At 45.4% G+C, this 144,179-nt stretch overlaps 3 protein-coding genes across 3 annotated transcripts in view; 1 reads left to right on the top strand and 2 right to left on the bottom strand.

The window, feature by feature from the left end:
* Positions 1 to 36,452, bottom strand: part of LOC120850102 (cytochrome P450 3A18) — a 45,997-nt gene extending 9,545 nt beyond the window's left edge. The window contains exons 1-4 of the mRNA XM_040222465.3: positions 36,419 to 36,452; positions 11,387 to 11,584; positions 9,500 to 9,689; positions 4,944 to 5,152 (exon numbers count right to left, since the gene is read on the bottom strand). Coding sequence (XP_040078399.1) covers positions 4,944 to 5,152; positions 9,500 to 9,689; positions 11,387 to 11,566 — 579 coding nt within the window. The 5' untranslated portion in view covers positions 11,567 to 11,584; positions 36,419 to 36,452. The remainder of the gene's footprint in view (positions 1 to 4,943; positions 5,153 to 9,499; positions 9,690 to 11,386; positions 11,585 to 36,418) is intronic.
* LOC120850225 lies at positions 18,642 to 20,144 on the top strand. Its single transcript, XM_040222671.1, has 2 exons — positions 18,642 to 18,846; positions 19,939 to 20,144. The coding sequence occupies exons 1-2, from the start codon at positions 18,642 to 18,644 to the stop codon at positions 20,142 to 20,144; spliced, it is 411 nt and encodes a 136-aa protein (XP_040078605.1).
* Positions 36,453 to 55,687: 19,235 nt separating the features above from the next.
* LOC8038964 lies at positions 55,688 to 136,645 on the bottom strand. The gene is made up of 7 exons (XM_029980041.4): positions 136,223 to 136,645; positions 122,610 to 122,655; positions 80,706 to 80,762; positions 73,823 to 73,937; positions 71,488 to 71,657; positions 61,602 to 61,741; positions 55,688 to 59,053 (listed from the first exon to the last, which is right to left on the bottom strand). Exons 3-7 carry the CDS (start codon positions 80,748 to 80,750, stop codon positions 56,551 to 56,553), a joined length of 2,973 nt encoding a protein of 990 aa, XP_029835901.2. The 5' UTR covers positions 80,751 to 80,762; positions 122,610 to 122,655; positions 136,223 to 136,645; the 3' UTR covers positions 55,688 to 56,550.
* Between the last annotated feature and the right edge of the window lie 7,534 nt (positions 136,646 to 144,179).

Here is a 144,179-nt window from a genome sequence, read left to right as displayed (position 1 = left end):
CTGTTTACGTGTGTTTTTAATTAAACCTTGTGAATACCCGCGCCTCCAAAAGGGATCCGATAACAGTCTGAACTTCCGATGCTCGTAAATCTGAATTTGAAGGGAAATGTTCTGATTGGCTATAATAATAATATTATTATTATAAATATATTATTAGCTGCAGTTATGCTTCACCACAGTTACCACACTGTAGGGACTAGTACGGCCTATAATTTCGGACAGTTATTTCAGAAGTGAAGAGTGCGCGTGCGCAGTTCTGATGGGCGCTCAAGATATGGAAGAGCACCTATGCCCATAGTCTTGACTGCATGGCCACAAAATGTTGTCCAAGAGTACAGCGTGGTAACTGTGGCTTAGCGTCGAAAGGGGAAGTTTACATACGTTCGGCATCGATAGTCTTGTCTTTAAAGCGCTAGAGTTTTATCATTGGTGCTCTTGAATTACCTTCATCTTCCTTCTTTGGCGTTTAAATATCGTCACTTAATTACTTTAATCTTCATTTTATGTAAATGTGTGTAATATAGACTGTAATTATGTAAATCATTATATTTATGATGGCTATTCATATTAATGAACATCACGCCGAGTGAATATTTTTGTAGTTCTATCATTGCTTCAAAATTTAAAATTCCCTTAACGTCTTTATCCTCTTTGATGACCATTTATGAAGCGTCAGTTGTGAGTGTAGCGCTTGTCCTGTCTACGTCTTTCAATTGTCCTTGTCCTTGGAGCTTCAGTGCTTAATATGGTGATTGATATCCATCATATTTAAAATGGAATTCATTGAAATAAGGTACATACACAGGGGGCATTATATGCCCTTTGGAATACCTCCTCATTGTAAAGTCGTAGGCAACAGACATCCGTTTCTATGAAGGGATATCTTTCTCAGATGTTGGAGATGCTATACTGAACGGTATGGAAATTACATGGCAGAGGTACTGAATCCGCGAAGGTTGGAGTGAGAAATTTCTGAGTATTAAACATCCTCTTATCTTCTCAGATATAAATAGCTTGGTCAGCCACGTGGAGTGGAAAGGCGGCTATATTTGCAGCATAACTTAGAGATAGATATTGACGTCGCAGATCGAGAGGAAGATGGTGGGCGTCCACATATAGGCTATTTACACGAGAAGCTATAAATACACCAGTTCACGTTCTCAAGGCTGCAGAATAAACAACATCGAAAAATCGAAGCGCCGACGGCCTTGCGGAGCCGTAGACTTTTCGCTCATGCTTGAGTTCCTAGAGGAGCAGTGATTCGTATATTCTCAAAATAGGTTCACGTTCTGCTACGCATCATGTCCCAGCCAGCATTTTAAGGATGTTGCACCCTCTGATGCAGCTCGCCTTAAGCTCCCGAAGATGTGGAGCAAGGACCAGCTTCTGATCAAACACGACCCCAGGAGTTTGTGTTCAGGTTTTGTTTGGAGCTTTGTGCTTCAAAGCTAGAGTTCTGTAAATAGGAACAACCCTCTCTTTTAGTGAAATGACCAACGACTCTCTTTTCTCCAGAAAACTTGTAATCATTGCTCGGTACCCCCGAATAAGCCCATTCAGGGCTCGTTGGATAGTTCTTATACCCGTCTGTAAGCATTGCGACAACCTGAATGGCATTTGGAAGTCGTCAACATAAAGACATAAAAATGCCTGCAGGGAGGCATTTGGAAATAGAAATAGTTTTTATGCAGAACAGGGGTCACGCTAAGCAGACTTCCGTGGAGTAACTCAATTTCCTGGGCGTATACTTGGGAACGTTTAGTTCCTATATTCTCCCAAAGAAGCCTGCTTTAAAAAACCTGAATAGAAGAGAACATCCCACCACCTATTCCAAGGTCTACAATATCTCTAAAAATGCAGTGTTTTCAGGTTGTGTCCTACGCCTTTTGCGCGTCCAAAAATAATGAGATGTATAGTGTCAAGAAAACGCAAATCTTATCTCCCTCTCCAGTCGAACTAGATCATGCTGCGTTGAGTGGAAGCGCTGAAAGCCACTCTGGCTGTTATATACAAAGTGTCGTGACTCAAAAAGAGATACAAGTAGCTAATTTGATATTAATAAGTAATAATAAAAATATTCTTTATTTCCCATTATATGAAATGGCGGGGATGAGAAAAAAGCCGTGCTGGGGGCTAGCTGGATAAAAATATTGTTTTTCAATGCTGTACGGAGTTCAATAACATGACCTATGCACCAGGAACTCAAAAGAGACTTTCTCAGTCCAGATCCGATCGTACAGAATACGCAAAACAAACAGAGTTTGTTTTTCTGAAAGGTGGCGAATCGTTTCACAGTGCGCTTTGTCAGGTCCCGGTTCCGTGTTTTTCACTTTGTTCACTGTATATGCCAGCTCATAAAGTGAGAATATCTTATTATTGTAGCAGCATCATCCAGTTTGTATTTTAGCCGTTCTTTCTCGAGCTTGGCTATATCTTCCCTAAGAAAGCTTGTAGGGGAATGCTTACTCAATCAGAAAGCAAAGTGCTGAACAAGTTCATCAGGTGGATCGTTGATGTCAGCAATTTCTCTGTCATTGACGACGAGAATCCTCATAACATTCATTGATGACTGCCCCTTAACTTTCAGAACTTTCTCCCAGACAATTTTGACTTGGTCTTAGGGGTTGTAGAGCAAGTGTAGCCCCATCTTAGGCTGTTCTTTCACTTCGCCGATACACCTGACTAGTTTGGGCTTCTGGCCGGTTTAAAAAAGAAGAGGTTGGTAGTTCTTGGGTATGGAAGAAACAGTCCCCACCAATTATTTTTATTATTTTTTGCCTCCTGACATTCTGCTGACCCCTAACGGGCTGAGACGATAGGGATTGAGTTTGCAGCTGCACAAATACCACTTTCCCTGCAGCATGGCAGCTTAGTTTCTGTAAGATCTTAATTCGTACTATATTATTCTTGTATTGACAGGATGGGCAGCAGCGTGAGTCGGCAGGGTGTTTGCCCTCGCTGTTTACACTATGAAAAGAGTTAGAGCATTTTTTTCGCATCATGATCCTTGCTGGAGCACTTTGCACAACATTGTGGTCGACGATATGGTGCCGTTTGGTGACCGTACCGATCGCACTTGAAACACTTGAGTGGGTTCGCGATGTGTGGGTGAACCTCACATCTCATGTAGCCAACGTGAATGCGTGAAGGTAGGTCAGGTGTTTTGAATGTGAGTATTATGTGCTTTGTTGGAATCTCTTTGTCATTTTTCTTGATTTTTATTCGCTAAACATTCTCATCCGCATTGTAACATTCTCATCCGCGAGTCCCTCGAGAAATTCATTCTCTGGGACATTTAGCAGGTCGTCCCAAGAGATCACCTTTCTTTGAGTTGAGAGTGCTATGTGCAGTGAGAGGGGCCGTAATCTTTCCAAAAAACGTTTGCTTTGAGCAGCGCCTTGCTTGCTGTCTCAGGTTACACTTCCAAAAGAGGATCGCTTGAAGCAACTTTCTGGATGTTTGTAACAGCAGGAACCTTTTTCTTTCCTTCTCCTATAGGGAATGGCGGGGTGGTACTTTGCGGGTCATAAGGGCCATCGCTTGATATTACTTATAGTTTTGTCAATTTTTTTCTTGTGTTCAGTTATTTTGCGTTCTGCAAGCCGAATATGTTTCCGACCTCCGACTGTGAGGGTATGGCGTGCGGTTCCCATATGATAAGAGTTCATTTCACCACTAACCCGGCTCACCCACCAGGAAGTTCAGCAAGGCGGCATCTCGAGTGAGCCTAGTCAGACTAAGCGATACCTCGAGGAAACCAAGCCTAAGTGAGAGGTATAACCAAGCAGCACTCGGTAGTCAGATCAGAGACACATGGTGATATCCCTGCACGAGGTTAGCCATAGCCGCCTAGTGGTCAAGACTATTCAGGCTATCCTGCTGGGAGAGAGAAAAAGCTGGACACAGATACATCCCCTTGACTCAGGGCAAACTCTGGGTTAATGCGGTGCTAAATTGTTTTATTGGTATAAGCGTATAATTCCGTCGTATCCTTTCGAGACACCTGGGAAAATCGAAGAACTTGCTGAGCGATACAGTTAGCGCAAACACGACATCAACCCCTTTGAGTATGTTGCTAGAACAAGGTAATGACGATTAGGTTGAAGCCGTGAATAGAGGTTATGCTAACTGCTTTCCGCTGATCGAAAATTCCATGGTCCACCAATCAAAACAAGTGGCAAGTTTTGGTTGAAGAGTAGAAACGCGAGTGACATTGTCAAACTGGGGAATGTCAATAAACCTAGTGTAGAGCTTTTTGAAATGCTCTACGACGGAAACTTGAAGCATGTCTGTGGTAACAGAATCTACTTGCTTCTACTATCCAAGGACCACATAACCTTCGTCGCGCGCGGCAACGTCTGTGGTAGCTTCACGAAGGCACGTCCTTCGCTGGGAGTGGTTGCGTGATCAGTACAGAATCCCTTCTTGTTATACATTTGATTTTCTAAATGTTTTATAATTTGAGCCTCACCATTTGCTCCAAGCATTGGAGACAAGGTCCTCAGATATTATCTTATTTTACAGGCATTATCTTAGCTTTCAGGCTATGAGAACTACTCACTTGACAAGGCTAATCAAGGACTTTCGTGATTGGAAAATATCAGAGCCAGAAGGTGAACGACATGTTTGTAAAGCACCAGTGCCAGTAAAACGCAGACGTCGACACCAGCCCAATATTTCGCTGCGGTAAGACGGACACTTGTCCGCTGGCACTCACAGACGCTGCTTTGCGTTAGCGCCAAATAAAGCGTCGTGAAAAAGGCTTTAACTAGTTCCTGTCCTCTCATTGCTGATAGCTGGTGCGTTTATGGTCGCACGAAACCTCGAGCAAACTGAGCAAAGGTACCGTATTTATCAAGGTAAAATATATCATCCGTTGTTATACGTTACAGCAACAACCCAGGCAATGCACGTGGTGAGTAACACAAAAAATGCAGACTTACCTGCCAGGCCAGAGCGCACTTTGTAATCACATCCAGTGACAGGCCTTGGGCTACCTTGAACATGTCCACCACTTTTCCTTTTTTGGCGTAGTCATCAAGCACGTCTACGAACTCATCCGTGCAAGCGTTCATAATCTGCATCATCTGCTTCATTTTCACTGCGCTGAAGGTGGGGTTTAGCACAGTGCGCACTTTCTTCCAGGTGTCAGCTGCAAGACAATTCGGGTAGTTATATTTAGGGTGTCGAACCAGTCAATATTTCGGTTCGGTTCAAGTTAGAAATAAACAGCTTTGAATTTTGCTCCCAATTAGTTCCGGTTCAGTCAACCGCGCAAAATATTGGTTCAGCTACCCCTTCTACCAGGCGCGAACCCGTTTAAACCAGTTTATAACTCAAGTTTCGATTACTGTCATCCGCGAAATTTCTTCGCTACCACGCGTTATATGCAGTAGCCGGAAAGAAAAATGAGGACTAATTTCTTTATAGCACCAAATTTACATGACAAAATAAAGAAGTTCCGCACAATCTTGTGCTCATCAGAAGCGAACTTCTTTCGGTCACTGTATAAGCCATGGCCATTTACTGTATATGCCAGTGACATTCTTCTAAAGCACTCTAAAAATGTCTTACTTTAATTTCGCGGTCAAAGCACGTGATAATATGTTGAATATTTTGTGGTATACAAACACAAATACTACGAAAATAAAACATACATTTAGTTTCCATTGGTCAAGAAGTCTGACGCGTCATCAATGAGACTTATAAAAAAGTATTAGCACAACAAAAACTTATTAGCATAACCATACATAAGCAATGTTTGCGTCACTAGATTTAATTAAAATTTACCTTCAATTATTTTAACGTCTCAAAAAAATTTAATGGAATATTATTGTGTGTGGAAAAAAAACAGAACATGTCACCGTTACCGGAGAAATATTCAAATAGGCAATTAAGGGTATAAAGGACATGGTTTACCGGTTTAACCACAATCGCCATACGACGAGCTGCTAATGCCTTTTCGCTTCGATCACAAGAATACAACCTCCGATCAAAAGAAAAAAATGGGAGATTCTAGAAATATAAGCCAAATTAATTGTCTTCGCGTACTTGAGGAGCGAAATTTTAAGTTACTGATGAGGAAGATCGCTTAAAACGCAAATTAAAAAGAAAAATATAGAAGGAAAATATTGTAGCAGTTGGTGGTGACCGATTACCTGACTTGATACCACCGTCCCCCAAGGTCAGTGATTACACTGATTCTGAATGGACTTACAAGGTGCTTGAGTCTAGGTTAGATTACGCACCCGAAAAACATGTAAGAAGGCAAGGTTTCGACAAAAAAAAACGTTGCGCCGGAAAAATAATTTTTCAGATGGTATATTTTTATCCAATTTTAATATTTTGAAACCGGCAGATGTTTATTGGTGTTTTTCAAATAATCTCGGAACGTCTACGTACAGTTATGTTTGGTCCCAGTGAGCTTGGAGTGGTACTGAATGTTTTGCTCGCGATGCAAACTCATCTGTTCAACTGATAAATCCCTATATCAAAGGCATTTTCAAATTTATTCATCAGTGTAGTGTGTGATGAGTACGCTCTAATGGGAACTTTATTATTGGTTCTGTTTGCTGAGATTCGTGGGACTGATATAAAACGTAATGCTATGTGACAACCGGCAGTGGCATAAATATTTCAGATTGTATTATTGAAAGTCTGATCTGAATAATGTAAGTCGGTTTTCAATATTGTCACTAATAACCAGTGACAAAGACGAAAAAACTAGGAAACTAAAGCTTTAACGTGGTGAACTTGGGACAACAAAAACAAGAGGAACCTCACAGGCGCCGATGTTGGCATAGCGGCACCGGCGATAGACTAATTCGCTGCAGCCACGCAGGGCTAATGCTACCGGCATTATCTTAATTATGCGAGAGAACACTTTAGAAGATCGGCTAGAGATAAAATCATTACCTATTTGCAGGATTGCAAGTGCGCAACCTACTTGACAAGTCACGCTTTTTTATTGCAGGTCTTTGACGCGTAAGGTCAAACACAAGTATGCAAAGATTTGGCGCGGCACGCTGAGAGTGGATGGAAGATAAAAATGCCAGCCATCATTTGGCTATAGCGTTTTGGATTTATTAATGCCCATCGTCAACAGCGCTGTAAGCTTCTTCAAGAACAGTCGGTCATGGCACTTATGGACGAAAGCTCAAAAACAAGGGCCGTTCAATGCCACGTTAAACAAATAGCTGCTTGTAATGTAATGTTGTAATCGCATTGACGGCACCTTTTCGGTCTCAATACGCATCCTGTAAACTTTCGTTACCAGATATTTTATGCAATTGTATGAACTTCCCCGCAATTTATGTAAGCTTGCTCGTTCTAAAAAATAAACAATATCGGTAGGGTTAAACATGCCGATGTTAGATGACAGTATGTGTGGAAAAGCTAGAGCTGGAAAAAGCTAAAATTGTGTGCTAGGACAGTCGGCGCATAGATAATATTTTGTTTCACCATATTAATCTATCATTCCGCCTAAAACATTGGAGTGAAGTATCTAGAAACTTTTACTTCTAAAAAAAACTTTAAGGAATATATTGAATTGTGATTTACATTCTTTAATTAATGAATTTGACATGTCTAGGAATCCCCTGATGTAGTAAACATAACCCATCTACGCATCAGACCTACTTTATGTAAGTGTGTGTTAAATCAAAGCCAACGAGCACTCTAATAAGGAGCCAATAATTCATAAATTAATAGGCATACCAATGAAGACGACCAATCTTCCCTATGGAAAAACCGTCTATGGGGCCCACCAGGATTTCTCAAATGCTTTCACATACCCCTCAAACATTTAAAGGGTTTGAGATGTTTATCGTAGCCTTCTAAGGGGCCTGACGTACCTTTCAAGAATTTCTAAATGGTGTAAGTGAACCGTCAACGTTTTTAGAGGCCTAAGGCGTCTATCCCTTTTTTTGCGTGAAAGAACGGCACTTATAAAGACTGTTGTAACGGGTCTTCCGTTCTTTCAGGGAGTTGATGCTTACTGCTTACCAAGAATGGAACGAAAATCAGACTCAGGAGGACGTATAGTTATAAGATAATCGTTTGCTCTCCAGTCTGATCCAGACGTCTGTGTAGACTAACCTATATGCTGATGGGAAAATGCCTTTGTGTAATGGCGTGCAAATGCCGACAGCATCCAAATGATTTTTACATCATGACCCACGGTCTTAAATCTCTGATGGATGCTCGAGATCTTGTTATGCAGTATTCACTGTTGCTTTTTTTTAGTCTTCTAGTTTGCCATAAATATGGGTGGTTTCATCTCAAATCGGGCAGGCTAATAGTTGCTAATTTTTTTTTTATTATTTTTGACGAAGAAATATGTTTTTGGGGAATTTCTCAAATGAAAGAGAGTACAAACCGCATATCTTTTATTTATTTTTGTTTGTTCTAGTATTTTTGCCTGCCGTCGCAGGTCGGATGTTTGAGAACCTCTGCTGCCTCTACTATTTTTCCTCTTCCATCTTAACTTTTTTTCCCTCATTTAATAGACACTATAAAGATACCCTGGTGTATTAAAAATTTTTTAGCAATCTTATTTTTTGCTCAAAAATTGTCAAAGTCTTCGTTCGGGTCGAGTTTTGGTCAAACTTGACAGGTTTTTACTTTGTCTGTACTTAAGGCAAATTTTATTTCTTCAGCTCTCTAGAAAGCCCAAAACAAGCCCATTATAAATATAATAATGTCATTGTGATCTGTTCACTAGACACTCCGTCACCTTTACGGAAACGTTGTGAGAAATAAAAAATGTTGAAAGTTTAAAAGCAATTCTTTTAAAAACCTAATGTTTTAAAATATTTTTACATGTTTTTTTATATAATAGTCGACTAGAAGAAGAGCCAATAAAAAAATTCAATATATCGGTTGTATGTCCTTTATTCGAGCAGCAATCGTGTGAAATCTGTGCTCATATGACTAAAATAAAGCAACCTTACTGGCATTGTTCGTCTCTACGATTGCGAAAATATGTTTATTTTGGTTTACTTTTTCAAAAAGGAACGTAAAGTAGGCGAACTTGCGATATTCCTTGTAATTTAAAACTTGAAATAAGAGAGAAACCACATAAGCACGCTACAAAACAACGAGTAACAAGTATATACATACCAAAAGGCCTCGCAACATGTCAAAAAGTGTTCTTATATAAAACAGTTCGAAGCAAACAAGGGTGGCTACTCATTATACAACCTATTCCGATAGAACATAGGCGTAGAGTTCGGGGGGGGGGGGGGGGGGGGGGGCATCGGGGCTCGTGCGCCCCCCCCCCCCCCCCCCCCCCCCCCCGGGCCCGGAACCGGAATATAATGATTCTTACTCAGGCGCTGTTAACGTGCCATGTAACGAGCTTCTAGTAGTGGCATGTAAAGAAAATAACTCCCACGTTGCCATTTTGACAAAATACATGGGAAATGGAATCCCAGCGTGCTTTCGTTAGCTAACGCGCAGCACCCCCCCCCCCCCCCCGGAAAATGGAAAGCGACCTCACCGTTGAGGAAGGGCAGACTGCTCGCAAATGGCTCCACCTTCAGTGGAATTGACGGTCGGTCGTGGAACACGTTGGACTCCTTGATGAAGCACTGCTTAATTATTTCCACATCACTAAGAGCGATGAAGGGCACTTCTGACTGGTAGAAGCCGAACACTTTCCCATACTGTTCTATCCAATTCTCCATCACCTAAGAAACGCGAAAAGTGTTTGTAAAGAATTATTAAGACAAATAAGGTTTCTCAAAGGTTATTTGAGTATAACTCCACCTTAAGCCAACACCCGGTTTATAAGTTGATCTGCGTACTTTATATGGAACTGAACTTGATCAAATATTACAAAAATGTGGTGGTGCGAGAACGTACTCAACGTAATTTGAACAACTGTCCGACTGACGACTAACTTATTTTAAAAAAAGTCTATGATGACATTTTTAGATTAATAATTTGTTTTCTTCTGTTTTTACATGGTGACGGTCTGATAATATGGCGTTAAAATGTATAATACACAGCAGAAAGTGGAGTTAAGTAGTTTGCCCCATTATTCATTCTGTCAAAACATTTTTCTGATTTGATTTAACAGCGCCAGGCTTCGTCAAAGGCTCGAAACGAACGTAGCATCCCTCTTTCAACTATTCACTGAAGACTCGGTTCCCAGCGGTGATTTAAAATAATTTAGTTGGTGTTTTCTAAAGAAAATTGTAAAAGCCAACACTGAGCACAACTTACGCGTTTTTGTTTTTTTCTTTTTGAGACCGTGATTTACGTGACGCCATGACGTTGCATGACTTGAGGTCACGTGACTTGCCACGGACACCACGGACGAGGATGAAATTTCGCTTGGCTTTCATTACAGTGGAATTTTGCATTCAAAGGCGTAGCCAAAAGGGTGAGTTGGCTCAGATAAAGGTCAGAGCTCAGTATTAACACTGGACGTCCCGTACTTTATAATTTCTGCTTTCATTTGGCTTGCATCGTTGCCTTGCGCTATACAGCAATTATTTGATATGCTACCTGAACCACAGATTGAAAGGCAGACAGGGTCTTAAGCCTGATGCAGGCAATGAGGAAGAGGGGCTTATAGCGATAAACTGGCAGCTGACAGTGACCCTTAATTAACCACCGCCATGTTGCACATTTTTGACCACTAGAGACGTGACCTTATAGTTCTAGATTTTAACAAAGCGCCGCGCACAAATGATTGATTATTGATCTTTAATAACAGTATTGATGAGACGAGTTATGTTTCGTTTGTTTTAGGTCCAAAAATGTGCTTTTACGACAAACACTCGGGCAGCTTCGCAATGGCTCCGCTAGCTGCCGTCAGCCGCGGTGCTGTATTTTGGGTTTTTATTGAAGCTAGACATTGATCTCTGGGGCTAACAGTATCGAAAAGTAGTTTATCATGCTTTTTACTGCGATCGCAGTACAAATCTCGGTCAGTTTTGCGCAAAAGCCTCAGGATTTGGCACGGTCACGTGTCTAGCGGTCAAAATTGTACAACATCGCGGCAGCCAAGCAGGGATCACTTTTGGCTGATGAACGGGATGCCAATTCATCGCTCTAAGCCCCTCTACCTCGTTGGATGGAGCTTAAAATTAAGGCATTTATTTTTTCTATATATCTGAGTGCCTTTTATCTGATAACACGAATTTGTTCGAATTTGATCTGACATGAGCCTGGAGAAGTTTCTGTTCATCGTGGCAACCTGCCGGGGCGGCAGGTTGCCACGATGAGCAGAAACTTCTCCAGGCTCATGATGAGCAGAAATCACAACCTTGAAAAGAAAAAAAAACAGAACTTTTCTTTGCCATTTTACTTTCTTTGCCGCAGTACATTCCCACCGTACTTTCAGGCTGAATAGTGGGAAAGGGTCTACATTACGTACGTTAATGGCGTCTTTCTTAAGCTCCTTCCTATTTCCCCAGAGAAGGCCCGGTTCTGGTCCGAGGATGCCGTGATTTTTGAAGAAGCTGTGTTTTCGACGTCTGTCACGGATCCACCAGGCGACGCAGGTCACCAGTGCCACCACTGCAGCCACCAGAGCGTTCCACATCAAGGTGCCCATGACGCCGCGCGAAATTCACTGCACAAAAAAAAAAAAAAAGGATTTTCTTTGAAGGTTTATCTCTCGGACATTTTTAAAATAAAGAGCTGCCTACTTCTGAAGTTGTGAGCTTTCAATTAGTGGCATGCGGGAACTAATGGTAACTACAGAAATTGACGGTCGAACGGCCACAATCCCGCTTCCGCCTTCTTGCCTCGTGACTTGGAAAGCTACGCTCCGCGGTAACGACACTTCACTCATATTGCTGCTTAAAAGCATAATTGCCAGTTGTCTGGAGCTTTCTTGTAATGAAATTGCGGAACATGTTTTTCGGCCACCCAGAAATGTAAAAAAACAGTCAGCGACAAAGGACTACGACGCCGCCTGAGCTTCTGATCCCGTATCTAGACCTCACAGAAGTCGCATTTTCGAATAGCATGGATCGCCAATTGTGCCCATTGTGCACTAAGCACCAAAATGGCGGTAGCCAAACGATAATCCAAACTGAAGTGCTGATATTTTAAGTACAGCTTATTTTGTGGGCACATAGAGCGAGTGTCGTGATTCGAATTTAAACACGAGACGCGTTCCCTTTAAGGTATCCTTAAGCTTTAAGGATTCTTAATTCCCGTGCAGGGCAAGCTCCCTCGCAAAGACCTTCGCGCTCGTGTACAGGGTTAAAACAAATTTTTACTCGCTAAAATATCTTGCAAATGTAAAAAAAAAAAAAAGAATTGACGGATTTTGTAGCAGCTTTTTACGAAAATGTCTAACTCGTCAAATTGTTGGGCTAATATTTCAAGTCGGAACTCCGAGTACTAAGAAATAAGAAAATAAAAACAGTTTTTTTTTTAGTTGGCAGCCAGAGTTGCGCGTCCGTTTTCCACGTGCCGCCGCGCCGCTATCGTCGAGATGAAATCACATGAAGAGCAAAATCCAAGTACCGCGCAGGAAAACCACCGGTACGGCCACTTCGCCTTAAGAGCGCGGCGCCGCTATTCGCCTACTTAATGTGCACAATCCCGTTCCGTGCAGGAGCGTTGGCGCTACAGGGATAAGCGCGCAACTTATACAGTAGGGAGCCTATAGACCAACACGGGACCCTGACGTCACGCAGCTGCGGTGGCGCTGTCGATGGCACTGCGCATGCGCAGACACTTCACTTCACGCGAGTTCGGTTTCTGCGCACGCGCAGTGCCCACACCGGGTGTGAACAAACGCGGGCTCGTTGGTAAACAGCGTGTCGCAAGTCCGGCTTCAGGGCGCTGCTATCTTGCTCGCTGGGGTGCTCTTGGAGAAGGCCATAATCCGATTACCAAGCCTTGCTAAGGCATCCTAATCGGATTATGGCCGCGCCCAAGCGCACCCCACTGGACAAGATGGTGGCGCCCTGAGACCGGACTTGCAAACGTGTATACATGGAACTCTATTTCTTTAAACGACGGAGCGGCAGCTGTCGGTGAGACACCGAACGACGGCCATATTTCTTTGCCTTATAGAGAGATGGCGCTACAGATTCACTTGACGTGAAGCCCCTACGCGCCGAGCGAAAAAGCGCGCTTTTATCCGAGTCTTTTCTTCCGCGGGATTTTTGCCAAAATAATGTTGTTTCGATTTTCAGTTAAGTTTCACAGTGCAGAAAGTGTCACGTCATAAATACGAATAAAAAGAAAACACCAAATCCTGCTCCAGAAATAGCGTACCTTCGTCTCCAACGGTTCTTGTTTCGTGCATCGTCTGCTTTCAAAGTTTGACGTTCGCACTTTTGCCACTGTGTGTTTACTTCATTTTTTAACGCTGTTTTCTTTTATTATTATGCTCAACACCTCACCATGTGTCAAGTGAGTTCCAGCGAGAGGTTCCAGGAGGTTCTTTGGTATACAACGTCAGGAATCTTCGAGGAAGTGCGAATGAAGTGCAGGACCGTCTTCAACAGAAGACCAACCTCTAGGCCCACTATCATCAAGCGGGTGACAAGGTTTGTTCAAGGCGGAAACGTGAAAACCAAAACCTCCGAACACTGCAGAAACGTCGCCGAAACAAAGACAGCAGCAAGCCGTTCTCGACGATTTCGAAGCGGCGCTCCGCCTCTCGCTCAGGCGTGCTTCTCGTCAACTCAGCGCAAGCCGGGGGCGGAGGGGGGGGGGGGGGGGGGGGGGGGGGGGGGGGGGGCTTCGTGTGGCGTGTGCTTCGCCGGCGAATGTACCCGTTCAAAGCGCAGCTCCTGCACGAATTGAAGCCGGAGGACTACGCACGGTGAGTGCAGTCTTCTGAGTACGAGCTGGTGCAGATTCAGGCCAACCCCTGCCACCTGCAGTTCCTCTTGTTCACGGACGAGTCTGTTTTCCATCTCGACGGCCGCGTCAACAAGCAAATCTGCAGGTTGTGCTATGGCACGAACCCGCACTGGTTGACCGAACATGCTGTTCAGTCACCGAAAATCGTCGTGTGATGCGGCATATGGCCAGAGAGTGTCGTCGCCCCGTTCTTTGTCGACTCGATATTGATGGGTTACTCGTACCTCAGGATGCTCTAGGAAGAGATTTTACCAGAGCTGGAATCTGCGCATATGCAACGTGCGTTTTGCACATTCCAACAGAATGGGGCCCCTCCCCACTATGCAACCCACGTGAGAGCCTGGCTCAACCGCAAGTTTCCAGAAAGCTGGTTGGGCCGCGGCTTTCCGAATATGGCTTGGCCTCACCCCTTGCGATTTTTTTTTGTCAGGAAGTATGTAAAGGCCCAAGTGTACGCCCGGCGATAGAGGACCACCCCGGAGCTGGAAGAGCCTATCGACGCTTTCGAGACCATCAGTGATGAATTGCAAGAGGCGGTCTTCTAGGACTACGAAGGAGGCTGGAAAGATGTATCGAAGTTTGCGGCGAGCACGTCGAGCTCGAGCTGGAAGTCTAAATGTTTGTGTTTCCTCATGCGAGTGTATCGGTGTGTGATTAAGCCTTTGACCGCAACTACGGAGACCGCAGTTCAGATTTCAACGGCTCTTTTCAGAGCCACCAAATCGCTGCTTTTTCGGGCGCACTCCTGGCTGCCTCCCGTGTCTCATTCAAGCGTCAAACTGCGAAAGCGGACGATGCACGAAACAAGAACCGCCGCAGGCGAAGCTACGTCGTTTCTAGAGTAACATTTGGCGGTGTTACTTATTCATATTTATGGCGTGATACTTCCTGCATCGTGAAACATAACTGAAAACCCAAACAACCTTATTTTAGCAAATATCCCGCGGAACCAAAAACTCGGATAAAAGCGCGCTTTTTCAATCGGCACGTAGGGGCTTTAAGTCCAGGCTGCCCAGTTAGATTTCCTGAAGCGCCATCTCTGGATAAGGCAAAGAAACATGGCCGTCGTTCGGTGCCTCCCCAACAGCTGCCACTCCGCCGGTGAAAAAAAAAATCAGATTTTTATTTTCTTATTTTTTTGTACTTGGAGTTCCGACTTCAAATTTTCGCAAAACAATGTGACCAGTTAAATACATTTTCGAGAAAAGTTGTTACGAGATTCGTCAAGTTTATTTTATTTTTGCAGGCCATTTTATCGTGTACTTTTTCTTTTTTTGTGACACCCTGTATTTGACTTTGCTCGCATAACGCGCGTAGGGCTCTAGTGAAATTATCGGTGCATGAAATGATTTGTAAGTGGACCCCCACTCCCAAACTTTTGTCTGTCCTTCCGATGTCCGTTGTTGCAACATGTGTATGTTTCATTAAATCTAGCGAGGAAATTGACGTCACGTGGGACCTGTACAACGCGCCCTTCCTTTACGGGTTTTATATTTTTTCAGCAGTCTGCGAATAAAAACCGGGCAGAATTTTACGAGCTCGCAATAGGAAAGAAGTTAGGTTTTTCCAAAACTATTACAGAATTCCGTTTTTTTTTTCTGGTTATATATACATCAATTAATATAAGTAACAATAAAAAGTACTGATCGGTTTCAGTGCACGGAATGTTTTACTTATGCAAACAAGTCATTAATGTGCAGATAATCAGATTAAGACGTGGTATAAAAACTCGCTTGATCATACCAATTTCAACAAATTTTTGTTGACATGCATAATCGTCTGCATGCACAGCATTTCTCTCCCTATAGTACAACTGTCCAGTTTTCAGACATATCTCAACTGAATGTTTTCTCAACATCAAAGCTTGCAATTGGAAAGCAGCACGCCCGTGCTACATTCCGTAGTCAGGACTCCTGGGGTAGCGCTCACTAAATTACAAAAAAAGAAGAACTCGAATATTTTTTGCATTGCTTCTGTGATGCGCGCTTTCAACAACTCTCGTTTAGAAGCTTCCCATTTTTACAACAGAAAAAAAGGTGAACCTCTCGTAATTTTTCTTACGAATTCGCGAAGAAATCGGGTTTAACCCAATTTTATAAAAAAAAGTGTGTTCGGAGTAGAAATATAGGGAAATATCGAATTTTACACAAAAACTAGGGGCCGTATCTATACACCAAGTGAAGAAATCGGTGTAACGTGACCGATACGTCGGTTTTTTAGCAAGGTTTACCGGGAAAATTCACGTCCTTGGACATAAACGCCATTTCTGCGTGTGGTCACTCATCACTTGCGCCTTTTGTTTTTTTGTTGTTTTTTTTTTTGGGGGGGGGGAGGAGGGGGGGGGTTGGGGGGGTGTTTTTACGTTGTAGTCATGTATTAACTCGCCCACTTGAACATCCTGTTACACCAATACAGTTTGCTGCTGAATTTAGAGGGGAAATAAACAAACGTGACCTAGTGTCGCGTGATCTGTATGCCAAGTGAAAAAATTGATGTCACGCGAACTATGCGTCAATTCGAACTCCCGGCTAAATTTAGCGGTATTCTATTTATTTTATTTATTTCAAGATACTTTAACCCCTCTTGGGGTCATTACAGGAGAGGGTAAAAAAAAGTATGGTAATAAACAACGGCAATAAAACAAGAACACCGCATACATTACAGGAGAGTAAAAATGTACAGAAATAAGCAGCAGCAGGAAAACTAGAAACACCGCATCAACAAGTATAATTTGATATCATATTACAAAGACAACATTATTAAACTAGCAAACGGCATGCACCACTCAATAGTAACAATGAACAAACTAGTTCCTGAAAGCGCTTTAAATTATTTAAAAACTCTGTAGGGGAACTTGAGTTCACAATTTCCTGCGGTAGAAGGTTCCGTTCATCTATTGTTTTAGGAAAGAGAGAACAGTGAAATACATTAACTCTACTTTGAAAAGGCTGGATCATTTTAGAATGGCTATTTCTGAGAATGCGAGTTATACGGGGTTTCAAATACGGGGTGTAGTCAATGTTGAAAAAAAACATGATACATCATAAAAATATACTTTAGTCTAGCATTCTTCCGCCGCTCAGAAAGAGCTTTAACATTTTACTTGCCAATGTTCCAAAATTGGAACGTGTGGAACTCGATTTTTTGTTCTCTTTCGAAATATATACCTTTGTTTTTAATTTTTGTTCTCGCATACTCTTCAATGACTGTGGAAAACCCCGCAATTTTAGCTTCTACTATCTGTCATTTTAAAAACTTTGAATCAGTGTTTGTGAAATGACATATTTTGGGTTTTTTAACAGCCAATTGTGGGTCCCGTCATTTCGCAAGAAAAAATGGCGTTCAAATGAACAAAGCAAATATAAAATAAAGGGAATTCATATTGGCGATTATGTGATAAAGAAATAAATAACCAAAGCCTTTCCGTCTTTCACTTGCATTGAGGTTTTTGCAAACGTTCCATTTTTGGAACATTGGCATTTGACAGTAGCAAAATTCAACGTAAACTGGAGCCTGCACTTCGGCATAGTTTTTAGTCTTGTTGGTAGAGCCCCCTGTGCGGCGGTCGGCATAAACTTGAATGGCAGCTTTCCTTGCCGTTCTTTTGAGATTGTTCAGCACGAAGCACGAGTAAGCCGCGGCGTCCACGTGCAGTACGTGGCAATATCACAACTTGTCAATGTAAGTAGGGAACAACCTTATGGCTTCCTTTTTTTGTGGTGGCACACTTCTTTACCATGGAATGATCTCCTCTTAGGACATGACTCAACTCTTCCTTACTTTGGAGGCTGCAGTTCAGCTTTTGTTCAGCCTTTCCGATGAAGAACGCGAATATGCATCTATATGCCAGTTGCCACCTGACGAAGATGGCAACATTACTGACGAAGAGCACGTGAACGAATATGACGTCTCTAAGGTTGTTCCCGCTGACGTTTGTGGCCACGTCAAAGTCATGCACTGCAGCGATGATGACGTTGATTCTCCGGAGTGCACCAGTCTCGAGCCACAGCGGAAGAGACGCGCGAGGAAAACCCGTGAGAGAACGGTGGTGGGTACCTCAGCGTTTTCGGGAAAACGGCACAAAGCTTCTACCAAGGCGGGGAACAAGACCCCAAAGCCTTCTAATAGAGCGGAATAAAGTCAACATTGTACGTTCCAGAAAACACTTGCCAACCAGCGCCCTCGGCCGTTGGTAGAGGAGTTTCCTGAGCTTGCAAACATGAGCCCCTTTTTGCTGTTCAGCAAAATTATTTCTCCCGAATACCTTGGGTTGCTCGCTGAAATGACTACAAGGTATGGACTCCAGAAAGGAACCGAGTTGGGCGTCACAGCAGCGGATATTGGGCAGTTTTTTTGGTTTCTTACTTCTCAGTGGTCATCACCCCGTTCCCTCCGAAGACTCTTACTGGAGTACGGCTGAAGACCTTTGCGTGCATTTAGTGGCGACAGTGATGCCCCGCAATAGGTTCAGGCAACTGAAAAGATTTTTTCACATTGTGGACCACACTCAGTTGAAAGCAGGCGAGAAGATGGCGTAAATTCGGCCACTTTACGACGATATTTCAAAATGTTTCCTCCAGTTTGGAGTGTTCCACGAAAGCCTCAGCATCGACGAATCCATGGTGCCCTATTATGGCCACCACTCGTGCGAAATGTTCATACGCGGGAAGGCCATTAGATTTGGCTATTAGATATGGATGATGTGCTCTCCATATGGGTGTCCCTATGCGATGGAGATATATTGCGGAAGAAAGGAGAAGAATGACAAGGCTCCCCTAGGGCTCGGGGTGGTTAGCAACATGGTATCTGTCCTGTCTAGTCCTGAGCAACATGAGGACTATTTCGACAACTTTTTCACCTCTTACGGTCTCCTGACGAAACTGGCTGACGAAGCAATAAGAGCGACGGGGACTGTACGAGAAACAAGAATGGGAAGTTGTCCGCTGAGGAGCCAGAAAGACATCGCACAAGAGGAGAGAGGAGCTTTCGACTACAAGCGTGACGGTGCGGTATACGCATGCAGATGGCGCGACAACGCAGTGGTCACAGTTGCCTCTAACCATCTCAGCCATGAGCCTGTTTGTACTGCAAAGCGCTTTTCACGACGGTTCAAGAAAAGGGTAGACATTGCGCCACCATATCTGATAAAAAAAAATATAATGAATGAGTACATGAGCTGGGACGCCGAAGTACAATGCATAGCTGGCAAAATTTCAAAAGTTGTGGGCATTATTTATAAATCCCGTCATATATTACCCCTTTCGGTCTTAATCCTTATTTATAACTCCCTCTTTTACTCTTGCTATAATTACTGCTTCCTTGCTTGGGGTAGCACAACGGCTACAAATATGCATCACTTGCACGTTCTCCAGAAGAGAATAATTCTATGTGCAATGCGGAGTTCAACGCTCACACATTACAACTTTTCAAAAACCTTCATATAGTTCCAATTACAGAGCATTATAATTATAAACTTCTCCTAACATATCAAACGTCTGTAAGGCAAAATCAACTTGTTTTTCTCTCAATCGCCAATATGAAGCGGAGAGTGCCTGCATATGCAGGCCGTTGTGTTGACGCATGGTCAACGCCTCGTTCAAAAACAGGCTACGGCCTCCAGATGTTGCAGCACTCGTTGCCTAATGTTATAAATAGTACACATAGACTGGGCACGGACTTGATGGGTTTGAGCAGAAAGGATATTCGTTCATTGTTTCTCTAGTGTTATTTGTGCCTATTCTTGATGGGACCTCCGACCTGCAAAAAATGTTCGTAAAGTACGTCAGATTTTTCTTGTTTTTGTTTTTTGTTTAATGTTGTGTGTTTTGATCCTATGTAAATCTTGTTCTACGGGTCACTAGTATGTAAAATAGTTTTCTCTCGTTGCTGGTGGGGAGGAGAAACTCTGCCAAGCGACAACAGTCTGCTTTTTTTTTCCCTCCCCCTCTCCCTTGGAGAAAAACAATAAAGTTGAAGTTGAAGTTAAGGGTGGGGATATTATGGACCGCCTCCTTGGTAGCTACCGCCCAAGGCTTAGAAGCAAAAATTGGTGGTGGAATCTTTTCAGCAATAGTCTCAACATGACTGTAGTTGCAGGATGGATCCTTCACTGCGAACTTCACAAGGGCACAGATGCCGCCATGACGCACCTAGCTTTCACGCGGGACGTCGCCATGTCCCTGCTCCACCTGAAGCAGAAACTCGCCCTGCGACCTGGACTTCGGGTTTATTCCAGCATCTCGGAAATGAATACTGACGGTCACTACATTTTCTGCGCTACACAAGAAAGGTGCGCGGAGTGAAAAAAAAAAAAAAAAAAACACTACCAACAAATGCCATTAGTGCGAAAAGCGGCTGCACAAGAATTGTTTTGCAGCTTACCGCGGCTTGTGATTGTGAAGCGCTTACTGCCAGGTAACACATACATTGAATAAACATATTTTTCAAGCATTCTTTTTTTATCTTTATAGTTTTCGAAGCCCTTGCAAGCAGCTAAAAGATCTCTTCAGATAACAGAGGCAATTCCCATTTTACACTCAATAAATGATGTTTCAGACGACACTTGCATTTTCCAAGTAGCACAACACGCCGGGTTGGGGATGGGGCGGTATTGGCCTGCCGGGATAGCGATACCGGCCAGTACCGGAAACGCCCCAAGGGGCGACATCGGCCGGGCCCAATGCCGGAATCCGGCCGGTACCGGGACCTTATTGGGAAACCGGGATGCCGGGAATACGGGATGTTCCCAGCGAGCTCCCGACACATATCCCCGGCATGGAACTGGTGGTACGGTAGGAAACCATCAGTGTGCCACGTGATTCCGGGTCAGAGCCAGTCCAATTGCGGATTAGTCCCAGCGTAAAAACAGATCAGTGCCAGCGTAATTGCGGGTCAGTGCCTGCGAAATTGCGGATCAGCACCAGCGTATGCGTCATTCAGTGTATCCAGCATAGAACCAGCAGAATGCTAGCTGTGTCAGGCTTTAAAGCCCAGGAATGACATCCTACTGCATTTTTGAACAGCCAACTTCTCAGTAGATCAAATTGACTTAAACGTGGAAATGCTAAATTTCTCAGTCCAAACCATTTTATTGGTTTTCATATCTTTATAGGTGCTGACCGTTTTTAACATGTTTTTCGGACTTGAACTGAAAAAAGCCGGTTTAGTATTTGTGCAATTTTAAGAAACAATTCTGTGTGAACAATTGACTTTCTCCATGTATACAGTATACTCATGGCAATTACTGTATACTCGTTGAGACGACATGTCCCATTCATCTGTCGCCCAGATGCATATTGTGAGTAGTACAAGAAGGGAACATACAAAATGTTTTTTACCGTGACATTCTTTATTGTGACTCGTGCATCCATAGCAGCTAGCTCCTCAGCCAGAGTGTCCCTCATCGTCAAAGGCGGTTGGAACCACCAGTGGAGTGTCCGTCTTTTTAACTCTATTGCCCTTGCCCGCCTCCCTGGCCGTCAGCCACTTCTGCACCGCGTCCACGCTGCACGAGTGCGACTTTGTATGGCACCTGTAAAGAGAATTGTCAGATCACACAGATTAGTTGAGAAATAGGGGAAGCCAATATCTTGCATATTAGCTACACACAAGGTGCTGTTCAAACACTGCAGTTTGCGAGCGTTTCCTTTGTGTAAATATGGGTCCCTCACCAGCCTGCAATTCAAAGGTGACAGAAAGAGAGCACCACAGAGGTGGAGATTGTGGGTTTGGCTACCACGCTAAGGTGCAGATTCTATGGAGGCATATGGCTATTTCACGCAACATCCTATTAATCTGAAATGGGGGGTGAGACGGGGTGGGGTGCAGAGATGAGTGGCTAAAAAAAGAGCAAAACTTCCCCAACTGACACTCTACGGACCAAGGCCTCTAAATGGTCGTCATTAGATTTTCAACCTGGAAACTAACAGGTTAACAAAACAAGACCAACAAAAACCTTTTTTCACAGTTCCTTTAAAACGCTGCTTTTCAGTATGAAGGTTCCGAGAATGCTAACACAGGAGATATTCATAATAGAAAATGCAAGTCAAATTAAAAAAAAAAAAAAAAGCGACAGGAACTGACGACTTAAATTTTGCATTTTGCAAGACTTAATGGGAAACTGAAGCTGTTCTGTATTTGAGGAAGAACACCAAAATCGTCTTGATATGGCCTCCAGGATCACGAATATCGAGTTTATTTTTTCAATCCGGTGCATGGAGAAGCAGAAATTAATTTCTAAAGTACAGCTGAAGCCCCTCCTTCCCGGGGCGTGACGTCATGCTGAAAGTTTTCGGAAAATTGAATTTGTAAAAAGGTCAGAAATAAATTTGTAAAATTTATTTCTGACCTTTTTCTTGAATTTGGAAAAAGGTCAGAAATAGATGCCACAACTGGCGTCAGTGTGGAAAAATACAACTGGGAAGCTTGCAATTGCACGCGCCACCCACACGAGCGACACGTGCTTGGCGCCCCAAAGATCCTAGTACGACGTCACGGCTGCTCTGAGGTTTTTCGTGTTTTCTCGCGTCTAGTTACACCTTCGGGGAAAACGAAAGCGATATTCGGATTCACAGGACAAAAATACGCCAGAAGTCACCTATAACTCGTTGTTTTGTCCAGAAGTGTTTCAGTTTCCCTTTAATTGTCAACATATTTCAAAGATTGTGCTTGTCTATTGAGCTCCAATAGAGATACCATCAATTTAATAGCTAGTAAAAAATATGCATTACCGATGACCACCTTACACATCATGGCGTCCTTCAACCTTGACTTTCCTTGGTAGCCCAGAAGGGCCGGAGAACTGCTCCTGGACTTGCTTTGAGAACAGGCGTCCCACCATCTCTCGCACCACCTTCTGCAGGTTCTTGTTGTCTCCTAGAGACACGACGAGCTGCCCCTCCTAGAAAGACAAAATGCGTTCTCAATATGTCAATAAAGTTATTTATATGCATAACATGTCTCAAGTAAGAGAATGTGAATGCCCAGGTAAATGCAGCAAGCCACACTATACATGCATCAAAATTTTACCATATTTACTAGAGAGAGAATAAAAAATATTAGAATATATGGCAACTCTACTTGTCTTAGACGAAACCAGAAAGATTAAAATATTTCCCTCCATACTCTCCTAAATCTCAATAGTCAGTCAAATTCGTTGCAACGTTCAAATTGTGCAAACGTTTTGATGGATCCTCTTTGCCCATCAGCATCCACTCAGTAATTTTAATAATGTATGTGGTTCTCAGAACAGTGCATTCAAGACCCTGCGCATCTTGACTTTGTTGAAGCTTAGTCTAGCTGCCGGTTAGTCACCCTGCAAATTTATCACCTATTTTACGACTTTACGAAGACTGGAATTGAAAAAGGCATAAAAAGGCAGGAATTGACCAAAACCGTCATCATAGTTGCAAAAAATGGCAACAGCAGCACAGTATGAGTAGTTACCTTTCCATATTTTTGTTTAGTGCTGACTCAGTGGTGGCCCTGTAGGCCAATGAACAAACTTACTCAGCTCAAGCTCGCCTCGTGTAATAATCGCTTGTGCGACTACCGTATGCTATGCCTGGAGACACAGCTACGCATGCACTCACACCCCCTGAATAAAGTGGCGGATGCAATGAGAGTTACTCTTTCACCTTGGAAAATTTGATTTCCTCTCATAGGGTGACCTTCGGTTAGGACTGGTTAAAATCATTTTGAAAATGCACTACTAATGTAAAGTAAAGATGGAATTAAGATTTATCTGGCAACCCCTTACAAATTTGTTTGGGCATACGCATGTGGTGGGCACGCTCAAAAGTGATTTTAGACCAGGCTAAAAGTTATTTTCAAGCATGTACCTTTACTTCTGTAGCAGATGCCGAAAGCGCAAATGAATTTATCGCCCTAAATATTTAGATCTCTTGACTATAGCCTCAAGTGAGAACAGGAACAAAACCAAAAGAAGCCCATAATATACTACAGCATCTCGATCCTTCTGTCAAGCAAGCATTAAACACAAAAAGCACGCAGGCAGGTTTGTGCGTGCTCCACACACATACTCACGGCGAGAGTTGTTGCAGGTGCGGAATTTAACTTCTAAGGATAAAACGGGCAGAAGTGTCGTAGCAAATCAGCATGATTTATGATTATTTGCAGGCCGACATATTGTAAGCACCCAAAGGCAAATGTGTTGGGCGATTTTACTTCCCCCGTTGTGAAATGTTTTACTTAAAAATATTTCAAGAAGCGGCAGTTGAAAAAGACTTAAAATGCCGTTCAATGAGGATGCACATGAAGGCCTCTTGTCTACACGACCTTCGGGTGGAAAGAACTGTTCAAAAATGTAAAGATGCACAAATATTTAATTTTTGGTGGCCACCGTCCATCATTTCTCCCTTCAGTAGCCTCTATGAAACGCAGTTTAACAATTGCAAAAACTTTACGCAGGCTACTAAAGCTGACTTGCAAAACGTGCAACTGGCGTTGCGTCACCTTGACACAATTCTATCGCAGGGTTCAGTTTAAGGGTACCCCTTACAATAAATAGCCTTCCGATGTGCATTGGCTGTGCATGCACTCTGCTGTTATAAATAACAGAAGGCCCGTAATGAAGGGACGGCAACTTACTCATTTTTAATTTGCCACTGACTGTGTTTAAAACATAGTTTGGGTGGGCATCCATTTGAAATATTACGGTAAAAGGCTTCAGTCCACATTCCAACCCCATTTGCATAAATCTTCAGATAACCCAAGTTAAACCACAAAGTAAGAATCGCAGCCTTATGCCCGTCAATATTGTGAAAAAGAGGACACATAAATACCGGCAGTGTCCTGTTGGTGAAGTTCTTCAGCTGCGCTTCTGCAGCACTAAGCTGTTCCATGTTGCGGAGAGGCATCAGGAACAGCTCGGGTGGTTCAGGCCTGGCCAGTTCCTGGGGCGTCACCTGTTCCCCAGGCCTCGCCTGCTCTCCCTGGTGCTTGAAAGACACCACGTGCCCGAGCACCTGCCCAACAGACTTGCAGTTCCCTGTTCTGCTGCTGTAGGTGCCCATTCTGGATGTGCAGGTCTATCACGGCCTAAGCAGCTGAGCGTCGAAGGCTGCAAGATAACCAAGGCATAAGAAAGCATTATCCATTTTGCTGATCAACATTATGCACTGATGATGCGAAGAAACTTTTTCAGAAACTTGGGTTTCGGGAAGTTTCAGAAGAACGCTTGAACCTTCAGGTGTTTCGGATGGTTTGGGTAGCTTTGGAACGGTTGCCAGACACAGTGAGTGTTTCAAATTTTTGTAAAAATTTAAGAGACATTATAATTTGTATGCAATATTCATAAATGTAATAAAAAAATGTGTTAATCAAATAAACTTTCTGAAAAGGAGACACGGCCCCAATTTTCAGAACGTCACAGTTTTGGCTTGTATGGTCAAAGTGAATGCTCCCACAAAGTTTTATGATGTTTTTTGACAATCAAAGGAAATAAAAATACTGATGCGTCGGCGATGCACGCGAGACGCGCTGCGCTTGGCTGCGATAAGCACCAGTTTAAAAATCTGATATATAGGTCCGTGCCTATTAGGCCTAGCTTGGTGCCTGTACCCTTGTTGGAACTGCCATTTTCTGGGCTTTCAGGACGGCCTTTTTTTCAACTATCAACCGTCTAAGAATGGGAGAGAATCCCGTTAAGAACACTTGCCCTGGTATAGAAAACAAAATTGGCTGCAAGCGGCTGCTCTGTGGTCACATGATACCTCGCGCCTAGGCATATGACGCTTTAGAATGAATTGGCACTTCCAAGTAAAGCACAGGTCATCAATTGCACCCCTTGTTAAATAGCAGAAGTTCCCAAAGCAACTTTGTTTTCTATCGTTTCACTTGCAGCATACAGTGTGTAACAGATGATCCACCTTTCTTCGGTTCTGGTAGCAGACGACGCAGCGGCGTCTTGTTTCCCGCAGCAAATGACACTCTAGGGCAGACAAACCCTCCCTCTTTACTCACGTTAGCAGGCGACGTGTCTGTTAAAGAAAGGTCAGCTCCCTCAGTACAAGCCTGCCGAGATCTCAATCTCACAAAACACCAAAATCGGGCCATTGGTACAACATTTCAAGGTACAAACAGAAGCTGCACAGCACGGCGCCGAAGCGAACTTGCTGCACCTAAAAACAACACTCTAAGCTGTCCGTCGAACCTCTCCAGAGTAGGACAGCACCACGGCCGTTCTTGGCAGCATGCAATGCTTTCCCACAGCATTACGAGAAAGTTTTGTGACCAGTAGCGTATTGAAGAACTCGGTCACTACTGTAATTGTGCATGTGTCACTAAGAAGATTATGGAGCTAACTAAATTGAGCAACTGCCGCAAGCTAATCTGGTCAAGCATGCTAACAGAGGGCAGATGAAAAACGTGTGCTAGCACATTATCAGGACTTTAGATGAAAAGGAACAGTACAAAATAATACTTACTGTATTTCTGCAAACTTGATGCTCTGAACGAAGGCCAGTCAGAGTCTGCTGCTTGGCCCGGTCGCACACGAGACAAGATGTCCGCCCCAGGCATTTTGCTTGGCCACCTGCCGTTGTTTCATACTCAAGTCGAACCACGACAGAGGGACGGACGCCACCGTTATTTCGTCATTCTCTTCGATGAATTGTACTCCTCCTCACTAGAATAAAAGGCGTGGTCAGACATGATGTTCATTCAAGTAACTTCACACTGTCAGGTCTTCGCAACCTTTAGCATATATTATAATAACTCCATGGCTATATCCCCATGCACGGCCACATTGAAACACGACGGCGTCGCATTCCGGTATACGCCAAGTAATAAAAGTAGCAGTAAAAGAGAAAAACGGTGCTCATTTCGCGTAAAGGTCTGTTTACACCATGCTTTGTAGCTTTTTACTTGCAACGGTTTCGTGATACCGCGGTTTCGTGCAATTAGCTTATTTACATCCAGTTTTTCAAGCAATGGCAATGGCGTTTAGACTATACTCCATTCATTTTTAAGCTGAGACTAGAAGCTCCGCCTTCAACGCAAGCTTTCTGCCCTTGCTAAAACAAGTGCGATCACGCAGGCACGCGCAACCAAAGCACTGCAGAAGCCAGCGAGCTCGCACTGAAGGCGGAGATTCTAGTCTCAGCTTAGGGGCGAACGGAGTATACATTCCTTGCATATGACGACATGCTAGGTAAGGACGGAGCCCTGTGCCACGCCGGTGGTGGACTTCACAACGCGCGGTTGTGCTTACCAAGGCGTAGGATGCCGCTAACTGCCTGTACATACCGTAGAATACCGTGCATCCGCCCATTCCACATTAAGCGCCCATTACCAAATTTGTGAGATCTGAGAAAATACGCACAGTACATTTATATGTAAAATTGACGACCGGACAAGCACCTATCCCCCATTTTTTTGCGATTATTTCCAAAGTTTGAGTGCGCGCTTGCCCGGTATTTAACGGTACACCGTATTTTCATAAAAGGAACCTAGTTTTGTTTGATGTGAACTCGGAAAAAAGAGTCGAGCTTATGATGATGACGGTTAGCCAGTACGTGCGGAATTTTTCAGCATTGGTGCGATTGCGCTACGAGCAGAAAGTTTCGATATATCGCTGTTATAATAAAAAAAAAAAAAAAAACAATGCAAATTTACCGTCATAATCTAAAACCTGATGCAAGGATAAATAAAATAACGGACAAGCGTCTCGCGGACGGCACAACCCGATGCCCCGCCAGCAGCGTCTCGGCGAGCTAGCATGCCTCCACCAACACGGCGCGGTCGCCCCCGGAGACCGCCTTGATCACCGGACACCGCGCGGTGCCAGCCACCAGTGCTAAATCCCCCCCCCCCCCCCCCCCCCAACACACACACTCACTCACGGATTAAGCGCGACGATGGGATGACGAGCGAGCGGGACGGTGAGACGACGCTCCTGACGCCCGACTCTTACTTCTATATTCTCCCCCACTTTTCTCCCCTCACCCCACCCCAAGTCAGTGACAAATGCGCCTAGCGCGCGTACACGATTGACTCTATTTCCCCCCCCCCCCCCCCCCCCCCTTAATTTCACTTCAACGCTTACAACACACGGAGGCCGCCGCCGAACGATCGCCGTCTCGCGACATTCGTCCATACTCGGCCGGGAGTACCGAAGGTGCGCTCGAAGCGTGGAAACAGCGCGATGCAACGAAAGGCAAAGGGCATCTACACTACGAACGGGCAGAAGCCGATGCAAAAACGTGCGCGAACGTAAACAGAAAAGTGCCGCCGCTCGCCACTACGAAATAATACGCGGTCGCATCCCTTTCCTGCTGCTCGTACTTTCTCTTACTTGACGGCTACTCCGTCTTGCGGGACATCACGACGAAACGATCGTCGGGATACGGCGAAAGGCCGTCAACACCGTCGAGTCAACCACCAGCAAGCGTTGTTGAGCGGAAGTTGGTTCACTAGGCCTACATACGACGAAACCGACAGAACACGAACATCAAAATCAAAGCGCAGGCGGTAACTTCGAGCGACTTCTGCCCCGCATAGATTTAGATGCAGCGCTTTCACTCGCCACCACGGTCACATACAATTTTTCAACCCTGGAGCCACCGTACCTGAACCATGCCGCGAACCACGCCAACGTCCCGCTCGCCATTTGTGTTTGCTCACCTTGTCCGGCTTTGGATTGGATGCTGGATCGGCTTTCTAGCAAAGTCTATCAACAGCTGGCTCGATGCTGGATGAGGTCTGTTCTAGTCTCAACACGAAGTCGGAAATATATAAATGTGCTACTGTGCTACTCTATAAAAAGAAACAAAAAAAACAACAAAAAAAAAAAACGGGGGCACAAAGAAGTACACGACGCTTCGACGAAGTGCCCTCTGGGAAGTAGTTGGCCACTCAGTTTCGGTTTCGATTGAGCAGCTTCCTTTCATGCTATCACGCCGTGACCGAATGCGCCGCTTGAGTTTTCGATGATCTGACTTTTCACGAACGTACAATACATTCATTCTCGAACGATACAAAACGAAACGAGAAAAGAGTCAAAGTACAGGCTAGCTGGTGGAAGTTTTCGTTTTGTTAACCATTTCGTCGTTTACCCTGAGACCTGTCTGTTTTTTTCTGTTACTTCTGCTCTTCAAAAAAAAAAAAAAAAAAAAAAAACCAGTCTCAGGTTAAACGACGAAATGGTTGACAAAACGAAAACTGGGGCAATTTCCTTGCACACAAATTACTATGGTGTCTTCCTCGTGTCATCATATATCGCCCACTCAAATTTTACGCTGATAGGAGATTAGGTCTTCGCAAACGCTGAGGTCGGCTAGCTACGACGGAGGCTCTAACAAGCGTCTCCTACTCTTCGCTAAGCCTTTTTGGACGAGCTTTTACTGACGCCCAAGATTTGTGTCTAAACGGTGTGTCTGAAATTATCTCGGCATACTCAGTCAGGAAGAAAGCAAACACATAAATATTACGGCCATTACCAACCGTCAAATGCGCTTTGAATAATTTCGTTCCTTTGGCACACCGCATAGAGGTTCACGCCCGTCCGACGCACTTCCGGCGAACGGTGCGACGTTCTTCACACAATTGCTCGACTTTTGCTTTCTTAAAACGGTTTGTGTGGGGGAATGTGCCTATATGATTGCAGAAAAAATTTATGTGCATACGCGATGTTGAATATTAGCGGAATGCAAGCGGGTGAGGACTTAGCTTCGTGCAGTCAGTACAGATAAGAGATAAGATGTGTGTTCAAATTGAGCTTTTCAATGGTGCCTCCAAGTTTTACCTCACGTACTCAGACGTATTAAGAAAAACAGTAGTTGCAAAAAATATTATTTCGTCTATGGACGCATAAAACAAACAAACTTCCTGACCAGCTGTAAAGGTGCGAGCTCGATGTATGCAAACTTATTGGTCGTTACAGCTTGTTGACTCGTGCACAAGCAAGATACCTGAGCTACGCAGCGTCGAGATTCCCAGCACTGGCTCGTTCACATATATCTCGAAACGCAAAGAGAAAGGCTCGATAGAGTATAAAAATACAACAAGCATGTGTGAAGGCAAGCTATACGTCTCGGGCTTGTGCTATAGATTCGAGGTCTGGCCATTTAGGTTAGTTTAGAGACCAAAAATGATGCTCTCGAGACCAAAAAACGTGAGATCACGGCCGTTAATAGTCCAGGCTGCCGATCGAAACCGAAACCATACCACTCTCCTCCCTGGCCAACTAGTTCCCGAAGAGCAACGCGCGCCGTGTTGCACGCAGGGGTTTATGGAAGTAGTGACCCTTTCTGGTTGAATATAGGGTGCACGTGATGTTTCGATTACGACCATGCAGAATGATGTAAAAAACGAATGTGCCGAACAAACTGTGTCTTCCTCGGACAGACCGCTCGGACCCGGAGTAGTTCTCCGCGCAGCCTTTTTCGGGGGAGTACGATCTATAGTCACTCGCAACATTTCAGTTTCGTTATCAACGTTGCCGCGGGGGAATGAAGGAGTTTCGCTGTTTTTTTTGTTTCGATTGCTGGGTGGGCTCTCTTGCTGTGCTTGCTTTCGCTCCTCTTGTCATGACCGACTGGCCCGAGCATACTGCGGCGCTGACATCGTCTAATAAAACGCAGTAGCAGCGAAATCAGCGACAGCGACGAAGATACCAGCTTAGCTCCAGCTCGAGTGACGACGAGGCAGCCGTTCTCGGCGAAGTCTTTGCCGACTCATTCGCCTTGCCAGCGAAGAGGCCCAAGATATGGCGTTACGTCGAAGACGTTGTGCACACCTATTCGGATGAAGAGCTAGGTATGTCGTTTGCTAGAAGACAATACGACAAATTCCCCTCAGATTTAACTCGCCTGCGGAGATGACGGTCGCTCTACGGCATGCGTGTTTGGTATTGCTTAACAGCCCCTTTGCAAAACGTACAGCGCCACGACGGCAGGACATTTTATCAAAGCATGAAGTTCCGATCAGAACTTCATGCTTTCAGCAAAATAGCAATGGGAACCGAAACTGTTAAAAAGCGAGGGCAGACGCTATGAAAGCGGTGGCAGCGCGTGCAACTGGGTGGATCGCTTACTGAGGCCGACCGCTGAACGACCGCTTGCGCGGAGCGCTCGGCATCTGCCTGGGCAAAGGGCTGGATCGCGCATCCCCGCTTGGTCGCTGCAGCTGCAGCACGAGAGTGAAGCCACCGATCGGCGATTTTGCATGTTGAAAAATCGCGTTTTTGGAGCGTTTCGGAGGCTGGCGGCAACATGCTGAAGACACGTTTTCTACTCGTTCGTAGTCAATCGTCGAAGAAGCTCTTTAAAACCCTGTGTAAGCCCTGAGACTTGCCGTTGAGAACATGTGGAAATTTCTACGGAAGTGCAGTGCCGCAGTAAAAATGCCCAACTCATCGAAAGCAAGTTTCGCCGCCACGATGCAACGCGCAGGTCACGAGTGACCCGCGCGTTGCATCATTAGACTTTTTCCATAATGCAACGTGCGGGACCCTTGTGACGTCACATGTGACGTCAATTGTGATGTAATTATAGGAAACGTCCCATAATGCAATGCGCGGGTCACGAATGAGACTGCACATTGCATTATACGACGTTTCCCATAACTCAACGCGTGGTTACGCCGACGGCGACGTTGGCGTCGCCGACCCGCGCGTTGCATCATGAGACGCTTCCCATAATGCAATGCGCTGGTCACAAATGAGACGGCGCGTTGCATTATGGGACGTTTCCCATAACGCAACGCGCGGTTACGCCGACGGCGATGTTGGCGTCGCCGTCGCCGACCGCGCGTTGCATCATGGGACGCTTCCCATAATGCAACGCGCACACGCCGTCATTATGGGAAAGGCCCCATAATGCAATGCGCGGGTCATGAGTGAGACCCGCGCGTTGCATTATGGGACGTTTCCCATAATGCAACGCGTGGTTACGCCGACGGCGACTGCGACGGCGATGCCGCTCAAGCCGGAAACGGGCGTCTAAGAGCTGCTCTCTAAAAAATTAATAGATGTAAACCAAATTGAATTTTCATTCCACAGCCATGTTTGATCCCGTCTTTTTTAACAAAACTGAAATAAGCCTTTGTTAACTGGTTCAAGGATGATGCGGCGTTAATACTAGGCCAAGGATAATATTAGGTGTCACCTTTTAGCATATTGAAGACATGTCCAACCTAACGGTCATTTGTAACCATCATATAGTTTCTATATCAGCGAAAAAGCCATGTCGGTTACATATCAAAACTTGCATGGCTCGAATGGCCTGTGAAAGCAGCGAGAAAACGATGTCGGTCAGTCATCGAAAACTCCGTGGCTGAACTGGCCGGTGATTACAGAGAGAAAACGATGTCGGCCAGTCAGCGGAGACTCCACGGCTAGACTGGCCGCTGACTACAGCAAGAAAACGATGTCGGCCAGTCACCGGAAACTCTATGGCTAGAGTGGCCAGTGACTACAGCAAGAAAACGATATCGGCCAGTCACCGGAAACTCCATGGCTAGGCTGGCCGGTGACTACAGCAAGAAAACGATGTCGGCCAGTCACCGGAAACTCCATGGCTAGACTGGCCAGCGACTACAGCAAGAAAACGATATCGGCCAGTCACCGGAAACTCCACGGCTAGACTGGCCGGTGACTACAGCAAGAAAACGATGTCGGCCGGCATCGGGAACTTTCCGGCTGGCGCTGGCCAGTTTAGACAACGAGTCCCCGATATCGGCCGGGATCGGTTTCTTACCGGCGTCCCTGGCCGGGATCCGCCGTACAGCTACCGGTACTGGCCGACGTAATCCCAGTATCGGCCGACATGGTGTGCTACCTGGGATACTGGAAATGCCTATGTTCCAAAAATGGAACATGCAAAAAAACATGCCTAGTGATTGTTAATTTTGCTTTTTTTTCATATGTAATTCAGAAGCCATATGTGAATTATCAACAGCCATCTTAGTGTTTCGAACATTGCGTCACAGTGCGGCGTTTAAAAGGTTAAGGTCAAGCTGTTTTAACATTCCAGTGACAGAGTCGGTTCGTCTATATCTGGAGAGTATATAGCGAGCTGAAAGTCTTTGTAAGTTCTCTGATTTCTGAAAGTGACTTTTCTGATGGGGGTCCCATATTACATTTGCGTACTCTAATACTGGTCGTATGACTGTTTCGTAGACCATCAGCTTGGCACTCATAGTCGCATATCTAAAATTCCTTTTCAAGTATCCTAATGTACGCTTAGCAGAACAGCAGATGTTGTTGACGTGGCTCCCCCATTTTAAGTTATTTTCAATTGTTGCACCCAAATATTTATAGCTATTCACTTCTCTTAAAGGAGTCCCGTTAACTGTGTATACATAATGTAGAATATTTTTCTTATTTGATATCCTTTGGAGTACAGTTTTGTCAATATTAATCACCATCCCCAATTCTTGGCACCATGACCCAATTTTCTGTAGAGCGCTGTCCAGATTAGTTTGATCCTCGCTAATTTTGATATCTGTGTACAGAAGACAGTCATCGGCAAATAATCGTACCGTAATAGAATCATCAATGGCTTGCGCAATGTCATTAATATATATTAAAAATAAAACCGGACCCAAAACGGAACCCTGTGGGGCTCCCGATGATACTGGTAAAACGCTAGATGCCGTGCTATTTATTTCAACAAATTGTCTTCTTTCCTTGAGGTATGCACTTATCCAATTAACCAATTCCGAGCTGACTCCAATTAATTTAAGTTTTTTTGTCAAGTGTTTATGCGGGACTCGATCAAAACCCTTCGCCATATCTGGAAATATTGCGTCAGTTTTATCCCCCCGGCATCAATAGATTTGCAAAAGTCGTAAATGCATTCACTTAATTGGGTAACCGTTGAAAGTTTTCGTCTACAGCCGTGTTGGTTTTTATAGAGAAGGTTGTTGTTTTCTAAGTGGTGGTATAATGACTTTGAGACAATGTGTCCTATTATTTTACAGCTGGTACTCGTCAGAGATATTGGCCTATACTTGGTTGGGGATAATTTGTTGCCAGCTTTAAAAATAGGCACGACTTTAAAGCACCGCCAGTTGGAGGGAACGGAACTTTGCGATAACTAAACTTTAAAGATAAGCGTTAGATATTTTGAAACCCACTCAGGGCGTACCCTTTTAAGAATGCGTTTGGAATGTTATCGGGTCCCCTAGACTTATGCACTTTAAGTTCCAACAAAAGAAAAAAAATGCCTTCTTCTGAAATAGAAATATCTGTCATTATAGGTCCGTTGTATCAAACACCGCCTCTCACATCGTGACCAGGAAATTTAGGCACGTTACTTGAGAACACGGGCCGAAAGAAAGTGTTGAATACATTGGCCATAACCTCTGGATTATTAACGACCTCACCGTCAACTTCAAGATTTGATTTATTTATTTCAAACACTGCAAATCCCCGAAGGGAGTATTGCAGACACATGCCACAGGCACAAGATATGGGTTTTTTTTTAAGGGAGAGAGATAGCGCCAAAATTGCTTGGGAGATAACGCCGAAATTGCTTGGGGTCCATTGATATATACTTAATATATACTTCATGAAATTTTGCATAGTGACAGTGAAATATTATTGCTTTGATGCACGTAGGCGACCCTTTAATTTATCAGATAAACACGCAATTGCTTGCTTATTAGCTAACTTCTTTTTACGCTTTCCCTTTATCTGCCTTTTTAGATGCAAAATTTCCCTGGTGATTCATGGGTTTTGCTTCTTTTTAATTAGCCTTAGGGGAATATAACATTTAATGCAATAGTTAACAATTCGTGTAAAGTCCTCCCACATTTTATCTACCGGCCTAGGGCGCTCGAACTCATACAAAGCCATCTCAAGGTAGTCTAAAATGTCAACGTCACTTGCCATCTCAAAGTCCCTTTCAAACTTTCCAGTACGTTCTCTTGATGCTCTATTTGAATTCAAATGACAAGTTACGCTAACTAAATCATGATCAGATAGTCCTTCGTACACTGAGACGTCATAATGTGATAGGTCGCTACTCAAAAATACCAAATCCAGACTTGTGTCAGCAGATCTGCCGTGCCTGGTACTCTGATGGACAACTTGTGTGAAATCAAAATTAAAAGCGAGGTCGAGAATAATTTCAGAATGTTTGATATCGCTAGTACCTGGTGCAAGTTTTTCCCAACAGATGCCCGGCAGGTTGAAGTCGCCTGCTATTACAACATGTGATTTATGTTTAATATTAACTTCCACGTAATCATACAACTTTTCCATGAATGATATAGGTGCACCTGGTGGACGATATACAGCACCGACAATGATCAGGTTACTGGGCCATTTAATTTGACAAAACAGACTTTCGTGGTCTGGAATTTGATTAAGCAGAGGGCTACAATCAACATGAGACTTGACTAGGATCGCCACGCCACCGTTACGTGACCCTCGGTCTCTTCGGTGTACCTTATAATTCAATGGAGAAATCTCATTATCATCAATATCACCATGTAGCCAAGTCTCGGTGATGACAACAACATCAGGGCTATATGATAACAAAACATGTTCTAGTGTGTCAACTTTATTTACTAAACTACGAGCGTTCAAGTTTATCAACAAGAAGTCACGATTGGCAGATCGACTAGCTAGCTGTCATGCAGGTCGTTTGTCTCGCGTTCTTAAAACCTGGGAGCGACAGTTGTTTTCAGCATCCCAATGCATCATCGATTTGTATCTTATCATTGAGTAGCCTGTAGCTGTTTTGCAACGTACGTTGCAAAACAGCTGACTTGAAGTAGGAGCACGCCGTAAATCAAGACGTTTCCCAACGGGCAGCTGGAACCGATTCGTTTGAGTCGGGGCTGTCGTCTTTCACGTTCTGCGCGCTGCGGTTCGCGTAGCGATGTGCTCTTGCAAAATAATAAAGTTCGATGAAAAAGAAATGCGTCTCTAGACACGCTCAATGTCCGAAGAAGTTGCGGCAAGCACACAGAGAATGTTCAGTAAGGTCCACGTTAGTCATGGGGGGAAATCGATGCTCATTACCTAGATAGCTCATTTTCATTTCCAACGTATACTTCATGCTTTTTCAACGGAAACAGTACATTGGGCGCAATGGCTAAAGGCGGGGCATGGTTTATGCTGCTTTTCTTTTAGAATTAATGGTTCTTTTTAATAGTGTACGGACGGACAAAGAAATTTGTGGCCAATCGGTGATTGATGCAAAACAAAATCGAAGCTTTTGAATATCTCATTTCAAAGATAACTTCCCACGAGCGGTTCAAGGTTTGTACTGGACTTATCAGTAGAGGCAGAACCTCAATTAAAACCTGAACGGCAATCTGATTGATTTATGAAAGCAAAGAGGCCATCAAAGAAAACAGGTGAGACGGCAGCTGTGCTCACCTCATCGTATGTTTGTTTCGTTCCCTTTTCTATGATTGCGAAAACAACATATGCCCTGTTAAGATGACATTCCGGTTAACTTGTCCCTTTTAAGACGACATTCCGAAAACTAACGCGAAAAATACACGCAACGATCTAGTACACCCATACTTTCTCAAAAAATAAACAAAAGACACACACGGGCGTCCAAGGCACGTGCCACTTTCAAAGCCGGCACTAACTTACCTCGGTATAGGTTAATCCGAAAGAAACTTCCCTCAGTTGACAACTGCTTACCTGACCACGCCGTTGCCGATTGCCTTCGGTGGACGTCCGTGCTCGATCTGAAAGCAAGACTGTCCGTATCACATCTCCGCTGCGCACGCCGATTGTTTTCCTCGAAGCGTTGTCAAGGGTTTCGCAATCCAAGCCAAGGTCGCGATTAGGTCCGCTGGAACGCGTATCCGATATTGGAGTGTCTACTGAGTCTCCATTTTGTCCCTTCCATTTGTACCTGGTGACGCGGGGAATGCTAGGCAGCTAGGACCCCTCTATAGGCCTGTAGCTTTCAAGTTTGGAGATCGCCTCTTATGAGAAAAATGGAATATTCATCGGGTCGCATTTCGGTTGCCCGTCATTACTTTTCATGTTGCTCCCGGACGCTAAGCTGGAATAATTTTATTGGTGGGTATAAAAAAGTGTGAAAGAAAATAAGAGGAACGCGAGCTATAATAAAAGCATACCTATCGATTTGATAGGACAGCGAAAGCTGAAGCTGCATTTTGTTGTGTTCTTCTTTTAACATTTTTTGTTTGTGCGTTTGAGGTGCACAGTGTTCGCCCGTAGACAGACGCTGACGCACGATTCTAGAGGACATTCACTCGTGCATAACCGAACGCTGCAGTGCCCCTTTATGCTCGGTGCAGCCGTCCTCGCGCTTCCTGGCCGAGAGCAACAGGCCTATTGACAGCCCGCCACTGTCGAGAAAGTGCGCAGTCGCAGCTAAAATCAAGAACGAAGCGTGAACTAATTCGTGCCCATCGGCACGTGAAAATGACAAGAATTAAGCGCGGTTCAAACAGACTCGGAATACGGAATCCGGGGGCCGGAACCCATACTGACGTAATCACTTCCGGCCCCCGTTTACGGGAGCTGACGTCACGGTTTGATTTGAACGGCGCGCGGCACGGGCCCCCGTATACGGGAGCTGGCGTCACGGCGGCTCCCCAGGCAAGCAATCAACGGCTGTCGTCAAGCGGTGTCGTCGCCGCTTGTGCGGCCGCGCTCCGTCTAATCGGTACTGGCGCGTCGTTTCATGATAGCGTCGTGTCGGCAGGCTCTTGGCTACGAAGCTCAAATTGCCTCACTTATGAACCTTTGTGTAGTGAGGTACGTCGCATATCCAAGAACTATCAACTGGCGTCGGCTGACTACTTTCGCGGCTGCGTGTGAGCAGTACCTACGGAACGTGAAGAAAAAGAAGAAGCGAAAAGCCGTCCGCGAGCTCCTGAAGTCTCGAAAAACGCTCGTATGCCACCATCGTGAGACAGATGTACGAAGACCCGGACGGCCGGGACTTTTTCGAGTGCTTCCGAATGTCACGAGCCAGGTATGCTGCTTTTTATTTTGGATTATTTTCATGTTATATAGACCATTCCATTTAGCGCTCTCTGGGCGGCACCATTTTGTTCGACCGGAGCGCCCTCTCCACACATCCGGGAAGTTCAGCGGGTTCGGCGGGGTAAAACGAGAGAGAGGGCACGCCGCCGACTCCGCTAGCAGACGACAAACCGGGAGGTTGCCGTTCTCCATCTTTGGGCTGTATCGGCGGGCTCTACCGAACACCGAACTCTCGCTCGTGGCACCCGTTGTGAAGTGGTTCGCGTTCTTAGAATAGTTGTGGCTACTCCAAAATCAGCCTATAGCTCTCTGTTGTTCTATTTTGCTAAATGATAAACTAGCATATCTTTCTTCCGTTACTTAAATAGCAGTTGAGTCAGCCGGCAGTACTACCCTCAACTACTGCGTGTATTGCGGCAGGAGAGCACGTTTTTATTTATTATTTCAGACTTCCACTCATGGTCGCTAAAGGCCTACACCAGTACGAACTTTTGTATAGTAAAAAAGGTACAACAACCGGATTTTCTTTTCGCAAAAGAGACCGGCCAATCTGACACAGTTTCCCTATTTTTGTTTTTTATTTGCACGCAGGTAACAGTGCATTTGGACCCTGTGAGTCTTTTTATCTAGCATAGTATTACACGATAACTGGCATAGCAAAATCTGCGCATCTGCGCTTGAAAGTTCCAAAATGACGCGATTTTAAACAGAGTTTCCACGCCAGCCGGACGCTAGCTACAGCCCACTCGGCGGAGCGAACAGCTTGCGGGGGAGAGGGGGAGTGCATTTTTTTTTCTCTTTTACCCTCTCTGCTATGACCCTAATGGAACGGTCTATATCAAGTGGCGTTCCACGTGGGCCCGCGCGTCACTCACAGGAATACTCACGTGGAGCGTGCGCTCCCGCAGTGAAACCACGTTTATATAATTTTTAACGCGGCAGGATCACGAGAGCAGCTTTCGTAACAGTCACACGCTTGTCAGATTTTACTGCATCTGTGCTATCAAAAAATAGCAATGGCATGCACATGTGCACCTCATACGACACACTCTTTCTGTTCACTAAATCTGGTCACGGTGTTGTGCTCCTCCGAGTGCATGTATGACGGAAGCCCGTTGTGCATCCTTGTCCCTTGTGCTAGCTAGGATGCGTGCTTACAAGCTGCTTTTGAGTGAATTCTGCACGAAAGCTCGCGCTGCAAAACCGAGTGATCTTGGGTTCAATCCCCACCCCTGCCCGTTTGGATCTGGATGAGCATCGTACCAGCAGACGTTCGTGTTTGACTATTGCGTGACGGGTGTTAAAGACCCTAGGCTAGCGGTCATACAGTACTGCCTAAAAACTCTCATCTACAGTGCGTACCGGTGTCGTTGACCTTTTTAACCTTTTAAGTGCCGGATGTAACTCGCACGCACAATGGTTGCAGCCAGGCACGTAGCCAGGATTTTGTTTCGGGGGGGAGGGGGGGCGCCTATGGCATTTTGTGGGTCACAGAGTGCCTGAGGCTGGTAACACATTGTGTATAAAAAAAGAAAAATGAACAAATGAGTTGCTTCATATGCCCTCAAAGCTGGAAGCGGAGCACATTTGCTTATGAATAACATCCCACTGCCTTTCCGGTCTCTTTGCAGCCAGCAAGCCAACCACTGCCTCCCTCTACAAACGGCCTTTCTAGAGCCCACTCATATTTCCATTGAAGATGCCGTTTCATCGGGTTGCAGCCACCTCCCCTGTCTCCGAAACCATGTGAATAAATTATTAAAAGCAGTATCGAGTTCTTTTGTTTGTCCTGGTCCTTGTCGTCGCTACGATATCTGTCGTAGATCCAGGGGTACCGCTGAACTAGCTGAATTAATCTATAGGTTTTCTCGGGCACGTCAAACGCAGCGGCCACTTCAGCCCTCTTCGCGGCAGCGGCACTTTTCCTTGCAGCTTCAGCAGCTTTCCTCGCGTCGGAGACAGGCGGGAAGTTCATCGTCGCAGCCTTTCTTGCAAGCAAGCACGGAGCGTCTGAGGCATTTGCACCAGTGTTGCCGCACTGCCAATCGGCCTTTCCCGCGTCGAGCGGCGAAAATTCCCTTTTTTCCCCACAACACCATTTTATTGACAGAAGTCGTTTTTAAGATACGTATGACGCCAAGTATATTTAAATACAGCAACACCTCACATATGTTTTTGTTTTGTAGAAATTTGCATCGCAGAAATTATGAAAGGTAGAAAATGACATTCGGCAAACTGGTCTCCCTTCCCCTTCTCTTTCGCGCTCTACATTGGTTGAATGAAGCAGGGGTACTAAATGAAGGCAAGCTGGCCATTAACTAAACTAAAATAAAACCGCCTGTTCGTTTTCGTGATGTTGGAGGGACCCTATCCACTGTGCAATCTATGATCTATCGCACTGAGAGAGGACGTGTTGTAACGAACGACCTTCGCGGCCGGACCTGGACGCGGATCGCCACCCCTTTTGTAACATTCCCGAGGACGCGCCTTTCGCTGACAATCTCAAGCCGGGATTATTTTCCCCGCTGCCCTGGTACTGTCGACAAAAGAGCAAGACAAGCCGTCGTCGATACCGGCTCAAGTTGGGTGCTGAAACGGAAATGCGTTCTCTTTGAGGCGTCCAAGCAGGAACCAACGGCCACGGTAATCCCTGCTAAGCCGAAAGAAGGAGATAAGCCGTGAACGGGAACTTCCCGGATATCGGCGTCCAAGGTCTTCTCCGTCCCGACTAGGGAGGGGGACGGTATCCTCCGGGCGTTCGTGCTCTCTTAGAGCCAACAAAATGATTAACCGGTGTGTCCGTTTGGGCGTGCTCATAGGCGGTGCCCGGACGTTTGGGAATGAGCTTCTCGGTGTCACCTCGACCTAGATTCCAGGAGCAAGGCCAAATCTCAAGCGTCACTAAAGAAACGGCTGCCACTACAAGCCTGGAGGAACCGGAAGAGCACTTATCCTCTGTGTGTGCGTGTGCGTGCGAGTGGGCGGTGCCTGACCAGTTGGGGAACGGCGTCCTGGCCTAGGGACGTAGGGAAGGGGGACCCTATTCGCAACTCCAACGCCCTATAGGTGGCGGGTCGGTAGTTCCAAGATGGCGGAAGAGACGGGGATAGATTTTCCGGGATATCCCATGCGCCTGCTCGCTGACGCTGTTCAGCGCGCTAAAAATGATTTATTTGTCTACAAATGCAAAGCGGTTAGGGAGGGATCATATTACAGGTGACGGAGTTGCTGATGCACGTTAAGGAAACGAGCATGCTGTTATTTAAAAGTTGTGGAAGCCTCAAAGTGCGAAGCTTTGTGGTGAGCGAGCGCGTTTTAGGCACCGGCCACGTTAGTGTTTGTGGCAGAATATTTTCGAAGGTGATGAAGGTATGCTTGCGCTTTGCGTGGCCATTAGTGCACTAAAAAGAGAATTGCGAACGGTGACCGTCAAGCTTCGGAAGAGCAGCAATACACAGTATTGATGTCTTCGCGTCACAGCCTCTCAGATCGCTGCTTGCCGTCTCGGTTTTAGTGTATTGCAACACGTAATCAAACTGCCCTATGGTTATTGATAAAAAGTTTATTACCGCAGTCTACCATGCGGTGTAGCATTACAACCGCCAGCTAGCGCTGCGCCTTTGAAGCACAATTTTCAGTGCGCGCCAGAAGCGTCGCCGTGCTCATCACTCTTAAAAAAAAAATGTTTTAGTCCTTACACTTCTTGTCACATATACGACACTCCAAAACTTCAGTTCGCCGTGCAGCCCACTGAGGTCAAACTGACGGCCCCAACTTTTACAAGAAGCTTGATGACAAAGAATCCGGAAAAACAGAACAAAAAAAAAAAAAGACAAAAAAAAACACCGCGGTTTTGCAGTAGGGCCAAGAAAACCCCGATTACTTTCTTCTTTTTTTTTACAGTCATTTACAACTACTTAAGCTATTTTAATAAGTTGCACAACTCGCCTATCAAGCCGCTCGTGAAAGTTGGTAGCGCCGGTTGAACGTCAGTGCGCTGTACGCCCAACTGAAGTTTAGGGGTGTCGTACGCTATGCACAAACTGTCTATTAACATAATCGGCATGTTTAGGGGTTTTATTTATTGCTCTGTCAAAAAAAAAATATTTTAATATACCGTACATTTGTTGTACCGTGTTATTTGCAACATTGCGGTCCCCCTGGCCAAAACTGCGCGTTCTAAGCTCTCGTCACAAACGGCTGGCTAACACAGACGCGCTTAAAATGCTTGGAACATTTCTTTTTCTGCTTTGTAATTACCTGAAAGCAAGTACGGGTATTCTGTCTTTTAAAAGTGCTTGGAATAAATGGTCATATTCCTTGGAACGGCCTTAAACGCAAACCCATTCCCGATTTGTATTGCTCGACATACCGTTGCGCGACGAGTTTTCTCCTAATTATGGCAAAGAATAGACTTTCCGTAGACCGTACTATACAGTTCTTCATTATTAGCGGGAGCGTTTTCCGTCACGTTAAGCACAGATTGAGCTGGCGGCCCTGCACAAGACCAGAAATCCGCAGCGTATGCGATACACGAAAAGTCCCTAATGAAATTAGACCTCCCGGTCCTTGGTGCAAGGCTGTTGCAAGGCGGAGCACAAGAATTCCTTTTTTAAAGCGCTCACTTTTTAAGTTAAAACGGCTCCACGCATCAAGTCCTACATTCCCTGCCACCGTTTCCGCGCCGCCGCCGCCGCTGCCGTCCCCGCTCCTCTGGTTCTCCGTTCGTCCGCGGGAGGGCGAGCGGCGCGCTGGAGTTGCGAATAAAAAGAGCGGTTTTACGCTCCCTCTGCGTGTTCTCACGTTGTTCTCATGCCGAACGGCAGACTGTACATAGTATGTAAAGAAACAGTTTGAGAAGAGACACCCTGGCTCGCTACACACTCTGCCCGATGTCCTGGGCGACGCATGGCTCCAGCGGAGATCGACTACATGGACAAGCCCCGAGTCTTTACAGTGTGTGCGTAGCTAGCGGTGAGGAAAACGCGCGAACCGGCAGTACTCTACCGGCAGGCGGATAGCACGCACATGATGGTGTCAGTCGTGGTGAATGCGATCTCTTCAAAACAGCGAAATGTCTGAATAGCTTTGCCTTGTTCGGTGTAATAAGAAAATGACGAAATTTCTGTGATTTTGTTTTTATTAAACAACATTTCTCACGTTTTACATGTGTTTAAATTCTGTTTTTCCTTCTTCCCTAGCTGTCATACTTTTTCCTACAATATGGGAAATTTGCCACGACTCGGCAACACTGACTGGCACGTGGAACCACGTGAACGCCGGTGGCAAGGAGGGCGGAGGAGGGAAGTACGCCGCGCTGATTTGCCGCGGAAAACATACGGAAACCTATGTCACGACCCGGAAAGGAGAAAGTTGAAAATTTTCAACTCTTCACTCCGGATGCCGGAAGCCGTAATTACGGCACCGCCCGTACGGAGAGAGCGCTGACGTCACTACGGGTTCCGGCATCCGTATTTGTATTCCGGGTCTGTTTGAACCGCGCTTTACGCAGCTGGGGTGAATTTTAAGTGATTCATTGCAACTTAGGAGACACAATCGGGTGAACGCTGCGAAGAAGAGCGGAGTTTCGGATCCCCTTACGAGCGCAGCTAGCTTTGCGTTTAGGCCACAAGTCTCCGACGAAATATGATGGCTCACAGAACGTCTTACCTAGTTTTGTCGTAACTTAGAGCAAAGAGGTTGACGCTTGAACTAGAGATCCGAACATGTTTCGTGGAAACGTCAATGCAGCACATTTATTTGGTCCGATATTGACACGGTGTGAAACTGAGGGTTTTCAAACAATTTCTGATATGAATGTTGAGCGGCAACTAGGAGATCATGATTCCGGTTGTCCTTTGAATTTGTACTGTTGTGCAACATTAGAAATATATTCCAAAAGTCATCACAGTTCCCCATCAAAATTCGAGTATAGTTCAACATATTAAGGCAATTAGAAAACAGTGATTCTGCGGATACGGTGATGTACCAATCTTCTACAATTTTAAAATCCTTTGATAGCTTATTGAATGGGGTATCTAGATTGTCATTTTAATATAAATGACTCCCCAATAGCGAGCGAGATTAGAAACCTACGAACTTAATTAAAAATGGTATCTAATTTATTAAAAGGAATGTCGATAACTCCAAAATCGTCAAACATTGAAAATCTATTATAACTTGGTATCCAATTTACCCAGTGGGGTACAAATAACTGCCCATTATTGGACAACATTGGAAGCACTTCAGCACTCCATGGGAAGTGGTATCTAATTTATCCGATGGGTGGCCTATGACTGTCCATCATTTGACACAATTGGAAGCCCAGTGGCACTTCATACGAAGTAGTATCCATCTTATCTAGTAAGGTGCCGATGACTAAGTAATATTTTCCAACCTTGCAAGCTTGTCAGCACTCCACTGGAAATGGTTTTCCAATTACCCAGTGGGGTGCCAGGGACTGCCCAAAATTGGAGACATTGAAAGCCTATTGGCACTAACTTGCGTGGTGCCAATAACTAACCAATATTGGACACCATTGGATCTAATTGGAACTTTATTTGAGATTATATCCAATTTATTCAATGCGGTGCCAATAACGGCCCAATATTAGACAACATTGGATACCCATTCGCGCGTTATTTTAAATGGAGTCCAATTTATATAATTTGGTGCGAATGACAGCGAAATATTGGAAAACATTGTAAGCCTATTGTCATTTCATTCGAAGCGGTATCCAATTTATCCAATGGGGTGCCAATGACTGCCCAACATTTGAAAATAGTGGATACCCATGGGAACTTTATTTGAAATGATGTCCAATTTATGCAATGGTATGCCAATGACTGCACGATACTGGAAAATATTAGAAGCCCATTGGCGCTTCATTACAAATTATGCCCTATTTATCCAATGAAGTGCCACTGAGTGCCCAGTTTAAAACAACATTAGAATCCCAATGGAACTTAATTGGAATTGGCATCCAATTTGGTCCGTTAGTTTGCCAATGACCGTCCAATATTGGGCGACCTGGAGGCTCATTGGCACAACATTGGAAGTGGTTTCCAATTTAGCCAATGGGATTCCAATGAATTCGCATTATTGGTGATAGAATAAAGGGGGCCAATCACGGCCCTATCTTTCCAAGACATTTCCAATATTGGATACAAAGAGTAAACGATGGGCTGATGATGGCCTTCTTTTTACAAGATATTCCCAATATTGGTCCAACGGCCTGTGCTGCCTGGAATACGACATGAAGTGCGTCAATGTCGAAGTGCAAGCCAGCACACGCTTCAAAGACTACATAAATTGCTTCAGGGCACATGTGTGTGATTAAACGAACTGTCCGTAACAGACATATAACTTACTTGATATTTTTATTAGATATTTCACTATTTGTGGTCTTACTGCAGAAGAAAGAATCGGCAGGATATGTTCTTATTGTGATGGTCACACGAAGGTACGAAACACACACACACACATATTGCGATCCCGTCAAGCGAAGTGTGATCTCTCAAACCGATCGTGTTAGAGGCAGAAAAATTGCTCCTTCATTTTTATGCACGCCAACTGCACAATCAAAAATAGGGCCTGGCGCTGCTTTGATAGGATGTTCTCGACAAATGCTCTGTCGCTGTATTTTTCGCACATCTCTAAACGCGTGCTTTTTTTTTAGTCAGGCAGTACTCCGTATGGCAGGCAAATACAATTTGTTTTTAGGACCGTGACGAGTTTTCTTTGCGCTGCCATGTTCTCAATAAATAGAATATCAAAATCGTATAATAATTCAAACGATTCAAACATTTGTAGACGGCATACTTCAGTCATTCCGTAAGCGTTCGTCGTCTGCAGTAGGTATATCTCGAGACGTCTCAAGGACCGGAGGTTGCTTCCGCAAATATTTCATAAACAGGCGATTCTCGGCTAACTTCTGTCGTAGTAAGTATGAAATCTAGACTATCTATAACTATTCGTTTTAGACGTTTAAATTCCACGTCCGATTTTGAACGATGGTTCTTTCAGAGTGAAATCTAGTCCCATGTATTCGTCCATAGCAACGCCCCTAGCAACAGTTTGTTTACCGCAGTGACGTCATACTTACTGGGTCAATGACTCCTTGTAGAAGGCAACAAAGTTGTTGCACTCGCCACTAGACTAAAGGGACGAGCGAGTTCACAAGACGCGGCCATGTAATGTTGGCTTCTGAGTCTGCAAGACGCGACAATAAAGGCGGCGTTGTAGCGTTCGATCATGCAAGACCCACGTTCGAATACGGGGATCAAATACGTGCACAGCTCGTGACTTTAAAGAACGCAATTCTTTCAACTGGTTCGTGCACGTTTTCTTTCATTGCGCATTTCAGCAACGTGAGGTGCGTAAAAAGGCGTTGATCTAAGAATATATGATTTTTCTCGCGAGAAGCGCTGCTCAAACCTTGGGAGCTACAGACCTATCAGGCCTGTTGCGCTGGGCCAGGGGGCACGAGTGTATCCACGAGACGCGACCATCTAATGTAGGCTCATTCCCAGACGGCGGAAGAGACGGGGATAGATTCTCCAAGATCTTCCGTGCGCTTGCTCGCTGACGCTGGTCAGTGTGCTCAAATAATTTATTTGGCTAATAACACGAAGCATTCAAGGTAGGGGCATATCAAAGGTGACGTAGATGTTGACGGGGCGTTAATAACACGAGCATGTTGACTTTTAAAAGTTGCGAAGCGGAAAACAATTTCTATCTTCTCTTTTTCTCTCGTTAGAACGGCATGATGCACGAACACGCCGCAAAACCACGGGGTTACAGCAGCACCAAGGCCTACCGTCCCTTCCGCGGTCTGCGCCGTCGTCCCCGCTTCTCTGGATCTTCGTTCGTCCGCGAGAGGGCGAGCGGCGGACTGGTGTTACGAATAAAGGCGACGTTGTAGCGTTCGATCATGCACGTGCGACGTTGGAATGCTAGCGTCTTGCAACTTCTGTTCATGCGCAAAAAATAGATATATATTCAACAAAAATGTAGTCCTTTTGGCCTTAGCGTCCTCTCATAGCCTCCTCTATACTTACAAAGCCTTGCAGTTCGACGACGGAGCCATAGAGTGCCCGGTCGCAGATTTGAAACGCGAGGATCTGGTAGCACCGAGCATCAAGGGGTCATTTCTTGGGGGACCTCGTCGTGATCGCACAGCTTTTGCAGCGGCGAGGACCCGAAACACACTTGTTTACTCGGGAGTAGTGTGCTTCGGCGTCTCGTCGTAGCGGGGCGCCAGTCACGTGACTCTCCTCTCATCCGTTGTTTGACGCTCCACTTTTTCCATTTCGGCACCCACATCTCGTGGCGACCTGCCAGGCATTGTCAGTATATAGGAGGCTATGATCATATCCCAACGCCAAGACTGTATCCCTTTCATGTGCTTTGTTCATGATTTTTTTCATAGCACCTTTCAGCAAGGCGATGGAGCGTAAAATGCGCAATCGGAACGGGACCTATAAATATTTTATTTTGCTCGCGAGGGACGCTGCCAGAAAACTTGAGAGCTACAGGCGTATAAACCAGCTCCACAAAACGCCTTTTCCCTTCCGTTAAGCATGCGGTTCTCCATGTTGATCAGAAGCGTCCGCCACCTTCGTCTTTTTTTTGCACGCAGACGCTTAGTTATTGGCGTCTTTTTTGGTGTCGGTAAAACGCTGAAGCATGGCGAGGGGCTCCGTCAACGACAGAACTGACTAACTACGTTCGGGGATGAGTAAATTTGGGTTTTCATAAATGCAAGTTTATTGCGATTAGTTTCGATACGGGGTCACCCGGGTCGCATTTACTGGGGCCTATAAAACGTTGACGGGTCGACTTCTCGATCGCCGGCTCGTCGTGAGTCGGAATAAAGAGCGGTATCAATGCGGAGCGCAAGTTCGTCTGCTTCTTGCACAGGCTTTGCGATCATTTCAGAACGCCGAGCTCCTATTAACTGATGGGAAAAAAATAGTGGGTAGACCTCAAGGCATCTAGCATTCAGGTCTATCCACTATCCTTTCAATCAAAGCCAATGAGAGCACGGCGTTGTTCTGACGTCACCGCAACCCCTGCGCAAGGAGCAGAGGACTTGCTCTCCGCATAGGAATCCAGAAAGAGATGACTTTCCTTTTCGTCGCGGACTACACTGGCAGACGCAGTCGATCACGGCATTATTGAGCTCGACTGGGCTGAAAAACACTGCTTGCGCGCGTAGAAACAAATACGGGGAATTCGCATCCAAATGTCGTCCGGCGAGATTTTGAGCCGGAAGTACATCACGTAGAATCGACCTTGAGCTAACGGGAGAGTATGGCACTATGATCCATGTGACCATTACTGAACTTAAAAATTATACGTGTAAAAGCTGATTTCACTGAATACCTCTATTGATAAGCATCAAACGATTTTTGTTGCGCGCACCCGAGATAATATTCAAAATAAAGAGCACGCCTGAAATGTTCTCCTAATCAAGATTTGGCTTTCTGACGAATCGTGATGTCGTGAACGATTCTCCTCCCTGTAATCATCACTGGCGAGTATGACATGTTTCAAAACCACTTTTCGCTGAACTCTAAAGTACGGTGTGTCAGTATGAAACTTAGCAGCGTTAGCACCCCCAGCATCTCCACAGCACTCCTAAATATGAGGAAATTTTCCCTTCGGGAAACTTCATTTTACGAACTGAGTTATTCTTCTTTTTTTAACCGCCCGAACTGTGAGTATATATATTTGAAACTTTGCTAGTTATTGGAGTAATAGTACATGCAGTATACATGTTGATCCTTATGTTGAATTTACCATTGTGATGCCTGTGCCATGCAAAATGCCACGGTTTATGTTCCAGCTGCGTTAAAAAAATTTTCGATCAATGAGTCAAACCGTTACATGTAGAATTGTATTCTATGAGAAAAGCTGCCGCCGCTCACGTTCGATATCCGCCATCGGACTACGAACGGCACAAATTGTACACGACTGCGTCGTCAGCGTTTGGCTGCCAGTCGTACTCAATCGCCAGATTCTCGGTGTGTGGCCTGGGACCTATCTGTCATCTAGCGGAGGTAATATTCTGATGTCGTTTCACGAAGACTGAGGGGGACTGAAGAGCCCTTGATAAATCAAGGCGTTATTGGTGCAGCTATGTCACATATTGGCATATTGCACACTGAAGTGGAGGAACAAAAATACTTGCCAACGACTAAACATTCTGCCGACCACGTAGGAGTTATAAAAATTTCTGCATCAAATATCTTGGTACCACCAATGTAATACAACTAAGTAGGCTAGCGATATTCTGCAAGAAAATATAAGTGAACGTGCTCGAAAAGCGGTTCTTAGCATGGAACCCTTCATGGAAAGAATTCTATTCGAACCAACCGGGACCTCACCTCTCGTATTTCTCAAAATTCCAGTAGAGATAATAGTGCCGCGAGCGCAGCTGACCAAGAAGGCAACGCGCTCGTGGTCTAACGGTTATCGCGCGTGCTTTCCACGCTGAAAGCCAGGGTTCGATTCCTGGCCGCGGAGGCGCATTTCTGTTGACTCTGTAAAGTAATGTTCTGGTAAATTCGAGAACCATGTCGGGCTTGTTCGAGGTCAGAATGTTCTACGCGCCGAACCTTCTACGCCGAACGATCCAGAAACCCACGAGGGTACATAAGGGATTCCGCAAGGCGAGCGGGGTCAGTTTCGTCCCAGCGTTCAACTGTGCTGCTACGCCGACTTCGACGCCCGCGACGCTCTGTTATTATCTTTGTACCCTTTTATTTTAGGCACAAGTTCTCCACATTAAACGTTTATTTCTTCCTGTTTATTTCCTATTTTTCGATCACCACCCGTGACATTTTGGTGGAGGCGCTGGGTACCGCATGCCCGTGCAGCGTTCCCCTCTAAGGGCCCGCAGTGCAAGTCCGATTCCCGGCTTGGTGAGAAGACCACTCACCGCAGAACCTGAAACTCGGACCAGCCGCCGCACCAAGGGAGAGGATCCTGAGTACGGTTTGCTGCTGGACAAGCCCAAGCCGAAGAAAACGACGATGGCCAACCAGTCGCAAGCCCCCGCCGCTTCTCCCGTCATCTACATGCCCGTCGCACCGCGGACGGCTGCCCCCTTCCACGGGGAACTCTACGAAGACGTCGAAGACTGGATTGACCAGTATGAACGCGTTGCCCGCCACAATGGCTGGACCGACGAGCAGAGCCTGCACAACGTCTACTTTTCGCTTGAGGGGACCGCCAAGCACTGGTACGAGAACCATGAGTCCTCTTGGACGTCGTGGGACATTTTCAAGATCGATCTGAAGGCTACGTTCGTCTACCACCACCGCCGAGAGAGAACCGAGGACCTACTGCGAACCAATACCCAGGGCCCAAATGAAAGCGTCACGAGCTTTGTGGAAGACGTGCTCCGCCTGAGCTCCCGCGCCGACCCTCAGGCCACCGAGGGAAAGAAACTGCGCATTTTGATGCGGGGCGTGAAGAACGACATCTTCGGAGGCCTCGTCCGCAACCCACCGGCAACCGTCGACGCCTTCGTCAGCGAGGCGACAAACATCGAGCGCGCCCGCCAAGCGCGCGCTTCCCACTACCAGCGGCAGCCAAGCGTCACTGCAACCGCGCTGCTTAGCGGCGAAAACGCGCCTGGTACGGACATCCGCGAAATTATCCGGGAGGTTGTCCGGGAGGAGCTGCGAAGGTTGCTGCCAACCACCAGCCGTCCGCCAACCATTTCCATCGCCGAGGCTGTCCGAGAAGAAGTGCATCGGGCGCTCCAACCAGAGATTCCCGTCACCACGGTGGCACCAGAGGAACCGACGTTGAGCTACGCCGCCATGGCCCGAAGACCGCCGCAAGCTTCCCGCCAAGCCATGGCGCCGCCCCGAAGAGACGCTCCAACGCCGCAGTACCCCCGACGACAGGAAGATCAGGCGCACGTTCCCCCAGAGTGACCTGCGCCGAGGAAGACAGACGTCTGGAGGACGGCCGACCGACGCCCGCTGTGTGACCACTGTGGGGAAGCTGACCATGTGTACGGCCGATGCCCATACCGACGACTCGGGCTGCGCGGATTCCACCCAAACGACCCGCGCCCCCGGTATGGTGAACGCCTTCGGGAGATCGACTAGTACCTGCAACGACCTCAGTCCCCCGAGCCTGCGTCCCGCCGAGAGTTCCGGTCGCCGTAACCGCGACGTCCAGCTTTGCCGATGCACCGACCCCGACGTGAAAGCCTGTCGCCCCTCGCTCCTCGCCGGGGAAACTAGTCGCAGCAACCCCTGGAGGTGGAGTTGCAGAAGACGACCGACGTAAAGAGCCTCCAAGAACGACGGGGCGCTCCCACTCTCTCGACGCTACGGATAACAACGACGTCCCTGCATCGGTGTCCAACAACCTAAACGTTATAATTGACGGCCACGACGCATCGGCACTTGTGGACACCGGAGCAGACTACTCAGTCTTGAGTGGGAGGCTCTCTCGACGCCTGCGAAAAGTCATGACGCCGTGCGATGGACCCCACATACGAACCGCCGGAGGACATCTCATCACGCCAGTCGGGAGATGCACTGCTCGCGTCGAGATCCACGGTCAAACGTGCCCTGTGAAGTTCGTCGTTCTGCAAGACTGTTCGAGGGACGTTATCCTCGGAATGAACTTTCTCTGCGAGTATGGCGCCGTCATCGACCTCGGGGCAAACCAGTTGACGCTGCGAAAACCTGTTTTACCGTCGGTGGGGACCAACACGACGTCAACCGCGATCCGAGTTATCGCCGACCATGTGAACCTACCGCCGCGGTCCAGTGTTTTCGTCACCGTTAGAACCGACGCAGCCATGCACGGTGAAGCTCTTCTGGAAGGCAGCGTAAAACTGCTCCTCGAAAAAGGAATTGGTGTCGCAAGAGGCGTAACGGATCTCCAAGAAAGACGTACAATTAACTGTTCTTGGGACGAACTTTCGAGAGGAGCCGCAGCACGTAACGAAGGGTACCACCGTGGGCCACGTCGAGGAGCTTCAGGCGCCAGCTGTGGTCACCGCAATCTTCGAGGAAACCTCGTCGCCACAGCAGAAGAGCACGACGCCGCCACCGCTCGACATCGACCCCGAGCTCCCAGCTACGAAGCGCCGGCAACTGGTTGATCTCCTTGCCGAATACAGTGACTGTTTTGCCACGACATCGAAGATTCGCCAAACACCAATGGCGAAACATCGCATTGTTACCGACGACGACGCACTTCCTGTCCACCAGTCGCCATACCGAGTCTCCTTAAAGGAAAGGAAAGTGATTCAAGATAAAGTCCAGGAGATGCTCGACGACGACATCATTCAACCCTCAAGGAGCCCATGGGCGTCCCCAGTCGTCCTTGTAAAGAAGGACGGAGCCCTGCGGTTCTGCGTGGACTATCGTCGACTGAACGCTGTGACGAAGGACGTCTATCCGCTCCCCCGCATCGACGATACGTTAGACCGACTGCGCCTCTCCCGATATTTTTCGTCGATGGACCTGAAGAGTGGTTACTGACAGATTGAAGTCGTCGAACGTGACCGGGAGAAAACTGCCTTCGTCACTCCCGATGGACTGTACGAATTCAAAGTGATGCCGTTCGGACTTTGTACAGCACCAGCCACCTTCCAGCGCGTCATGGACACCGTGCTGGCAGGTCTGAAATGGCAGAGCTGCCTCGTCTACCTGGACGATGTCGTGGTATTCTCACTAAATTTCGACGAACACCTCAGACGACTTCGAGCCGTGCTTCAAGTCATCAAGACCGCCGGCCTGTCACTCAAGCCAACAAAGTGTCGGTTCGCCTATGGGGAACTAAAGTTCCTTGGCCACGTCGTGAACAACAAGGGTGTTCTACCTGACCCCGAGAAGACCCGCGCCGTAGCTGCATTTACGCCGCCGTCTGACAAGAAGGCCGTGAGAAGATTTCTCGGACTCTGTGCCTACTACAGGCGCTTTGTTCGATACTTCGCCAAGCTATCCGCACCGCTGACACACCTCACGAAGGACGCCGTAAAGTTCGAGTGGACAGAAGAACACCAGAGGTCATTCGACGAGCTCAAACGAAGACTCCAGACGCCCCCAATTCTTGGCCATTTCGACCAGTTTGCTGAAACCGAGATCCACACCGACGCCAGTAACACCGGACTGGGTGCGGTACAAGTCCAAGTGCAGGAGGGAGCAGAGCGAGTCATCGCATACGCAAGTCGGACGCTGTCAAACGCGGAGAGGAACTATTCAACGACTGAAAAGGAATGCCTCGCTGTCGTATGGGCAATGACAAAGTTTCGCCCATATTTGCATAGAAGTTCTTTTCGTGTGGTCACAGACCACCACTCGCTCTGCTGGCTGGCGAATCTGAAGGACTCCTCCGGACGCCTCGCTCGGTGGAGCCTACGACTACAGGAGTTCGACATGACCGTGGTGTACAAGTCCGGCCGAAATCACATTGACGCCGACTGCCTGTCAAGGGCCCTAGCCGAGGCCGGTCCTGCCTGCACCAAAGAGGACGACGATGAGTGTTTCCTCGGCGCTCTGGATGTCAGTGACATGGCAGCGCTCCAACGAGACGACCCTGAGCTGCGAGCACTCATCGAGCACCTAGAGGGACAAGGAAGCGCCGTTCTCCGCGGTTTTGTACGAACACTGCCAACCTTCTCCATCCGACAAGGCGTACTGTACAAGGAGAACTTCAGCGACAACAACACGACGGCGGGATACCTTGGTTACAGCAGGACTCTTGCAAGGATACGCGAAAAGTACTACTGGCCCAAGATTGCGAAGACAGTACACCACGACACCCGATCTTGCCACGAGTGTCAACAACGGAAGAAGCCACCGACGAGACCGGCAGGACTTCTTCAGCCTATTACGCCGCCATCTGCCCCATTCCAGCAAATCAGTATAGATTTACTCGGACTTTTCCCACCGTCGACGCAAGGAAACCGATGGATAATCGTCGCAACCGATTATCTCACGCGGTACGCCAAGACTAAAGCCCTTCCACCAGGAACGGCTGTTGAAGTCGCCAAGTTTTTCATCGAGTCCATCGTCCTCCGGCACGGCGCTCCTGAAGTCCTGATCTCAGACAGTGGATCATCATTCATGGCCCAGCTGACGCAAGAAGTCCTTCGTCTCAGCCACACCAGCCATCGTCGCACCACGGCCTACCACCCGCAGACCAACGGGCTGACGGAGAGACTGAACAAAACCATCGCCGACATGATCTCCATGTACGTCGACGTGGAGCACAAGACATGGGACGTGGTGTTGCCGTACGTCACATTTCCTTACAACACGGCCGTACAAGAGACCACCGGAGTGACACCCTTTCAACTGGTGCATGGACGCAAGGTAACGACAATGCTGGACGCTATGTTGCCCCACGAACCGGCTGTCGACGTAAGCGACGACGCCCAGGTGGTTGCCCAAAGGGCAGAAGTCCGTCAGCTCGCCAAACTCCGGATTAAAGCCCAACAACACGTCGACACTGGCCGCTACAACCTTCGTCGTCGGGACGTCCACTTCCAGCCCGGAAACAGGGTTTGGGTCTGGACTCCCATTCGTCGCCATGGTCTCAGCGAGAAGCTTCTCAAACGCTACTTCGGACCCTACAAAATCATCCGACGCCTCAGCGATCTGAACTACGAAGTTCTACCCGACGGAACGCGCCCATCTGCAAGACGCCAGCCATGACCCGAGGTGGTGCACGTCGTCCGGCTCAAGCCGTATTACGAACGATAGAACTCTGGACTTTCGTCAAAGAGCGAACTGTAAATGGCCATACGCACATTCGCGTTTGAACGCGTTTGAGTGCGTTGCGGAGTCCTCGCGGCCAGGCGCGGTCGCTTGCAGAGCGACGCGCGCCTTCCCGCAACGCTCGGTAGCGCGACGCAAGCGAGTAGAGACTAGCTCAACTTTCCGAAGCGTTGCGGTGCGTTCGGGTGCGTTCGACCAATCAGAAGCCGAAAGAGGAGAGGGGATGACGTGTTCGCTCGCCCCACCCGGCCGACTCGGCGAGACGTATCCGGTTCGCCGGTCGCAGTGCTTACTTTTTCGTTTTGGAGAGCGGTGGGGACTGTATTTTCCAAGGCTGCGATGGTTCAAGCGTGACAAAACGTCGGGGAAGCCGGCGAGATTGTCCCAAGATCGAACACCGACGCCGTCGCCGTGCGCCGCCATGTTGCCTTGGATTTGATAGCGCGTTCTTATTGGCTCTTGACTGCGGTTGACTGCGTGCCAACGCAACTGTGCGTACAAGCTTGGCGCAAGCGGTCTTCGCAACGCAACGCGTCCGCTTGCCGCTACGGAACGCACCGCGCTCAAACGCGAATGTGCGTATAAGCCTTTAAGTGCGACTCGCGAGTCTGCTACCCTTTTGCTGTGGATCTGTGTTTTCGTTTTGTGCTGCATCGGGACGATGAACTTTTTTAAAGGGGGGGGGGGGGGGGATAATGCCGCGAGCGCAGCTGACCAGGAAGGCAGCGCGCTCGTGGCCTAACGGTTATCGCGCGTGCTTTCCACGCTGAAAGCCAGGGTTCGATTCCTGGCCGCGGAGGCGCATTTTTGTTGACTCTGTAAAGTAATGTTCTGGTAAATTCGAGAACCATGTTGGGGGCTTGTTCGAGGTCAGAATGTTCTACGCGCCGAACCTTCTACGCCGAACGATCCAGAAACCCACGAGGGTACATAAGGGATTCCGCAAGGCGAGCGGGGTCAGTTTCGTCCCAGCGTTCGACTGTGCTGCTACGCCAACTTCGACGCCCGCGACGCTCTGTTATTATCTTTGGACCCTTTTATTTTTGGCACAAGTTCGCCACATTAAACGTTTATTTCTTCCTGTTTATTTTCTATTTTTTGGTCACCACCCGTGACAATATATCGCAGTGGACTATAGAGTAAAACAAGTTTATTCTTTGTAGGTAAAAAAAATCTTGGATTAATAAATAAAGAAATGGCAGTATAGCCGGACATCTCGTGAGAGGCAGTACATATTTCATGCTCTGAAGGACCGTCCTTCGTCAGGCCCATTTCGCTTTGCGAAAACACGGACACATTGAACGAGACTCAACTTCCAATATCTCCATCCCGGATATCCACATGAGTGAATACCCTAAAGGTATTGCGACGCAACATTATTTATACATACTTAAGCTCTAATACACATCGCAACGTCGTAGACTCTTCAATTAATGGGAACCACTCGATAGCTGGGAATAGGACGTCTTGATTGACAGATCCAAACTAAAAACTAACACCTGCTACTTCAGTAAGAAGAAGGTAGCAATATTCCATTCATAGTTTTGCGGTTACCTTGATTATTTTAGTGTCGCGTCATATTCATTCTCAACAACACGGAAACGGGAAATCCGAGTTGGCGGGTTACTTTTTTGCGTTATTTATAACAAATTTACATAGAGCACTATTGGAATGGCATGAACACATTGTTATGACATCGTCCGTCATGGGCGAATAAAAACCTGTAAGTTCAGCAGCAGTTCCAAACGCACAAAACAAGAGATCACGAACCGTCTCCTTGCATTGGAACAGTGAAGCACAACTAGGTGGTTAGTTCACAGCACTAGCATCTTTCATTCCTGTATCACTTTACTTAACTTCCAGAGCACGTGAGTCCGTGTCCGCTTTTTCTTCCGCGTATGTGGCACAGTAATTCCCAAAGGCAGTTTCCGGAGGCAGTGCTTGGGTGGAATGCTTGGTTAAAAAATCGCAGCACTCGCTGCGTTCAGTGACTCCTGATCATCGTAGCCAATCGTATATGTTTTGCTCGGTGATGGACTTGATCTCTTCACGACCGTCCATGTCGGGAGCACGCTCCAGCCCTCCGCTACGAACAACGCGGGAGCTCTGCAAGCGCATGTGATCTGCAGTCATTCGGCTCTGTCCACCTGGAACGTCGTGGACGTACTGCCTCGACGACCTCTCAAGAAACGTTCTGCTCGTTCCTTCCGTGTCGTAAAGGGACACAGAGGGCACGTCGAAGGTTGCATCGCTTCGAGCGTCATCAGTGTCGATCTCGGTCGGTCGCTCGGTGGCGGTCATTCTCTCCACGACCGGGAGGTAGCCGTCAATGGATTCCCGGCGCCCTTCCATGCTGGGAATGTCTTCAAGAAACTCTGACGTCGCCCTGTCTGTGATGCTGTGTCCTGTCCTCATCGTGTCGGAGCTGGTCACGGACTCTCGCTCTAGCCGCGAGAAGTCGACGTCTATCTCTGTCATGGACCTCATATCGAAATCTGGTATGGAGTTGGAACGATGAGATTCGGCCAGCGAACGGAGGTCCGCCGGAATGCCCGCGCCCAACACCGGTGGCAGTGATGATTTCCTGCGAGGCTGGTCCAAATTCTTTCGGTACCGCGGTGGCCGTAGTTCTTGTTGGAGTTCGGCTTGGGTGGGCGGGTGGATGTAGTCCGGCTGGGTGAGTATCCGGATGATGACGTCCCAGACTCGCCTTTCGAAGTACGACTCGTACCTTACGTCGTGGCTGATCCTGATATATTCCTCCGTCGTTGTAGCCTCATGAACCAGGGTGCGGAAGATGTCGTCGACAGTAACGAGTGTCCTCCATTTTCTTTTGACATCTGGCGTCAGCTCCTCAACGCCTTCAATCGGGGGTGGGCTGAGGACCCGATTCATGACGTCCCACTGTGGGGGAGATGAAGTAATGGATGCCAGGGACGGTTTTGGTTCAGGACGCAAGGGCTGTCCCGTACGAATGTGAGTGGCAGTGCTCGTGGCAGTGGCGTCGGTCAGCTCTGTGATCGTTTCCCACGTCCTCCGGTCAACGCGTCCGGGCTCTGTGGGCGAAGCCGGAGGCGAACGCGGAGGGCTTCCAGGTTGAGGGCCTTCTTCCCCAGTCGGGGGGTAGTGCCTGATGGTGACGTCCCAGCTCGGCGGACTCTGTGGTACTTTTACGAGCTGCTCAGTTGTGTCCCTCGTCCTCTTCACTACGTGTTCTGTGGCTATAGTTTCGTGTTCCGTTGTCACGAACACCTCATCAATGTTCTTCACTGTGATCTTCGGCCTGCGGGGAACGACAGCCGTTTCGTTAATTGCAGTGATCTCAGACATTGAAGTGTCTGGAATCTCCGACTCTGGTGGCGGGCTCGACGGTGGACGTGGTACCGTATCGCGCATCCTGTCCTGTCGTCGTTTGGTTACATCTTCTTGCACATCGGTGACGTTCTGCGTGCTCACCAAGTAATCAGTGAGCATCTGTGTCGTGATTTTTGGTTTTCGAATGAGTGGCCTGACGTCCGCTGCTGCTTCTAGCTCCGAGTGTGACCAATCATCGTTGTCGGGGATGCTACCGTAAAGGGACGGCGCATACGTGGACACAGAGGGAGCTCTTCGCCTCGGCGCGGCTTCCATGATCTCTGACGCTGCTCGATTGTCGTTGTCCGGAATGCTCCCGTAGATGGACGGCGGCCGAGGCTCCTCCTTCTTACGTATCTTGGTGTAAACGGGAGGTTCGATCCGATAAGTGGTCGGGGGAAGTCCAGCCTGGCGCGACACCGCGGCGTAGCTCTTCTCAACCGTCTCGGCGTCTAGTTGGTCCTCACTTTCCGTGATGGCCTGAAGATGCTGCTGCTTCGCAGACTGGGTCTTCAGGATCATTGGCAGCTGCTGGAACGAGGAAATGGACTCAGCTCTCTCCTGGTCCATCGGGTATGAAGTCGTCTTGGCCCTGGGTATCGCAGACTTGTACACAGTCGGGATCTGAACTGAAGACAAGGATTCAGCTCTCTCGGCGTCCATCGGGTAAGGTTCCCCGACAAACGCCGCATTGTCGTACTTCTTCTGCAGTGGAACGGAGGACACCATGACAGCTCTCTGTTCCACAACTTCTTCGGCGTCGGACACTGACGACGGCGACTCACTGGGATAGTCTGACGGGATGGTCTCAGACCTCTCGCCACGTGAACCGGAGACGGGTGTCAGCAATGCCGCCTCGGAGCCCGAGGTGGAAGCAGCCATAGCCCTCGGGATACGAATGGGGTCGAACATGGACAGGGTTCCCATTGTGGATCCACTCAACTTGGTGATTTCCGAAGCCGGGGCGGAAGAAATTGCTTTCTTCTTCTTGACCACCTTGATGTTGCGCTTCTTGAGGCAGTAGTAAGCGATACCGATGCCCAAAAGGAGCAGGGTAAGGAAGAGCAGAGCACAGATGATAAGCAGCAGCTCGATCTCAGATAGTTTGGGTTGCTTTGTCGCCGGCAGGATGGGTGGAGGCTCCAATCTGAAATAAGAAGAGAAGCAACAAAAAATATATATGAAATGCCGTTCTTACGTTTCATGGCTCACTTCAATTTCCCGTTCCCACGGCGTCGTGAAAAGGTTTAATTTCGCTAACGGATTGCTTTCAGCCTCGTACTTACAGTAATTAAAACAATAGTATTTAGAATAGCTTGACACTTGGGTGTGCTGGAACCCGCCGGGTAATGACCGACGAAATTGTAGTGTAAATAATTTTCGGTTATTTTTTTTTAAATATACTTATGTAAAATCGCAAAAAGCTAAAGTCGGATAAAAGCCGCATAAACTACTTTTAGCTGTCAAGTGCTTTGAAGACACTTTATTCAAATTTTAAGGATGAATCTATATTCGTTACCTAGACACGAAAACTGCAAATATTAATAAAATGTCCGTATTTTTACATTTCCGAACAACCAAGCGGCCGAAGTTTTAAGTCTTTGTCGGCAAAGTGTTCGAATTGCGTCCGCATCAATCACTAATGCAGGTGTGTTTCTCCTGTGATGCATCTGGATTGCAGGAAAGCGATGATGCGAGAGGCCAATCACACGCAGTTCATTCCAATAAACAAACAAGCAAGCGCAACTATCGAAAAAAACATGTTTTGATTTTTTTAATCACGGCCTATTCCCTCTATGGGAGTGCATAGACATATTTCAACGGCTCTGCCTGGTCACTGCTACAGATGACCTGCAGGTTTGATTTTCTTTCATTCCCTTCACTTCACTTAATGATATGACCACGACAGGTTATTGACCTCCTCGACAAGACGCTCTTTCTGTCTTCAAAGCAGGTTTCGTGTCAATTTGTCATAATCGATTTCAGTTGCTGGGGATCTCGGTGAGATGTCAGAAGGTAAGTTTTGAAGGCTCAAATATGGCGAGGAGTAAGAGGGTATCTAAGGTGATTGTTAGAACTATGAGTTCTTTGCCCATGACGAGAACAAAGCGCTCGAAATCTTAATTGCTCAGCCTTCAATGAGGCAGGAAGATGCAACACGACGAATATATTTGCACACGAAGTACCCGCTAATAAGCTTGAGCGGTGCTATGGGAAACCTGCGACACAAGAAAGGGGCTCCCTACTTGGTGGCGCTAGCGTCACCAACGGCCGCGCCTATTTTAATTTTCGCGCTGATAAGCCCCCTCTCCCTTAACGTTTTTCATGCGCACGTGACGGTACTCTAGCATTTGCTTGTTTTCACTTCAATGTAGAGGTTTCGTACCTGCCTGTTTCCAGCGTTGTTTTCTGTGGGTTATCACGTGGTCCAACCCTACGAACCTGTCCAAGTAACTCAAATTCAATTGTTTTCCTGGGGAGCACTCTAATCCTTCAGCGTGTTTTTACTTATATTCGTTAAAATGCTGTAATACCACGCTGGAATATGCTTATAGAAATGCTTGTTGTTGGACGGCTCGCACATTGCTGCAGGACGACATTCACCAATGTCAGTTATTGTTAAAATTGACACAAGATTATTTTTGTCAATTCTCACATTTTTATAATGGTCTTCGCTCGCTGGGGGAACGACCAGGGCTACTGAAAAACAGATCATCGATGCTATTTGAATGTTTTTTTCGACAGACCATGAAGTTGATTTGTGTTTTCAATTTCCATCTCTACTCTGAAAAGAAGTTTGCGCTGACTCTCCACCGGACCGCTTTGTGTAGTATGAGGCTCACCTGAGAACACATTGTCTAGAAATGAGGACTGGCGGTTTGACCGGTTTCGGGGTCGGGAACATCAATATTTTCCTGCACTTCCGTGTCAAGAAACTGAAAAGCGTCACTCTTGGCGCTCCATTCTTGTACAGAAAAACAACGCAACAGTTCGTGTGAAAGACATTTTGAACCTCTTTGTTTACAGTGTACTGCCACATACCATGCACTCGATACAGTCTCCCTAAGAGCTGCAACAGCGGAGCCACTATCTCGTCGCACGCACCCCAAAGCGGAGAGGTCTAAAACATGACGACGACGCAAGGAGCGGGACTGTTGCTTCTCTCCAATGCACCTTATCTACGGTTGTCGCTCTTTTGCATTACGCCGAGGCCCCAGGAGAAGCTCCCCCAACAAACCTCGCTCTCCCGTTTCAATCATACTTCTGCAAAATAAAGTTTTTAAAATAGCGCGATGTGACTCGCACGTAAATTAGATCATTGTGATGTTATGTTTCTATGCCGTTCCCCTTATGACCCTTGCTTGTCTCCAAGAATAATGGGAAACAGTCTGATTTTGTTTCTTTATTCACTACACAACATAAACTGGAAGTGGTTTCTTGTGGCATATGAAGTAATGTTTCGGCTAGTTTTGTCGTGTATTACTCGTACGTTGCATCAATAATTTTCGTTTTATTGTGTCGTGTCTACTACCCTTCGAGATTCTTTCTTTAATCCAACGGAAAGTCACGCAAGTCTAAGAAGCGCGGCCAAACACCGTCATCGTAATTTTAGTACCTTTCTGCCGCTTGGTTCTCACGCATAGCTTCCATCAAAAGTTGCGGAATATAGTTCGGTTAATGTAAGCAATACTCACATGGGCGCAATCACATTGGTAGGCGGCGGAGCCAGGGGAGGCGGGTAGCGGCAGATGATGGTCTTGATCTCGTCTTCTTCGAGCTCCAGGGAGCGGTGGAAGCGGACGATGATGTTATTGATGAACACACGGGGCGCCTCCTGGGTGGGCAAAGAGGAACTTCCTTCAGAGCGAATACGTTTGCACTAGAGCAACTCCATACGATACTCTTGGAGCATCGGCAATTCGTCACCCGATTATGTTGCGGCCGCTGCCCTCTCTTGCCTTTGTGCGATGCGGGAGTAAATCGCGAGGGTCGCGATATAAAAATGCATTTTCTCGAGTTTGGGATAAGGTGCCTGAAAGCCCAGGTAATTTTTTTTCCATACTTTTTTTTTTTCTTGGGGGGGGGGGGGGGGGCGGGGGGGGGGGGGCTGTTTGAACAATTTTTGGGGACTGAAAAGCGTGTTCTGCTATTTCAGGCCAAACAAACTGGAGATAAATGGCATCAATAACCGTGAGCGATTAAAAAGTGAAGTGGAATTACTCTGTAGCGTTGCTTATTTAATGAATGTAGATTGCACGAACAGGACTTGTATAATTTCATATACTACATGATACCCCAAAGGAATCCTATAAATTGCTGGGTTTCTTTGTACTCTTGTTAAAAAAAGTTTGAAGCAATGCAACTTTTTTTTTTTTAAATTCTATCTAGGGCGTTTTGCTTTCGGTATATACTGATAAATCGAGAAACGTAACACCTGGGCCGGTTTTATGAAAGTCTGGCAAAACTGGAAAACCCCAAATTTGACTTGTGGTCCAAAAGGAAAAGACTAAGCTTAAAGGAACGAAGTGTTTACATACAGATCTCTTTTTGCTTATCCGGTATACAGTCCACACTGAACTGTCGATGAAGCCGGTTCGCTCCAGGAAAACCGAACCACACACCTTATCTCTTTCTTTTATCGGATCACGCGCCCCAGGCAGCACGCAAGAGAAACGCCCAACTTGGCCAAAGTTTGGAAAAAAACTAGAGAACTAATAAGGTTTTGCTACAAAGCGTCACCTAGTTAGTGCCTGCAGCCAAAGTAGTCGCTTTATTCTTTTCATGACTTTTCTCCGGATCGCCACATAACTGCCATAGTGCGAGGCATGAGCCCAAAATGCCACCTGCATTGAAGCCTAATTCTGGCACTTGTTTAACAATCTAGATTCATCGTTGCCAGATGAAAACCGAAGACCAAGATAAAAAGTCTAATTCTGGCATTTCCTTGGAAACTGAGGCCCAAAAAAGACAACCCAACTACCAGGCAGCGGAGCCTAGCATTTTGAGGGAAATTCAGGGCAAAAATACCCAAACTCTGGCAAAATATTATCAAGTTAGTTTATGCCTTGGCTTTTTGGGGGCCTTCAAAGCCCTAGAACGCCAAAAAAAATTTTTTGACCTTAAAAAATGAGCTACTTGAGATATTCTCCGCGGGTTAAGGAATCCTATGCCTGCAGCCTGTGTCCAGTTTTCTTCAACCTAAGTCCTGATCGCCGCCTGTCTTCTGAGAGCAGAATGAACACGGAGAAACACCAAATCTCTGAGAAAGATTAATCCCTGTCAAAGTTCGTACAATTGAAGAAAAATAAATTCCACAGAAACATATTTCTAACGCATAAAAAAATAAAAGTAAATATTTTTTTTTGTAACATAAATAGACCACAGTATAGTTCCCCCGAAAAAGATGTCTTTCACTAGAGAAAATGATAAGCTTTAGCGTACACTGGAGTCTCGAATAATTAAGCATCTTAAAACGTGTTGTGTATTGCCCCTACTATTGAGGAACCTTGGAGCCTATCCCTATCCTTAAACTTGAGTGACAAGCGAACGAATCTGTATGCAAGAGGATAGTAGCAAATAATGAGTTTTAGAATAACTATGTTACATCGTAATAAGTGGTGTTTTAGAAATTCGGAGTATTCATTTTTAACAAAGACGCAGTTTGAACTGGGAGGTTAAAATCTGTACAAGTGCCGGAGCTAACCACGAGCGAAGATTATTAATGTTAAGGGACCATAAAAAGCTTGTCTCAGGTTCGCTGAACGGCGGCTTTGACTTAATTATTTATCGAGTCGGTTGGTAATCCTTTGAGCCCGTTCTCGTGTCGACCTTCTCTGAACATTCTCAAAACCGTCAATCACCAAAGCGCCCTCCTCGCTTCGAGTCGTCGCAGTTTGCCCACTTGCGTTAAACCTTTCTCATTCTGTTCGCCCCAAAAGAAAAAAAAAAGAAAAAGAAAAGGGGGGGGGGGGGGGCGGAGTGCAAGGTGCTGCTGTCCAGAATCGGCTTTCGCTTAGAGTGAAAGCTTTGTCGAATTCCCTCCCATCTCCACATGCGCACACCCACACACACCTACGTAGATACATGCGTCCTTCTCTTCTTCGGTCACGTGTTTCGGCTAATGCTTCCTAGGAGACATACGTCCAGCTCTTAAACAGTCAGAAAAGGTCAAGACCCGCTAGTTGCTTTAGCGTTAATTTGTATCAGTCGTGTTTTTTGTGACAGAAATAACCCTATTTGCTTCTCTGTAGCAGACGGCATCCTTCTGTGAAGTGAATGCGTCAGAAATTCCGTCACTAGAATTGAAATCGACCGGAGATATCGCCCCTAGCCAGGCTTCTGAACATTGCAACAGAAGTGTATTTTTGTGGCGCATTCTGCCTTGTGACATTTAGAGGCGTAGCTCCCTTTCAGTAAAAAATGGGAACAACATATTTTTCGGGGCAAACGACGGACGTCGACAAAGATGACCGAGTTACCAAACATTTGACTTGTGGCGCCATCCCCCGAAAGGTGCAGCAAATAGACGACCATATTCATGGCCTGCTCCGAGATCCCGAAGCGCGCGAACGGCGTGAAAGCCTCTCCGTCCGTCCCATTCGTACGGAGAGGGCGTAGGCGGAAAAAGAGGAGGAGGCGGCGTCTTTCCGCGGGGAAGCGCTCTCAACCCAGGTGTCGAATTCGCCGTTTCAGTGGTTTCAGCGTTGACTAAGGAAGGAGAGTCCGAGAAAAAGTCGTGTTACGACGAGTTACTGCAGCTTCTACTTATAAATATTTTTGTCTTGCGGTAGAACGATAAAAATATGCTCTGGGGAAGTAAGTTGTGATGCTTATTCAAAGCGAAATATTCATCTGGATATGTGGTGGGTAGCGCGACAAGCGCGCCTTTTGATATTTGAATGCAATCTGTAGCGCGTATAAAACTCCAGAAAAAATTTAGCTCTGTATATAAAAAATATGGATTGCCCTAAATAAAACTAATCATGCTGTACTTTTGCTTTTTTTTTTTTCTGTTCGCGGGTTGTTTGACATTGCTTTTCGAATCTGAGCACGACGTTCGATGCTATCAAAGTGCAGTCCTCGTGTTATCCTTCTTTAATTATTTTTATTATTTATTACGCAATTCATGCCGGTGGTATTGCGGTGCTTGTTTAGTACCTTTGAGACGGGGTCACACTGTTTAAACGTCATGCAAAAGGCACTCTGCAGATATCAGTCACATCAATATCCGTGGTTCGAATGCCGCGTGCCAAGTGTCTCCTTGAACTCGTTGCCATACTGCCTTCGAAGCATAGATCTCGTGGATACTCGTATTCGAATCTGTTTGCAGGCTGCCTTCTGAATGATGTATAATCATGTGTCCATGGCTATAGCGGAAAATAATATGGCGGTGAGATACGACCACATCGCAATGATTTCGTCATTTTTTTATAAACTTCGTGATAATTGTAGGCACCAATTCAAAAAGTAGGGCGTTATGTTGTAAACGTCTAGTTTTTGGCGCATGTAGAACAAACCACTGGATCCCGTTATGCACTTTGTAATGTATCTTAATTGATGTGCAAACAGACATTGCGATCTCGAGATAGATAACTCTGATTTATTTAGATGTTCCAACCTTGTTCCAACCTGGTGTATTCGGCATTCCAACTTAAAACCTGTTCTATTTACATACTCCAAGCCTTGAATTTTTAGATTAGACGTGAAGTGCTTTGCGATGCAGTGGGTTCTAGCGGTATCTTTCGATACGCTACCCTGTCTGTCATAGTCAAGCCTAAATTAACCAGGAATGGCCGTAAAAACTTCTTTATTATAACTCTAGAAGTTTTTACCTCATAATCATCTCTTGCTGGGTACGCTAGAAGGGGGCACTTCTCAAAATACGGCAAAATCATTGCTTTTAACTTTTTAAGCACTCTGTGCTTTCTAATATGGTGAACATCAATGTGAAGAGCTTTCTGACAGTTACCAGCACTGCCAGAGGTGACGAGCGCGTTGGGAAATATTGGCATTGGTCGTCTGCAAGCATCTCTGCCTTTCCTCCTCAACACGCGAAACACGTTGCGCATGAGTATTTGCGACCAATCGGCGTGGGAGGCGTGCGTCATTAAATTGCAAATGGTCCCCATGCTTCGAGATGGACGTCCCTCATTTAATTCTAGGCTCTCTTTGAAATTACAGCGATAGTTGGGACACCCTATCGAACTCTAATGTATCCTTGTGTATCCTGCATCTTAAGTCGAGGCAGCATCACCAGTGCCTGCTCGGAGAGTGACATACTCATCCATCACCACAAAACTATCCAGATGTCACGCAAATACTCGCGTAGTTACGTGATATTAGGACGTCACGTGACACTATAATCTCACGTGACAGTGTGGCGCCACGTGACACTGTGACATCAAAAGACATCATGAGGTCTAGCGACAACACAGACGCCCCGCATCCTTTTAAATCGGGGAAGAGCCCATAACACCTATTTCTGTAAAAACGCAGATAGCGCGGGAAATGCGCTTCGTAGAAAGCTGTTTCGGCAGATGAAGGACCATCAGTTTGGCAGTCCCATTAGAACAACCTTTTATTTTTTTCCCCAGAAAACCCGCACGGTCCCCACCCCTAAACCCATTACCCAATTCGGCAGACCAGGAAGTTGCCAAAAACGAAGCAAACTGCGCCGGAGTCGGGCAGAAATACTCTCACAAATATTTGGAAATACAAATACTGAGATACATGGCAGAAAAAGCTAAGATACTGATGCTGAAATACATTTATAAAAACGTATCGCGATACATATCAGAAATACATTTGAAGAATAGAAAAGTATTTGGAAATACAAATATAGGAATACATTTTGGGAGGGCGGAAATACAGACATTGAAACACACTGTTATATAAAAAAGAAAACTATAGTTGTAGCTGTTTTGGTGCACCCCTTAGTGAATAAGAAGAACCAAAAAGAGGCATGATCTAAACTACAAGATTTTATTTTTAAGCAAGGAAACGAATAGTACGCACTGCGAGATTAAATTTTCACGTTGACGATTTTTTTTTGTTTTTCTTTTTTTTGTATTTTTGTGGGGGGAGGGGGTGTTCGAGTCAAATTTACCACACAATTAACATTGCAACCATAGCTACAGGGCAGTTTTATTTCGACATTTTCACCTTTCTGAGGCAGAATTCCAGGTACCTCTATATCCCTTTTGTGCACTCCCGAATATTCTCGAGATGGTACTATGATCATGCCCAATCCGGGAGCCTCTTTCAGCAGTTACCGCACAACGTCAACTTGGAATGAAGTTCAAGGAACCCGTATTCCTTTATCTGTTAGTTGGGCACGCCGACAGACCCTTCAACTTTTGGAATCTACATGAATGTTTGACCGCCTAGAGCGCGGGAAAACATTTCTTACCTCTTGTACAATAAAGGGAGTCATGTACGGTCAGAAACACAAAACGTCCTGGAAGAAACTTTGTCTTGACCCTCCGTGTGGAGGTCAACAATTATTGTAAAATTGTAAGGAAATACATCCGCCCTAATAGTATCGCGATACCAAGGGTACACCCGAAATCCATTTCAATACAGGAATACGAAACACAGTTGAAAAATTGTATCGTGATGCAGAAATACAAATGCATAATGTATTTCTGAAAAACTATCGCGATACATTTGTATCACGATACTGCCCAAAGCTGCCGCGGAGCCGGGTCAACGCAAGATGAAGCCCGACGACGCGGTTGACACCGACCTCCCGCGATGCCGGCGACGCTGACGGCAGGTCGCTCTGTGATGACTAGGAGGACGTCGCCACCTTGTGGCGAACGACGGAGAAGTCGAATGAGACGGCCGGAGAAGCCTCCGAGCGCGCGCTTCGGGATTTTGGAGTTTTCGCGGGAACGCGTCGGTTGCTCAGTGCACCTACCGGGAGATGGCGCCACAAGTCCCATTCTCGCTACCTCGGTCGTTTGTGTCGACGACCGCCGTTTACCCTAGTTTGTTGGCCTATTTTTTTGCAGGAAGGGAGCTACGCCTCAATATATCACGATGTATAATGGACATCCTAAAAGCACCTTTCTTGAAGATTTGAGAAACCTACGTGCAGGCGTCGACTTTTCTGGCCAATTTTAGAGCAAGCCTCGTGTTTTCCACCCCTCTATAAATCAAATTATAGCAAACAAACCAGAAAGGCGCCGTATTTTCCGGGCTATAGTCCGCGCAATATTCATGTTTAAAAGTTGAAATTTTAGGGTGTGTGGACTATCTGTGTGTGCGGACTATACAGGGATTTTCTTTTTAAAAATCGTTTATTATGACGAGAAGTGAAGGATTTTGTGAATTAGAGAGTATATTAATGATGATTTATGTATAATACAAGTTTCTCTGTGAGCTAAGAAAGCAGACATCTGTCACGATGTGCCGTGTAAGAAAAGATTTTCGAGTCGACTAAGCCCCTTTTGTGTACTAAGCACGACGTGCGGACTATGCACAGGGTGCGGACTGTCTAAGCAAAAACTAAAACTTTTATTGTTGACCCCAAATTTGTTTCTGCGGACATAGGACGGAAAACACGGCATATTGCCACTGTTACCGAATATGACGTCGTGTATTAAACACGAGATTGCTGTGCCAATGCTGAATTAGTGTCGTTCGGTCGTAGTGCGAAAGAGGCCAAATGGAATATGCACAATTGCAACATACCCGGTTCGAAAGATTTGACGAGGTTCAAGCGACAAAATTCAGATGAGAATATATCGAAATGGGAAAGGTCGCAGCGTAAAGGAGACGTTTTGAGACACAGCCGTCAAACCTACTGGTGTCAGCGAGTGGTTTGATCTAGAGTTTAATACACACGCAAACGGTGCGTGCTATCCTTGTTTCCAAAAATCCGTCCGTAGGCTGGTTTTACTGCAGCCTGGACTGCTATATTTCCCAGATGGCAAAATGGTCGTTAAAAACAGAAGAAAACTGTGTTGACTGTCACGAGCCGTTGAACCACTTCCCAGAATTGCTAACTTCTGGCCACGGGTGATTCGGCTAAAACAAGAGGAAATTGCTGCCGAAATCGCTGCTTTCGCTACGCTGATTTTGGACGAAATGTATTACCATGCAGCGCGCGGATTCCGACTCGGGGAAGGATGAAAATTCCAACCTCACGACAGTCCGCATGTTCGGAGAGCCAGTCGTTCTCTAAGCGATGGCGGTTTCAGATACAGCCACCACAGCTTCCCTCGATCGACGCCAATACGGTCCGCATAAAGTTGCGGTCTTCGAAGAGCCGATCTTCCCTCCCGCTTGTGGGCGGTTTCGCGCAAACGGCGTCGTCGCTGCGTCTCAGATTTTCCGTTGTCGCGTACGTTGCACCACCGCCACGGCCACTCGATCCCCTCCCCTCCCGCATCCGCTGCGCGTCATGGGAAGCGTGATGAAGACTCTTTCCTTCTTGTATGATGAAAAGTAAACGCAACAAGCAAACGAACGAAGTAAAAGAGCACGGCGGGGACCGCGTGCTCTTTCGTTTCGTTCGTTCGAACCTTCACTGAGTCGGAACCCGTGCCTTAAATGCGAACTCCTTCCGTCGAGAATCGGCAACGACAGCAGCGATTTCGGCATATTTTGTTTTTAGTCGTGCACCAGGTTAATTGTTGTCGATCTATCGATGGCCTATGGTGAAATGTTAAAGAAATGCATAATATGTATGTGTTTAAACCAACGATTTCGGAATTTAATGTATTGGTAGTGTTAATGTGACATTATTGGTACCTGCGTTTATATTCCGCGATAAAAGTGTTTCACATAACTGTACTGATTCCCCGAAAATTATACAGGTTTACGAACGGAGCGCGTTATTGGAATTGGGGATTCACGGAACAGTAGCAAATTCGATTTTACAAAAACTATGCACTCACAAAAAAAAAAAAAGAAAGTTCATGTTTTTGGGGGGTTTGCCCAAAGGCCTTTTTAGGAAACTTAAAGGGCAACTCCGCTCAATTCCGAAGATTTCGGGATAATGGGTGATTTCGAATTAAAAAGCCCTAGTAAAAGACACTACGTCTTTTGCTTCGCGAAAAATTTGATATATATTTTTACATCTAATTTTAAACACGAGCGGAAATCGAAACCGAAACTTCGGCTCCGTCCGGCAACATTGGCCTCAGGCCGCCAAGTACATGGCCATCACGTGGTACGAGAGGTCACGTGATCCTCGGCCCAAAGACGGGCGGGATGGGGGCGGGCGGGCGTGCGGCAGGCGCGAGTGTCGTCTGCTCCGCACTCTTCGCCACGTTTTGGTGTCTACGGCATTCGACGACGTCTGCACAACTGCGGCATAAGTCTGGGACTCTGCGCATGTGGTGTCCATAGTGTGGACGAAACTCCGAGAGGCAATAATCACAAACGGTGAGACGACGACGGTGGTTGTGACGCGGAAGACGGCGGTAACGGCGGGACCACGGCGGGCGGTTGGTCTGCTCCCAAGAAGCGCGCTGTGCAGGCGCGTAACGTCAATCACGTGGACACCGCTGAGCGCCGAGAGGCAACGTTGCTGACGTCACGCGCTACGCTCGATCGGAGAAGTAAAAACAAGCAAAAGGGGGCCATGTAGATGGCGTTTAGCTCAATGTTGGCTCCGCCCATGCCGTAGCCTTGACTGCGCTGTTGGTTGCGCCTGAATTCGCCCGCTCGAGTCAGCCGATTTCGGCAACTTGGTGTGTTGCAAAGTTTGCCGGACCGTTTAAGAAACATTTAGAAACAACTGCGTCGTAATATTTGACGTGTGGTCTTCTTAGGCGATACTGAAGAGGACTGCATTGTTTTTTCAAAACCAAAAATGAAGCGGAGTTACCCTTTAATAAAGTTCGAGATAATTGAGTCATTCATTACTTTCGAGTAATTACCTTCTTAAATATTGCATTTAAGGGCATGGTATCAATAATAAACTTGCTGGACATCATCGAAAACCACTAAATCAACCAATTCCTGAAGTATGTAAGGCTCGTGCATGATTTTACAATGTTAAAAAAAGCGCAATTCGAACGCGTTTCTAGATTTCGGTTTTCTATCGAAGCGCGTCTTTGTGCCAGCGGGGTCCAGCCTCCCATTGTCGAGGCGCGCATCGTGCGTGTACCACATGCCCTTCCCTCCTACGGGGGAGGCAAACCTATAATTCAGCGCCTCGGTCATGGGGGGTAGGACCGTTGGCGCAGAGATGTACTGCTTAAGAAACCCAAAACCAAGAACCGCGTTCAAATTGAGTGTGTTTTTCGGAACATCGACGATACACGCTCCTTTCATCCTTCTGTAATTCGTTGATTTAGTGGTTTTCGACGATGCCCAGCAAGTGTTTAATTGAAACCATGCCCTTAAATTAAAGAATGAAATGGGTTAATTAGTAAAATTAATTAATAACTTAATTATACGAAACTTTATTAATTGTTCTAAGTAGTCCCCTGGACAGGGATCCAAAAGACATCAATCTTTTTTGTGTGTGTGCAATGCGTAGTTTTTGCAAAAACAAGTTGTCCAGAGTTTCGCGAAACACCAGCTGTATGGCGATCCTGTCCATGGTAGATTCCCGTCCGCACCCACCTGCTTGGTGCCACACCCTTTGAGAGGAATCCTGAGCTCGTAGTACTTGCTGCCGTCGCCGTAGAACTTGCAGGGGCTCGTCTTGTCGTAGTCCACGTACGTGATACCCCGGAATGGCTCGCTGAAGTTGATCTTGACCACCATCTCGCCCGAAGCGCACGAGAGGTATGCTGTACCGGCCAGTGAAAAAAACAACGAAACATATCGATTCAGTATTTAGTTTTTGTTTCATTCGAAATATAACAATGGTTAGATTCAGAAAGCATTGCGGGTGTAAGCGCATTGTTTTGAAATTAATCTCAAAGCCTCGGGAAAGACGCAGCGGAAGTCATAAGAACTGAAAGGTACTAAGCCTCAATGTCGATCTCAGCAAACTTCTACAGTCTGCCAAACTGAGCACACGACGGGGGTTTAGCCGTGTGGAAAACGAGATGTATAATTAAAGAAGTTCGTGCTCATTTGCATAGATATATGTAGGAAACAAAACTTTTAACTCTGCCGTTGTTTAACATCGCAAGTCGAGCGCATATTTTAAAGCATGAAATGCTCGTTAACGCTAATCCCAAAGTTTTGTCCGTTCGTCCGTCCTTTCGTGCATTTCTCGCTAAATTTAGAGGAACCGATGTCACCTTCCCGCTAAAGTTGGCAGGAAATTTGATGTCACATGAACTGACGCCAAGGGGCCTAGAGACCAATTCAGTTTTACCGTTAAATTTAGCAGGAAATTTGATGTCATGTTGACTGACGTCAAGGAACCTACAGACCAGTTCAGTTTCCCGCTTAATTTAGCAAAAAAGTGACGTCACATGACCTATACACCAATTAATACGCATGAGCCCACGTCACCAGACCATTGTCTGGTATATATGTATATATATGTATATCCCATTGAAACCACGTCAACTAAACTATAGAAGACTGTATATAGTCTCATGAATAAATAAAACTATCACTTTTAAATGCTGCATTCCACGTGTTGAGGTAAACGCTGCTGCCCAGAAATGATGCCGACAGGGTTTGGACTGAAGGCTCACCTGTGACGACGTTTTGTGTAATGGAGTAATGTATGAGTTTTAAATGTCATACTTTTCCAACTAGCATTTAATTAGGCACTTAATGTATTTACACATTGTTTACCTTAAAAACTAATTTCTACGTCGGCAGCGCTGGTGTGGAGAGTCGAGTGATTTATGATTACTGTCTAAGGATGTAAACATGACATGGTATCAGACAGCTGCCGGTGTTTCAACGTCTACTCCAGACGTAACGTTATTTGTGTGTACATCTTGTGCCATTAAATGAATGTCTCTACATACATATTTATTGTGTCTACACTGGATACTATAACATTCACTGTGGACACCATAAATATGTATGTAGAAAATTCCATTTAATGAAATTTTCTTCATACGTATTTATCCTTTTACACTTTATCCTACATACATACTTATCCCTTTTTGCGGCTCGTTTTACAGCGTATACGCAGTAAAACGAAACTCAAAAAAGAACGCCAGCACAGAAAAAAACCCAAAGTTTTAGAGAATGTGCCTTGAGATGGTGGATTTTACTTTGTAAATATCCAAGGTGTAGGTATTTTCTGTAAAACACTAGACCAACAAAGGTGCCAAAGTAAACGGCGGTCGTGCTCACAGAGTACTACGTTCGAAATTAATGTAACGTGTGGCGCCCTCTGCCAATACGCGCAGCAAGCGGACGACGTACTTAGCTGTCTGCGCACTGCGCCTATTGGGAAATGGCGGTGCAAGTTACATTCATCGTTAAGTCGGTCTTATGAGACCACGCCCGCCGGTGACTTTGGCAAGTTTTCTGGTTTCATATGTTACAGCAAGAGCAATACGCCTTGAAAATTTACAAAGCAAAATGCACATTCGGTTGATGTTTCACCTTCTTACGTGCAGACGTTCATTGTTCCGGGTCGTTTTACAGCGTAAGAAACACTGTGGCTTCCCTGCAGTTCAATAAGGTGTTATAAGGAGTTTAACTGCGTAAAGCTACTCGCGAAAAAGATCCTCCCGAAATCATCTGACTTAGATATTCTGTCAAAGGAAATAAAGGTGCGATAGCAATCATACGTAGTTCCTACCCTGCTACACTGCTTCCGTTCCCCCGCAACGAACAGCACTCCGCTCATCCCCCCTCTCTTCGCGGCACAGCGCCACTGGTTGCGCAAGTTATGAGATGAAACAAACAGCTGCGCTTTTTTGTTGACACTCCCTGCAACCCGCACGAGCAAGCAATGTCCGTGCAGGGCTTCCATGTCAAGCTTTAGCTTTAAAAGTGCACAACAAATGAGTAGGTGTTAAGGGTGATTCACCCCTGGTCCTGTTGGTGAGAATCTCGCTGCTGAACTCGTCTGCAACGGCCTTGTGGACCACGTTTTCCACGTGACTGTCGTCCCGAATGCCTTCCTGGCAGCGGCTGGGCACGGCCTGCGAAAGGAAAGCATGGGGACCACTCGTGACCTCGGGATCGGGTGTGTGCACTCCGAGAAACTTCGCAATTGGACTCAGTGAAATCACCACACCACGTTGACATTTAGGATGGCATGTAGCAGTCCAGGTCGCTGATACCGTAGTGTTAACTTGTAACGATGCAGAGGGCTGGGCTAGTCGGAGAAAATTAAATGTAAAGTAGGTGTTACATCGCGCAGACAACGTTTCTACGAGCTGTTACACCTACACCATGCGTACATTTCCTTTGATATTTTCATGGCGCCTGGAACGCGTCGCCCACTGGTGTGATTAGCGTCTTTTTTTCAGCCCATGCATCTAAAAAGACTCCGTAATTTCACCAGGTGACCTTATAAAAGTGTCATACTGTCGGATGTGTCGCGATCCTGGTGGTTGGTCGTAGAAATTACAACAGAAAGCACGAGAATGCGAGTGTCACATTCGTTGCGGCGTCTCAACCCCTGGCTGCCAGAGCCTCTATAAACTGTCAAGCTGAGCAGCCGCCTGCAGCAGCACAGGCGTCTGCCACATGTATTTTTGCTACTGTACCACCGCCCCGCCCCCGGCAGGCAGTGGCACGATGCCTCTCTGGCGTCATCAGGAGGATATCGAGGGGCCACTTTTGAGGACGGGTTAAACACACCATTCGAAGGCGCGTCAAAGGTACCCTAGTCATGTATCATGCTCTTTTTGGCAGACCCTCCTGTGCTGGTAAAATGAGTGCCGGAGGCATGGCGACGTACTTTTAAAAACATTCCGCCGTTTTATTCGTTGTTGTCGATTTGCCTAAGAATAGGTTTAACAGAAACAGTAGCCACGGGAACTGGTAACAGAAAAAAATGTGTCAACATAATTTTTCAGCGAAGTTAATGAATTTTCAAACTTGGCCCTAACTGCCTTATCAAACTGAAGGCTTCTCGTGGCAACGCTGACAAACTTACGGCAGAGCTGCAGGGTCACTATCCGGGCAGGGGAATTGTTTCGCAGCGGATTGCAATAAGTTGACGGTGTGAAAGGATTGTTGAGGAAACTCATGCAATTACCCGCTCAGCGGAAGAAAAGATGTACGACCTACTCTCTTTTCTAAAAGACCTGCTCGATGTCTCGACAGTAAAAAGCAGAGGGAAATTAAAATCTTGATTTTGTCACCATCTCTACTGCCTGTTCTTAAACTATTCTGAATTTTTTATATCCTCAATACCATGCCGGGGAGAGAAAAGTCCTAGCGTTCGTCCGAAATGGTCAGTTTGGTGGCTAAAAAAAATCGCTAATGTGTCTATATTTGGAGGAAAGGGGGGGGGGGGGGGAGGGGTAAATAATTATTTCTTTCTAGCTTTAAATATAGTCCCTAAGGAAGGGGCGGGTAATGGTGATAAAGTTCAATAATGACAGGTTCATATTTCCCTTCACAAATAGACGTGTGTTAGCGTACGCTAAGCAACATAATATGCCAGTAGCTTTTTGTCTTCTAGAAAATTTTCTTGTAGTCAAGGTTCCGTCTAAACGTAAACATGGACTGTGAAGCTCTCGCTCAAAATAAGGAAATTGATTCTAGTGTGGTCTCTCAAAAGGGAAATTTTGGCACACTACTCTAACAATTGTACTGTTCACAGCTTGAATGCACATCACTTTCTAATCTTAAAATTGCCCTTTATTGCAGCCTACCATTTCTAGAATACCCCCCCCCCCCCCTTCTACCCTTGAAAACTTTGCCGCACGCTCGCTTTCATTGACGCTGCAAGGGAAAATCAGAGGACAAAATTCCACATAAGGTGCCACCTCCTCACCAACACTCGCAGATATGAATACCTTCGTCTGCGTCGGGTTTAATCATTCTCAATTCCAAGAAATTGGTTCATATTTTTCACAAGGGCAGTCATACATTGCTTCGAAATTCTTCTAGTTATAATCGGTCTAAAAACACTAATTCAAGGTAAATGAAGGTCCCGAGGCACGGCACTCATGTTAGCGGCTTAATTTATGACAGACATGACGTTGATGAAGCGCTGAGAGACTTTCTGAAATCGCTTCTTTTAGGATGACCTAAGTATAGCCGAGATACGCAGACGGCGAAAACAGCGCACAGAAAACGAAGGCCGTGGGGAAAAGTAGCACACAGGACAAACGCCGACTGTCCTGTAGCACACAGGATAAGCGCCGACTGCCCGGTAGTACACAGAACAAGCGAATATGATTGGCTTCTGTAACAAAACAACGGTCTCCTTGGGTGATTTTAGCTCTGAGATAACGAAGAAATATGCATGAACTAATTCCAATTTTGTTAAATTTAACAGAGTATGGTTTTCAAACCTCACAGGCAATGTGGATTTTCTGCCGCAAAATCTCAAGTTGGATATGACCAAATCACCCGACTCCACGTGTGACTTTAGAAAACACTACGGCACGGCTATGACTCGTATTAACGACTTCATTTTAAATCTGAAAGGGTGAGGTTTTAGTCAAAGTTGAATATGTACTGACATACAAACAATAAGTAATACTGCATTTTTCAATTACAAAAAAAGCGTTATCCCTATGCACATTAGACAAACTGCGGCATCACCGGGTCGCTCATCTAAGAGATATGCGGTAACTGCAGTGATTAGTGACTAACCGAATTGCGTTGATCTATTCAGGGATTGTTTCTGCGTCTAATGACAGCCCAGTCGGTGACCGACTTTTAGGGGCATTTCTCATCTCAGATCCAAACTTCCGTTCTCCCGTGTGTCACCAAAAACGACACGCGTGCATATGCAAAGCACGTTCTCGCGTGTCCAGCGCGTGACTTCATTCGAACCTCGTCCGTCATTTTCCCCTTTTCCTCCCGCTCACGTCAGCTGGACCGAGAAGACCGCTGGCCACCATTGGCGGCGCATCGAGGCCGCGTGCTCGAGGAGCGAATCACGAGCCTTCGCCGCGGTTTGTTCATCGTGTACGACGAGGTCGCGTCTCGGAGCCTTTCAACGCGCGCGCTGTGGCGTGCCACCGCGACCACCGGACTGCGTCCTTCCAGATTCAGCGGCCCGCAAGCACGATGAAAAGGAACGCCATTGTCGAAGCCCACTCGGCGGCGGGGAGTGCGGTGGCTGAAGCTAGCGGTCGTTCCGGGCCGACTCCCCGGCGGTCGCATAGCCTGAAAGGGATCCCTCCCGCGGATCGCGCAAGTAAATGTCCGCGCCACGAGACAGGCCTGTAATTACGGCTATTGTGGCTTACAAATTGAATTGTCCGCGCCAGGATGCGCTAAATACTGACCGCGCTTACGCGCGCGGGACGATAACGCCTCGTTTCATTGGGGGCTTCTGAGAGCCGTTAATTTTAGCCGGTGAGAAGGGAGCAGCGTTGCGTGCACTCGCTTGTGCTGCGGCGTGGGTTGTTTGCCCTCCCGGTCTGCCGGTGAGGCCTCGTTTGCTGCTTACGACTGCAAACACTTATGGGCTTCAGAACTGAGGCACTGCTTGTGCCACCCAAGGACCCTTCTACTTTCCCTCACCTTTTGACAGTGTGTCCGCGCTTTCTCTACGTTTTGAGCGTGCGCTTCGTGAACAAAAGTTGCGCAAAGAAAGCTGGGCTTGGAGCTCTTGGAGAGAAAAAAGGGAATGCAAGCTTTGTCTTTATCCGAGCAAATACTTTACTAGAGAGTACACCTTCTACGGTTTTTTACGAAGTTTCCCCTACGTGAAAATTTAATTGTCTCGACGCCGACACCTTTTATGCAGTTGGAACGGCTGGAAGCGCGAAGCCTCGGGGTCTTTCCCTTTGAATTGGGATGGCTGTCCACCGCCATCTATCGTCGTGGACACCCCTGGAGCCAACGGAGACCCTCTGCTCTCCCAGGGAAGCCGGTATCTCGTTGCGTCGGTGGCAGCGCCCTCCCTCGGCACAGCGCGAAAGCGCGAGCGACAGCATGGACAGCGCGATGGGCATCCGTTCTTTCGGACGCAGGCTGTTCCCACATCTAAGGAGTAGACTTGGCGGCGCGCTGTCTAATTCGAACGAACGGAGGATGCTCCTAAAAAAAAAACTTGACAGCGCGGGGAGAATTCCAAGCACCCTATTACCGCTCTACGGCCAATTGCAAGGCGGCATCAGCTGATAAATACGGAGAGTAGTAACTAATCGCGAAGCAAGAAGGGAGATTAAAATAGGCCTGGAAAGCTCCTCGCTCTTTACAACCCAACTTTCGCACGCAAAAAAAAAAATGTTTTACGTTAACCGCAAAACGATTTCGTTAACAAAATAATATTAATTTTGTTTTTCTAGAGCAAGCCACAACTGATTTTCAAGTGTCACAAAAACGCACAGAATGTACTACAAACATGCTCACACTTACGTAAACATGCTTATATGACCTTCTTTTGTGGTCCGAGTGGACTCGACCACCACGCCCAGGAAAGTAAACAAAAAAAAAGTGCCGTCCATACCCTCGAAGACGGTGCTCTTTGCCTCGCGCGCGCGCTTTTCAGCCGTGCCTCAAGAGCGTGCTAAAATAAAGAATCGCGCATCAAAGACAAAGAGAATTCGACCCCCGGTCGCGAGGCTACATCGTCTGTTACGCGAGTTGTAAACCCGCGAATCAAGGGGCTACAGACCCGCGTTTGATGTCTGTGCAGGTGGCGTGAGACGTCGAAGAAGTTGGAAAGGGTGAAACGGTGTAAAAGACAAAAACAAATAAACACGAAGACCTTTCTCCTGCCTGGGAGAAGAAAAGAACGATGGAAGGCGACGGAGAGCTTATCTCGGCGTTGTCTTAATTGATCTTTGTCTTTCGTATATTTGTACATGCCTTGCCCATTTTTCTAGAAGTTCTAGTGACCGGTCATACACAAAATCGTGTTTTCTTTTCGGCTATTGTCTCCTTCCCGACGTTTTTTATTTCGTTGAACTTGCTCTCGTTATGCTGCTGAATGTTCTGCTCGTATTCTCCAGTTACTGTATTATGCTCATATTTTTTTTTAAAGTAACGAGTAATTAAAGTAATTTGTTACCAATATCTTGTACCAAAATTGCATTTCAAATTACTTCCGCAAAAAAGTAACGTGGCAATTACAAAATTACTTCAAAAAGTAACGGATTACAACCAATTCGTCAATTGTAACGGATTCCTTCCCCAGTCTTGACTATAGTATAACTCGATCCGACGGTTTCCTGCGGACTAAGTATGAGTCACTTCCAATAGTCGCCTGCAGACTAAGTGCGCTGGATTAAATAAACTCGCCAGCGCCTGTATCCAGCAAACTAGGTATAACTAGGTGCTGACTGTCGACTGCGGATAAAATTATACGCTAAGTATAACTAGCCTGCGATGGTAGCTTGCGGACTAAGTATGCTGGAGGAAGCATGGTTCACCGCGGACAGCCGCTATCTACTGCAGGTGACCGTCGGCGGCAAGTCACACTTAGTTCACTTACTCCCGCTCTCGTTCATCTCCTACTTGATGGGCCGACCAAAGATGCGGACTGCGGATCCCATGGTCCGGGGTTCGATTCCAGCTGATCGTCTTGGTGAATGTCTCTGGTTTCGATTGCGTGTTCCTGGTAGTTATGATTATGTATCAATTGTTAAGCATAATTGTGCTTTCTATATCGCTCGCATGCTTATGCATTTCCTGGTATGGGCTCTGGATGTTTCATGTTGCTTTGACCCGCGAGTACCGCTTTTTCGTAACACTCGAGCGTAACACTTTTCTATGCAATCCAGCCCATGAACAAATTCTGTCTCCGAACATTACTTCGCTAGACACAACGAGGGTGTTCATGAAAGACAAGCGCGCATATATATCTTATACTTCGAGATTAGTACCAGAAGGTATTTTGTTGATATTGAATGCCCAAAAGCTTTTCTTTTGAGAACACGTTTTTGAGAAACAGGCTGAAGCTTAACCCCGGCTCAATTAAGTTTCCGTCTTAAAGCACGGCTGAAGTGACTCAAGAAGAATGCAAAATTTTCTGTCTTAAATTTGCTATCAAATTCTTCATTGTATTATTTAGCATGAAAACACTTGATGCAGCACAAATGCATTAAATAACTGCAGCTGCTTGTGAACATATAGTTTTTTCTGGTGTCGAGGATACCATTTTAAAAAGTGATAGCACGAGCTGCTACTTCTCCGTAAAATAAATATCTCTTGCTGTTACAGTATGAGAAAATTTATTTCGGCTTCATACGGCGATTCGAATAATATTTTACAGATTCAGCGGCATGTGGTTACACAATTGAAGGTAGCGCTAAAGGCGAGGACAAGTAAAAGACACAGACACGTACAAGCGCTTGTCCGTGTCTGTGTCTGCTACTCGTCCTCGTATTTAGCGCTACTTTTGTTTGTGTAATGTATAACCAACCAGCCCGTCACATGATCGTAGGGCATGTGGTTACTTGTATTCGTAATACTTATTACAAAGAGCGCGAATATCGGGGGAAAGTCGCAAAACGCCTCCAACCCATTGGCATTCCCTGAGCGTGACATCCGTAGCCTCACTGACGGTATATGGCTGTAAACAAATCAATCTCAAATTTAATCGCTTTTGTCGTGTGTTTCTACATATGAAACAAATGTTTCTACATATGAAAGAAAACCACAGGAACAAAAACCACAAACAAAAAAAACGAACGATCTTGGAAAGTGGGCATTATTTGGGTCACTATGAGACCCAGGCAGCTTCTTATCGCGACTCCACATCCCCAGAAGGCGGAAGAAAACATTCGTCTCGTTAATCCTGTCGGAGACGGGGCCAGATTTGTTCTCACCGCCCATGCCAGGAAGAGCGGGACCAGCAGGCGCCACGCTGCCATGACTCGTGGAACCTGGAAGGACAGACGAGGAGCGAGATGAGTGCGACGAGGAATGGACAGGGAACGAGGCATCCCTAACAGACCGACTGAACCACAGAACGTTTCAGACCACCGGTCATTTTGGCGTTATCACACTGAGGGTGTGTGTTCAGACGCCAATTGAACGCGACCGCTGTGTCACCATTTGGCTGAAGCTATAGCCTTCAATCAATACGTCGCAGGACGCTCGGTATCAGATTTGGGCCCAATGGCTACGTTGACTTTGATTATTCTAGGGTTTGTTGGTCTGGATCAGATTAGCTAGAGATGGCTAAACGACGCACTTTTCAGCTGACTGCCGTTCTCTGCCCTTTCGCGCAAGAACTACAACGCTTCCTATTCCACGTAGTGACAACTTTTAAAGTGAAACCGGCTCCGTACCCTTTATTTTCATGGAACAAGAGGTGCGCAGTTTCAAGAGTCCGACATAAATTTTAACACGAAACATTTTGCTCCTTTGTGGCATTATCCCATCGTCAAAAGACATATCATTTTCACGTTACATTATCATATGTTCTAGAACCATTATAAGGAAGGTGGTGTACAAGAGGAAGACTTCTAAACCAGTTCAGCCTGTAGTCATCCATTTGTCTTTGCCAAGAGATTTTGCCTCTAACCTAAGTTGCCCCCTCCCCCCCCCCCCCACGACACACACAAACACACACACACACATACACACACAACACACGCATTTTTCCTTCAGAATAAAATATGGAGGAGTTAAGCGCCGTGTTCAGTGCCCAGCGTCCCAGTGAATGTCAGATGCCTGAGTTAGGTCAGACATTGCCTGGTACCATACACACACACACATATATATATATATATATATATATATATATATATATATATATATTATACTTATCGAGCGGAGCACGACTCATGAGATGAACTATCCATCGGAATGAAACTTAACCGGAACTTATACCAAGCCTATTCGGTTAGTTGTGATCTTCTGTGGGCTCCTGCATGGGTTTGTGCTAGTACTAAATTATTTATCTTCTTTGTATCCCGCGTATATAGTATGCATCACATTCAAGTAAAATTTGCCTTTGTCATCACGTTCTTTTTTAAGTCGATACTCATACCCGCGTTCCAATTAAGTTTGATTGACACCTCTTACAATAGGAAAGGTTCAAACGGAAGGGAAAGAAGAGACAGTCGCTGACGCTGGTGTTTAACGCATTTCGAACATTGATCCGTCGTTTCTATCAAAAGAAACGTGATGAAAGAGTGCAGGGTGGGAGGATACATTTCCGCTATTAATGGGGAAACTTTATGGGACTGCTTTAAGAGCTCGCAGCAGTCATTGCTTCTAGCTCATGTTCAGGTTGGGTTCATCACGTTGACGGAGACTGCAGGACGCGATAAAACCGCAAGCATTGCAAATATACGTTTTATTACGTTTTATGATGTTTGTGTATGTTTTCCTTTTTTATAGAAATGGCTTACATAAATACGGATTTCTTCTCAGATGTGGATGATAACATGTATGGCATATTACGAAGACATCTCAGCATACCATAAATATTGTTTACAGACACGAGAACATAAAAAGAGGCACTTCTTGAAACAAATTTTTACTTGTACTTCTGAATACAAGAGAAGATTGCAGAGGTACTGGCTTTAACAGTCGCCTTTCAAGATATAGACCCTAAACATGCTTCATATCAAATCATGTATAGCCTCGATTATTAAATAACAGACATTAAGAAAACCGTTCTATCGAGGTTTTACTTTCTTACGTGCAGTATTTACAACACTTTTCACTCATCGTAGATAGCTGCCTCGGTATTTTAATTTATCGGGCTCAAGACACGGTCCGGAGAGTCGCCAGTTTAGAACACAACTGACCTGTTTTTTCTAGGTAGTGCTGAGAGTTAATTCTCTCGGGCATTCTTCACGCCGGCGCAAGGACGTTCACAGGTCCGCACACGAGCAGAAGTAAGCACCTTTATGATTTGGTCATGCTCGTTCCGGACTGTGAGGTATATAGGACTGCTTAAGGCCAATTCACGCATCAGTGCAGTGCGCAACAATCCGTGCAAGCTTCGAGAGGCCGAAAGGTTGTCACGTGGTCTCAAGTGAGACTCTAACACGACGCGCTTCGCTAGATAATTTCGAGGGATAAATTGGCCCTCAATGCAAGGCACCAAGACGGTAAAGCGGACAGAAGTTTCCGCCTGACTAACCCTCGCCGAATTATATTAATAACGCGGGAAGGTAATAGCTTTAGGTTATTAAAAAGAAAAGAGAAAAACCGGACAAAGTCTTGTCAAAGAAATAGCCGCACTTCCAGATTTGGCTTGGTTCAAGGTCACTTTAAGAACAAAAATTAAAACCTTTAATATTTTGGGAAATAATTTACGCACAATGCAATTATCCTTGTAAAACTGAGTTGAAATATTTAACTAAGAATAGAAACGATCGGTGGAAGTTCGCACTTGTCCTGTGGAACGTGAAATTCGTGCACTTATGCGTCATGTCATAGTTTGTACTAAATTCCCTCTTTCCGATTCTGCGCAACGTTGAAGTAAATTACAGTAGGCTTGTTATGAATGTCCGAGCATATGCGCACGAAATATAAAAGCTTAGCAGGGAGCCATTTTCACTGATATAAATAAATGCGAGGAAAATGGGTGAAGTAAGCGTTAGTGACTTAAACAACTATAGACCTATTTCTGTACTTTCAGTTTTTGCAAAGATAGCCGAACATATTACAAATAAAAGACTTGTTAAGTTTTTGACTTTCGATAATATTTTAGTAAAAGAACAATTTGGTTTTCAGAAAAATGAATCGCCAGAAGTTGCACTTCTTGTAATTAAAGAACAAATTCTCGAGAACATATAACAAAGAATATACACGCTTGGTATATTTCTAGATCTCAAGAAGGATTTTGATTGCGTTGAACATGAAATACCTTTACAGAAACTTCCGTTTTGCGGAATGCGCGGTATTTTCTTATCACTGTTTAAAAGTTACCTCACTACAAGAACGCAATAGACAGTAGTAAATGGAGTAAGGTCAGACGTTCAGTACATAAAGTATGGGGTTCCTCAGGGGTCTATTCTTGGTCCTATATTATTTTTGTTATATATTAACGACATTGTAAACATACATGGCAGTTCAAATATAGTCCTATATGCAGATGATACAAATATTTTGTTTTCTGGCTCGGACATTGACGACCGCTTTGGAAAGGCAAAACAGTGGTTGCGGGGATTAGATCTATAGCTTAGATCTAATAAACTCTATTTAAACATAGAAAAAAGAAAGTACTTACTGCTTAGACCAAAACGAATAATACCACCTTCCAATTTCCAATTAAAATTCTAGGACTCTTATATTCAACCCTTTTCAACAATTCGATTCTTGGCGGTTTTATTCCATGAAAACCTATCATGGACGTCACATACTGATTCTTTGAGAACAAGTCTTTGTCGAGCTGTTGGTGTCTTAAATAGATTAAGATATTATCTTCCAACAAAAGTGAAACCTCAAATTTATTTTGCCCTTCTGCAATCCCGCATAAGTTACTGCCTTTTAGTGTGGTCAGCAACATTCCAAACAAATCTAGACAATATTGTATCCAAACAAAAGCGAGCATTGCGAGCAATTGGTAACGTAAAACTTCTTAAAAGTGCCACACCATATTTTAGGACATATCAAATAATTAACGTAAAAAATCTACATAAATACAAACTATCACTTTAACTTTGGCGGCAATTTCAGCTCGATAAATTGGTGTTCCATACCAAGTACCACGCGAAAGATAGCCCGTATAATTTAAGGCGACATTTATTAACAAAATCGCGTTCGCGAACGAATTATGGAGACCAGAGGTTAAGTTTTCTTATATCAGACCATATAAACCAGTACCCATATAGTTTAGCTTCATTGGTGTGCATACGATCACTCTATCAATATAAAAATATTGTAAAAGAACATTTACTCACAGGGAAATAAAACTGGATGTGTTTTTAAGCAAAATGCTTAGAATGATAACTAGCAATGGTCCTTTCACGTCATGTTTTGCGATGCATTTGTTTCGTTTTGTATAGATTTTTAGTTTGGAGGTGAAATTGTATCATTCCTCATTTTGTTTATGTTTTTGCTACCGTTGCTGCCAAACGGGTGGCATGGCCCCGTCAGGCATTTATGTCTTTAGCTATGTCCCCTAAGACATCTCTGTAGCGTTATGTCTTAAATAACGGTATCAACAACAATCAACAACAATATTTCGAAGAAAGAAAAAAAAATAAAGGAGAAAGAGAGAGAAGGGGGGGAGGTGCAGCCGCGTGTAAACACGCCTGTCGCTCCAGCTGCGACGTTCGCAGCGCCGAGAATACTTGCGTCCTTGCTCGGCATGACTGTGACGTCCTGTATGACAAAAGCATTTTATGCCTTCGGCCAATGACCTCTGCCCGCGAAAGGGCTGCGATTTTTTCTTTCGTATTTTCCTGCAGACACATTCGATTAAATTGAGGCGATTATCTATCAGGTCGTCCAATGCCTTAGCGCTATTCGGTCGCATTTCGCACATAGACACACCGACGATAAGATAATCCGATCGGGAACACGAACAGCCATCGGCGACGACCATGTACGGAGCAGCCTGCACTTCCGGCAGCTGGGGAGCGAAAACCAGGTTGAGGTGAGAGCTATCGCTTCACCTTGGCGCTCGCCTTCGCTGGGCCGGTTACGTGCGATGCATTCTCAAGTCCGGAAAGAGAGCACCCCACGTCGTTCCCAGTGACCTCTACTACGGTCGCGGTCTGGTTAAAGGAGCCGTGCAACGATGGGAATCTTTCCCACTTTGCACAAGCTTACTTACTGGCACTGGTGGGACCCGTGACATACTCGCACGCAGCGCCCCTGACCGAGAAGCTTTGCCGCCGCGTAATATGCTCTTTTCAAAACCCCATCAAGCAACATTGGCGATCGCCATTTCTTGGGCACGAAGCGTGTGATTGGATCCCAGTCTTCACCGTGCACGGCGAAGACTGACTAACGCGTGGTTTTCCGGTTATAAATCTCGGCGAATGATTCTATGAAAAAACTGTGAGTGTGCAGGCGAGCTGGTGGATGTTTCTAAGCGGTACTTACAAAAGTAGAAAAATCGTTGCAGTGGCTTCTGAAATCCGTAGTTGATATTGTCACGAATGATAATTGATGACGCAACAACTGACTGAAGAAAACTAAACGTTTAATGGGGCGAATTTGTGCCCAAAACAATATACAAAAAGCCTAGCGCCGCAGGCGTCGATGGCGGCGTAACAGCAGGATCGAGCTCTGGGGCGACACTGACGCCGGCTCGCCACGTGGAGCCCCTCGCATGTACACGCGTGGGCTTCTGGAACTATCGACATAGAAGGTTGGGCGTGTAGAACATTCTGACCCCGAACAAGCAACAGAGTTCTCGAATTCACCAGAACGCGACAATATCGAGGCTGAAAGGTCAAACCTTTACGACGTTAGAAAGGTCGACATGCATTTGTGAAGAATGTGTTCACATTTCCTGTTTGCCGCAGGCCAGTAGGTCATATACATGTGCTTTCCACTGACTTCATTCCACTCCAAATATCCAGTTTGTGGCCATTATTTGATCCCCAGATGGTCATTCAGGAAGCATTTCTTCCCACTACAGCTCATGATGGAAACGGGAAATGGGAAATAATTTCCCCTCTGGCAAGAAATGTATTACAGCTGGGTTATTTGGTGTGTTATAATTTACGCTCTACTTTTGTTATGTATATGAGCGGTGACTTCCTGCCTGTTCAAAGACAGAAGTAGCCTTATGCGGTCGGTCTTTCCAAAGGGTCTTCAGTTACGGTTCTGGGGAACGTGTGCTATACTCCTAAAAAATGCGTGCTACTTCACCCTGCAGCAATATACGTCGTACTATCGCATAAACAATAGGACAGAGGGTGCCTGCTTAAATTTAGTTGCCTGATGCGTACATAGCGCAACATCTCATGCACAAACAAAGGATGGCTTTTTTTTTTGTTTCTTTTTTTCCAGCGATAGCTTGTTAGTGTGACAGTTCTGGGTTTCGCGCCGTCCACCGCGCTCCATATCGACTAGGCCCTTTTTGGCACTCCGCCAAAACATTCCACGGGCCGCTTTTAACAATATACCAACCAATCAGGATAACATGCATGGTCATGCGTGGCAGCCAGATGACATGCATGGTCAGTACAACAGTTCCCGCTGGACAATCTGGCAGTGCACTGCGATAGGTGCCCACGGCGACCCAGAATTATCACAAACAACAATTCTCGGGAGATACACAGATAAAATTGCCTTAGAATTTTACGAGGCATTCTGTAGCAAAATTCGAGGGAAAAGCAAGATACATTGTATTATTTTCTGAGCGAACAGTCATAAATATGGTATTAATAGCAGGCACGTAGCCAGGATTTTGGTTCGGGAAGGGGGGGGGGGGGGGGGCATGACAAATTGCTTTATGAGGGGGAAGGGGGAGAGGAGGCCCCAGCAAAATGGAAGATTTCAGGGGGGCCCGGGCCCCATGCCCCCCCCCCCCCCCCCCCTGGCTACGTGCCTGATTAATAGTATCTGTTTGTTTCAACAAACCTTCATTTCAGAGTGAACTTGGTCTTGTCTACTTCATTATCCTTGTTTATCCGGCACTTTTTGTTTAGCACGTGTTACTATTTCTACCGATGTGACGTACCTAAACACGCTCCCCTCTTACGCAGGCAGCTAAAATGCTCTCTACTTAATACACCATCCCTGGTTCCAAACCGCTGTGTAATTTTGTTCCGGTATGTTATTCAGTTTAATACGAAGCGCCTATGCTGACTCTATGGTACGTGCTCGCACCTTTAAAGTTCATTTAACCCATCTGCTACGAAATTAAACCTTAGCAGCTCCGATTTCACACGTCGGCTGACGCTGTGTTTCACCTTTCGGGCGGCGTTTGTGTTCACGCTTTTTGCTATCTGTTTGAGTTGAAAGGTTATTAATAAAACTACTTCTTTGATGAAAATAGCCCATCTAGGGCTCCAATTCATGCTTTTGATGGAACAACGCGGATGAACAGTCACACTCACATGCACACAAAAGGAGGCAGACTCGCAGCGCTGACTTACAACTCAGTCCTATGTTTCTTCTTCCTCATATCCTCAACTTCTTCTCCTTTGCCGTTAGAGAACAATTTAAATTGTTTACACACCAGAGACCAAATAGCCAATAAACATTAATACATAATACTTAAATAAATAAAAGACAACTAAACATACTATTAAAATTACTATTAAAATTAAATTAAAAATTAAGCGAACATTTTTTTCATCACTATTGGTGCTTTGATGACATCTCTAGATAATCCGATTCTTTCTTCGACAAGGCTAAGGATGATACACTAACACATTGGTTGTCCAACCTGGCTATTTTTTCAGCTGCTATGATTTATCTTGTCAGCTGATTACCACTTCTGGCAATGACAGTGCAGTTACTCAGGTCCGCTGAGCATCCGCAATCCCGGCAATGTATTCCTAGATTAACTGATATTACTCTGTTTATGTTGTAATGATGCTCTCGTAACCGGTCATTGAGACTCCTCCCGGTCTGGCCGACATACTGTTTTCCGCATGAGAGGGGAATGGCATACGCCACCCCTTCAGAGCGTGGAACAAACTGGGAGTGGTGCTTTTTGGTACAACCTAATGTCCTATCGGAGGAAGAATTGACTTTCTTACATAAACTAGAGAGCTTGCATGGGGCAGAAAATACTACATAAATGTTTACGCGGTTGCCTATCTTTTTGAGACCATGAGAAATGTGGTGAATATAAGGCACAACTGCCGGCCTTTGGTTTCTGTCCCTCCTGTTACGTTGGATTAAATTGGGATTTTTGATTTTCTGAAGGAGTTTTTTCTGCGACAGGTATTAATACGTCATTAGGGTACCCCTCTGATAGTAGCCTAGCTATCTGCGCATCAAAGCTGGTTTTTACAGTATGCGGGCATGACCACAAGTTGACTACACCCCTCTTAACTAATTTGGAGTGGGCCGATTGATAATGGAGGAGTGGCTTTTTCCCCCACGGAGCGTATGTCCAACAAGTATGATGAGAAAGAAACACATTCTGAGGTCTAAGGACCTTAGGGACCCTTCAACCGGAAGTTCATGGGTTATGTCCAAAGGATCCAAAAAATTCTTAAATATCGAGAGGACATTGGTCACAGTACTTGATATGTCGTTGTCATCAGGGGCTAAGAAAATCAAAAAGTCATCTACGTAGCGGAACACTTTCACAACTTTTGAAATGTCCAAACGTCTTTGTAGGATGTTGTCCTGATGTGCTAGGTATAGGTCACTAAGACGAGGCGCAATGCAGGCCATCACAAGGTCATGCCCGCATACTGTAAAAACCAGCTTTGATGCGCATATAGCTAGGCTACTATCAGGGGGGTACCCTAATCACGTATTAATATCTGTCGCAGAAACACTCATTCAGAAAATCAAAAATCCCAATTTAATCCAACGTAACAGGAGGGACAGAAACCAAAGGCCGGCAGTTGTGCCTTATATTCACCACATTTCTCATGGTCTCAAAAAGATAGGCAACCGCGTAAAGATTAACGTAGCATTTTCTGCCCCATGCAAGCTCTCTAGTTTATGTAAGAAAGTCAATTCTTCCTCCGATAGGACATTAGGTTGTACCAAAAAGCACCACTCCCAGTTTGTTCCATGCTCTGAAGGGGTGGTTTATGCCATTCCCCTCTCATGCGGAAAACAGTATGTCGGCCAGACCGGGAGGTGTCTCAATGACCGGTTACGAGAGCATCATTACAACATAAACAGAGTAATATCAGTTAATCTAGGAATACATTGCCGGGATTGCGGATGCTCAGCGGACCTGAGTAACTGCACTGTCATTGCCAGAAGTGGTAATCAGCTGACAAGATAAATCATAGAAGCTGAAAAAATAGCCAGGTTGGACAACCAATGTGTTAGTATATCATCCTTAGCTTTGTCAAAGAAAGAATTGGATTATCTAGAGATGTCATCAAAGCACCAATAGTGATGAAAAAATTTTTCGCTTGATTTTTAATTTAATTTTAATAGTATTTTTAATAGTATGTTTAGTTGTCTTTTATTTATTTAATTATTATTTATTAATGTGTATTGGCTATCTGGACTTTGGTGTGTAAACAATTTAAATTGTTCTCATTAACGGCAAAGGTGAAGAAGTTGTAGATTTGAGGAAGAAGAAATATAGGACTGAGTTGAAAGTCAGCGCTGCGAGTCTGTCTCCTTTAGTGTGCATGTGAGTGTGACTGTTCATTCGCGCTGTTCCATCAAAAGCATGAATTACCAACTTGCCCAAGCATCGACATTATAAAGCTCCAATTTAGTCTGTGTAGATTTGTGCCTCCGAATACCCTTGGATAGTAGAAGACAAAACGCACGAATATCGTGTTCGTACTGAGTTCACTAACACGTTATCGTTTACATATAATCCGTCAATCACAAAACCAATGGGAAAAATGATGCACCGTTGGACAACTTCTTGCTTCTTCTATAGAAATCATTTTCAAAACCTGCCTACATGTGTTTACAATTTGCATAAGAAGACGAGAGCCTATGCGATTTAAAAATAAATGAATTTGGTGAAGAACACTCGAATCACCGGAAAACAAATGAGCACACAATTGCATATTTGCAGCCTCATCTCGAAAACCTGGGTTGAGATTGTGTTCAAGAGCGTAACCTGCTCTGGGGATAAAAATAGCCGTGACCAAAACGTCCAATGTTAAAGGCGGTGAGACGGATGGTTTTAACGCTATTCTGTCAAAGCAGTTAAACGCGCCGGAACAGATGTCCTCCCTGTTGACTAAAGCGCCATGATACAGTTACAGAAAGTAAGAGGCACAGCACAAGCGCAAGAAACCGATGCACCAGCTAGGCCATCTCTCACTATTGAACAGATATCATTTCGAGCAGACTTGAAAAGTCGTCCGTTACTTTTTTTTTTTAAGTAACTTTGTCATTAAGACGTTACATTTTGCGAGAGTAACTTGGAAGTGTAATCGAGTTGCAAAATATTTGTAACAAATTAATTTGTAATCGCTCGCTACTTTTTAAAAAGTATTAAGGGCCTGTACTGCCTTCTCATTCTGCCACTGAGTAATGGGAATATAGTGCCTTCATTCTTTATTTTTTAGGGAACAACTCCGATAAAATGGCATAGTGGGACATCCCATGTAGTATCGCAGTCACATCTGTTGAAACGATGAATGTTTTTAGTTATTTATTGAAAAGTATCCCAGCGTAGTAGCGTGAAAGTAACATGCAATGTATGAAGGAAAAGAAACTAGTATTTAAAAATAAAATATTAGAATCGGGAATGCGTTACACTCAAGGTTGAGTAAGTTGTAATTATAATGAATTACATTTTTGAAGTAACGGGCACAAGTATGGCTTTCACCATCTGTACGGTGACCAGAAATACCGTACGCATTACAAGTAATCAAATTACTTGTAATCGATTACTTTTTGGAGTAATTTTGTCATCAGTTGATTACTTCTATTAGGCAGTACTTACAAGAGTCATCTGATTACTTTTTGAAGTCATAAAAATTACTTCTAACCGTTACTAATTTTCCACGGAACACCCCCCCCCCCCCTTCTTGCACACACCTTTTTTTTTTTTTTCTTAAATGACAAAAACAGAATTTGCATCTTTTTTCGAACGGAAAAAAAGAAAGATTTTTGCGCAGCTGTAGGTAACGAGGTCAACCCCTTTGCATGTAAAGTTTCTGTGAAATGTCCGTTTTTTTTTTTGTTTTTTTTTTTTTCGAGCTGGGACTGGGAGTGGGAAGCCCCAGTGCGTGACAAAGGCCGTTCAGGGCGAAGTTTGAGAGAGCAGAATGTAGCTTTGTAAGTCCTTCGTTCAAACTAGCCCCTTCACGCAGAAACACACCCAAATAATAATAAAAAAAACAATCCTGCTTAGGGCACCTACTCGAAGCCCGTAGGAGAACCAGAACCCAAGAATATCTAAAGCAGATGCTAAATATAATAAAGCCAGTTCAAATACACGTCAAGATCCCGTATTTCCTCTTCGTGGTATTGTGACAACTGACGAGCAAGGTTTCGAGTTGAGAAGTGGTCGGGGCGATCTCTTCCACTAATGGATACTACACATGATCCGTTTCAAATCCTGGAGCTGCCGCTCATTTGTATAACATGCGAGTTCAACCACATGTGAATAGTATCTCGAGATGCGCGTGTGTGTGCGAAAGAGAGTAAGGGCCTCTTGATTGCCAGTGCAAGAAAATATATAAAGCAAGAAAACAAAATACTTTTTATTGGGAACCAGAGATTCCAAGAAGGTGCAACGACCACGAAGAGGGAACCCGTTTTTTCTTCTTCAATACTTCTGAAAATGTAAAATATGGGTTGGATGTAGTTCATTGTTATGAGCGCTAAAGATGTAAGTCTTCACACAATAAAGTAATCGGAAAAGTAACGGCTACTTCTTAAAGTAATGTCCAATTACTTTTACTGTCGAGTAATCAAGTAATCTTATCGAATACTTTTTAGCCAAAAGTAATAGAAATTATAATCGATTACTTTTTTTTAGTAACGTGTACAAGACTGACGGTGACGCGCAAAAACGACGGGTGCCTAGGGCCCACTACTGCCAAATAGTTGAACACAACTATTACTCGACTGTCATGTCACGGATCCAATAACAGTGATGGTCATATAAGAAACGGCAATCAAATACTGCCTCAAATTTTCTTTCTTCTTTTATTCTTAAACTTTTCCCCAAAACTACAGGACTGAAATGGTTGCAGAAAAGATTGTGGCTTTCCTACCTATAAAGAAAACACGGTCAAATTCTGAATTCTGAAACTCTTCGGTGTTAACGATTACAAGTGCAAGAAAGTAACGTGCTTCTTCTAAGAATCGATGATGAATCAGATATTTTGTTGCTGTTTGGTATAGAAACGAGTTGTTTATTAATTTTACCGCCTACGCCCTGGATATTAGAAGCACGTGGATTTACAGCAAACGATTTCCATCACGTGAAACCTCCCCTGTCCTGTCCATGTAGTCGCAAATAGCGTTCTAGAAAGTTGCAGCGATATCAAATTTGCAATTATCTAGTGCAGCCATGCCGTCGGCTTTGCCGTCTCGTGCAGCCGAATAGGCGCATGATTGCGTTTGTCTCTTATATGTTTACATTCTACACGTAGCAGAAACGCACTGCAAACGAAAACAAAATTGAAAATAGACCTTTTTTTAAACTCCAAACAATGAATACTTACGGCCGCTGTATGTTTACATTGCTCCCTGCGCGAAGCCTGTAACTGGATACGAGTTCACGCCGAGCGCTCACGTAGTACCGATGACGAAAGCATGCATTTGAACCCGTGCACGCGCCGAACACTAACGCAGCTCTCGTGACCAATGCATGCTAAACGTGCCTAAAATATGACTCTTAAGAGAAAAAACGCACTTAGGTACTAAAAGGCGCATACATTTGAAAAAAAAAAAACTATATTTATTTTGCATTTGACAATAAATAACGTTCGCTTCCCTTCAGTATCCTTCAATGTATTATATCGCGCTTCTTCACTCCGGCGACAAACTTCTGACTCCTGAGCATACAGTTTTGTCGGGAGATACAGAGCTCGGTTCGATTGATTTAAGCACCCCTGGATTAGTCTCCTGAATCCAAAATCGCGCAGGCGGACAAGCTTTGCTCCAGCTTTGAGCTTCAAAGCTGGGTACCGTTCTGTGCCCTCGGGAGCTAGTGAAGCGCAAGTCGCTGCTTCGACAGCTGCCCAACCGCCGGACCTTTTATTACTTGACGCACTTTCCTTACAAGTTTTTTTTTATTTGCTTTTCTTTCTTTCCAGATTAAGAAACCCGCAGTTCGCAATCGAAGCAGCCAATAATAGCAATTGTTGCGCGATATGAATACAGAAGACAATGTTTGGTACAGCTGAAATCAAGTTAAGAAACTTCAACGGCAATCCTTTATGTTTCGAAGCATGTGACAATGATTCGTTTTGATATTGAAGGAAACTTAAAGCACACTTGATGAAGTCTGTTTTCCTTTGATAGTAAGTTGGTGTGCGTATTGTATACGGTTGGATCATCTACTGCAGATTAATTGCACAAGCTAAAAATATTTGATTAGTATTTTCGCATCTCATGAAACATGTGGAGTTTGAAAACTTTGAATTGCGACAACTGCGCAGGACATGTCAACTGAGCAGCAACTGCCTGGGCCCAGCTCGGAAAAGCTTTTTATTTTGTTTTTCCCGCAGCGCCGGAAGGGAATTATCGGAGGAAAGGAATAAAAGTAGAAATATTCACAATATCGGGCTACGAAGCGATCGTTTCTCAAACATAATTTTAGGCAAACATGATAGTAATTCGGGTATATACAGTTCAATCATTTTGAAGCAGCATTTTATCGCGTGCATTTTATGCAACAGATGGTATAGCACTGATGTATTCAAGTTTTGCTTGGTCCCTTTCGTTCACAAAATCGATTCTGACCTCTATGCCCCCCCCCCCCCCTTTCCTCTTCGCGATAAACCGTCTTTCTAGAGATTTCTCCACCGCGGAAGCTGACTGAAAAAGTCTACATCGCAAACTTAATTATGAAAACCACAGTCATTATACAAATGTAACTACAAGTTAAGAGCTATTTTTTAAATGTCGCCAAAGTTTGCTCTTATACTAGTTGACAAAGAACCTGCGGCATAACATCCCCTGGAACATAACGAGACGTATATTTTACGCTGAACTTCCACAATTGAACTACGATTGTTTAGGGGAAATGTTTAGGTGTCGTAATAATAAATACAAACACGACAAAATTTTCTAAAATTGCCGATTCGAGAGCTCTTGGCGTGAGGACAACAAGCGCCGGCGCGCGGACCTCTCGCTTCAAAGCGAGTCGCGGTCGACGGTGAGTTGGTAGAACGTGGGCAGTGATCCACACCAAAGGCTCTTGAATTATAACTTCAGAAAATTATGGATTGTATACAGTATACAAAAGTTTAGAAAAATCACAGCCTAGATGTAATAGATACAGATCACAGCCCACTAAACGCATGTACTTATTGAGCTGAGCACGCTGGTCTATTGTGGAAAATGAAGAAAAGACTAACGTACAAAATTCAAAATGCAACCTAGCTAGTGATGGTTGCACATACTTTAAAACAAATCCACCAAACTGTGGAAATATTGAAGGACGAAAAAACGTACAAAGCCTTTGTTGTGTCGTTCTTCGTTTTTTTTTTTTTTTTTTCCCCGTTTCGGGGTTTTGTTTTAAATCAATTATAGATAGAAGGACTGAACGCCGACAGTACAGCTTTCGACTTTCGACAGACTTATTTTCAAGTGAGTTTAAAGCAGAAATATGTGCAGTTCATGACCTGTCCTATGTTTAATATTTTATTGTGTTTTAAACGAGTGTTCGTCGTTTCAGAAAGCGAGAATAGCGTGCACCCTACGCACGAACTCTAAAAATGGCAACGGTCAGAAGCCCTTTTTGTCCAAAGAAGGGTTTCTGGTCGGTGACTATCCGCGTTCGTGAATATGGAGCGTGACTTTATCGCTTTTCGAAGCGAGCAACACGCGCGTGCTGGACTGTGGATTTGTAAGAGCGTAATGGCGTATACGTGATTGCAGGCGGAACATCTGGAGGGCACCATGTCTCTGCTCGTGCGAGCAAATCAGGAGCAAGCACGGACTTGGCAAGGTTGTCAAAGTTAAGTTCGTGAGCTTATAAGCGCTTAAACGCACGGGGCGCCAGCCCGTTGTTGCAAAGTTAATTCTGAACGCAAATATAGAAAGCCGTACCGTTTCCCCCGGAAAGTCCAAAATATTTCTGTCCGCACTTGACGCGCATAACGTACCGATTGTCTTCATTCCTTATTTTCAACTTCAGTGTAAGATACTTTTTTAGGTGAAAATAGAGAGCATGGCGAACCTTGCGACGCGATCGGCCAGATAAAGTCCTACTGGCGTGCGCCCGACAAGCTATGGTCCGTCGCAACTCCTGGAGGTAGGGCGAGGGAAAGGAAGGCTGGGCAGGACGAAGCAGACGGAACGCTGAAAAGAGGAGAGGGGAATCCTCCTCCGCTCTCCAGTGTTGCGTCTGTTTCTTCCTCCCCAGCCTTCCTTCCCTCGCCCGACCTTGTTGAGCTGTAACTTACTATAGTGTTTCTGGATTTCGGAATGTAAACAATCGGGGTCATGTGGTTTGTGTGTGTGTGTGTGTGTGGGGGGGGGGGGGTTGATGGAAGCGTTTATTTTCTGCAAGCGTCCGGCTTCTCCACCGAATCTCCTCTTTGCCAGGGAACAACGCAACAGATGCGCACATGCAACCACTGGGTGTTCGCTATTAAATCTTAAACGCTCCCCACGGTGTCACTTCCTCCCTCTCGTAAAGCTGTACCCTCTACGAGTAGCATATGCCAACAGCGTTCACGTAGGGCCAAAAAGAACGCATGGAAAAAGGAAAATAAAACAAATAAAACGAGGAAGTGCTTCGTTACCGTGGCACCCGGGCACACGTGTTTGCTGCTCTTCGCGGTTGCTCTGACCTGAAAGGACGCTGACTTGAACACCGCGCTATAGATCATCTCTCCACCTCAACGCGTTCATAAAACAGTTCTTGCAGCCGTTGAGGCACGAAACTATGGTGATATGTCAAAGCTCTGTCTAAGCAACACGCGTATACCAAGCGCCAAGTTCTACATGGCGTGGAACACCCTCTTCGCGGTTGCTCTGACCTGAAAGGACGCTGACTTGAACACCGCGCTATAGATCATCTCTCCGCCTCAACGCGTTCATAAAACAGTTCTTGCAGCCGTTGAGGCACGAAACTATGGTGAAATTCAAAGCTCTGTCTAAGCAACACGCGTATGCCAAGCGCCAAGTTCTACATGGCGTGGAACACCCGGAAAGCGACTTTACAAACCAGCATTTCTCCCATGAGGAAGCATGGGAAGCTGGTCCCGTGACAGGCTGTAATTAGCAGTAGTCTAAGAACTCCAATTAGCCATATGTCGAGGAGCCATCTGGTGGGGCCGCTTGTAACCAAGGCGAGGAGAAAACTTTATCTGGCAGATTCTGCGTGCGCGGTGTCCTCACCTACGTATATGCAGGGTGTATGATTTTAATTCGAAAAGATTGGCTCGGTGGACATTAATGAGGAGATAATCGTCACGGTAAATTGAATAATTCGCTAAAAGCTTTTAGCTAACCTTTTAGGTATTGGTATTGGCAATCGTGTTCGAATTTCAGTATTGACGGCAATTACTGTTAAATGTAACACCGCTCTAAAGATTTTGCAAAAAGGTCCTGGTTTTCAAGATATTAATCACTTATTTTTCGCGTTTTTTTCGACGAATTTAAAAATTGCGCTCGGAAACAGCGTCACAAGCTTTGCCCACAATAATGATTGGAAGAGTCACGTCGTCGTTACAGTCATGTTGTCACTAGGGAATTGTAGTAGACCGTTTTTCTCCTCCGCTACGTTATTCCTGAAGAAAACGCCGCAGCTGCGCATGCTCGCCGCCAGCCTTCTCTGCATAGTTGAAGGTCTTGTGGCGGATTACGGAGCGCTATCCGGGTGCTTAGCGGGCTGCGGAGACGGTCTACTATAATTCCCCACTATCGTGGCATGGTGTCCTTGGTGGGTGTGCCGACGACACACGTGACGTCGTGACCTAAACGAATACATCCCTCTTCCCAGAGTCATTGGTGGAAAGGCTTGATGCGCCCTTCCTAAGAGCAATCTTCAAATCAGCGAAAAAAAATTGAATACTGTTTACCAGAATGGACAGTTGGGCTAGTTGGTATAAATTGATAAAAAAAGAATTCCGAGGACACCTAAGCACTTCCTATGAGTTGCGAGTGCGAAAGTATGAATGTCGTTCTTCCGCTCCCTTAGTTCGTCTGCGGCGTAGTGGCGTGAACGGCCACGCTTCGCCGGCTAACGGCCGAAAGCGCGTTTTCGTGAAGTCGCCGCGCTGAGCTCGGCCGTGCGACCTCACTGGCGCCTGCCCGAGAGGGCTCTGGTTCTGCCGCCACCGATCCCTTCTCTTACCGGCAGCCGCGCCGCTGCGTGCGCTGCGCCGCCATTGAGAGGCTTGTCTGGTGGCTGTTTTTTTTTTTTTTTAACTACTCCGCACGAGAGCCAATGGGAGCATAATCCATCAGAAATCGGCTTCACTTGGGAAAGCGGATTTTAGCTGCCGTATGATCAACGTCTGGCGTGGTTTCAAAGCTGATGACGTCGGTTCGCTCCATGGGACAGTTAATGGTTTCGCATTAAAACACGAACTTGTGTTAAAAAAAAGCGACCACACGATGAAAGAAAAAGAAGACGCTATGGCCGGGGGAACAAGATTGTATTCTTCAAAATGAGGAGGTTGATAGTCAACGCCTTGCCCTTCGTGTTCTCTCCTCTGTGTCCTTTTATTTTCGCGTTGTTTTTTATCGTGAGACTTGATCGATTAAAATCTCAGAAATCATTACCTTTTCGAAAATTCTTTAAATTGGACTGCTTTCTAATAGCAACGGCCGCCAATACTGAACTTCCAACATTACCACGAAACCTATAAAAAATTATATTAACAAATATTAGTCATGTGGTCGATTTAGCGTGGCGATTATCAGCACATCTAATGTCCACCGAGCCTGGTAAATGCATGGTTAAGACGCACTCATCTAACTTTCACTCACTTTAGAAGAATATGTTCGAATTAAAATTAAACACTGCATATCTTACTCCGGCCGTGTTTAAAAAACAAACGCCTTTCACGAACACTGCTTTTTCAACTTCAACTCATGCTCTTAAAGGGACACTGACGAGGTATTTATGCTCGCCAAGGTTTTTATTTGTACATTACATATGAGAGCCAAACTACTCAAAACAAAATTTTCTGCTCGAAATTCGTTTTCTTTCCGATCGGAAACCGCCAATCGAGAACTGGCCGGTTTGAGTCGCGGTCACTCTCTTCTCCGTGGTCACGTGCCGTTTTCTTGGGTTTCGACCGAACCACAAAATTTAATCGAGTCGTCGGTCATGGAAGACACACACTCGATATTAAATATAGAAAAATAACTATGATACCCATATTTTGTGACTTCTAAAAAACTGCAAATATGTTAAGTAAAAAGAAAAAAAAAAGTTGCACAGCTACGTGACTTTCGGCAGTGCTCCCCTCTTTTATATTTCTCCTTCCCCCCCAGTCCAGTTTCGGTTTCGGTTTCGAGCAGTTCCGTTTTTTTTTTACTTCATTAAAATTAAGTGACGCTGCAGCAATATATTGATTGGGTAGTCTTCTGACATCATTACGAATCGACTGTAAAAAAATAAATACGTTTTTGGGGACGATGGGATTAGATGGAAGACGTATCTGCTTTAATAACTAAAAAAATATTCGCGTAATATCTACACTGTTAGGTATAGGTTAAAGCAGGGCCTAAGCTCCGCCCACAAATCAGTGGCCCCGCCCATCACTACTGGATTGGCTTGGCTGCTCGACCGAACGGACTAGCAAGCGTAGTGTCTTTTTTCGCGTCATTTGATACGTCTAGTCTGGATATCTAACACCACCTGCTAGCCGTGCGAGGTGACGAGCGACAGCCTCCGGCCTCGTCTGCTATTTCACCGCCGTCTATCGCCGTCTGCAATGCCGTGAGACGCGGACACGAAAGCTGCACGTCGGCGTCCGCTTTGCCTCCGCCCGTCTGCTATTCATCTGCCGTCTAAAAACTTCTGCAACGCTCAGAAGACGCGACCATGAAAGCGGCGTTCTAGCGTTCCATCACGCACGAGTCACAGTCAAAAACAAGCGTCTGTCAGCGTCTATCCATGTGCGTAATTAGCGACCGAAACAACTAAAAAAAAATCAACAAAATAAATACGCAGTCTTTCTAGCTCTACTGTTGCCATTTGTTTTTCACATGGCATCCGCGAGCAAGGTGGGTCAGCGTAATGACGCACAATTAAAATGCTACGTAACAATATTCGCTTTGGTAGGCCAGGTGTACTGCAAGACTTGAAAGCGTGCCTTTCGAGGCGCAACGGCGTGCACATACCAAGACAAACTTGATGCGAGCCGAACGCCCGATTGCCTCCAACCAAATGAATCGCAAAGTTTTACCTGTGTAGGTATCTTCTCGGTATTGAAAGACTAGCGTCGCAATCAGGACGGTTGCACAATTCACGGAGCAACGGGGCTTTTTTTATGGGAACCAACAACATCTTTATTCAGCACCAACACGCGCAAAGAAAGAGATCAAGCCAGATCGATCAAAATATAGTTGATCTGAGACGCTAGGGTTAGGTCAGTCCCGCTACGAGAACAAGCATCCGCGCAGCGCTTCCTAATGCACGTACTTACGGCAGTTGTTTGTTGCAAACTATGTCGGTTGAGGAAGTCTTCCCCCAAACACCTCTCTGAACTCAAAACCACCCGCACTCATAGAAAGTGACGAGCTCAACGAGCTTCGATCTGTCAGCGCTCCGCAGACGCCAGCACCCATGCTTGTTAAAATTTCAAACAAAAGAGGGTAAAAGCAATCTCAGAATATTATGGAAAACAATAATGACACTATCTTGATTATTTACTTCTCGAACATAAAAAGAAAATAGCGGTTAGAGTACTGCTACTGCACGAAGATATAAATTTACAACCATCCTTTCATACGTCAATCATCTTTCCAGAAAGAAGAGATGTAATCACCGTGTAAGCACGGGGCGGGGCTCAGCGGGCTGCGACCTCCAGGTTCTCCCCTTAAATTGCGTCTAACAACGTACCATATTTGGCAAAAAAAGGTATATATATTTTTCTCGTCGAAACAATTTTTAAAAAATACGTGCCCCGTTTATACCATTAAAAAAAAAAAAGCTTTTTCCTTTGCAGTGTCTCTTTAAGCACCAAGCAACCTGCGCATTGAAGTCGCGTAAACATATTCGTTTTCTGATCATCAAACGCTGTCTTACTGCAGTCGCCTCAGCCTTCGGCGTCAAACAATCGTTTGAAATTTCTTTTTGAATATCACACCAAAAGCGGCGACTACCGCAGATTTCACGTGCAGTCAGATTAATTTTGCCTCTCGGTCCAGGTGCGTCGTGGCGTCTTATGATGACGCCATGCTTCAGCGACGCCATCGACTGAGGGTGCTACGGTTCGCTTTAAGAATAATTAAGTTGTTATAATCATCATCCTTGAGCGTCGAGTTTCGGCGCGCTTTTCACTCCAGCTGCGTCGACCGCAGATCCGGATATACTCGTGTCATTGTTAGATGGCTGTTTCTTTCTTTAATTAAATTAGCGCATGCTTTCGGCTTAACACGGTATGTTACAAAAAGCTGTGAATATTTTTTTTTTTTTATTATTAGCACAAGAGAGTCGGCCAAAAGGAGGCGGGAAGTAAGTGCGCGACCGTGCTTGCTCGAGTGCGTACTTCGAGGGTGCGGGCCTGGACTAGTGCTTTCACCGGGCGACCTCGACGTTGCTCTTGCAGCGGACACGTCACGATGTCTTGCCCACGCGAGCGTTGCTGGTAGTCTCCGTCACCGATACGCTCGAGCGATCTGTACGCAGCGGAAAACACTGTCTCCATCCAAGGTTTGGGAAATTCCGGGTCTCGCGGTGCTGCGTAGGGGCCGCGGGGCGAACGTACCCAAGCAGTGGATGCTTCCTCGGAGTAGTACGTACCATCAAGTTCAAGGGCGTAGGCAATCGATAGGGTCGTCTATTTTCCGGCACCAAAAATGAAGTTCAGGCGAAACTACGAACAAATAAGCAAAAGAGAAGAATGTACTCTTCGGTGTTCAGAATGAATAAAAGAGCGCAAAAAGAAGTAGTGGAAACAAACAAATACAGTACTTATACTCGTGTCCTTTCCTGCGCTTTCTTGTTCACTCTGATCACACACCAAGTCGCCCTACTACACCCTCTATTTGTTGCCCAATCCCTGGTAATATAAACACGTACTTGGGTCTTGCTAACCCTCGAGGATAGGGGAAGTTGCAATACGACCTTCAAGCTTTGTTGGGACTTGTTCTTAGTAAAACTACCTTCCTGGGATTTTCACTTTAAATATGAGTGCATGCACCGCTGGTACCTTTTTTTTTTTCTTTTACAGAGTTGTCGGCTTAATTTGACAGTTTTCCGTCTAAATTATTCAGAATATCTTACGACTGCATCACAGCGCCACTGGGCAACTATTATACCATCATACTTATCACACTGCTATTACGAAGTTTTGTTTCGAAGATACCCATACAAAGCAATATAAAAATGATAATTATTATCTACATTAAAATTAATTATGCATACGATAGCAAACTGCATATTATAGTCAGTGGCAGGTCAAGAACGAAGTGGAAGCTCCCCCCCGCCCACCTCTCTCCACTTTAGCAGAGCGAACGCTGGAGAGGAGGTAGCCTCCTCTCCAGCGTTCGCTCTGCTAAAGTGGAGAGAGGTGGGAGGAGCTTTTTCTGAATTCTTAACCTGTCGTCGAATATTGGCACATCAAAAGATGAGATTAGAATATATAATATAATGATACGAGTTACGACGTGACAACACGTTCTAAGGAACGCGCCGATTGGCTCGGGACAAGGCAGTGTCATATCTCGATAGCTTAAAAATGAGTGCTCCATAGTTCCGCATAATTGCCGCATTTATACTTTACATCTATCGGTCTCTATAAGCTGGGAGAAAGATACTACGGAAAGTATAGCGTGTCAATGAATGGAACTCTGAAGGCTATATAGGAATCTCGCGAGCCTGCAGCAAACTTCATGGGGAAACTCGAGTGTCTAATATTGGAAAATCGTTAATAAATGTCGCGTTTTGAACTAAAGAGCGATCAACCAGCAACTATAAATTACATTCCAAAGCCTTTACAATATTAAGTCCTCTTCACATTTCCACCTTTACTTTCAATGAAACGCGGGGTGTCTTTTTTCTTCCTCCTTCCTTGTTCTAATTTACAGCCATTTATTGGCACTCTTGCGGATCAACTCGGCTAAGTTTGCGAATTTTGTGTTTCGTTCTTTGTTGTTCCATTTTTATATATCTAAGGGGTGGGAATATGATGCTGCCAATCCTTTGGGTATTTTGCTAGCTCTTGGAATAACCGTTCAATGCTCCGCTTCGAAAGAAGTGACTCGATACTCCCTGAACTGCGGACACTCAAAGTTGAATGGCCGAGGAAAGTAGATTTCTATGATTTTAGTTCTGCTTTAGGTTTACGAAAATTGCTTCGCTCCGGAAGAGAAGGGGTGCTAGGTGCAACCCTACATAATTGAGCGTATATATAAACCCCGAAATTAAATTTCAGACGCCGCCAAGGGTCAAATCGTGCATCTGAGGTCACACAAGGCTGACGGCGCAACATCTACTACAGGAAGTGCGCACGTGCCTCGCTACTCGCAAATTAGCTTCCGGCGTATTCGATGTCCATGGTCCCGCCGACGAACGGGCTCGTATACAAAAAGCAGCTTTACGATCTAATTAGCCTCAGTAATTTGACACTTTACTCAGCCCGTATCCAGATGAACCACCCTGACGGAGCGTATTTCTTTGTAAATCATCCGGAATTTTTAGGCGTTTCATTTTGAAAATTAACCGCGCATGTGTGGCCTGCCCCGGAAATGAATGAGGTTTCATTTAAATACTTTGGTGATCGTTGACACCCTACCAGATCCACAGCCCAGTGTGTCCTAATAAGCGGTCGAGACGTTCTGAGCACAAGCGCCGAAACATTAGATAAATAAGTGCACGGAAGTCCGCAGAGCGGTACGTTGCCTTAATGACCGAAAATCAATTCTTTCTTGAAGTTGTATAGTTAATGTTCAAAGAAGCCCGAAAAGGGCTTTGCAATCCTTCTTGCTACAAAGAAAAAAATAAAAGACGTTTACATTCCCCTGTAACGCCGAATTAGAGCGCAGCTCTTGAGGAGGAGGAGGGGAAGGTACAGAGAGGAGGGTATGCCCCTCCTCTTCTCCTGCGCTCCTCCCAATGAGCGGGAAAATTCTCCCCTAAATTTAGCGGGGAATTTTTTCCGTTAAATTTAGCGGAAATAAATTTAGTGGAACCATATCTTTCTCTTTAATAATTCTTAATAATAATAAAGTTGTCCGTGAAATGTTCCGGTTCTCGTTGGGGTACTGGGACCGGGGAGTTCCTTAACCTGCATTTTTGAAAGCTCTTCTCCAGTCGTTATTCCCTTAAGAGTTGCAATATGACGCCTAGTCTACAAAAAAAAAAAAAAAAGGTAAGAGCTTTTTTTGCAAAGGTAAGCACCAGGCTGCCTTTCTAATGTACGTCTAAGAAAAATATCCGATTCGGCAGCAACTCATTCAGTACCCGGGTTAAAAAGGGCAAATTAAAATCACGATTTCTTGGAGCATTGAATCTTGCGGTAGTAGTTGCGTGAACACCGCATAAATTTGCAAGTTTTGACAAAAACGAAACGTCAAAATCAGAAAGAAAACGACAACAGGCGACAAAAAAGACGTGGAGAAGATGTTTACTCCCTTCTTAAGCTCTGGAACCCAAAAGAGAAAGCAAGAACCCAACTCGGCAGGAAGCACTGATCCCAGTTTCGAGTAGCGTCTGTCGCAGACGGTGGCATAAGCGTAAGCCCGAGTGTTGACGCGCCTTAAACACAGCAGCCAAGGCACGTCTCGACGCAAGGTGGCACTCCCGACTCATTTGCGCCGGCCCCTTCGTAAAGAGGATCTCGCGCAGCCTTTACTTTCGGTTTCCTCTTTGTACCCTCGGAGATCCGCGAGGCAGACTCGCGACTCCTCCTCCGCGATCCAAAAACCGGTTCAGCCGCGAGCTCTGTTCGCCACCAATATCCGGACTCCTTTCTCGACACCTTGACACCCTGACATAAATATTCAGCGCATAACCCAGAGCGATGATGGAGCAGGCAGCCCTGTGGGCGAGGATGAGTTTTTAAGGAAGAGAGAGAAAGGGGGGAGATGAGGAGGGAGGGGAGCCTTCTGAAGTCACCCGATGGAGCAAATTGGCCACGAGCCGCTGGGTAATAACAGCGTCCCAGACGGTGGCGTACACCTTGGTTACGTCTCAGACGAGTCGCTCACGGCGGTTTGGCAATTCGTCATTCCTAGCTGGTCCTCTTTGCTTTTCTTTCTTTGTATTTTTGCCTCGCATTTGCCCAGTTTGCTTCTCGTTGGGGCATCTCACAAGTTCGCCGCCCGCCGATCCACGCTGTCGAGCGGGGCGATAATGCGCGTGGACCTCGGCGTAGTCGGCGTTGGCAGTGTTCAGCGCTGTGGTGGAAGGGTGCGTGTTTTCGGGCGGCTCGCGGAGTGAGTTGTTGCGCCGAGGCTGTCTCGCGGACGCTGTGCCCCGATAACCCGGTCCGCCCCGCGAAGGGCCCCAGAAAGCGGATCCAGCCGCTGAGGGCGCTCACGCCTGACTCGTTTTTGGGAGTCTAAAGCCGCCTGGGATCTTTATTATTTTTTTTTTTTTGGCATTGATCTTTTTTTTTTACTGAGTATTTTGGGCTTTCGCAATGGAGACGCATGCCGTTGGCAGCCCGCAGGGAGGACGAGACGCTCTGGTGCAACACCACGCGTCGAGTTATCGCACCTCCGAACACGGGCATGGCGAGGGTTAGAGATTGAGTTCAACAGTTAGGCGGCAACATGTTATTATTTCTTACAGCTATACCGCAACCCCCAAAGGGCAGTATCGCGGGAGAGTGGCCGACGTAGGCAATAATCTTGCAAGAAATGAGACATACATTGCGATGTCTGACCACATAAAAAGCGAGCATTAATCACGGTCGTTTAATAAACATTAAGAAAACGATGCTTTCGAAATTACTGAAACTGTCACTGGGCAAACAACTGTATCCTTCAGTTGTACGTGAAAAAACGACAATTTGAGAGCTTGAGATCTACGAATGAAATTCTCTAGAATTGAGAGCCTGATAAAACTATTATGAAATAAGATATGGTGGACACAAAAAAACGACATTTTTTTCATTGTTATTATGATCGATGGTAGATCATGACTCACAAGGCCTGGTTCATTTTGGTGGATTTAAATTGTTCTCCAACGAATGACGAGCTTGTGTATGCATGTTCCTGCCTCCGTAAGCATTTCCAACATTCCGACCAAGGAGTAATCATGACATGTTACATCGAGCTGCGTGGATACAGAAGCGTCTCTGTTAACATCTCGTAAAAATCGTACAAATATTTGCTCAAAATGCGATTCTGAACACTGGCCCGTAGTCATGTGCTGATATATTTACGAATTCAGTAACATATAATTGATTAATTTATAAGAAGATGTTTAGATTTATAGTTTTAATACTATAGACGTTACAACTAATTGCATGGTTCCCGAGCAGTTCATTGGTGTAGACCACTCAAGCGTTGAATGCTCAGGATATTGGTGTTCTGTCAAGTGGACTTGGCTTGATCTCAAGCAGAAGTACCACAGGTTTGTGGCAAGAACTTCTTCTTCAGCCTCCATCTATTGCCGAGGTAAAAGTGCAGTCGATTCAGTCACCACCAACGTTACGAGAGGGGCTCAGGAACTCGAGCGACCTTCACCGGCGGAGCGCGGGCCACTGCGGTAGCAGCCGAGACAATAGGGAGTTTTCGTAGACCGCGTTGCCCCCTCCGCTAAGCGTTACGCAGCGAAGAAGTTGCTACTGCGCCTGCGCGCCGATAGCCTTGACTGTGGAGTTCCCGCTATCGTAGCGGGTTGCGGAGGGCCTTGCGGGACGGCGAAAACGATCTACGAAAACTCCCTAATGGCGCTGTCGCCGCCGTAAAATCGGTTCTCCGCACGTCGTCGGCTTCACTGGCATCACTAGCATGGCGTGCTGCGGGCTCCGCCAGATCCGCTGCGAATCATCCGCTAGCGTGTGCCAGCTTTGGAGTCATCAACTGATTTCCATCTGTAAATCCTTACTCTTTTTGTAGAAATCGCCGATTCGAGAGGGCTCTTGTTGGGGTTGTGACACTTAGAAAGTGTTCATGGGAGCATCCAGCACACACTTTAAGGGAGTCAACGTAGCCCAAGAACACTCTCAATTCTTCGAGGCTTGATACCCATGGCTGAGTCGTACTTTGACTCCTATGCTTGCCTGTGGCACAAACTTTCCTCCAATGGTGACAACAAGAGGGAGATCATTTTTGAATGTGACAGCCCTCTTCGCAGAAACTACGCCTTGCTTCTCCACAAGCTTGTAGAAAATGATGCGATCGTCGGGTGTGTTTTGACGTTATAGATCTTTTTCAACTGGCGGCTGAGTTTCTAAAATTCTGGAACTGACGTCGAAAATGTCGGTGCGCGTGTCAGTATGGTTGCTGTCATTGTCGTCTGCTTCAATTGCGTATGTCATGGTCACATCAGGGGTAACAGAACTGGCTGCAGCTTGATCAACGTTTCGATCGGTGGGAACCTTTTGTTCCCTGTTCTTCGTGGTCGGTTTCGAGAAATGTGCGGGGATATTCAGAAACAAACATGGCACAGCATTTTTTTTTAATTTTGATTTGACCTTTTTCTATTAGAACAAGTCTGCCCATCGATGGCGTGCGAGTTTACGCTTAATGTCATCGGGCTGAAAATGCAAATCGCTCACAATTTTCTTACGTGATCGGGAAATTATCGCGAGGGATCGCGTTCTGTTATACTTTCAAGCTCACAGCATCCTTCGGAGCGATAAATTGGCGCTTCTCTTAACTTTTCGACGGTTGTGAGGCGTACCCTCTGCGACAGCCAGGATCACATCAGGTCGTCATAGTTGCTCATTGACGAACGACTCAAAGACCCAAGCGCCAGAAAATAACACTTACGAGCCTACGACGTGTCACCGAGGACATGAGCAAAAACACAAGGAAAAGCAATGAGCACAAGACACCGCCGACAATCGATGTTAGGCAGGCTCTGATCTTAGGGCGACTACAGCGCCACCTCTCGCGCGCTCTACGAAATAATGTCACGCCGCGAAGCGAGTCTCCAAACTGACTCCCTTTAGTAACGTAAATCACATCATACAAATTCATTAATTCAGTCATTTATAAGTTACCACGGGCAGCTTGTCGCCTCTATAATGGTGGCTGCTTATAAAATAAAACAGCCTCAAAATTAGAATAAACGTGCGTCACTACAAACTGAACGTGAATAAAATATCAGCGAAGTGATTACGATCACAATGCATACGGTGTGTGCGGAGGTGAACAAAAACAAACAGGACGGAACTTTTGAAGGGATTATGTTACTTCGGTTTGGCTTTCGTATTTTCTTGTGTTTGAGGACCCGCAGTGAGTAGCGCGTACATTTAAACGTCGCACTGCTGAGTACTAACGTCGGGACCTCCCGAAATTTACTTATACAAGATAGACATGCTTTCATGATGCTATGGGAGAAAAGAAACTGCACTTCTTCCTCAAAGAAATGAAAAATGTGCCGAAGGTGTCGCGGGCGCATCTTCACTTATTCCAGTCACAGGGTCCATAAACCTGAGAAGGACTTAAACCTACAAGTCTTTAAACGCGTTCAACCACTTCATGAACGGCAGGGTATCGGTGAGGGGCATGTATACCTCCCCCAGGCTCCGAGGATCCCAAGACACGCGCCGAGCTTTCCCGCAGGGCTCGCCGAGCTGGGTCTTGGTTTTAGCAGAAAATCTACTGAAAGTTTTTTATTACGCTTCCTTCAGCGCGACGTGAGTCTTCCTAATTCTCAATTTTCTGTTTTTACTTGCTTGCTTTGGTATTCAAGGATTCTTTCCCAGAGCATCGTGTCAGTTTGCATTTATACGTGCCGTAATGAAACGGTTGGCAACTATCGCACGGAGATGGTCGGTTAAAGCACCCCATCTTTGAATGGCGCCATCTGTTGGAAACACGGCGATGTAGGTAAGCACCGCCTGCTTAGCTGTGATCACCGAAGCTCGACGGCGTCCGTGGCGTCCCTCGTATCGAGATAAAAAATAACCTCACTTGTGACATTCTGTTCGGGCGGGAACGTTCGGGAACTTAAAAGCACGACACTGGGCCATTTCTAGAGCGTAGATCTCGCGCAATCGCTCGTTAGTGAACCAAGAGTCGTCGCGCACCCACAGAAATAAGGTGGACATAACAGAAGAGGAAGTATCTCTCTCCTCCTGTCATGACGGCCAAAGTGGCGCGAATACCCTGTATGCTGCGCGACACTGTTGGCGCGAACACGACTTCGGCGCTCCCCCGAATTTACTACGAAATGGTACTGGCGCGGGAAAGTAAAATATACCACACAGGTGTGTAACCCAACGAAGCACTTTCCCAGAGTAGTTTTGAAGAAAGTTCCTTAATACTGAGAGAAACAGAAAGAAAACTGGACATGGCTGGTTCGCCATAATAGTGCGGAGGAGCAAAACGTGATATAAAATGTTAAGTTGCATTGGAACCAAAAATTAAGGACTGATAGTTGGGAAACCGATGTAGTTTTTGTTATCTTATACCTCTGTCAGACGGGCACCTAAAAGGACCTTTACGTCAAAGGTCTTTAGGATTTTCAAATGACCTTTAAGTTCTCCCGTGTCAGACAGCGCAAGTAAATGTCATTTAGACGATGTTTACAGCGATTGAAGTCTCGTAGCTCGATCAAACGCATAACTCACCTTCACGTCAGAAAAATAATATTTTGGCGATGTAAATAACTTTTTTAAAGTTTTTCTTAAGCAAACAAAATATTAAAAAAGACAAAATGACGAGTTCAGTCGAGTGATAACAACAAAGTCAACTTTAAACCCAAACAAAGTGTTCTTTTTTTTTTGGTAATTAGTGGCAACCCTGAGCGTCTCTCACTCCCGCAGCTTTCCCTCCTTCTGCTACGCTTTTGCCCTGTTCTTTTCGGCGTCGTGCTCTCGCGCATAAGGTTCATCGCACGCGTCGGAGGTCCTTTAGCCGATTCTCCCAAGGTCGTATCAGCGCCCAGTAGGTCGCCTCATCGTTCCAAAGGAGGCACGGCGACCCCTTCCTACTCGTGGACGCTCCTCCATCGTTCGACATATCCCACGACGCGAAAGTGAGATACAGAAATATATATGAAAAAAAAAAGTATTAGTTATATACAGTACAGTTTGTAATACACTATAAAAGGATGATAAAATCAAGAGTAGAGAATTAAAAGCTCGTTGCCTACGGTTGTAAGGAAAATCGAGAGCAGGAAAACTGAAGTGCAAAAGTGGACGATGCGAGCAGGCAAGCAGAGGGACGACGAGGCCTACTAGATAGCTTGGGCAGTGAGCACAGAAAACTATTAGTAGAGCAAGGTCTGTGCAGAATATAAGTGAAACACGCACCTTTTCAGTAATAAACATACAGAAACATTGATTTAAGATATCAATACAATCTTTTATTTCTATTCGCTTCTCTAGTGTAGACCGTTGCTGACGAGAGTACGCCTTTAGCAGCAGTAAAGAAGTTCCGGGAACTCAGGTTCACGAAAAGGACCTTTACGCTAAATGCCATTTAAGTTACCATGTGGCACTGCTCAAATGACATTTACACTAAAGGTCCTTTGGCGTAAAGGTCCTTTTTTGAGACCTGTCTGTTTTTTCTGTTACTTCTGCTCTTCAAAAAAAACCCCAGTCTCAGGGTAAACGACGAAATGGTTGACTTCCACCAGCTAGCCTGTACTTTGACTCTTTCCTTCTTTTAGGTGCCCGTCTGACAGGGGTATTACTTTGTCCTCCTTTCATTGTTGCCGTTTGGGAGCAACACTTTAGGCTGCGTTTAGTCCGAATAACCTAAAATGTTACCTTAAAAGCCATACATAGACTTTATGAATAAAAGTGCACATACTTCTGTTGGATTAATACGATCCTCACAAATCCCGACTACTGATGGCATTAAGTGCTGGATATATCGACTCCCTGGTTCGGAATTCTTTTCTCTCTCGCAGGCATTTTGGTGCGGTGAAACAACCGATCTATCGCAAGTTGCCTACGAAGTTATGTACCTTTATTTTACAGATACGGTTGGCCCAATGTACAAGATTATCTGGAGGAACCGCGATACTCTTTTCGTAACACCTTTATACGATCCGCGGACATTGTCATGTCCGCGGATCACCACGTGGTTTTAGTCGCTCATGGATTAACCACTGCCCAACGTTTTGCCTTGCGTTCGTGCATCAACACGTCAAACTTGACCTCGGCCTCATCATCGACAACAGCAGTCTAGAAGGCGATAAGGAAGCTTCAGACACGGGTCGCTTTAGTGGGTAAAGCAGGAGGGCTTTCTGTAAGTTGCTGCTTAAACCAATCCTGGTGCTCACACAGGTTAGTAAAATATGTATCCGAATTTGGAAGTTATGACGCCGAGGCGGCAGTATATGTTGGTATAGCAGAATTCAGGCTGCCGCGGTAAGATTCTTCGTTTCGAGGTCCGGGTGCATTAAGCTATTAAGAGGAAGGAAATCGAGTGCCACGTTCCCTATCGTCGCATTTGGCATTCGGTCTCAGGGCACTGCCTTGTGGAGGCACCGCATGTGTAATTTTACTCACTTAAGCTGGCACTCAGCTGTGTCAGCTCACAGTGCCGCTGACAGTATTATAATTGTGCTGCTTCGAATAAGCAATGTGTTATATTACCTGTCTGTTTATACAAGATGCTACAACTGCTCACGGGTGACGTTGTACCATGCGCCCTGGCGGATGCTCGAGAACAAATGATTTTACAGAGCTTAGCTATTCTACCTCAAACTCAGGAGAATCAGTCTGCCCTTCCAATCGCTGCCCAGTGTCAAAGTGAAAATGGAATTGTCTGGAGTGCTTATTCTGAACATGCAAGCGCATCCGTAAGCTTTGTGTTCACTACAAAAATATATCTAGCTTTATGATTGTTATGTCTTATCTATGACTATCTTTGTGTTCTGATTATAATGTGTAGTAATTTTTTGTTTGTTTTTGTCTTGTGCATGTGCCTTTCCTGTTTTAATGCTCTTAGGGTATTGTAGGTATTCTAGAAATAAATGAATAAATAAACTGATCTACGGCGGCGATAAAAAGGTACAAAGCGCGGGGAAAAGCGGCAGAAAACAATACGAAGATGACAACTCAAAATGCAGGTTGTATTCAGTCTCGACAGAATATTTTTTTCCAGTTTGCTCCAGCCTGTGTAGGAGTCGGACCAGCGCCCCCCGGTCAGACCCTCCCAGGCGCCAACTGCCCACGAGCCAGCTGGTCCCAGAGCTGACGGTCCATAAAACAGAATCCGCCGACTTCTGGGCATTAGAGCCCATTCGTGACCGCCTCGGAGCGCCGCCGCCGCATGCCATAGAACAATCGCGGTGTGCGGAAAGCACTTGGGCGAGCACGAGAGGCGCCCTTGAGCGACGAGCGCAAGCCACGGGAGCCTTTGAAGCAGGCGGACGTCGCCGGTGCCTAATCATAGCCCTGCTTTCTCGGACCTAGGTGTGGCGGCTCGCAATTGATTCCCAAGGGGCCGCCTCAGGGCGAGGGTGTACCGGACACTGGAGCGGCCAGGCCGAGTGTCTGTGTGCACAAGCTCCTAATGGCGGTGCACGTATGGTGCCCGAGGCGAGCTTCGTGGCGGGGGCTCAGTCTTGCTCCAGGCTGAAGGTTCTTCCGGGCGATGGTTCGCTCAGATAGAGAATAATTAAGGTAAAAGTACTTTTTTTTTTTTTTTTCAGCTTAGAGTTGCCGGCGAGCTGTCGGCGGTGTGAAGTTCTTTCGAGACAATTGAGAGTTCGATGTTATGGAGCACGCACTTCGTAAACGTTATCGCTAGCCTTTCCAGCTGCTATCTTTCGGGTTTCCGCAAGTGTAGAGACACGTTTGAAGGAGGGCTCCTCGCGAAAATGTCGAGCGCCTTTTTTTGGAGGAGGGCATTGTCATTCTGTTGTGGTTGTGCTGGAAGCAAACCTACTTGCCTTCGACAACACACTTTGCAATCAAATTGAGGGACGCCTCATGGGAAGCCTACTTTCCGTTACCGTGGCGAACTCTGTAATTAGGGGGTTTTAGGGAACCGCTTTTATACATGCGATACGGTACGACGGGCTCTCCGGTACGAACGGCGCGTATGCTACCACAGAAGTCTCGCACATGCGGCGTTCGTACTGTAGGACCCATCGTACCCTATCGGATGTACAAAAAAACGGTTCACTAAAACTACCTTTTGAGCGCTTGGAAACGGCAATAATAAGCTGATTGTACTTTCTTGTAGAAATGTGTCAATATGTAAATAATACGTTTGTTATCTAGAAAAAGAGACAAAAAAAAAAAAAAAAACCTCTATGCCTTTTACGTGGGGCTGAATGGCTTTCGGCCCTTCCTGCAGTTAGTACACTCACGAACAATTGAAACGTGGTGCTTTACCATCTTTGGATGCAGTTATGCTCCGGGGTAATAATGGCAGCGTAGAAACGGCAGTGTTTCGCAAGCCGTCTGACACGGACATTTTTTTGTCCTTCAATTCATGTCACCCGATCGAGCACAAACGGGCGATAGTACGAACTTTTTTTTTTACCACGTTTCGATGCAGTGCCATCAAACGAACACCTGCCACTGCAGGCGATTAGAAAGGTTGGTAGCAGTTTAGAGAAGCATCACTATCCTGCAGGTATTTTATTGAGGTACTCGGAGACGAATGCAGAGGTGTACGTGAAGTGGGCCAGGGGAAAGAGACACGTTGTGTCGATTCTGTATGTACGGGGTGCGTAGAACCCTACGTCCGTTGGGCGTGCAGACGGTTTATAACTCGCATTACACTTTGTGAGAGGCTTTCGCGTAGCCTAAGGTCCGCACTCCTGCGGATGTCCGAAGATCCAAAGAGAAGTAGTGCAGAAAGTAGAGTACATTGATTGTGATGCGACGTACTTTGGTAAGACCGGTGGAAAGAGGATCACCAGACTTAAAGGGCACTCAAGTGCTTTTTTAGAAGCTTGTTTTTGATGGCATATTGTTTGTTGGTCTTTAGTAAATAAAGATGGCCACTTCTAGATGGCGAGACGTCCTAGTAAAGTCGCAGCAATATAAATACACGGGAACTATTTCCTTTGTTCTTTCTTTAGGGGGATATGGGGGGGGGGGGGGGGGGGGCATGGAGGTGGTTGGTACATCTTCGGGTCCTCTCCGTAATATTTTTACAATTAAAATATTTAATTGCGTGGAGCTTCTGAAAGTTACTACCATTGCCCTTTTTAGGCGGGTTGTGCACTATATTTGGACAAAAAGGTCAAATATTTGTGTTCAGGAGATGTAATGCAGCAATTATTGCTCGAAATCGCCGTCTTACAGCACCCCCTGGTACTTGGACAAGGCGCAGAAAAAGGGGCATGACACGATTTTTGGTTATATTTTTAATCTAAAAATCAACCACCCATATGAGTGTAATTTATGTTTTGGTTTTATGTTTAGAGCTCGTACATTCAGCTATCACCCTAAACAAACGGTATCAAAATCCACTCGAGTGTCCCTTTCAGGAACACACAAGGGGCGTTTCGGAAGCCACCCACGCTACCCGCACAAAGAAAGAGCTCGTTGAGCACTGCTCGACGACCGGACACACCTTCGATCTCGAGAACGCGGCAACCTTGGCAAGAGCTCAACGCTGGGGCCCAAGAAAGCCGCTAGAGTCGTGGTTCGTCCAGCGCGACTCTTCCGCGTGCAACACCGGATGTTAACAAGGTTATTGACGATAGGTGCCTCATTCGTTTCGCGTTTTACTGAAGACGCCACATGCGTAGAGCGAAGTGTCCATCTTTTTGTTATATCAACGTTGTGTAAAGTTGGAGTACACTTTTAACCGTGAACTCTCCCGGTTTTTAGAACGTTTCCGCATTCACGCGAGAAATAAGGGAAACATTTTAAAGTAGTCAGAGGGCACGTAAAGTTGAGGTTTATCCGATGATTCGATTTGGAGAAACATCAATGTTGTTTTAATAGGAAATTGGAATTGAAGGGGAATGTTTCAGACGATAATGTTGTTCACCTCCAAAATAGCGGAAGTCAGCCAAGATTGTTCCAGATTCGTTTCTTACAAAGCAAGGAAGAAACTAAGAGGCTAAGTGATACAGAGCTGCCATGCGACATTTATAGCCGCCATGGCGTATTCGTCTGCTCAGGGGACGACTGGGTTAAAGGCCGAGAAATTCAAATAAAGTGGCAAACTCATCTTTATACGCTCCCTAACGCACCATGACATCGCAGCGTCAGTCGTCCGCGACTAAGATAGAAGTGCGCATATGTGAATAAATTGCAATGTTTACAAAGTATGTGTTTCTACGCGCATGCATGGCAGGTGCTCACCACAACGATAACAGCCATTTGCGGGTGATACTTCCAATGAACCTTTGATTAGTGTATAATCTTGGGTCGTTATGAATGTCTTCAAGTGAATGGAGGACACATTGACGATAGCACTACTTTGAAAAGAATCCGTTCCTTCAGGTCAACGGTGGCTTCAAATCAACAACAAAAAAAAAAGTCGCTCTAATATATTATTTTAAAAAAAAACGCGTTCACTTTTGTCCTTAGAACGAGTAACGAATGTAATTCTTTTCTGTTTTTTTATTTGTGACGACTCATTGAGTGCTTACTTACAAATTTGGAGAGTGTGATTTATGCCGGCGTTTATAGCATTCTTGAAATAAAAGATATACTTGTTCTCTTCTCAGATGAGGAATTCCCTTCAATGTCTTACAATATTGGCTTTTAAGCACACCTGCGCACAGCCTAGTAATACTGGGGCAGTTCACGTTTATGTGTATCGATATAATATACGGAAAATATAGATGCTAGCAGTCTGCATTGCCCAACGAGTTTATATAGACTAAAAATCCGTTGATTCTTGCAGACGCCATTCAAGCCTATTTTATGAAAAAAAAAAAAAAAAAAAACTTCGCCATTTCTCAAGAACGGGTTTAGTACTATTTTCAACAAAGTTTGTAAGAGTAACACTTTTCATTAAACACGACGCAGAATAATTGCCATTTTGTAAATCTAGAAAACATGTTACATACATCTGATTTAAAATCATTCGCGGCGAGCTTTAGGAACCATATAAACTCGTATAAGCGCCAAGACAATGGCGTTGCACGCAAGGCTAATAAAACGCGCTACCTGAAAAAAAGAAAAAAAAGAAGAAAGCTTGGTTCATTAATTGCGTCATTGTCTATTTATTCGCAAACGCATCGTATCCCAAGGCCATGGCGAAACAAGCGTTTTTGCCGGTGATGAATAATTCTAGAGGCGGTCGTGAGGCACGCTATGTCACTGGAGCACGCATCGCGGTTTGGTTGACGGACATCATAACTTGAGCTTGGCAAAACATGATGCTTGCGATTAAATTCCGAAAACATAAAAGATAAAAAAACACTCATTCCAATGTCAGGCTTTCTCCAAGTTCAGTCTGAACTTAAGCTGAGTGTGAAAAGAGGTGTGGCTAATACACGTGATGCTGTCCAACTGGTCTTCACAAGGAAAGAGCAAAAAAGAACGATATGCATTGTGCGAGAACAATACCGCTAAAATTAAGACCAGCGGGCAGCCGCATTTATATCATGCACGTGTTCTGAATAGGAAGCTGCTTGTCGTCTCTATAAACGTGCCAACAATGTCGTTATTTAAATGATTCTCAAAACTAAATGCAACGGTAAACATGGCGCATCGGGTGTCGAGGCCACTAAAGACATCAATGTCTTCTTCCACTTCAGCTGTATGCGATTTTCGCACCGTATGCCGAGAAGAGGATATAGCTAGCGGCACGCAGCAGTTGGCTCAAACGATAACTCACACAGGCCAAAATAACTCAAATTTAGTCAAAAACTAAGTAGATTTTTTCGAATATGATAACTATCTTTTCCCTCGCATCGCACCGACCCACCCGGTTCGATCCGTTAGATCTGAAATAACCAGTTATTCGGAGTGGAAACGACAAGCATTCGCGGTGGAGCGAAGTGCTCATCTGGTCAGCCGCTCTACCGTTGGCGGGAAAAGTAAGAAAAATTGGCGACGTAGGTGGTAAAATACGGCCGACCATTTGAGTGGTCGTCGAACTCCTGCCTCGATCCAATGTCTTCGGCCGGTCGGAGGCAGAGCTCTGGAAAAGGGCGTGTCGCTTCGGGGCGAGCACACGCGGTGCGGTGCCGGAAATGGTTTGTGCGCTGTCGCCGTTTCCTGCTTTACGGCTGCTTGGCCAGAGATTCGACGCAGAGGTAATCAGTGTACGAACAATAATGGTTGACGTCATTTATAATTTAGCACGAGAGTGTAATTCGCGCTTTTAATTAGGCTCGCGCGGAAAATGCCGTTGCTTCTAGCGCTTATTTTTTTTATTTTTTTTTTTGTACGGGAACGTTGATTATTTTGAGGCAGGACACTCAATCGCTGGGCGTGGCACGTTGTGGCAAGCTGGACAGGCTAAAACGGTTCAAGTTACCGTTTATGAACCCATCCTTCTATCTGTATGTTGAATTCGACGGTGACTGACCTCGTAGTGCAAGTCAATACTGTCATGTTCTGCTGTAATAAACAACAAAGCAAGTGACCTCTTGTTATGCAATAACTACACCGTCCCACTTACCCTCGCATTTTAAGAGGAAGAGATGAAAAATCACTGCTCAACTATATCGGTTGGCAAGTGATAGTGCGTCTTGCTTTTCTAACGCAATAAGTCACATAACGCGTAGCTTCACTGAATGGGACTTTAACGAGGGATAAACATAAAGTCTTGCTGCCAGAAGTCAAATACGTTGTATGGATGTTTAGGCAGCATAAATGTATTCTTATTTCAAATGTTTAAATTTCAACGTGTTCTTGTATCAGGTAAATTTTGGCAGTGCAGCTAACCTGTGGTGCTCAACGTGCACCACACGGTGGTAATTACGCAAATGCACGCTGGTATTTATAGTGCAAGCCCGAATCAAAACTGGCATGTTGAGTTTCACCTTAGAGAAGCAGGAAAAACAAAGTATTGCCCGGAGCATTTCTTCTGTCTTCTGCAATTCCAAGACCGCTCGAGCAAAGCCATTTGTGACAAATGAGGGCGGAACCCTGAATAAAACTTCAAGCTCCACGCAATGAATCTTTAGATTTATGAGCAGGGTGGGCAGTCGCTAGAACCGAAGGAAAAGAAAACGTGATATGCATTGGTCAGGGGCCACGAGTAAGCCATGAGTTCTTAAGAGGCGCCGCCGTCGGTGCTATAAGGCCACGCATCGGTTGTACTAAAACAATGCGGGCCGGCAGAGCCAAAACGCATAAAGATTACTAAATTATCGGCCTCATGAGAATCTGCCATACTGAAAAATTAGATTAGAAACATTCGGACACAGAACAGTTCAGCTTCCCTCGGCTTGTTTATACTGCGGGGTCGGTTATTTCAGGACGGCGATATTCTTTTCGGGTCACATGATGTGAAAGTTGTTGGCTCAGCGCCCACAAGATTGTTGATTCACAGACCGTTGGACCGTTTCTCACTCCATCATCCCGTTGCTATTCGGGCGTTCGCTGTATTGGCATGACGTTAGGGTAATCGTTGCTGCAAGGTGCAGGTGAAAGTTCACAGGCTGGCGATTCTTCTAAGCAGACTAGTTCGCTCTTCCAAAGGTACCAGTAACCAAAGGTTTATGCGTAAAAAGTCACTGACCGCTCCTTAAAAAATTGTCCACACGACATGTTGATTTAGTAGCCACGCCCAAGAACTTTCGATGGCAACACTTGCCAAAAGCGTCCGCTCAGCCCTATATCAGATGATTTGATGTTGTGGATCGATACTTTCCTCTCATCGTTCAAATAGATAACGGCCAGTACACAAATAGCGAGTAGCAAGTTTTTGGAAAGTCCATTTTGTACGGGCCTTCACCCGAAAATATCGCTGCGCAAGTAGCTGCGTTTCAACAGAGCACTGCGCACGTCAATATTACATTTCATCGAAAACTCACTCCCGTTTTACGGATCTTTGTGCTGTAGATTGTAAACCTTCTTCTAAATGGTTTTAATTGTTGTCCCATACACTTAACGTTGTTAAGTCTGTGCAGCTCGTGGGGTACGGCTGGCGACATGGACTAATGTACAGTGCTCACCAAACTTAAACGGAACTCGCAAACTGTGTCTTTTCTCATGGGAGCGCTATCCTGGCGGCAGCCGAGCAACGGGTTGGTGATGTAGCGCTCAACAAACCATACCGAAGTGCTACGACAAGGAGCCTTGTTCAGCTTCAATCAAGATAGCGCTGCCATAAGGAAACACGTAGTTCCCGTGTTCGGTGTAAGTTTGGTGAGCATTACATGCGCCAGTAAGGAAACAGTTGTGTTTAGCTCAAGTTACCGATATGAGCGGGGCTCTGATGCATCTGACCTTCTGTCATGCTTTATGATACTGTGCAGTTCACATACTACCTGGTTTGGAAAAAATGGTCTGTGCGAGGAAAGTATGCGAGAACCGCCCACCGACAGCTTATCAAATTAAGTATGTCTCTTCTCTCTTTTCCTGAATAAGATACACGTGGGGTCTTTTCTAAAGCTACCTCGTGAAAGCAATATATAAAATACCTCATAGAGAACTTATACCTTCTAAAATGATCGTCCAAGTTCCTAGTGGACCTCTATAAAAACACCCGTGCACACAATGCTGTTCTGGGGTGGCAATACAGGAAAGGGAAACAATACTGGGGAGTCTGATTACATCGTTTCATTAAGACCGGTACCTTTATTAGTACGGTATCCTTGAAAGCCCCGCTTTTGTCACCGTTAAACCTTGGGCGTTTTGAGAAGAAAGCCTTATAGTTAACTCAGTTTTTTGGTTTGTTGTTTCATCGCAGAATAGGGCGCCTAGCGGAAACCGGTTAGCGTTGGCTCTTCGACCTTCGCTGTGCGTGGGGAGCCAAGATTTATTCCAAGAAATGCGCGCAGATCTGTACGACAATTTCCCTGATCGTGGTTTTCTCACCCACGCTCACCCAGTTATCCGCGCTAAGCGCTCAAGGACTGTTTTTTTTTGTTTTTTTTTACATCGATTTCAATTCACGCGTAAGAAACCACCGACTGCTCTACAATTCTTGAGCATAGCGGCTTCACCGGGCTGTGATGAGGCTGCCACATTGACTATTTGAAGGATGTGAACCTTTGTCGTAACATCACTACTCAGAAGCACAGAAAAAAGGGCTTTGTCCAGTTGTCACAATACGGCTTCACGAGTCTATAGCAGTTTTTCACTGCACTGTAATACTGCTAACACGGACACTTCGCTCCTTCATCTCAAGAACGAGGCGAGGTACTCGAGGCAGAATACAAGTACATTCAATGACAGAATAGCAAGCTTGCAGGTAACCAGTAGAACATTGTTAAACATTTCCGTATAAGCACACAATAAGGGTGGCCGTATAACTGAAGTGATAAGTTTGAGAAAATCTCGGTACTGAGAAGTAGCACCCGGTGCCGTTGTTATCATGAAGTGCTCAGTAAGGGTCGTAATGAAAGCAGGCATTGATGCCATAATTATAACCATAATGGACATACTTTCGGCACGAAGGCAAGAAAGGACGCAAGATAAGACAGCAAGGTCAAAAGAGTACAGTGACAAAAAGCATCTTTTAATACAGCACAACTATCGAAACAGCATAACACTGCGTATGTTGGTGGGGCGGCGTTAAAACAACGTGCCTCAAAAATATTTTAATGAGTTTATGGCATTTTAATATACAAGTTTAACAATCTAAGGTAGCATAATTTACTTTATATTTAGGAAGGTGATTGTTAACACTTGCCAGATAATTTTGCAGCGCTAAATTAATTATTAGAGAGTTATAATGCAATAAGTTTGTGTCCTACTGTGTCCCGCTTTGTGATTCGTGGTGGTGTAATTCAAGGCCAATAAATGTATAGAAAGGAAACGCCTTTCCCGATAAACACGTAAACAACACTAAGCTGAAAGCACCGTAAGGCGCAGGCGAGCTGGTGTAAGTTTACCATTATGCTAAAATACCTGATGAACCAACAAGCCCCCCAATTGATCTTGATAAAATACCTGAGACTGCGTGTGAAAAAGCCTTGAAACAACCAAAATTAAAAGAGACAGGGCAAGAAGTCAATCAGACGAAGTCTCAAACTAAGTGAAACTAAAGAAATAAGTCAAACGACGCCTCAAACAAAGTCAGGCGGCGTTCGAATCACCCCCCCCCCCCCCCCCCATATCACTGACTCCTTTCCCTGCCCCTTCTAATTTTGGTTGTTTCTAAGATTGTTCACAGACATGTCTCAGTAGTTTTAAAATAATGGTGAACTAAGCAGTGATTCTTCGGCGTAGAAAAAAAAATTGCAGCTTAATCATGCTTTGCGACGAAAGTAATTTCAAAGAATCAACACATAACCTATTAGGACTGATTTAATTAAAGCGAACGAAAAATATAATACAATATTCAGTCCTACAGGCATTATTAGACTACGATATAAAATTCGTACAATTTAGGCTGATGCGATTTATTTGGCATTGAATGAAACTGCTGCATCGGGGCACGTTCTTATAGCTCGAGGTCATCTATATATGCGATATTCCGTCATTGCGCTCTTTTATCGTGTGTTATCCTATCCCGTTCAAGGAACTTCCACGCACGTACGAGTACGACGTTTAGTCGTGGCGCTAACTGACATCTGCTTACATACCACGCGGCGTCCATTTATCTTAATCGGTTATAGAAGTTTGGTCACATCAATCGTTTGTATATCGTGATCAGAAGGCGGGCGTAATAACGTCCAGTTTTCTGCATAGTTCCAAGTTTGCGCTGAGGTGGTTTATTGCCCTACCTACTTTATGGGTTATTTCTGCATATCGTTCACCGAATGCAGTCCCCAATGTGAACGGCGTCCTGAAAGTCAACTTTGATTTTCATGAATCCCGTCGCTTAAGCAGTATGGCTCCTATAGTCCGCGCACGCCAAACCCCAACAAAACGCGTGAGCATGACGCCTGAAAGTGTCATTGTAATAAATGAAGATCGGTAAGGAGCCAATCTGACCCTCCGTAGCAAGAGGGGAAGCGTTGTAACAGATGTATTGCACGGCGGTTCAGTGGGACATGGGCAAACCGCACAGCATATAACATAAGATACCCTTGTAACACGACCCTCAAGTATGTCTACCAATAGCCACAGGAAGCTTACTGTAGTACCTCTGGCGTTGAGCAAACAAATGTATTTAAGTATCTACTAATGGAAAAACCTAATAGCCCAATCACCGCAGCCAAATGCTGTTCAATTCAGTCTTTTACCTTGAGCGCATATATAATAATGCCTTTCATTCTCTAAAAAAAGAGGTGTTCATATGATTTTAACTTGGTTACACATTTCAAACTCTAGGAATAAGTTTCCCTTTTGATATTTCTACAATAATATAGAGGAAAACGTCGAAAGAACTTGAGTAAGCTTATTTCGCTGATGTCAGCAAAACATTGATCTACCTGTATATTGTGGGAGAAGAAACCTGATCTACTTAGAAAAGCCTCAACTAGAGGAATGTCGATCTTTGCCCGGACGAATGGCTTTCGAAAATCATGGCATTTACCATATACCGATGCGTTTTCACTCTTCCCGACACCCTTCTCGTAACCATATTAGATCCTAATGACTATTGTGAAGCAAAACTACCACAGCAATTATGTTTTTGTACCCGTCTAAAAGACGGGCAATTTCACGGACAACGCAGATAACTTTTCAATCAGGTATGATTAGTTTGCTCTTCACGCTTCGTGCCAACTCGGCGAGTTCGCGAGGAAAGTCGCACAAACTCACCGCGTTCAATGCCTCATTCCTAACGTCGAGGGGTGTCGGCCAGCACCTGCAAGCAGAGAAGAGCGAAACGGTGTCAGGCGCCTCACGACGACAACACACATCAGCCGCAAAACAAAAATGCGGAGACGACCACGGAGGAACGGCGGGCCCAATTAAACAACCCGACCTTGCCCATCCCTCGCCCAAGATGTTTGCTCGGTATTTCTATATCATCTGCGACGTGCGTGTGTGTTCTATGCGTGTGTGTGTGTATATAGGTCTGTGCGTCTGTGTGCATTTTACAACGTTTCTCCCGTCTTGCATTTTGTGCTGCTTGGTTTTCTTTTTTTCTTTTTTTTTTTTCTTTCCTCCCGGTGCTGGGGCTGTCGCTGCGCAACGAACCTTCCGACGAACGACTTTCCCGCTTCAAGCTCGGCCATTTGTTTTCGTCTCTCGCGGGTTCTTCAACGGCAGAAGGCGATCGAGAATTCTCAAGGACGTCTTGCCGAGCTGACAGGTTCTGTAAGGACGTGAGCGGACGTTTGCAACGCTCGACCGGTAGACCTCGCTCGTACGGCATCGGCGTTGCTCCGTTGGCGGCGTGAAAAACCAGAAAGCGTTAGTGTAGTTGACTTAGTTTCTGATCCTTCTAGGAATTCACTGAGGCGAAGTAGAATCTTGTTGGCTCTCGACAGTAGGCGACCACCGCTCTAAAAAGTTGCCTCTACCGTTAAGCAAATCCTCCATAAATATAATTGGCGGTTTCTTCCCCGGTGACCTACTGGCAACGACAGAGTGAACTAAAGAGACATTTTACTTAATTATCCAGGTATTCCAACTCGGTGATACAGCGCGCAATAAGCAAGGACAGTGATAGGCAGTTGAGAACTCGCCTGCACATATGCTGGGTACGTAGGTAGACGGGCTCCCACCCCTACTCGCCTCATCAATATATAAAACTCGAGGTAAACGATGAAAATAATTAACAGAATACGAACCTTGGTAGTGATATTTGCTTTAGATTTTTGCTTCGGAACATCTACTTTAGGCTCTGTTCAGAGAAGATCATGCACGCGTCTCCGGTCGAGATTTCTTTTTATATTATTGTAATTTACTTTACAAGTTATAGCAATATATATATATAGATATATATATAGATATATATATATATATATATATCCAGAAAAACAATCAAGACTGCATCAAAGCTGCAATTCGCTTATTGAGTTTTGTCATCTTTGCCAAATTTGGCGGCACACGATAGGCGAAGTACAAATAAAAAATCTGATATTTTTTATAAAAAAGAGTAGTCTAAAGTTCTAACACCCACAACTATTTATACAATTCTGGAAACGATGTCGCGAGTCAAAAATTTACAAGTCTGACAACTTTGACATTTTACTGTATATTCGTCATTTATTATCTCGTAGTGTTTTTATGATAAACCATTTGAATTTTTTTAGAAATATTATTCCCATAAAGGTCTATCGTTTACGTTTAGTTAGGTACTCTAATTTATAAAGAAAATAATTACAGTTCTTGAAACATGTCCGAAGGTACAAAAGCCTGCAACATCAACGGGCAAAACAAAAAAAAAAAAAAACGCACCTGAATTTTTAAAAATTTATTTGAATCATTCTACACCATAATGCCGTGTTTTCATGAAATGCGTCGCATGTTGTATTATTTTGTTTCCGCCTAAAATATAGCGCTTAGAATCGTACACATTTGGCTACTTCAATTAGATTAGAACCGGTGAAAAGGGGGGGAGGGAGATAATTGAATGACGCATGCGCAGCCGGCGGAAGGAACTATGTTCGTATTTTCCCAAGTTTGAATAAAACTTCAGTTGCGAGTTCGTCTGTCGTACGTGTCCTCTTCTTCCTCCTTGTTTTTTTTTGTTGTTTTTTTTTTGCACGCTTTCCATTTTATTATGGGCTACTTCGACATTTTTTTTTAATTGAGCACCCCAAATGACACTGTTCGGAGTCGCACCGCGGCGCCACTGTCTTGTTCCACGCTTCCCATTATGACTACGCAGTTAATCAGATTGTGGCGTTAGTCACTATGAAGGCCGAAAAAGGAATCTAGCAACGCACAAAGATAGAAAAAAAAAAAGAACCGCCATTGACAAAGTAACAACGCGAGGGCCTAATTGTGTTCATGCGTGGCCTGGTTCCTTTTTCGGCCTTTTTAATGAGTAACGCCGCAATCTCATTGACTGCGGACTGATCACGGGAAGCGTGGGATAAGACACTGGCGCCGCGGTGCGGCTCCCAACAGTTATTTGGCGAGCACATCAGTTGCATCGGCGCGCTCAATTCGTGTATCGCACGCTTCCTATAGTGCTCGTAAGATATAGCATTCGAATTTTTTTTTTCATATATAATTGACATAAGGGCCCATTCACCGTATACAATTTGTTGTTCTAGTTTACAGTGAGAAATATATACAGTCCTACGACGGAGCCATAGCACGCCCGGTCGCACATTTGGAGCGCGAGGATCTGGTAGCACAGAGCATTTCTCGGGGAAGCTGGCAGTGAGCGCGCAGCTTTAGCAGCGGCGAGGACGTGCGAGGAACGCGAGGAACACGAGCGGACATTCCATCACTCGGGAGAAGTGTGTTGCGGCGTCTCGCCGCGGCGGGGCGCCCGTTACAAGACTCTCCTCTCATCCGTTGTTTCTGCCGCTCTACCTTTTCACTTTCAGCGGCCGCGTCTCATGGCGATCTGCCTGGCTTTGTCCGTATAGAGGAGGCTATGGTTTACGACACTTCGCGCAGGCGCAGTCGTGACCGCCGCGCGGTCTTGTAATTGTGTGCGCGAATAAAGACGAATCATCGAATGGCTCTCACTGGCTTCCTCTGCTACCCTGCCGACGGGCTGCGGTGTTTCAAAGAGTTAGTCAAAAATACGAGCGAACCTTCACCGTCCTTGCTCCATCGTGAGGTGGCGCCGTTCAGACACCTCCGCCTTTTTCCATCGTGTTCCCACCATCGCACTTGCTCTCGAGCGAGAATGAATCACCCGAACCACTAAAACGCGCCATACCCTTGCCGTTAAAGTAAGGAGATGTCGCCTAAGTATCCTGAAGTCAGCAGAATCGAACAGCAAAAACTGCCTTTAGGATCACGGCCGTCAATCCACGTCGTCTAGAGCCTACGCACCTATACTTCGTTTCGCCTTAAGTCAGGGGCAGTCAAAAGCTACGAGACATAAAAATGCGAGCATGCATATCGATAGCGCAAGTTCACGGAATATTAAGTGCACGTGACTGGTTTAGACGATGATGGCAGAGGCACAGAAAGGTGACCAACACCCTGACAATGCGCTCTTGGTGCTACTTGGTCGTACCCATCGGCCTGTAACTTTGCTTGTGCTCTGACTTATGGTGAAGTGAAGTATAGAATCAATGCAGAAAGAGATCAAAGTCCAGAGAAGGTATATACTTCCGTTCAGACTACGAATAGTGAGGATCATATTTCAGCTTACATACATACATCAGGCCCGCGGGACTCCCCAAAAGGCGATTTTTAGGGGCTACTTTAATTTACACCGACAAAATCCCGATAACAGTGGAGAGCCTCTAGAAATAACAGACGGTTGCCCGAAAATGGCAAAAAGAGACACGGTGAAGATCTGAAATCGAGATTAAGCGAAGAAACAAAATCCCGCAGCCTATAGTAAAGAGCCATTCGAGAAACATGAACGAACAAAACAGTTTGTTTTCTTATCTCCTCGCGAATCTGCGACCAGAGAAGGCGACGCCGGGGAAACATGTGCGCCACACATTTATCAAAAACACACTCCCGCCTATTATTTCTGGCATCCTGGAACGTCGGTCAAGGACGAAGGGGCGTTGCGGAAACTTTCATATATATTTCGCGCCTGCTCGGTTTATTTTCGTTTGACTGCCGCGACGGTTAACTGGGAAGACGCGACTTCATTCACACCGGTTTAGCGGGCCACAGCTCCTTCCGCGATTGCATCTTCTGCCACGCCAGAGTCTCCAAGGTCGCCCATTAGGGGTGCCGGGGGTACTTTGATCGGCCGCTGGCGATTCCGGGGAGCGCTCCTAGGGGGCCGTTCCACTGCTAAATGACCTCGCGCAATCAACGCAGAATGGGGGCACCAACGCGTACTCTCTACGCACACGCAAAGTTTTATTTGGTCAATTGCACGCATCGGCACGACGTCCCTACGTGAAGAGAGACCGCTGTCTACTTCGCATGAGCGTAGTTAGCCTGCCTGCAGGTTGCTAGTTCTCATGTTAAAAATTAGAATGATTACTAAACATTAATCGTGCTTTAAACGAGGTTAAACCGCTCCCATAAAATCAGGTCGCAATTACCTAACATTTTCAGGCATCGATTCAATGCACCAGATAAAGTCAAATCCAACAGTTGGTGCTTAGGATACGCATGGCGAGTGGTGGGTATCTTCTTACCTAGAGCCTCCCTGTATTAGGCGAAAAGAAGGACCCATGAATGGCTTGAACATTATAGGCCGCGAATCTCTAAAGCTGTCAACGACAGTTCTAACGCAATTAATGCGCTATGATGAAAGACGAGTGAAACATGTTCAATACGTCGCGCTCTATTTCGCCTTCCCTTTCTCTTCTACTATATGCACAATCGTTCACTCTTGAACATATTAAACGTAACACTAGATTTCAGTACAAACCACTGGAATGGCTGGCTAGAATAAATTGAACCGACATCCATAATCTCATCAGAGACGCTTTCAAACAGGAAATTTTAGTGTTGCGTTTTTTACTCTAAGTCATCCGTCTACCGTGGCCCATGGCCAACTATAGAACGCAACGTAGCATACATTTAGTGGCCATGAATCGGTTATTGTCACCTTCTTTCAATTTGGCCGTTTCGGGTTCTCTTGCATCTCGACATGTTCGCATCGATACCAGCTAGAAGACAAGGCCCGCATGAGCCGGCCAAAGTGACCTCATGCGGCCGCCGATGGCCGCACGAGGTCATCGTTAGTGCAGCCGGCCAAAGTAGCAAAGACGCTGCAACTCGACGACAGTAGGCCGCAAAGCGGCCGACATGTGCGTCTTAGCGTCGCCGTCTCCTATAGCATCTCGCTCCTGCGAGACGCTGGAAGATTAGCTGCAGGGACGCGTGCTAGGCTGCGTGAATTCACTAGTCATAGCGTTAGAGTGGTAGGGCGCAGTCATTTTCTTCGACGTGCTATTCACCTCACACACCTTCGTGCTGTCAAAAACACACCAAGCTGTGGCGTATGGAAGACTTCGTCGTCTGCTTTCATTCTGGCACGTGGCGCGCAAGGGGCATTGCATCGCAATATTTTAACCTACGTGACCGCCACCATGGTGACATTCCTTGCATGGTCTCTCACGTCACCACGAGATCCAGATTCCGGGCCATAGATATCAAAACCAGTAACGCGATAATAAAGTGCCGAACAAATATTTGCCGCATTCTACGTTGATGCACACCGTACAATACGTGTCTGCCCAGTAGAAAAACGCGTCCTATAATTTGATGTGACTGGACTGCCCATTGATGCACACTTACGGGGATATGATTCACCAGCACTTACAGCAGGCTCGGCCATTCGGAATGCCGCACTTTGGCATCCGATTGCTAACGACTGATAGCGTAACTTATCAAAGACATCCGAAATAGAAATAATCCTGAAAGCACAAAAATGCAGACAAATTGGTCATGGATGAAGAAAAAATAAACAATAACACTTGGACAACACAACCACATCTTTCATAAAAAATGTGGTTGTGTTGTCCCAGTGTTGATTGTTTATTCTTTCCTTCATCCATCACTTGAACCAACACGCTCTTGTTCTGAGTAAACAAATTCGTATATTTCCTGTTTTGCTTTGATATTTTTTGTGCGCCGTTACGTCATTCGATATTTTTTTCGTTGGCAGCCCGAACGACGGATGAAGCCATCTAGCCTACGCTGGCAACTGAGCAACATCTTGTTGACGATCGGGGCTCAAAGGTAGGCTACAGTCGAGCACCTAGCGGCATCCTGTCGGGAACATCCTTTCGAGAACAACCTTTCGGTTGCGTTGCATTCATCGAGAGGCACTCTGCTTGTCTCGCACTGAGCGAAAAGTCATGCCTGTACCTTTGGCAGTGCTACAGGTCGGCGAAGACGAGTTTCTCATACAAACTTTACACCGCACTTTACAAAGTTCTTTTTTTTTTTATGTAAAAATGAAGTAAACGGAGTAGGGGTGCGTCGAAGGGTATCCAATTTCTCATATGGGCGTCGGGCTGCATTTTTTTTACTCTACGAGGGCAACACCCATGTTACGACACGAAGCGGTACCCTCGGAAGATCACACAGCACTCTGGGGCGACAAAACTCCAGATCGTAAATTCCGGGCCTACTCCCTCATTCATCGCATCTTGTCCCGAAGAACTCCGCGCTTCACGAGACTACCTTCGAGATGAACGAAAAAGCTTCATAAAAAAAGAGTTTCAACATTCCCATCAACAGGCACCTCCTAAGAGGAACGCACATTTTGTTTTACTTTATTCGTATCTTTTATACATCCTTAAATACAAACCGTTGGTATCTTGAAGGTATTTGACCGCCTATTCTGCAAGCAATCTGCAGTCGACTGCGCGCCTACATTACACCTGAACACGAGGGGCGCCAATCACTACGGTCAACGGACCGATACTAGCCAATCCGGAGGTCACCAAAAACGTTTTCTTTTGCCTGAAAATATTAAAGGTGCGAACCGGCATTCCTACGCCATCTCACGTTTTCCAATTGGAACGTTTCCTTAGCTGCGTCATTCACTGAACGAGCTCCGTTCTTTTCAATCTTATGAAATATTATGTAGACACTGACAGCACCTCGATTTACAGAGCCCACACATTGGGGATAAGAATAGTCACTGAATTGTTCGATTTATTATTATTATTATTATTATTATTATTATTATTATTATTATTATTATTATTATTATTATTATTATTATTATTATTATTATTGTTGTTGTTGTTGTTGTTGTAGACTTCTTTTTTCCGTGGTGGGCGATAGGTCTATAACTCCATAATTGTGATATATATTATGTTTGGACTAGTCGAACTCCATTTAGAACATGACATTTTAATTTTTTTTCTTCGCTCGGACAATTGTAAGCATTAATTTATGCATCAGCGTAACCGTCCAAGGTACTGCCTGCCCGTGCAAGTCTGCTGTATTCCGAAGGTGTCCGAGTAATACAAGGCCAACTTGTTTCCTTCTCCGTTCCTGAGAGCGACAAACGGGCTTTTTTTTTTTTTCCAACGATGAAACTTTATTTATACCGGGTCAAGATAATCTAAGCTCAGATCTTTATGCACTCCATTTGTCGTGTCACTCCACAACCGGCTAAGAACAGGCGAAGTAGCCGGGCTCCGATTGCCGATGACGTGATCGCGTCTGATTATCCACCTAATGTGTGCTCCAGGACACGTTGTCTTTGAGAAAACTTGCGGGTGCTCAATTAATAGATTCTCTAACCTTCAGAACGGTGCGCTAATGTGAGAACCGGCGTTGAGTTGATCGTGACTGTTGACTCTGCCGTACGGTTTTCGTTGGCGGGCCGGCACCGGAGACAAGCCAGGTCAAGGCGAGCCTGAGCCGAGCCTGTTACGATTTCGATCCAGGGGTTCATCGGAAGCGCAGGTCGTGATGCAAGGAAGGTTACGAGGCACCGAGAGACTAGCGGAAGTGCCTTCTTATTTCTGCAATATCGATATTGAAGATTAGTAACGAACGCAAATGCATCAATTATAACGTCGTGGCCTTCTGCGAAGCTCGTATTTGTAAGCTTTGTGCTGCGGCTATCGGGTACCACTTAAGACTAAAAACTCGAAACTCTGCAGATGCATGTTTCTCCCTTTAGCCTCATATGTATTATGCAATGTTCGATAGATTACGGCCACGCTGCCTTTCCGCTGGAGGTGACTTTAACTCAGATTCACAATATTCGGGTAAGAAGGGGCAGCAAGCATTCATTGATGCGCAAGAACATCAGTGTTTATCCTCGGATCATGCCCCTGGGGAAACAAACAGAAGGAAGGAGAGGTATATGGCGGACCGGCAGAGAGATTAGAGACTGCTTTTTTAAGTGAAGGGGATTATGATTGGCAATGTCAAGTACTGCGTTTTTGATCGACAAACTTAGAGAAAAGGTTGTGGAAGGAAAAAGAAAAAAACGACACGGAAGTTATGTTACGAGCGTGACGATGTTCATACGATAGATTAACATGACCCCTGTCCACTGAATTTGTCATAATTAGGGAAATCGGTTGCCTTTGTACGTCTGAAACTTGGGTGACCATTGCAATAGTTCACCGCTGCAGCACATCATGTGACTATATAAACAAAAAATGGCGGTCCTGACCGAAAATGCACTATGAGTCTCGCTGCCTAAATAATTTCGCCGAGATCTACTCACCTCAAGATGTTTTTGAAGTGTGACGATTTTGTCAGGTATGACTAACGTTGTGTGGCATAGCTGCATATAGCAGATAACGAAAGTTTTCTACATGTATATCCATTTGAAAACATTCGTGGAAAGTATACTAATATTATTAATGTAATTTGGAAAACTTTTGTGAACAGTACCTGCGTGCTGGACTGAGTTGACAACGAGCCACAAATTGATATCTACGGGTGTATGTAACTTAAGTCACCAACAAACGTTTTATTTCTTTTTTATATATAAACAAGGGTGTGGCATTGAGTAAACTACACTCCACGCATTTCACTCCATATACGTTTAAATCCGTTTAGGCATGTTTTTAAGCATTGGGAGAACCCCAAATCTCTCGGTTACTAAGACAGCAATCAAGCATCCCAAGATCGTAAAATGGAAGAGTGAAAACCGAGACCTGTTCCCTCAAAGTTTTTCAACATTTTTGAGGACTTCACACAAAAGATAAGTAACCACGGAAGTGACAGGCAGAAGCAATGTTGTCTGATATAGTTAGTTAGACGATGTTGGGAATTTCGTGAAATTCTTGAGCCTTTAGTGTCCTCATTAATGATCCTCGACATCAGGCAAAATCTTGTGAAATCTGGGGATATGGGCCTCGTGACCCAAAGCAACTGAACGCACTGCCGGTGCCAGATTAGAGGAGCCATTTCTGAGTGGCGCAGACAACTATAGGGTCAGAGAACAACGCATTAAAAAGATCAGAGCATTCAAAATAGTTAGTGTCAAAGATACTCGCTAGGGTGCGTATGAGGGTTATAACTTATTTGTTATTTTATATAAAAAATGACTAAATCAAGCGTGAGAAACATTTTCTTTTGTGAGCGTACCGGTAGCCAAATTCTGCATACCTTTATGCAGAAAATTTCTGTACGTACCGGTAGCCTTATGCATAACTTTATGCGGAAAATATTTTTTTTTAAGTGGGCGTTGCAACAAACATCGACATTCGCACTTCGCTGGCCTGTTTTGTTTAACAGTAGCTTGGTCTCTTTGAAAATGTTGAGAAGTATCCACCTAATGCGGATACTTCTTAACGTGCACCCTAAATTGATTTAGTTAACTTAGATTATTTCTTAAATTATTTTCTTTTTCTGAAGAAGAGCGCATGCTTTTGTAGACGTTTTAAGTCAATTTCGTTGTATTGTTAAATTTGATGAAATTTCAATTAGGGTTTAGTGTCGCTACCGCTTTCCCATATGGCAACGCTTGACAGATGACAGTTTATTTATTAACGCTTGTACAAGCCAGTAGGTAAATCAAGTGATTTTCTATGTATACTTTTATTGACAGCGAAAAAAAAATTAAGCACCGAAATGTTAAATAAAAACACTCATACTGTTCTTTTGTAAACCTCAATTATTTCGTCTATAAAGTTGATTAGGAATATTTGCCTTTAGTATGACAGCATCGATCTTATAGATATTACAATAGTACCTAAATTTCCAAATTGTATTCTTGCTACAGCATTTCGTTTTTTGTAATTTTTTGTTTTGTTTTTTAGAACACCAGCAAGTGTACGACGAAGCTTGTCAAATCAGCGAAACAGATAAACACCGAATATACAATTTCCCCATACAAGTTTACGAACATTTTATGGTGTATACCCTAATATTTCCAGCCCTAAAGTTTAATAGAAATGTAGACACCGGTAGGATGACCACGCTTCCTCTTCGAAAGTAGGCAATCAAAAGCAATTCAACAACGAAATAAATATTTCTTATATTCGCACAGCTACGGTTTCGTTCGCTTTTGCTCACCACTCCTGTTGTATTTATCTCCTTGTTTTACAAGTTACGCATGTATTTATAGTACTTATGTAGAATAAATAGCAGTAAACGTCGTTTTTATTTTAGGGAAATAACCGCTGATATATTACGAACAATCGTTGCAAGAATAAACCTAGTAATCCGGAAAAACCTTGTTACAGGAAATATTATCCAGGGGTTATACATCGAGGTAGAACAAGCAGAAATGAAGAAAAATTAAAAGTTTACCACAATGCATCGACAGGGATATGCTTTCTGATCTATAATAATTTCCCTAAAAAACAATGTTTTAGCAGGATATTTAAGAAAAAAATAAAACTATTGCTATTTTCTTTTTTTTTTTATCGGGAGTGTTCCAGAGCCTCTAAAGTGAGCTATTTATAACATTCGTCTTTCAAACAAAACAAAAAAAAAAAAACAAGAAACAACAACGTGGAATAGCAAAATCAGCCCGAAAGCATTCAACAGCGCACTGTGCACCTGTAACCAGCAGGGCACGGCAGAATTACGTATAGTGCCTGTCGGCACATTTGCAAACGATGTAATCTTTTCTCAGCAGCTATCTCTGCCAACCTGCACAAATATACAAAACCGATACAGACGGGAGCGGGAACGCTCGAGTTTGTATTCGAGAGGCGCTTTGAGATTTCACTCCAAGCAAGCTCTTCGAATAAAGAAAGATTCCGCCGTGTTTTCTCCTCAAACCTGTATAAATTGAGTCCTCCACTCGGTGGGGGTTCCGAAGACTTGGGTTTCTCGGAAACTTCTATCAATCAGTCCGACGAGGCGTGAACTCTGACACCATTCTTTACGATCGCTTTCGTACGAGTTTTACGCCACACCAGATTCTTTCTCCCGGGAGTGTCGATTGCGTTAAGGGACAGGAAAGGTAATAAAACACAACCAAAAGTAGATTGTTTCCTCTGACTTGCGTACGTTTGTTTTGCTTGCTAATACGCTGGCTTACTCGCGATGGACGTCCGTGGCTGTACTTCTCCCGCCACTCTCGCAAAATTTATGTCGTGGTTTTTGAACCCTGTTTAAAGTCAATACGAAACCGAGCTGACTCTTGCCGCCTGCTCGTCTAGCTCTACGGAGGAAAAGATGGCTCCCGGTTCCGAGAAACGTTGCGACGAGGTGGAGTTACCGAACGTATTGCAGAACCCCTGTGTGCAGTTTCTCGGTACTTTAAAACAAGAAAGTGTTTTCACCTATTGAGAGTTCTTCCAGAAAATATATTCTAAGTAAAAGATTTGCGAACAGCAAAAGGGAGATCTTGTTGCCACGGCTGCAATGGACCGCAGATGCATCCACCGCAAAAAGTATAATAGTAAAAAAAAGCCAGGTGGTAGCCTTCCAAACTCGACACTTTGAAGACTTTAGCTTTCAGGTATTAACAACTGAATTCAATCGAATGTGGAAGTGGAGATAGTGGTTATGGATGTAACATGGTTGAATTGATAACATAGACGCATACGGTGGCACAGACTAGGAAAATTAACGTGACTTTACGTGACACCGATTGCTTTTGATAAGACTATGTGCATTCCTTATTCCTCTCATTATAAAATGGTAAAGCGAAGAGGCAACATGGTATTTCTTCTTGGGTTCTTATGCGCCGAAATGATTCTCTCTATTCAGACATTGCCTTAGGGAAAATATCCGATGATTATGTCTTTGCAGAGACTAATGCCGTTGATTTTTTTAATACCAAGTAGCGGCAAAAGAAGAAGAAAGAAATCAATAGAAAAAAAATTGGGAATCGCTGACTACGTAAGTCGCCTGTTCGGCCCACTTGCCCCTCTTGGTAAGTTTACCCATACCGTATTTACGCGAGTAAAAGCTGCACTGTTTAGGCAGAAAACCCGAGGGTCTGCTTTTCCGTGGAGCACGCAGATTGCCAATCATCGCGATCAGCAGCATGATTCCAGCTGTTTACAGGACAGAGATGACGTCTTTGTACGAAGATACCATCTGTGAAGATTGCATTTGTGTGGAGAATCGTGTTCTCCATCTGGTTATTCGCTATGTTATTTATGCACCACGCAATTATTGGCTGTTTTTGTGTTCTGTGGGAAAGTAGACGCAAGGGCCTTGCTCATAATTAGTGCGGCTATTACTCGAGTAAATACGGTATTTCTAGCACGGGTTCGCACTTAGGGTGCACAGGGTTCAGCTCGTCTCAGAATAACGGCTTCTAAGCGCTAACGCCTGTTTTACCAGATTACAGCTGACAACATATATTGGCATTTAACGACACAGTTTTTTAGCAGAATACCAAACCAAACTGAATTTACCCCTGTGGCAACGCTTGCAGGACAAGCACACGATGTATGGCTTATTTATTCTAGAAAAGCTATTCTCTTTTAACCACGCTGCAGCAGATATATCTCCTTCCTGCGGAGGCTTTAGTGCCAGACACGAAGTTGCATGCTCCGATTTTAATGACGTTCGTTATCGTTACAGTGCAAACCACGTTCGAGGACGACTGCAGATGGATCGAACCGCGGAGGAAGTAGCTGCGACAAATCGGCTCACGCCTTGCCAAGTTTTAAACGGGAATAACGTCTTTGTCTTCTTTACCTTACTCCTACAAAGGATAATTTGAAAATTATAAGTGAAAACTCACTCAGTTTAATATGAAAACGCCCCTCCTGTCTGGAAAACAGACCAATTCAGTGAATATTGAACGCTCGTGTGTTCCCCGGTTATTTTATTTTTAATTTTTTTTTTTAGGTAGTATCTGGTGGTGTGGTTTTATTACATCTCCTTTTGTTGGAGCGAGGAGGTGCTTATTGAATTAACCGCGTGATATTTTGCCACGTGGACGTACTTGCTACGGTAGGCGTTGGTATTTTTTTCAATCTACGTCTGATTTGTCTGAGAATATTTTAGTGCGTTATGCCTTTTCTAAGAAGCTAAGCCAGATAATAGGCTGAATGTATAACGATCAATTAAAATGTTGGGGTGCTTAAAAAAAAATTAGTCATACTTGTGGAAGTGGTCAGATCTCACAGAAGAATACGAAGTGAACACAAGGAGCTTCGTACGTCCTGGACTCCTTCAACTTAGCCGTTTTGGTGTTTGGTTGGGGGATAAAAGGAAAGCGACATGGAGGGCGAAGCAGGACACCCTTAAGATAGTTTTGCTTTGTCTTCCTGCTTAACGTCGATTTCCTTTTATCACTGTAACTTATCGACACGCCTCAATCAGTCGGGCTTAATGATGTTTACTTCTTTCGTCGTAACTTTCAGGATTAATCTTGTAATCGACAAAATAATTCGCAAGCTCGTGCGCAAACAGAAAAAAAAATAATATAAAAGTACCTCGCAAAACTGAATATATAAAAAAAACGTAGTACTCACAAAATTGGAGTTCCCGTGCATCTTAAAAAGAAGAGAAAAAGCACACGATGTTCGTTCGATGAGAGTCGACGCCTTCCCTGCCGTATCCGCAGTCGACGAAGAAACTAGCGGATTTCTCGGTCGACGCAGAGCATTCACTTATCCGTCGAGGAACCACTCACTCCCGCACCTCGTCAGCAGCACGCGACAGACAGCCGCCGGCCGTCCACTCACTCGAGGGAGAGAGACAAGCGAGCTCGCGCAGGCGCGAGCCCCAAAGGTGCTCGCGCTTTTCCCGCTCGCTCCGACGTCGCCCGTCGCACGCGCTCCCGCGAAACGCCGTCGGTTTCTCTGGCGACGTCCGCCGCGAAAGTGAAAACGGGCGACGGCGAAGCACGGGGCCGTCCCGCCGTGGACGCCTTCTCCGCCGAGCGAGAGCAGAGTAGGCGTGTGCGGGCCACGCTCGTCGCGCTGCTCGGCGACGGACGCAAGGACGACGACGGAGGGGGAACGGGCGGGGGGGATCTTGCTTTCTTTTTCGCTCGCTTTTACGGCTCGTTGGGCTTCGCGGCCAGCCGTCCCGCGTAACGGGGGTTGTCGGGTGCCAGGGACCGTAGGTTCGTTCTCGTCCGCATTCGGTTGACGGAACGTCGGGGCGAAAACGAGATGGAGGGGAGGGACATGAAGCTGAGGGACACTTAAGAGAGACTCACTGACGGCTCAAGAAACTCAGGGCGCGGCGAGCCACCTTATCATCGCTCCGTTGCCAAGCAGACTGCGCCATTAGCGGGGAAAACAAGAGGAGCCAACAGAAGAAGCCGCGGCCTGCTTAAACGCTCGGTGGCTAAGCGGAAGGAATGGTACGAGCAGTTAGATGAGAGTAAAGAAACAAACGGCTCAGTTGAACTGCTCATCTACATAATATGGAATGCGAGGTATGAAATTAGGATCGATATGTTCGCCTCGGTGTGGTTGCAACAGGTTGAGTTGGTTATGCTATTTGTCTTGTGCGCTCTATTTTGCGAGCAAAAGAAAAAAATCATATTTTTTTTATTGCGCCAATTCTATGGTCAGAAGGATGTGGTAAGGGGCGAAGGTTTGGGCCGGTAGACTACACGCATTTACAACATGAACATTTAAAGATTAAAGGTCCGCAAACATTTTTTTAAATTTTATTGGATTAAATTACAATAGAATATAGTTAGGTTCCGATACAATATAATTAATACGATTGAGATAAGTTACAGTACAATATAAGTTGCTCCGCATATAAGTTTGAGATACTTTTTTTCGGGACACGGGTTGACAAGGACGTCGGCTAGAACGATAGCAACGCTTGAAGAACGATTTATCTCATTAATATGGTAACAATTACAAAACAGCAGTATGTTACAGATTATTGCTTCGCAGGAAGGCACTGCATAATTGTTAAATTAAGGTGCCTATAAAAGGAGCGCTTACAGAGAACGCTATGTCTTGAGGTGCCGCCTAAGATATAACCTTCTAGTTGGAGTAGATAGCTTCGATAACCCCGATAACTTCACTCGACACTCTGCCGCGCCTTCGTGCATGCATACATTATCGTTATCGGACTGCAAGAAGAATCTATTAAAACTTACTAATGGTGGGGATTTTAGGAATAATGTTGTGGCGTACTGCGTGCGCAATGAACTAGAAGACACCATCATCTTCCCGATAAAACTTTGTTCGTCCTCCATGATGTTTAAAACCATTACTGTGGCAACTGAAAAAAAGAAAAAAATTTGAAGTCGAAGGAAAAGGGAACAGAAGAAGACTTCGTCCTCTGTGCCTTCTTTCTTCAACTTCAAAGTTTTATATTTTTTTCCTCACCAGAGTATCGAGTTTTAAACATCATGATTGACTATCACCAGCTCGCCTGCACACTCACTGTCTTTTCACTGTTCGCCATGACTGTTAGTCGGCGCTACCCGTGAAACATGGTATCGGGTATCACCGCTCAGACGTTTAAACTCCGCGTCGCTGTAAGTCATAGCGCAGTCGGCGCTGCAAACCGATGATGTCAATCAAGCAGCGCTCCAAAGCCACTTCATGGCGATCGTCGTCTCCTAGTGCTTAAGTCGGTAGCTGCTACACCAATCGAGCGCAGAGCATGCACCACGACCTTGTGATTTTAGTGCGGGTGATTCTGCTCGTATATTGTATCATTTGACCGCACTTTGATTTATGATAAAACAACCGTAGCAATCTTTCGAGACACAGGCTGAATATGGCGCTCACATTATTTTCATAGATTTAATCGTGGTCAAAATTTGACAGACTCACAGAACATACCGTTTCATCAAAATGAAACGGAATTTTAAATACCTGATTATTAAGAATAATGCATACATTTCCTTAAAAAAAAAGCTGCAGACGTTTATTATAGTTATTTAAGAGTGTGTAGATTATGGGAACGATACAACTCAGCATCATAATGACCTAGCAAACGCCATTTTCTTGCAGCTAAGGTTAATGTCCCTAAAGCGTGCACTGGGTGCTTCGGAAAGTAGCGCCGAGTTCGTCGGAAGGTCGCCATTTTGTTCCATGGAATAAAATGTTTCTTCCGAACCTCTCCATTTTTGACGAGCTGATCTAAATTCGCGGTGAGAGGTTGCTTCGCGAAGACATTTCTCGTACATCGAGATTTTGTTTACACGGGCTGGCAAAACGAGCGCACACATTCACACTGCTGCCCCATGCAGCGGCGTGCGAAAAACTATATCACTGTAAGAAATCTGTGGGCCTGACCCAGATCGCTTAGTTGAATGCATAAAAGGTGCCAAAGACGCTTACACTGCCGAGGAACGCTTCCACTTAGATGATGCGCCATCACGATCTTCGTGGGGCTGGCTCAAAATGATCGTTTCGAAGCTTCGAAAGGACCGAAATTGCGATTGCAATAGCAACAGATACCGTTAAGCCAATCGCCTTGCGTGGATGTAGTCGTAGTTATGTCCCTGTTTGCGTCCTGCTAGCAGGCGGGGAAGGAAATGGCGCTACTTTTCCAGGATCCAGTGACTAAGCAACCCCAGTGAACACTTTCCACCAAACTATTATAGTAGACGACAGGTGAAAATCGCAGTATAAGCTTGAGTGCTAACAAAGGCAAGGGCGTGAGTGTTCTAGGGCTAGCACCCTGACGGCCCTACGCAACACCCTTAGGATGCTGGCGAACAGCTTATAAATCGGGAACAAATATTCTCAGCATCATCCAAGAGATGCATGTTGTTTAGGAGCAGCAAGTTTACAAGCAACAAACAGTTGTTACATGCACAGAAAAAGGAAACACAGACTTGATGAATCACGCACAAGAGAGGAATCATGACCCTGGTAACTGCTCCAGCATCTTATGTACTTGGCAATTAAAAATTGCTCATCCGCAGCTGACCACTTCCACAATAGACTACTTCCATAAAGCCCTGCATGCAACACGGCGCGCGTTGCACTCTGGGAACTAGTTGGCCAGGGAGGAGAGTGCCATGGTTTCGGTTTCGATCGACACGTCAACAAGAGGTTATACAGAGAGCGTGCACTATAAACGGCCGTTGTTTTATGTTTTCTGGTCCCGAGAGCGTCATTTGTGGTCTCTAAACTGACCTAAATGGCCAGATCTCGAAGCTTTAGCACAAGCCCGAGACGTATAGCTTGTCTTAACGCATATGCTTATTGTATTTTTCTATTCGAGCCTTTCTGTTAGCGTTTCGAGGTATGTGGACTAGTGAGTGCTGGGAATCTCGACGCTGCGAAGCTCGGGGATCTTGCTTGTGTACGAAACGACAAGACACTAGTAAGTATGCACAAATCGAGCTCGCGCCTTTACATTAGTGTTGTTGCGCAATCAGGAAGTTTGTTTGTTTCGTGCGTCCAGAGACGAAATATGACTTTTTGCAATTACTGTTTTTTCTTAATATGCCTAAGTACGCGAGGTAAAACTTGGAGGCGCTATTGAAAAGCTCCATTTGAACACACTTCTCATCGCTTATCTGTACTGCCCCGCAGCACTGCACGAATTCGTGAAGTACCCACCCGCTTGCATTTCACTAATATTCAACATCGCATATACGCATAAAGTTATCCTGCAATCATATAGGCACATTCGCACATACAAACCGTCTTAAGAAACCAAAAGTCGAGCACTTGTGTGAAGAATGTCGCACCATTTGGCGGAAGTGCGTCGGACGGGCATGAACCCCGGTGCGCCAAACGAACGAAATTATTCAAAGCACATTTCACGGTTGCTAATGGCCATAATATTTGTCATGTGTTAGCTTTCTTCCTCACTGAGTGTGCCGAGATAATTTCAGACACACCGTTCAGGCACATATCTTGGGCGTCAGTAAAGGTCGTCCAAAAAGGCTTAGCGAGGAGTAGGGGACGCTTGTTAGGGCCTCCGTCGTAGCTAGCCGATGTCAGCGTTTGCGAAAACTTAATCTTATATCAGCATAAAATGTGAGTGTGAGATATGTGATGACACGAGGAAGACATCATAGTAACTTTTGTGCAGTAGTGAGGTCAAATTTATTGCGTTGCCAACGCTGGCTCAACTTTGATACTCCTGTGAGGATGCGGCTTGCTTTTCGCCCAATGAAGTAACAAGAAGCGGACGTTTGGCAAACAAAATACGTGTAGGGCTGAAGGTGACCAAATTTCAGTTGCAGTTCACTGGTACTAGACGGGATTACTGACACGAGCTCAAAGATGCACTCGTGGGGTGAGGTGACTAAGCCACGTCTTACTACGCTTGCATACGCACGCACAATATCCGGTGTTTCGGGAACCAAGGAAAGTGCCCCGGTCTTCGTTTTCATCTCGCTCGAGAATGAGTGTATTGTACAATCGTGAAAAGTCAGATAGTCGAAAACGCAAGCAGCGCGTTCGGTCGCGGCGTGATAGCATGAGATGAAGCTGCTCAGTCGAAACCGAAACTGAGTGGCCAACTAGTTCCCAGAGTGCACTGCGTGGTATTTCGCCGCGATGGGGCGCGTCGGTTTTGGAAGAAGTCCATTACGGAAGTTACGCTTATGTTGTTGTATTCTCAAGGGCTCGGCGGTCGAGGGATCGGTGGCCGAGAGGGCTTCAGCGCACACCAGCTCGGAGTACAAGGAGTGAAAGCTCAAGCTGCAGAACCCAGGGATCCTGGGTTGAATCCGATTCCGAGTCAAGAGGTCCATCGAGTCAAAAGATCCAACGCGTCAAAAGATCCATTATTGGACCTTATGACTCGTTGGACCTCTTGACTCGGAATCCACTGCAACGGGGTGGGATCCCGCGTCTAATAACAAAGCAACAAAAAAGAGGCAGATGGGAGAAGATGATGCAGTGGCCTCGGGGACGAGAGATTTCGGGATCCTGAATGGCTGGCTGTGTCACGGCGTTTGTGCGTTTTTCATTTCAATGGGCTATTAACCAAGCCATTTCTTCGTTGGCAATGCTTGATTATCGGAGAAATTTCCAGAGAGTTGCGCCTGCTGTAAGGTCGCGGGGACGCAGGTTGTTTCTTGAATTTAGAAAACAACGAACAGTTGGTCGGTGACTTAATTACAAGACGTGTATACGCAGCATGAGCGGAACAAGCAGAACATTTATGGCTTTATATTTGGACAGTATAATGTTTGACAGCCATCCAGAGGGTCACAGTATATTGCCAAAAGGGCCAGTGCAGCATGACTGCTAACTGGCACCACGCTGTACGGAGAACCATCATCGGCGTGCGTTCATGGTAACCGCTAGGGTGCCTTCATGTGCGCACATGAAGGCTCCCTAGTAACCACTACTGCGTGGTGCACATAACGACCCAAGGCTATACTCCGTTTCACCGAAGGATTGACTGCAGCCTATGCTAGAAGTCGAGAGCGTCATGGGACATCTCGCTCCGCGCGACGCCGCGCCGAACCGAAGGTCACGTGACACACTGTCGGCGAAGGATCGGATGCGTTGTCTGGTTCACTCACATGCATGAGTCCGACCGTGTGCGCCTGCAACGGTTCGCGTCGTTAATCTCTTTTACGGGTTGCTATGGCAACGAAGTTTTAGGCCGCTTACGGCCGCCATTGCTGCTGCGCGGTGTGGTCGTAAGGGGGGGGCTTCAAAACGTGTTCCGTCAGACTTGGTCGTAGTCGGTCGCAACAGTGTGAACCAGCCTTCAAGGTGAAACAGAGTACAACATCGTACGGCCCCGGCTAAATTGCACATTTGCGGTTTAGAAATATGTCGCCCTTTGGATGGCTGACAAGCATCGCGATGCCTCAATATCCACAAACACCACAGAGATTTGCGTTGACTGCGTACGGTTCATCATCTTCAGTTTATTTCTGTCATTTTTCTTGTGTAATGATAAAATTCCAAGCAGGGAATCTCGTAGTTGGTTGTACAATGAAACCTTAACAGCGACGAACATGTCTGTCAAATGAAGTGTCTGAGAGAATAGATTCAGACCTCAAACACGCACGACCGTCATTTTTTTTTCTTTTTTTTTCTTTTTTTTTGCTTTGCTCATTTAACTAGCTTTTCGCACAAGAGAAACACATTTCGAGCAAGTCATACATCACCTACAAGGTGCTCTTTAGCACATATTTCTAGCGAGCGTGAACGCGACACAATCGCGTTTCAAAAACGTGCGAAGGGCGTCATCTTCCATGGTCGTGGTGGGGCCTTTTTTTGTAACGAACAGACAAAATCGACCAAATCATTTTTCATTAAAAAATATACACGCACTCTGTATCGGCCTTCTTGTACGAACTAGTTAGCAAACAAAAACACACCCTATCGCAACCTATACTCTGCCCCCTGGCTCGGGAACGTTTTCCGTCCGCAAACCGGGAAATAGTGAGGAGTTAAACGGCGCGTCAAATTTAAATGCCTTTAACTTTTTTTTTGTGACAAAAATTAAGGCACCTATACCCATTTTCACTCCAAGAAAAAGCAAGCTTTGCGCATTATTCATACGCGGCGCGAAGTAGTTTTTACGAGATTTGGTTGTCGGAGGGAAAAGCGATGCTTTTGACGTTTGGAACGTGAACGTCTTAATAAGATAACATATATGTAACCTACAATTCACTCACATATATCTTAATTCCCTACATGAATGCGGAAGTCAGCAGTGTTCCGCGAGAAGCCGGACTTTTTTTTTTTTTTACTTGAGGTGAAAACGGGTTTTAGTCAAAATTGTTTTCTGAATATTATAGTACAATGCCTCCCCGAGGGCCGCGTCTAGGGCAGGAGAGGTGAGGGGCCTTTCCTAACCTCCTTGCCATATGACGCGGCAGTTTTCGAGTAATTGGACCTTTTGACCCGCATGCGATCTCTTGACTCGCGTCTGCCGGGTCAAACGATCCATTATTGGACCTTCTGACTCGTTGGACCTTTTGACTCGTTGGATCTCTTGACTCGCCGTGGATCTTTTGACTCGTTGGATCTCTTGACTCGTTGGACCTTTTGACCCACATTGGATCTTTTGACTCGTGTCTGGCGAGTCTAAAGATCCAACGAGTCATAAGATCCATTATTGGACCTTTTGACTCGTTGGATCTCTTGACCAGAAGCGGTTGAATCCCCACCCCTGTTCCTTTGGATAAGGATCAGCATCGTACCCGCGTGCGGTCGTGTATCTTTCCTGCTTGATGCACGTTAAAGACCCCAGGCTAGCAGATGTAGTAGTGTAGTGGCTAAATTTCTCGTGTACAGCTGAGACACCAGACGCCCATTGAGACTGAATGACTTTACTAAACAATATTAATTTTTTTGTCTTTCCGGCTCCTAAAGTACTTGTATTTGAAAACCCATTTCTGGCTAAAACATTCAGCACGAAGACTTCCTCGGTGATCATCGTTGTGTAAACAATTTTTTCGAAGCGAGTGGTATTTTGAACTCCTAATTCGCTGATGCCGCAGCGACATTAGCTCCGTGGACTGCGACGTGAAATGCACGAGCATGAACGTTCTCGAATGTATACCTGAGA

The sequence above is a fragment of the Ixodes scapularis genome, unplaced genomic scaffold (assembly GCF_016920785.2).
Source record: "Ixodes scapularis isolate PalLabHiFi unplaced genomic scaffold, ASM1692078v2 PGA_scaffold3__209_contigs__length_174095766, whole genome shotgun sequence".
In the NCBI taxonomy this organism is placed as follows: Eukaryota; Metazoa; Arthropoda; class Arachnida; order Ixodida; family Ixodidae; genus Ixodes; species Ixodes scapularis.
Note: the sequence above shows the minus strand (reverse complement) of the source record. Positions and strands in the feature narration are given on the sequence as shown.

What these genes read in the sequence shown, in the direction of transcription:
- LOC120850225 (XM_040222671.1), top strand. Translation starts at nt 18,642, where the DNA reads ATGGTATCTGTCCTGTCTAGTCCTGAGCAACATGAGGACTATTTCGAC. An exon ending in TTTCGACTACAAGCGTGACG is followed by an intron (nt 18,847 to 19,938) that starts GTGCGGTATACG and finishes CTGTAGTTGCAG; the next exon opens with GATGGATCCTTCACTGCGAA.
- LOC8038964 (XM_029980041.4), bottom strand. Translation starts at nt 80,750, where the DNA reads ATGGCAGCGTGGCGCCTGCTGGTCCCGCTCTTCCTGGCATGGGCG. An exon ending in AAGGGTGTGGCACCAAGCAG is followed by an intron (nt 61,742 to 71,487) that starts GTGGGTGCGGAC and finishes TTGCCCACCCAG; the next exon opens with GAGGCGCCCCGTGTGTTCAT. An exon ending in ACCAATGTGATTGCGCCCAT is followed by an intron (nt 59,054 to 61,601) that starts GTGAGTATTGCT and finishes TTCTTATTTCAG; the next exon opens with ATTGGAGCCTCCACCCATCC.